This window comes from Schistocerca nitens, chromosome 2 (genome assembly GCF_023898315.1).
Source record: "Schistocerca nitens isolate TAMUIC-IGC-003100 chromosome 2, iqSchNite1.1, whole genome shotgun sequence".
In the NCBI taxonomy this organism is placed as follows: domain Eukaryota; kingdom Metazoa; phylum Arthropoda; class Insecta; order Orthoptera; family Acrididae; genus Schistocerca; species Schistocerca nitens.
In genome coordinates, this window is record NC_064615.1 from 482,273,684 (window position 1) to 482,417,862 (window position 144,179).

The 144,179-nt window shown below is 45.0% G+C and overlaps 1 pseudogene; it reads right to left on the reverse strand.

Moving 5' to 3' along the window:
• Nucleotides 1-42,553: 42,553 nt before the first annotated feature.
• Nucleotides 42,554-42,671, reverse strand: LOC126237621 (5S ribosomal RNA; annotated as a pseudogene).
• Nucleotides 42,672-144,179: the final 101,508 nt, after the last annotated feature.

Consider the following 144,179-nt stretch of genomic DNA (forward strand, 5'->3'; position numbering starts at 1 on the left):
AATATTTGTGTTAATGTGTTTGTACGCATTTGGATATTTTAGTTTGTAACTAATATTTCTTTCTTAGCTTCCGTAAACAACGGAAGAAGGGGTGGAAGTACAAAAAAGTTTTGAAAGAAAATGCAATTTTGCTTTATGTTGTGGTGCTATTGACGGAAAGCATTTAGCCATAAAGCATTCGTGTGGGAATTGCTCTCAGTTCTACTACTACAGCGGAAGTTACTGCGTTATACTTTTGACATGGTACATGCTGCTTGTTACTTTCTATACATAGATGTGGGAACCAATGGAAGAGCCAACGACCCAAATGCATTCCGGCTTTCCTCGCTTAAATCAGACCTGGACAATCGTACACTGAATTTTCCTAACGACCACTTTGTTTTAGGTAATGACGCATTCCCTTTGTCACCGACATTAATAAAGCCCTTTTTAAAAAGAAATTTGAAATTAGGGGAATGTATATTCAACTGTCGTTTATCACGTATATGCAGAGTAGTGGAAAACGCATGTAGCGCAATGGTAGCAAGATTTAGAATCTTTCACAAAAAAATCGATTTAGAAACTTTAATTTTACTGTACAATGTACATATAATCTTCACAACTGGTTGCGAAAAATGTCACCAGCAACATATTTTGAAAGAGGATGAGTTGACCACGAAGACTATGGCGCCAGAGTTTTTCACCCCGGCCAGTGACGTTCCACTGGGGATAACTACCGTCGCCGCGCGGGATTAGCCGAGCGGTCTTAGACGCTGCAGTCATGGACTGTGCGGCTGGTCCCGAAGGAGGTTCGAGTCCTCCCTCGGGCATGGGTGTGTGTGTTTGTCCTTAGGATAATTTAGGTTAAGTAGTGTGTAAGTTTAGGGACTGATGACCTTAGTAGTTAAGTCCCATAAGATTTCACACACATAACTACCGTCATTGAGAGTGGCTCGCTCGACAAACACATATTCTAAAACTGCTTTGCAAACAAGGAAAAAACTGGCTGAGTATTTCATGGGCGAAGGACGAGCATCTTGGCAGATGAAGTCTATTGGCGGGTAATGAGCATCACAGCAAAAGTACCTAGGCCCTACATAGTTGTTGGCGGACTCTGTAAACTAAATTGTTCTAAACATTTTACTAGTGTTATGGTTCACTAAATCACAAAGTTTGAGTAAATGTTAATAGCTGATAACATTAACTACAATTCAAAAGGTTTTAAAACACAATGGGTTCGTAGTCGTAGTCATCTGATGTAGCCTAATATCTTATTACTCTGTAGAGTGTTTTCTTTTAAAGTAATTATTATTATTATCCATTCCTCCTCGTGTTTGCAAATACGTTTGTCGCTTTTGTTTCTATTTTAGTATGTGATAGAAATTATACGACCTATTGTCTAGGAAGGTGACAAATAATTGTAAACCTACTTAACGATTTACCTGGGCTCGCGATTTTGATGTGACACACACAAAACTTAAAAACCAAACTTAACAAGTTCGATGTTGACCCCTTCGTAATGATTACATCTCTCAAAAAACTGTCGGCTGCAGTAAACCATGCTACCTTCGGTACGTAGATTTCGTCAGAGACAGGCGGAGCGGGCGCTGACGACATCACTCTCAAGAGTTCATCTCTGTAGGTGGCCTTCATAGCCTTTATACTTGCCCTCAAAAAGCGCATGTCGGAAACTGCGACTCCTAATCCCATCAAGTCACTCTTTAACTGCATCGTGGAAGTCTCCCTCTTTGTCTCGTTGGCGTGATCACAGTGAGATATGTTCCATACTAGTTCATAGTTTACGTAAGCTTCTATACATGTGCCTACATTGTCCGCACTCCATAGCTGTTGGTTTTCCCTGCGCTGCTTCATAGATTGAAGACATTCCACAACGGAAGTATAATACGCACAACAGGAGTTCCCCCACACCCCTCCCCCTCACCAGCGTCTAGCGCTCTACTGGTGGCCAATACCTTTCAAGGCACATCCAATAGTGGCTACTTCTAGATCATGCTACCATGTTCCTGGCTCTTTGGCGTCCACTAAACTCAGACACGCTTGAGTCTGCTGGCCGCCAGTAGCCTACTGGTCGGTGAAGTGGAAGTATCTCCGCGTACGTGGCCGGTGGGGGGATAATTACTATCGGCCAATACTGACTAGTACTATTGGCCGCCACTACTGACCTTGTATGCAAGGAGCTTCAGTATACCACATACAGAGCTAGTGACTTAATGAATGTCTGCCAGTGTCACAGTTATGGGCATCTACCTTCAATTATCCATTTCAACTGTTGGTGTTTGTGGGAAACGTGCGCATTGTACTGGACAAAAGCTTTATGGCTTCAACATCCGTTTATGTCACTATGTGATTTTAGAAATCCATTTTCTTTCTGCAGAAAACAAATTTGTATTTATGTGAATGTGTGGTGTCTGTTTCTTGGGACGTGTCCGAAGGAACGCACACTATACAGAATCCATAGCTGTGATACGTGTTATGTAAATTGATGGTGGAAGGATGAGAAAGGAAAGGAAAGGAAAGCGAGGGAAACGATATCAGCTGCATCGGGGTTTTGTGCGGGATCAGCAGCGACGAGTGAAAATGTGTGCCATCTCCTGCTTACTGGACAGTTGCGTTCACATACACTCCTGGAAATTGAAATAAGAACACCATGAATTCATTGTCCCAGGAAGGGGAAACTTTATTGACACATTCCTGGGGTCAGATACATCACATGATCACACTGACAGAACCACAGGCACATAGACACAGGCAACAGAGCATGCACAATGTCGGCACTAGTACAGTGTATATCCACCTTTCGCAGCAATGCAGGCTGCTATTCTCCCATGGAGACGATCGTAGAGATGCTGGATGTAGTCCTGTGGAACGGCTTGCCATGCCATTTCCACCTGGCGCCTCAGTTGGACCAGCGTTCGTGCTGGACGTGCAGACCGCGTGAGACGACGCTTCATCCAGTCCCAAACATGCTCAATGGGGGACAGATCCGGAGATCTTGCTGGCCAGGGTTGTTGACTTACACCTTCTAGAGCACGTTGGGTGGCACGGGATACATGCGGACGTGCATTGTCCTGTTGGAACAGCAAGTTCCCTTGCCGGTCTAGGAATGGTAGAACGATGGTTTCGATGACGGTTTGGATGTACCGTGCACTATTCAGTGTCCCCTCGACGATCACCAGTGGTGTACGGCCAGTGTAGGAGATCGCTCCCCACACCATGATGCCGGGTGTTGGCCCTGTGTGCCTCGGTCGTATGCAGTCCTGATTGTGGCGCTCACCTGCACGGCGCCAAACACACATACGACCATCATTGGCACCTCTACATCTACATCTACATCTATACTCCGCGAGCCACCTTACGATGTGTGGCGGAGGGTACTTATTGTACCACTATCTGATCCCCCCTTCCCTGTTCCATTCACGAATTGTGCGTGGGAAGAACGACTGCTTGTAAGTCTCCGTATTTGCTCTAATTTCTCGGATCTTTTCGTTGTGATCATTACGCGAGATATATGTGGGCGGTAGTAATATGTTGCCCATCTCTTCCCGGAATGTGCTCTCTCGTAATTTCGATAATAAACCTCTCCGTATTGCGTAACGCCTTTCTTGAAGTGTCCGCCACTGGAGCTTGTTCAGCATCTCCGTAACGCTCTCGCGCTGACTAAATGTCCCCATGACGAATCGCGCTGCTTTTCGCTGGATCATGTCTATCTCTTCTATTAATCCAACCTGGTAAGGGTCCCATACTGATGAGCAATACTCAAGAATCGGACGAACAAGCGTTTTGTAAGCTACTTCTTTCGTCGATGAGTCACATTTTCTTAGAATTCTTCCTATGAATCTCAACCTGGCGCCTGCTTTTCCCACTATTTGTTTTATGTGATCATTCCACTTCAGATCGCTCCGGATAGTAACTCCTAAGTATTTTACGGTCGTTACCGCTTCCAATGATTTACCACCTATGGCATAATCGTACTGGAATGGATTTCTGCCCCTATGTATGCGCATTATATTACATTTATCTACGTTTAGGGAAAGCTGCCAGCTGTCGCACCATTCATTAATCCTCTGCAGGTCTTCCTGGAGTACGTACGAGTCTTCTGATGTTGCTACTTTCTTGTAGACAACCGTGTCATCTGCAAATAGCCTCACGGAGCTACCGATGTTGTCAACTAAGTCATTTATGTATATTGTAAACAATAAAGGTCCTATCACGCTTCCTTGCGGTACTCCCGAAATTACCTCTACATCTGCAGATTTTGAACCGTTAAGAATGACATGTTGTGTTCTTTCTTCTAGGAAATCCTGAATCCAATCACAAACCTGGTCCGATATTCCGTAAGCTCGTATTTTTTTCACTAAACGTAAGTGCGGAACCGTATCAAATGCCTTCCTGAAGTCCAGGAATACGGCATCAATCTGCTCGCCAGTGTCTACGGCACTGTGAATTTCTTGGACAAATAGGGCGAGCTGAGTTTCACATGATCTCTGTTTGCGGAATCCATGTTGGTTATGATGAAGGAGATTTGTATTATCTAAGAACGTCATAATACGAGAACATAAAACATGTTCCATTATTCTACAACAGATTGACGTAAGCGAAATAGGCCTATAATTATTCGCATCTGATTTATGACCCTTCTTGAAAATGGGAACGACCTGCGCTTTCTTCCAGTCGCTAGGTACTTTACGTTCTTCCAGAGATCTACGATAAATTGCTGATAGAAAGGGGGCAAGTTCTTTAGCATAATCACTGTAGAATCTTACGGGTATCTCGTCTGGTCCGGATGCTTTTCCGCTACTAAGTGATAGCAGTTGTTTTTCAATTCCGATATCGTTTATTTCAATATTTTCCATTTTGGCGTCCGTGCGACGGCTGAAGTCAGGGACCGTGTTACGATTTTCCGCAGTGAAACAGTTTCGGAACACTGAATTCAGTATTTCTGCCTTTCTTCGGTCGTCCTCTGTTTCGGTGCCATCGTGGTCAACGAGTGACTGAATAGGGGATTTAGATCCGCTTACCGATTTTACATCAAAACTTTTTAGGGTTCTTGTTTAGATTGTTTGCCAATGTTTTATGTTCGAATTCGTTGAATGCTTCTCTCATTGCTCTCTTTATGCTCTTTTTCGCTTCGTTCAGCTTTTCCTTATCAGCTATGATTCGACTACTCTTAAACCTATGATGAAGCTTTCTTTGTTTCCGTAGTACCTTTCGTACATGATTGTTATACCACGGTGGATCTTTCCTCTCGCTTTGGACCTTAGTCGGTACGAACTTATCTAAGGCGTACTGGACGATGTTTCTGAATTTTTTCCATTTTTGTTCCACATCCTCTTCCTCAGAAATGAACGTTTGATGGTGGTCACTCAGATATTCTGCGATTTGTGCCCTATCACTCTTGTTAAGCAAATATATTTTCCTTCCTTTCTTGGCATTTCTTATTACACTTGTAGTCATTGTTGCAACCACTGACTTATGATCACTGATACCCTCTTCTACATTCACGGAGTCGAAAAGTTCCGGTCTATTTGTTGCTATGAGGTCTAAAACGTTAGCTTCACGAGTTGGTCTCTAACTATCTGCTCGAAGTAATTCTCGGACAAGGCAGTCAGGATAATGTCACAAGAGTCTCTGTCCCTGGCTCCAGTTCTGATTGTGTGACTATCCCATTCTATACCTGGTAGATTGAAGTCTCCCCCTATTACAATAGTATGATCACGAAACTTCTTCACGACGTTCTGCAGGTTCTCTCTGAGGCGCTCAACTACTACGGTTGCTGATGCAGGTGGTCTATAGAAGCATCCGACTATCATATCTGACCCACCTTTGATACTTAACTTAACCCAGATTATTTCACATTCGCATTCGCTAATAACTTCACTGGATATTATTGAATTCTTTACTGCTATAAATACTCCCCCACCATTGGCGTTTATCCTATCCTTGCGGTATATATTCCATTCTGTGTCTAGGATTTCGTTACTGTTCACTTCCGGTTTTAACCAACTTTCCGTTCCCAATACTATATGCGCACTATTTCCTTCAATAAGCGATACTAATTCAGGAACCTTGCCCTGGATACTCCTGCAGTTTACCAATATTACGTTAACTTTTCCTGTTTTTGGTCTCTGAGGACGGACGTTCTTTATCAACGATGCTGATGTTCTCTCTGGTAAGCCGTCAGGTATTTTATCGTTTCGCCCAAGGGGGGTCCCTCTAACCTAAAAAACCCCCGTGTGCACGCCACACGTACTCTGCTACCCTAGTAGCTGCTTCCGGTGTGTAGTGCACGCCTGACCTGTCTAGGGGGGCCCTACAGTTCTCCACCCAATAACGGAGGTCGATGAATTTGCAACCATTATAGTCGCAGAGTCGTCTGAGCCTCTGGTTTAGACCCTCCACACGGCTCCAAACCAGAGGACCGCGATCGACTCTGGGCACTATGCTGCAGATATTAAGCTCAGCTTGCACTCCGCGTGCGATGCTGGTTGTCTTCACCAAATCAGCCAGCCGCCGGAAGGAACCAAGGATGGCCTCAGAACCCAAGCGGCAGGCGTCATTCGTTCCGACATGTGCTACTATCTGCAGCCGGTCACACCCAGTGCGTTCAATAGCTGCCGGAAGGGCCTCCTCCACATTACGGACGAGACCCCCCGGCAAGCACACCGAGTGCACACTGGCATTCTTCCCCGACCTACCCGATATTTTCCTGAGGGGCTCCATAACCCGCCTAACGTTGGAGCTCCCTATAACTAATAGGCCCGCCCTCTGTGACTGTCGGGACCTTGCCGGAGAATCGGCCACTGGCCCAACAGGCGAGGCATCCTGTGGTGGCTCGGAAACGATGTCATCACCACTAGGAAGCACCCCGTACCTGTTGGAAAGGGGTAAGGCAGCTGCCACGCGGCCAGATCCTACCTTCGCCTTTCGGCCAGGCACGCACGAGTCCACCACTGTCCGCCATTCACCCTGGAGTGATGACTGACCGGTAAGATGCTCACTGCCGGAAGACGCAGCGACATCAGGGGTTCCATGTGATTCCAAGGCCACCGAAGTAGGCATAGGTCTCACCACAGTTGCCCCAACGCCACTACGAGCCGACGCCTGCGCCTCGAGCTCGATGAGCCTAACAGACAAAGCCTCCACCTGCCCCCGAAGAGTGGCCAATTCTCCTTGCGTCCGCTCACAACAACCACAGTCCCTACACATGACTATGTTTACCCTACTCTATACGGTGACAAATTCCCAAGATAATCTTCTGATGAGCTACTCTGATAATCAAGAAACACTCACTGAAATACGAGACGCGAAAACTACGCTAGGTTTTCCCAGAAAAACTATTTAAAAGCTATGCGCAGCAAATAAGTACAAAATAAATTTCTCTCCTAACGATCAAGAACTGTTAGTTTCTATGCAGAGCAGATAAACACAAATAGAATCCCTTCCTTAGTGGAAGGTCGTAAACAAAATGCAAAATAAACGCTTTATACAAACAGTACTCGCTGCTGCTGGTGCTCTCGCTCTGGCTGTCACAAGACAACTGCTGATTCAAGTGACTAGTGGCTAACGGCCGCGAAACAAACAAAAGACGGTTTTAGGGCGCTTTCTGTTCTAAACGATCAAGAAAACACTAAGAAATCTAACACGAAAACTACGTAAAGTTTTATCAGGAACTGTTAGTTACTATGCAGAGCAGATAAACACTAATAATATCCCTTCCTTAGTGGAAGGTCGTAAACAAAATGCAAAATAAACGCTTTATACAAACAGTACTCGCTGCTGCTGGTGCTCTCGCTCTGGCTGTCACAAGACAACTGCTGATTCAAGTGACTAGTGGCTAACGGCCGCGAAACAAACAAAAGACGGTTTTTGGGCGCTTTCTGTTCTAAACGATCAAGAAACACTAAGAAATCTAACACGAAAACTACGTAAAGTCTTATCAAGAACTGTTAGTTACTATGCAGAGCAGATAAACACTAATAGAATCCCTTCCTTAGTGGAAGGTCGTAAACAAAATGCAAAATAAACGCTTTATACAAACAGTACTCGCTGCTGCTGGTGCTCTCGCTCTGGCTGTCACAAGACAAGGCAGAAGCGACTCTCATCGCTGAAGACGACACGTCTCCATTCGTCCCTCCATTCACGCCTGTCGCGACACCACTGGAGGCGGGCTGCACGATGTTGGGGCGTGAGCGGAAGACGGCCTAACGGTGTGCGGGACTGTAGCCCAGCTTCATGGAGACGGTTGCGAATGGTCCTCGCCGATACCCCAGGAGCAACAGTGTCCCTAATTTGCTGGGAAGTGGCGGTGCGGTCCCCTACGGCACTGCGTAGGATCCTACGGTCTTGGCGTGCATCCGTGCGTCGCTGCGGTCCGGTCCCAGGTCGACGGGCACGTGCACCTTCCGCCGACCACTGGCGACAACATCGATGTACTGTGGAGACCTCACGCCCCACGTGTTGAGCAATTCGGCGGTACGTCCACCCGGCCTCCCGCATGCCCACTATACGCCCTCGCTCAAAGTCCGTCAACTGCACATACGGTTCACATCCACGCTGTCGCGGCATGCTACCAGTGTTAAAGACTGCGATGGAGCTCCGTATGCCACGGCAAACTGGCTGACACTGACGGCGGCGGTGCACAAATGCTGCGCAGCTAGCGCCATTCGACGGCCAACACCGCGGTTCCTGGTGTGTCCGCTGTGCCGTGCGTGTGATCATTGCTTGTACAGCCCTCTCGCAGTGTCCGGAGCAAGTATGGTGGGTCTGACACACCGGTGTCAATGTGTTCTTTTTTCCATTTCCAGGAGTGTAGTTGATCCGCCTCGATGGGCTGTGAATCCACAACCTTCAGGGCGGATGCACGACGTCGTCCGACATCTTGCGGGAATTTGGAATTAGCGAACACGGAGGACACCGACGGCTCTACGGACAGATGGTCCTGGATGGGAATGCGTGTCCGCCGCGGAAGCGTGCCGAGATAGTCCGTGGATTTGCGACAAATACTGTGCCAGGTTGACTCACTGGTAACGCAGCCGCCTGGTAAGCAGGAGATCCCGATTTCAGTCCACAGTCCGGCACACATTTTCATTCGTCGCTGCTGATTCCGTGTAAAGTCCCGATGCAGTTGATATCATCACTTCCTTCCCTTTACTTTCCTTACTCCCCCTTCCATCTTCAACTTACAGAAAATGTGTATTTGTAGAAACCATGGTGAAATATATCTTTAATTCTGCAACAGTGTGTTTGTTATTTTCCATTCCTTTCAAATTTCTATGTGCGCCGTTGCCGGAGAGCAGCCATGTTTATAGTTTTACAAACAGAACATTCTTAACATGCACGAACAAAAAGATAAAATAATCATCGTGTCTTAGAAAGCTAAAGTTAATGAAGTGTAATTTATGTACACCTTGTATTCCATTTCGCTATAATCCACGTTTCCAGTTCGCTTCATTTATTTGTTTGTAGTTCAAGCGTTTATATACCTGATGAGGGGCGATGCGTACTTGTGTTATTGCAAGGGACTGTTTCTTACAAGGGAACATCCCCATCGGACCCCTCTCAGATTTAGTTATAAGTTGGCACAGTGGATAGGCCTCGAAAAACTGAACAAAGATCAGTCGAGAAAACAGGAAGACGTTGTGTAGAACTATGAAAAAATAAGCAAAATATACAAACTGAGTAGTCCATGCGCAACACAGGCAACATCAAGCATAGTGTCAGTTCAGGAGCGCCTTGGTCCCGTGCTTAGCGTGAGCAGCTACGGAGCGAGGGGTCCTTGGCTCAAGTCTTCCCTCGAGTGAAAAGTTTACTTTCATTATTTTCGCAAAGTTATGATCTGTCCGTTCGTTCATTGACGTCACTGTTCACTGTAATAGGTTTAGTGTCTGTGTTTTGCGACCGCACCGCAAAACCGTGCGATTAGTAGACGAAAGGACGTGCCTCTCCAATGGGAATCGAAAACATTTGATCGCAAGGTCATACGTCAACCGATTCCTCCACAGGAAAACACGTCTGATATATTCTATACGACACTGGTGACGGCATGTGTGTCACATGACAGGAATATGTTGTCGACCCACCTAACTTGTGCACTTGGCGAATGGGTAAAAAGATTCTTCTACCTTGCCCGATTTAGGTTTTCTTGTGGTTGTGATAATCACTCCAAAAAAACTGATGAAAACATAATAGTTTGTCACATAAACCGAAAATAAAAAAGGAAACTTTTCACTCGAGGGAAGACTTGAACGAAGGACGTCTCGTTCCGCAGATGCTCACGCTAACCACGGGACCACGGCGCTCCTGTGCTCACATTATCCTTGATGTTGCCTATCTTCCGCATGGACTACTCAGTTTGTATATTTTGCTCATTTTTTCATAGTTCCACACAATTTCTTCCTATTTTCTCAATTGATGTGTGTTTAGTTTTTCAAGGCCTATCCACTGTGCCAACTGATAACTAAATCTGAGGGGGGTGCGATGGGGAGGTTCCCTTGTTAGTAGCAAGGAAATGAGGTTAGAGAAAATAAGAAGTCGAGAGCGCCGTAGCGCGTGCAGTGGACTGCCGATGGATGACATAAATTCCGTCCAGGCTCCTCAATGGCCCTATTCAAGCGGTACACCCGAAACCGTAATGCCTAGCAATACAGCGCGCGGTTGATTTACCGTCGCCACTTACTATTGTACAAAGTAAGAGAACCAGCGCGCCTGTCGTTGCCGAGCAGCCGGTGCGGCGCGCTGCCTTCTGCTTTCTCCTCTCGTCCCATATTTCACCGGAAATGCTTAAAACGCTAGTCTTTGTAGCGTACAGGCTATATGGACGGCTTTTCCTCGGCGCGTTCGGTAAAATAATTTTCGAAGACACGGATTTCTTTGTAACGACGGAGCCGTGATTCAGTGGTTTCGCCCGCGGCGCCGTATATTTCGCAGCGGTAGCAGTAGGCAAGCGACCACTGTTTTTCTACGGGAAACGCCCGCCGCCCGCCGCCAGGAGTCGGGGGCGGCCCGGGAAGAGGGAAAGCGAGGCGGCTGGCACGGCCGCCCGGGAGGCGGCTGATATATGGGCGAGGCAACACGCGCCGATAACCCTGCCGCCACCCCCGTTTATTGCCCGGGAAGGGGTGGGGGGTCGCTTACTCGCTAGGCGCCTCTCGGGCGCCGGCCCCGCCGGAAGATCATAAAGACCAAAACAGCATTAGGCGCCGGGACTGCCCGGAATATTTACTGCAGGCCAAACGAATGTCTGCTCTGCGATGCCGATGATTATCCGACTTGTTGATTCATTCTTCGTCAAATGAGTAAAATTTTAGAAAAACGTAATTTACACAGGTTGAGTCAAAAAGGACTTTACAACTTTGGAACGATATAGAGATTTATTGAGATAACTTATAGACTTGGTAGATTTGTCATTTTGTAGCAAACAACCGCACGTTTGAAACTTTCTGGCAGATTAAAACTGTGTGCCGGACTGAGAGTCGAACTCGGGACCTTTGCCTTTCGCAGGCAAGTGCTCTACCATCTGAGCAACCCAAGCACGACTCACGCCCCGTCCTCACAGCTTTATTCTACCTCGTCTCCTACCTTCCAAACTTTATAGACGCTCTCCTGCGAAACTTGCAGAACTAGCACTCCTGAAAGAAAGGATATTGCGGAGACATGGCTTACCCACAGCCTGGGGGATGTTTGCAGAATGAGATTTTCACTCTGTAGCGGAGTGTGCGCTGATATGAAACTTCCTGGCAGATTGAAACTGTGTGCCGGACCGAGACTCGAACTCGGGTCCTTTGCCTTTCGCGGGCAAGTGGTCTACCATCTGAACTACCCAAGCACGACTCACGCCCAGTAAAGCTGTGAGGACGGGGTGTGAGTCGTGCTTGGGTAGCTCAGATGGTAGAGCACTTGCCCACGAAAGGTAAAGGTCCCGAGTTCGAGTCTCGGTCCGGCAGACATTTTTAATCTGCCAGGAAGTTTCGTATCAGCGCACACTCCGCTCCAGAGTGAAAATCTAATTCTGGAACCGCAAGTTTGATTCACGTAGTATATCAGTACTCCATTCCACCACCAGGAGCGCCAGCATAGTGCACAGTTAAATTGGCTACTTTCACTGGTGCAGAGCGTTCTCACTGTGTGTTTTGGTTTCATGAAACCAACTGTGCAACAACTGTTCGGTGTAAATTTCGCACCAAAAACGCTAAATAACCTCCAAGCAGGTATACTATTTACTCTTGGCACCTGCTATAACACAGGTCGTCCACTGCAACACGATAAGTCACGAGGTCGGCCACGTGTCACTGGTATGGTTATCTGGACATGCTTGAAAACTTTTTAATTCCTCAGATCGATGAAATGACCGTATGGTGTTGTTTACTACCAGAAAGACGGTGCGCCACCTCATTTCCTCACAGAAGTTGAAGGCTACCTCGATAATAGCTTCCCAGGTCGGTGGATTGGCCGCGAAGGGCCAGTCGCACAGCCACCGCACTCTCCTCTGGATTTCTTTATCTGGTGTTTCATTAAGGACCGTGTTCATGGTCCTCCCCTATTAAACAATTCAGCCGACCTGGAAAATCGAATCTGCACTACCGTTGCACAAGTTACACCCGATTTGCTGCAACGTGTGTGGGAGGAAATTGATTACCTTTGTGATGTTTCCCGCAACACAAGTGGCAGTCACATCGAACCAAAATGACACATAATACTTTTATGTGAACTTGAAGTTGTTTGCTACAAAATGACACGTGTACGGATTATGTAAGTTACCTCAGTAAATTTCTGTTTCATTCCAGTTGTAAAGTCGTTTCTGAGTCACCCTGTATAAATTTAGCGACGAAGTTAACTTTCGCATGGTGTATCGCGGCCAAGTAACATAGGTCAATAAAACTTCAATCATACATATAAAAAAAATGCTGCAGTATAGTACAGAAGATATTAGACAGAAATAATAATGACATGAACAGAAATGACACTTCTATTCAAAGACAATAATTGCACTGAAATCACTGCGATTCATGAAGGTCCGCTGGTCATACAGGAGGAGCACACGGTTCTTAGTAGGCTGTATGATCACCACGGACACCATGCATGCTCTGCAAAGTGCTCTCGTGGTGGCCTCAAGATTGTTAGGAAGTTCTCGTGGTAGCGCATTCCATTTCTCCATCGGCGTCGTTGATGGCTAGCGAACGATCGTGCATGTGGACATTCGGCAATACGTCTCCCCACCATTTCGCACACCTGCTCGATGGGATGCGGGTCGGGGATACGGGCAGGTCGGTTCACCGAATATTCTCTAATTCCAGGAACTAATCCACCTGTACTGTTCGCTGCGGTCGCGCAGTGGCATCCATAAAAATGAAGTCAGAACCGAAAGCACACCTGAAAAGACCCACACGTGGAAGGAGTATGGTGTCACAATAACGTCGACGTGTATTGGAAGATTTGGAGGTCAGTACGCTCCTGCAAAATTATGCCTCTCCACACCATAACACCTGGACTAGCACAACAATCATGTTCGACAATGTTGGACGTACCGTCATATGACGTGAGGTGGGAACTCCACCTCACAGGAACTTCGTCGAACATGACCGTTTTTGGTGGACCGGCCGTTATTGTGTTAGGAGGCATAACGTTGCGTGGGCGTATCTGATCTCAAAATATTGAACACGAGAGACTCACCGATTAGCTATTCTTTCCGCGTGCGCTTTTCTTCAGGGGTGCATTCTGCTCTGACTATTTTTATGGATGCCAGTACGTGACAGCTCCGAACTGCGCTGGTGGCGGAGCTCCTCAACGAGAAGACATTCGGCAAATGGACTGGCCTGTCCATTTCCCTGACTTTAATCCTATCGAGCACATATAGGTTGCGTTTGGAGAACGTATTGCAGCACGTCCACATGCTCCAACAACCCCCCAGCAATTGTCAGTCGTGTGGGGGATGAGTGGAGCGCCCTGTCACAATAAGTCTGTATCAGTCTTGTGAGCAGCATTGGGGCACGTTGTAGATCGTGCTTTGTCGTCCGTGGTGATGATACACACTATTAACAACATTGTCCCGACGTTTGTAATGTGCAGGGGCCACCGTGAATCGCTGAAACTTCAGTGTAATTTTGTTTTTGAATGAAATTGTCAGTTCTGTACGTCTCATTGTCTATTTCTTTCAGTTACCTTCTGTTACCATACTGCAGCAGTTCTTTCTGTGTATAGTCCAACTTCTATCGAGATATGTTACTTGCCCGTGACTCATTATTGGAAAGTTATTATCGTCCTCAAGTATGTGATAACGTCGGAAGCTTCATGAGACTTTTCTCGGACGAATGAAGGAAGGAAGAAATGAAGGAAAAGTGATGTTTATCTTTCCGTAGACAGTGAGGTCATTAGAGAAGGAGCACAAGCTCAGAATCTTTCAAGAATGATGACTGAAATGGACTGTGCCCTTTCAGAGGAACCATTCCAGTATTTGCCTGTAGCGATTTAGGTAAATCACAGAAACCCGACGCGGATCTGAATCGTTGTCCTCCCGAATGAGAACTCCACATCTTTCGGATTCGCAGGAAATCTACTGTGTACAGGAAGGATGCAACGTCAGAAGACACGCGAAATGCAGGAACACATGTGGAGGACTGATGTTTGGTACAGGAATTAGCAGTTGACCGTGAACGTAGCCGGCCGCTGTGGCCGAGCGGTTCTAGGCGCTTCAGTCCGGAACCGCGCTGCTGCTACGGTCGCAGGCTCGAATTCTGCCTCGGGCATGGATGTGTGTGATGTCCTTAGCTTAGTTAGGTTTAGGTAGTTCTAAGTCTAGGGGACTGATGACCTCAGATGTTAAGTCCCGTAGTGCTTCGAGCCATTTGAACCGTGAACGTAAATAAATATAACGTGCTACACATAAACAGGCAAAGAGAACCACTGCTGTTAGGTTATTCTATTGGCGACAAATCACTCCAAAGAATAAATACCGTCAGAAGCGACCTGAAATGGATTGTCGCAAATGAAATAAATTGTAAGAAAACCATACGACAGGTTGAGATTCGTTGGAAGAATCTTCAAGAAATAAGCCATTCACGAGAAAGTGGCTTACTAAACACTTGTTCGACTTGACCATATCTAATCAGTCGGCGATCCTTGTTAGGTAGCATTAAGAGAACAGAGAGAAAATCCAACGAAGAACGGCGCTTTTCGTCACGGGATCGTTTAGTCAGCGCGAGAACATTAGAGAGCTCCTCAACGAACTCCAGGACCAGGCCGCACGACAAAGGTGTACTTCTCGAAGAGGTTTACTGTTGAAGGTACTTCCATTTCGAGTAATGGTGCTGACGAGAAAATCAGAGAAATTGCAGCTCACGCGGACGTCATATCCTCAGCCAAACACCGTTAGGTGTTTCACAGAGTGTAAATGTAGATATAAGCCAACGGACTTGCCGCAGTGGTAACACCGATTCCCGTCAGATCACCGAAGTCAAGCGCTGTCGGGCTGGGCTAGCACTTGGATGGGTGACAATGCGGTCTGCCGAGCGCTGTTGGCAAGCGGGGTGCACTCAGCCCTTGTGAGGAAAACTGAGGAGCTACTTGACTGAGAAGTAGCGGCTCCGGTCCCGGAAACTGACATACGGTCTGGGAGAGCGGTGTGCTGACCACATGTCCCTCCATATCTGCATCTTGTGACGCCTGTGGTCTGAGGATGTCACGGCGGCCGGTCGGTACCGTTGGGCCTACCAAGGCCTGTTCGGACGGAGTTTAGTAAATGTAGATATAAAGGTACATTTCGTTTGGAGATCCCGAGCAACCTCTTCCACTCTTACGTTTGAGAACTGATGAAAGTAACGTCACCTGTTTCGCTAGGTAAACTTCTGGACCACTTATCTGGTTCTCACCTTGCTTTCCAAGGGGAATTTGAACAGAGATCCTCTCGAGCAAGTCCAGTGTGTTACCCACTTCATCACCTAACTCGATCTTGAAAAACCATTGTAGTGCTTTTCTAACAGTCCCGCTGAGGAGATAGCATGTAAGTAAAAGACACAATCTTGGTGTACCCTGAGACAAACGTTGTTGTTGTCTTTAGTTCGAAGAATGGGTTGACCCACCTCTTCACGCTAGTCTATCCTGTCAAGCCTCTCCATTTCTAAATACACTCCTGGAAATGGAAAAAAGAACACATTGACACCGGTGTGTCAGACCCACCATACTTGCTCCGGACACTGCGAGAGGGCTGTACAAGCAATGATCACACGCGCGGCACAGCGGACACACCAGGAACCGCGGTGTTGGCCGTCGAAGCATTTGTGCACCGCCGCCGTCAGTGTCAGCCAGTTTGCCGTGGCATACGGAGCTCCATCTCAGTCTTTAACACTGGTAGGATGCCGCGACAGCGTGGACGTGAACCGTATGTGCAGTTGACGGACTTTGAGCGAGGGTGTATAGTGGGCATGCGGGAGGCCGGGTGGACGTACCGCCGAATTGCTCAACACGTGGGGCGTGAGGTCTCCACAGTACATCGATGTTGTCGCCAGTGGTCGGCGGAAGGTGCACGTGCCCGTCGACCTGGGACCGGACCGCAGCGACGCACGGATGCACGCCAAGACCGTAGGATCCTACGCAGTGCCGTAGGGGACCGCACCGACACTTCCCAGCAAATTAGGGACACTGTTGCTCCTGGGGTATCGGCGAGGACCATTCGCAACCGTCTCCATGAAGCTGGGCTACGGTCCCGCACACCGTTAGGCCGTCTTCCGCTCACGCCCCAACATCGTGCAGCCCGCCTCCAGTGGTGTCGCGACAGGCGTGAATGGAGGGACGAATGGAGACGTGTCGTCTTCAGCGATGAGAGTCGCTTCTGCCTTGGTGCCAATGATGGTCGTATGCGTGTTTGGCGCCGTGCAGGTGAGCGCCACAATCAGGACTGCATACGACCGAGGCACACAGGGCCAACACCCGGCATCATGGTGTGGGGAGCGATCTCCTACACTGGCCGTACACCACTGGTGATCGTCGAGGGGACACTGAATAGTGCACGGTACATCCAAACCGTCATCGAACCCATCGTTCTACCATTCCTAGACCGGCAAGGGAACTTGCTGTTCCAACAGGACAATGCACGTCCGCATGTATCCCGTGCCACCCAACGTGCTCTAGAAGGTGTAAGTCAACTACCCTGGCCAGCAAGATCTCCGGATCTGTCCCCCATTGAGCATGTTTGGGACTGGATGAAGCGTCGTTTCATGCCGTCTGCACGTCCAGCACGAACGCTGGTCCAACTGAGGCGCCAGGTGGAAATGGCATGGCAAGCCGTTCCACAGGACTACATCCAGCATCTCTACGATCGTCTCCATGGGAGAATAGCAGCCTGCATTGCTGCGAAAGGTGGATATACACTGTACTAGTGCCGACATTGTGCATGATCTGTTGCCTGTGTCTATGTGCCTGTGGTTCAGTCAGTGTGATCATGTGATGTATCTGACCCCAGGAATGTGTCAATAAAGTTTCCCCTTCCTGGGACAATGAATTCACGGTTTTCTTATTTCAATTTCCAGGAGTGTAGCTACTGCAAACTACATCCGTTTACACCTGCTTCCTGTGATGAAGACTTTCTCTCTCTCTACAATTTTTACTTACCCACAGTTTCCTCCCTCATCAAAGTGACACTTCTTTGTTGCTTCAGGGTGTGTCCATTCAATCGATCCCTTCTTTTAGTCAAGTTGTAGCATAACGCTTTCGTCTCTCCAATTCGATCCAGTATCTCCTCATTAGTTATTCGATCAACCCATCTAGTCTTCAGCATTATTCTGCAGCATCACATTTAAAAGTTTCTATTCTCTTCATGCCTGAACTGTCGATCGCCCACGTTTCACTTCCGTACAAGGCCACACTCTAGACAAATACTTTCAGAAAAGACTGTAACACTTAAACTTATATTCGATATTAACAAATGCGTCTTTTTCGGAAATGCTTTTCTTGCTATAGCCAGTGCGCAATTTATATGCTCTCTACTTCGACTTTCATCAGTTAGTTTACTGCTAAAATAACAAAACGTATCGAATACTTTTGGTGTCTCATTTCTTAATCTAATTCTCTCAGTATCATCCGATTTACTTCTACTGCAGTACACTACTCTTGTTTTACCTTTGTTGACGTTTTTCTTATTAACTTTTTCCAAGATTCTGTACATTACATTCGTCTTATCTCCCAAGTCGTCTCAGAAAGAATTACGTACAACGTAAGCAGGAAAACAAAAATGTTTTTATTTCTTCTCTCTGAACTTCAGTTTCCCTTCCAAATTTCTCTTTGGTTCCCTTTACTGCTTTCTCAGTGTACATATTGAACAGCACCGTAGGACGCTTGGAAGTGTTTAAACTTCGTGTTAAATTTGAAATTAATAAAGAATATGCTATGTAATTGTTCAGAGAAGATATAACTAAAAACTCGCCGCAACTCTACATCAAGGCATCATTAATTAGTGTGCTGAACAAATGCGAATATTCTCTACTTAAGGTACATCTAATAATTCTGTACTGGTGTTGGCGTCGTTCGGTTTATTTGGAACGGTTGCAAAATAAAACAGTCCGCGGTACATGAAACCTGGTCAAAATATCTCGCACAGATTGGCAAGACCATTTATTTTTTTATTATTTATTTAATCTGATCCGATTATGGCCCTCAGGACCTCTCTTACATCGGACCAGGGTTTCAGACGTAACCTACACCTTTTTTACGTCACAGTTATCTAAGAAAAACCATTTTAATATGACAACTAGCATTAAAATGATTTGAGTGTCTGAAGTGACAGTGTGAGTAAATTATATTGACCACGAACAAATAAATGTAATACTGGCAGTACCTGTACTACTGCAGCTGCTGCCACTATTAATGATTGTAGTAGTGAACAATATTAATAATGACAAAAAATATGACATTGATAACAGTAATGATAGTGACAGTTGTAAGAAGAATTTATAAGTATACAAAATATGTTTCCTGATATAGAGATTTCTGGGAAAAGGGAATTTAAGGAGATTGCATTGACTAAGAATATTGGCAAATGAGGAAGATCAGATTGAGAAGAGGGATGTGCAATGGTAACGAGTGGGTACAGGGACAATGGTAACCCTTATTGTTGCTTTAGTAGATATGTCCTATCTCGTTCACTCAGTAAGAGTTTTCGTCGTCCGTCGATTTCGCCAACTGCTTCTAGCAAACATTTCTGCTGAACTTTAGGATATATTTACACAAACATAAATCGTAGATAACTGTTCGACATACATTGCCATTACTGACAAGAGAGAAACAAGCTTATTTCCTAAGAAGTATATCACACAGATGACTTCCAATATTGATGGTGCATTGCCGAAGACGTTCGCGGTAGCTCCTCATTATGTTTTCAGTCATTTATTGGTGAATGGCATCTATCTGTTCCTGGACACCGGCCTTCCGCTCATGAGTAGTGTGGAGGAGCCGCAAAAACCTTTTTTCTTGAGATAACCAACAGGAAACATTCATGGGCTGAAAGATCTGCCGATCATGAGATATTACCGAACCGTGAGTGGGACCGGTGTGGGAAGCGCCCCATTCGTGTAGTCATTGGATTACAGCGCATATGGGCTGTAGCTCATCTTGCCGGTGCCATATTGCGTTTAGACGGCGATGTCCCTGAAGCTCTGAAACGAAGAATTTGTTAATCATAGCCGCATACCATTCGAAACTGATACTCATTGGAGGGCCGTTGTTGTGCTCAAAACAATATGGCCCAAGGAGTAGAATGGACTGTCCAAAAGCACACCAGACGAACGACTTTTGGACTACTCTGGGCATTTGCGCGAATGAGCTGTGGGTTTATGCTCTAGTAATATCGGAAGTTTTGTTTGTTGACAAATCCGATCAGACGAAAGTTTGCCTCATCAGACACCACAAAATTTCTCAGAAATGCGTCATCCTGATCATTTCTGCCCAGTAATTTTGTCTAAAAAATCCGCCTACACACTTTATCTCCCGGCCGTAACTGTTGAGCCATTTACAGTTACAAGTATGAAATTTTAAATTCTGTTGCACAGTCCTCTGCAAATACGTGGGAGGCAGTTAGAGTGTTTTGGAATGGCAACGGATGGATCACTGTGTGTTTCGTTGCAGACCTACACGAACTCATCAGGTATTTTACAGCGTAGGAATTGTCATTTCGGGTCGCTTATGCTTCACCTTGGTTACAGGACCTGTCTCACACCACTGTTTTATGCATCTGGATATTGTCCTTACGTGTAGAACACGGAAATGGCGGGCGGTCAATAAGTAATGGTTTTTTTCTGAAAGCAGGTTTGTTAGATTCAGGATTCGAATACACAATATTATTTCCCACTCTTTTGGATGCAAAATCCTGTTTTTCAACATAATCTCCATTCAGTGCGACGGTCTTACGCCACCCTACTGGGAGGGTCTGTATGCCCTCATGGTACAACTGATCGACGTCGGAGTCAACGTCTTGCTACATCAATAACCTAACCATTATCCACCTATTGCTTCATGTGGAGTGCATCATGCTTTGCACCAAACAGATGCCTGCCAGTGTGGCCGAGCGGTTGTAGGCGCTTCAGTCTGGAACCGCGCGACCGCTACGGTCGCAGGTTCGAATCCTGCCTCGGGCATGGGTTAGTGTGATGTCCTTAGGTTAGTTAGGTTTAAGTAGTTCTACGTTCTAGGGGACTGATGACCTCAGATGTTAAGTCCCATAGTGCTCAGAGCCATTTTTGAACCAAACAGATGCTCTTCATGGTCTTCTGTTAGCCGGTGAGGAACCCGGCGCGCGCACACCTTTGAGTACCTCAGATGGTACACGACTGTTTCAGTACACCTAACAGAGATGTCCAGTCGTGCTGCGAGATATTTGTGATCCGTCGATCACCTTCAGTGAGAGTGTCCACACGTTCTAACATTACAGGAGTCACGGCTGTGTGCACCTGGCCGGCACGCGGGACAGGTTTGCACTGCCTTGTTGCGATGATGACAAACGCATCGCCCAGTGACTCACCGTGGTATTGTTCACTGCCAGGAAATTCTGCAAGCGCAGACGAATATCTGCGGTGCTCTGGTTTTCCACCAAAAGACCCTCAATGACAGCTGTCTATTTGGACGGCACCTCCTTTACTGACGCCATCTTCAAGGTTACGTGTAGTGCCGCCCACATATCGGAACTTGTGCCCTAAGAGCTGAAGCGGGAATATTCCACAATGGCTCACATTAAATTCCGCATTTTTTCGCCGAAGTTGGCAGAGAAAAAAAACGTGTTACTTTACTTACTGAAAGCCCTCGTGTGTCCGGAACCGCGCGACTGCTACGGTCGCAGGCTCGAATCCTGCCTCGGGCATGGATGTGTGTGATGTCCTTAGGTTAGTTAGGTTTAAGTGGTTCTAAGTTCTAGGGGACTGATGACCTCAGCAGTTAAGTCCCATAGTGCTCAGAGCCATTTGAACCATTTGAACCCTCGTATGTAGGTGCCGTCAGATGTGGCAAATGGGACGAGCACATCTACAATTTAGCAGGGTGGCCAATTGAAAATACATTATTCCCCGTGGGCCATCCCTATGGATGATGGGAAGTGGGTCATTTCTGTCATTAACAGGCACGCAATTGCTCGGCGTCTCCGGCCGGTGCCAGAAGTCTGGAGCATTTAAATGGGCGTAGGAGCACCGGTCAGATAGCATTCCGGAGCCGGCTCTCTCAGCTTCCAGTGTGTTCGCCAGATGTCCGTGTCGAGCGCTCACAGCTGAATGACTCGCCGAGTGTAGCGGTTCCGCCGCTACGTAAGACCGCTGCCCACGCCACGCTGCTGCAGTGGGCCGTCTGCGCATGCATTCCAGCGCCCGCCCTCGCCGCCTCCCCGCAGCCTGCACTTGAAGAGCAGCTCATCCACCCTCCCAGATAGCCACTTCATCTGGCTCACGCGGATCTTACTACGCTCACAATTTCGTATCTGCTTAAAGTTTGTGCAGCTCACATTCGATAGGAATCGCTGAAATTTACTTACAAGGGTCACCTTTATCGTCTTATGCTCGGAACCGCACGTAACCATGCTTAGAAATAACACTTCCACACAAAAACGACAGTGGTCTGTGTCATTTCCATGCAAAATTCCGCACTTGTTTGCTAGCGCCATCAGACGGTGGCATCTTGTACTTGCACTAACAAGGAGATGGCACGACCGTGGGATCCAGGATTTGTCCGAAATTTTGTGTGGTGAAAAAGGACCCCTAACACCGCACGTGGTTAAAATACGAGTATTAGGACGCACTACTCGGAAAATCCCGAGAAAAATCGATCCAAAGTTTCTTAGGTGCCTTATCAATATAAAATGTTAGTCCACTGCCGAGCCGCCGTCTGGCCTATATGGTTATCGTTCGGATCCTTACGCCAGAGGTCTCGGGTCCGATTCCTCCTCCGGCACTTTTTTTTTCCTTCTGTTGCTTGAAAAATTGCCGCGCATTGCTACAGGAGAATCGTCAAAATAATTCCCGGGAAGACTGTATAAAAATTCATTCAATTGTTCACCATCAGTTATCGTCACCAATATTCCGAGACATGATTCAATATGCTTAGTTTGCCTCAAAATTATCAGAAACTCAAAACATTTTCGTAAATGTTAATGGGACATATTTTTGTACAGATTTATTGCAAACGCCCTATGATTGTAGAAAATCAGCTTTTATATGTTGTGCAAGATGTCGCAAAAATTATTGCTTTGTTTGTTTTTACGATAATTACCACTGCAGTTCTTGTTTATAATTATTATATGTGTAAAAATTGAATGTTTCCCAATCGAATTTGTTATTCTGCTTAAAAACCCAATGATTCTCCGTATATACTTTACAATGAAAAATGGAAAACCCGCCGCCATGAATTGTGTTGTTGGACAAAAAGAAAATAATTTTTATTCAATAATGTAACTAATTTGTTAAAGATAATGTAGGTCTGGGAAACCTTCTGAATAATTGTTGGAATAACAAAAGAAAATGAAACAGAAGAAAAGAAAAGTGCCAGAGGAGGAATGGAACCCGAGACCTCTGGGGTAAGAGTCCAAGCCCTAAAAATCTTTTTTTTTTTTTTTTAACAAAACCCAGTCCCTGAGCGGGGAAAATCCCCGACCCAGCCCGGAATCGAACCCGGACCCGTAGGGCGGCAATCCGTCACGCTGACCACTTTTTTTTCTTATAAAGAAATTAAACTTTTCACTCGAGGAAGGACTTTTTTTGTTTTTTTTGGACCGAATACGTTTTGATTTTTTGTTTCTTTTTTCATTTTTTGTTATTTTTTTCTTTTTTTATGTTGTAAGAAAAAAATAAAATAAAAACGCGGTTCCTCCGCTTTATGGTCCAACAACGTGACCACTTCTTTTTTTTTGGGAACAGGAAGGCAGGGTAAACAAAACAATCTTTATTCGTACAATTGTGCTGTTCTAGGGATAAGAAAAGTATCGAGACAGCAAAAACAATTTGGAAACCATAAAATCAACGCAAAGGCCGCCCTCTTTTTTTTTCTTTTTTTTGTTTTTGTAACAGGAATAAAGTAAATGACAATCCTAGTCACGGGCGGGAGTGAAAATGAAGTTATCATCTGCATGACAATCCCTGCAGCACGCGGTGTCGCATCATAAACCTGGCAGAAAGCCGTATAATCTTGACCATTGTTGCCAGTGTGGGCGATATGTATTTCTCCTGCGTCGACCATTCGAAGGACCATTATCTGAGGCGGTTTCGGTGTTTACCATCGTTGTGTGTGTGTTTTTGTTTCACGTTAGCATAATCCAGTCATAACTGGCGCCAACAGGTAGGGGCCAGTTTCCTTCTCAGTGTGCTATATGCCAATATAATTGAACCGCGCAGTACTGTCTCTAGTCGTTCTGCTGCAGGAGTCTTCTCAGTTCTGGGACACCCCAGCTGTTGGGCGGATTGTGAAAAACACTTCCTAAAAAATTGGAAAAGTAAGTCCTGTATTTCGTATGACTCCGTATGAGCTCGTGTTGTTCTTGTAAATACATCCAATAATCCATCACGGACTTAATATCGTACGAATACAAATATTTCGTCGCATGTCCAGCGATCCAATTGACCGCATACGTCTTTTGTTTGGGAAAAAAGGTCTTGTCCGGTAGAAATAGTACATCCGATGTGATTTCTGTGTAGTTAGTGCGCCGAAGGAAGGCCAGTATTCGGCGCGTCAGCATCCAGACGTCCCTCGCTGCGCCACACACTAAACCATGTTCTTCCGTTGCTAACAGTCCACAGTTTGTGCAGAGAGGAGAATCGACCATATGAATTGTATGTAATCGACTCCTGGTCACAAGTTTACGGTTTATAAGAATATACCACATCGATCTCGCTGCTGTTGACAGTAATGGAGTATGCACTGCGCACCAAATGTGGTTCCACGTTCTCGACGGGTATTTGAATTCCATTATGTTGCGGCCATGGTGATCCATCAAGCATCTATAGATCTCCCGAGTCGTGGGTATTCTCGTCGAAGGTACTTTCAGACGAACATAACTGTAATCAACAAGAAATGAGGCAATGTGTGCAAGAGAAGGCGAAATATTGCCCACCGCAATAGGGGGCTCGTACGAAGGCGGAACAAGTACTTCTATCAGAGCTGGCGTTATGCTATGCTTTCTTTGTTGCCAATTTCGTATCATCGCTCGCTTGTAAAGCGCCGCCCGCATCTCGTGGTCGTGCGGTAGCGTTCTCGCTTCCCACGCCCGGGATCCCGGGTTCGATTCCCGGCGGGGTCAGGGATTTTCTCTGCCTCGTGATGGCTGGGTGTTGTGTGATGTCCTTAGGTTAGTTAGGTTTAAGTAGTTCTAAGTTCTAGGGGACTTATGACCATAGATGTTAAGTCCCATAGTGCTCAGAGCCATTTGAACCATTTTTTTGTAAAGCGCCAGAGCTTTGTTTCGCACGTTTGTGAGGTTGAGGCCACCGTTCCGGAACTGTAGCGTTAACGTATCATATTTGATCTTAAATAACATCCCAGTACTAACATAGTAACCAAAGGCGGTCTGCAATACCCTTCGGTATTGGTAGGATCTGCGCTAAATGGGGCAGTCGTGACGCTATGTGAACGTTGGTGTACGCCACACGTTGGATCATGTCAAAGGCTCTCAGTGAGTTGTTGCATATCGTCAGACGAACATTCTGCAGAAGCCGCCGTGAACTCGCCGCCGCTGACCGCCGTAGTGAACGGGTAAATGTAATCCCCAGACATCTCAGCGATTCCACTATCTGAAACGGTCCCGGTACGTCTTCCAGACCCCGTCCAATGTGCATAATTTTGGATTTCGTCGTGTTGACGACACTGCCTGGCGCCGTCCCGTAAGAGTCTAGATGTTCAACAGCCTGACGCACTTCATGTCCTGATCTGACAAGAAGGATCAGGTCGTCCGCATATGCGCGACAAACGAAAATGTTCTCATTAAGCGCTATCCCAGTAAGTGAGCGCCTCATAACACACATTAGCGGCTCAAGCGCTATCGCAAACAGCATCATGGAGAGTGGGCACCCTTGTCGGACTGAGCTGTTAATAGGAATCGAGCCCGCTTCCCGACCGTTTACAATCACCTTCGATGTAGCCCCTCGTGTTAGCCTCATAACGATGGAGATGAAAACAGTTGGAATCGCCATTCGAGTCATGACTGACGCCAAGAAGTCATGGTTTATCCTGTCGAACGCACGATCGAAGTCCACAGATATCATCGCTGCTCGCATTTTACACGTTTCCGCAAGGGCGATAACGTCGGGGTATTCACTTAACGCCGAGGAGATGTTGCTTCGCACACCTAGGCAAGCCTGATCAGGGGATATTGTCCTGGATATCGCCAGCTTGAGACGAGACGCTAGTAGTCGTGCAGAGATTTTATAGTCGGTGTTTAGCATAGTGAGAGGCCGATATTGATTAACACTGCGACTCCCCGCCATCTTCGGGATGGGAAGAAGAAAGCCCGTCACGAAATCCGACGGTAGGCGCATGTCCGGACGCATCGCCTCATTGTACATCGACACCAACTGTGGCATCATCATGTCCACGAATTCTCGATAAAACTCTAGCGTAATCCCATTTGGCCCTGGTGATTTATGGGCCGCTCCTTTTGTGAGTGCCACCTTTATATCGTCTTCTGTGAGTGGCTCCATAAGCGCTGCCTTATCCGTCTCTCTGTGTCGTTTGCAGATGTTGCAGTATCTCTTCCCCCACCAGACGGTCTGTCGGTGTACCGGCATAGAGGCGGCGGAAATGCTCTAAAAATTCATTTGCAATGTCCTGTTGTGTTGTCAGTTGACGGCCATCTAAACCGTGGAGCACTGTTACCAATGCCCGGCGGTAATGTTTATGTTCCCGCGACACATGATGCATCGAGGTACGTCCCCCAGTGATGGTGTCGAGACATCTTGCCCGTATTGGGATGCCACCCAGTCGTCGCCGCGTGTCGATAGGATTTGTGCCTTGACACGATGAACTTCCGCATGATGTTCTGCAGACGGCACCTGGAAGGACAGCTCACGAAGCAAGGTGTAATAATAATCAAGAGTGTCTCTTTGCCATCTCGTCTTATCCCGACCATACTGTATGAGAGCTCTTCTTATTGCCGGCTTAGTACACTCGAGCCACCATTGAAGCACGGAGGTATATGTTGGTAGACGCCGTTGACATGTGGCCCATACCTCCTCGACTCTCTGCCGACATTCGGGGTCCGCCAAAAGTGACGAATTGAGCTTCCATGTCCCGTGGCTTCTCCACACACTTTGCCTAGGGAGTGATATGGTACAATTGTAAGCCAGATGATCACTAAATGCCGCAGGCCTTCGTTCCGCGTCGACCACCTTATCCTGTAGGCCAACCGAAACATATATTCGATCCAGTCTGCTCGCCGAGTGACTGGTATAAAAAGTATATCCCTCACGGTTCCTGTGAATCATGTCCCAGGTGTCGCTTAACTCCAGACCCCGGCATAGCACATGCAATTCACGACAGGTATTGTAATGTGGAGTCTGGTCTTTTTGGGCTAAAACACAATTGAAGTCACCACCTATAATGAAATGATCGAATCTGCCGGTAAATAAGGGCACAATCTCTTCCGAATAATATCTCGCACGCGCCCGTCTGTTGTCTGTGCCGGAAGTGGCGTAAACATTGAGAATGCGAATTCCATTAACAGTTATCGCCAGTCCTCGTGCCGAAGGTAGATAAGCCAGGTCGCGAACCGGAATCCCGTCCCGGACCAATATCGCCGTTCCACTGTCGTTGTTAAAGTGCGGCGAGGTGTAGGAGATGTATCCATTGACTTCCTGGAACGCAGGAACGTAAATTTCCTGCACCATCAGTATATCCACATCCGACGCTTATATCATGTCCCTAAACAACTGCTGTTTCACGGGAGATCTAATGGTATTTACATTCACAGTCCCTATTCTGTATGCCTGGGGTCGAGTAGCTGTCATCTCTACATGATGTTAAAATGACAGTTTCACCATATCGATAGTCCCTTTGCAGATCCGCAGAGGGTCGCCCGACGGACGTGTCCCTGCGGCATTAGGTTTCTTGAGATGCGGACGGATGCGTCCCCACCAGTACAATGGTCCGCATCGGTGATTTCGTCGACCTGCTCATACCAGCTGATATTATTGGGGTGCTCCAAATTTTTCTGTGCGGCATTGATGTGTGACATCTGTTCTTTCGCAGCTTTAGACTCCACCGCAGAAGGAGTAGCAGGCCCCTGAGCGGATGCGTCGTCTGAACGACATGACATCTTTTCACTGTACGAATTCATATGGTCTGCGACATCCGAAGCGTGTGGTTCCAAGTCAGACAGGTCCATAGAGTTAGACTCATCTGGGCTCCCAAGAAGAGAAGGGAGCGTCTCTGCAGAGTTTAGTCGGCGCTTCTTGCGGCGCTTTGGCGAGCGTTGTTTGCGGGCCCTAACCTCGGCCTCTGGTGTTGGCGAATCTTGCATCACCTGCGTTCTCGCCGCCGCCACAACGCCCTGGGGCCGTTACACTTCAGCTTCCATGCCTGTTGTGATGCTGTCATCCTCTTTCTGCACCACCTGTAATGTCTGGGATTGGAGGTTGGTCGGAGCCATTCCTTCTTCAGTGGGGTCCGAAGGCGCCTCAGTCAACTGCGGTGTCGGTTCGATAGTGCGCTCCGATCTCGGCGTCACCTCCCCGCGAAGCGCCGCCCCGTAAGTCATCGGCAGTGACGTTGGTGTAGTCGGATTCTGGAGGTCTCCGCTGGGGAGTTGCACGAGTCTCCTCTGCATACACGCAGATCGAAGATGTCCTTCACCACCACACCCGGAGCATGTCCGGGGCTGTCCATCATAGATGACAATAGCTCGACAGCCGCCGATGTTGATGTACGATGGCACATGTTTCGTAAGCGCAGTTCGCACCTGTCGGACACCATTGAGCACTGGATACGTGCTAAAACTTGCCCAACGTTCGGCCGTATGACTGATAACTCTGCCATATGGCTGGAGCGATTCAGTGACCAATGATTCTGGTACCTCGAAAGGCAGCTCGAAGACTCGAATCGCACGCACGCCCAGGCCCGAATGAGCGATTAAAACTTCGCCAATATGACCATCGGAGTGTAGCAACTGGAATCCTCGTTTGGCGGCTTCAATGATCCTATCGCATGCTGCGTCGTCAATCATCTTCACGTAAAGAGTGCTGCTCACGATTGATAAATGACTTCCAATAATCTCCGTGTAATTAAGTTGCACTTCGTCCCTCAAGAAACGTTCGATTTCGAAAGCCTTCGGTCGTGCATACTTGTTACAGAACGTGAACTGTATTGTGGTTTTTCGAAAATTGTGTGCCATTGCGTTCGATTCAAACAGTAACACACGCGAGTGACGACGGTGTAAACACCGGTTCTTCTGCGAACGTTCGCAGCCGGGACGTAAACAAGTCCGAGCTGCTCCGCGGCTAAAGGCGGACTGTAACATCTAGGCCAGACAGCGGCTCGGCAATGTACTATCATTTTATACTCATAAGGCACCTAAGAAACGTTGGATCGATTTTTCCCGGGATTTTCCGTGTAGTGCGTCCTAATATTTTAACCACGTGAGGTGTTAGGGGTCCTCTTTCACCACACAAAGTTTCGGACAAATCCCCGACCCCACGCTCGTGCCGTCTCCTTGTTAAGTGCTAGAGTTTCGTGAGTGGTGCGGCTGTAGTATGACTGTATCTCTCGGAGTGTTAGTTTGCTCGTTCAAAAATGGTTCAAATCGTACTACGGGACTTACCTTCTGAGGTCATCAGTCCCCTAGAACTTAGAACTACTTAAACCTAACTAACCTAAGGACATCACACACATGCATGCCCGAGGCAGGATTCGAACCTGCGACCGTAGCTGTCTCGCGGTTCCAGACTGTAGCACCTAGAACCGCACGGCCACTCCGGCCGGCGTTTGCTCGTTACTGAGTAAAATATGTACAGTGATATCGTAAAGAGAATTAATCCTACGAACGTGGTCCAAATATTAGGAACAAAGTTGCGACGTGCTGAATGTGAAAATGAAATCGGCGTCGACGATAGAGAGTTCGCAGATATTTTATGTGACATTGACGGTGACACAGAAATATGACATTACACTGGGTAGAGCCCGCCCGGTTAGCCGTGCGGTCCAACGCACTGCTTTCCGGGCGGGAAGGCGTGCCGGTCCCCGGCACGAATCCGCCCAGCGGATTAGTGTCGAGGTCCGGAGTGCCGGCCAGTCTGTGGATGGTTTTTAAGGCGGTTTTCCCATCTGTCTCGGCGAATGCGGACTGGTTCCCTTTATTCCGCCTCAGTTACACTATGTCGGAGATAACTGCGCAAAGACTGTCTCCACGTACGCGTACACCAACATTACTGTACCACGCAAATATTTGGGGTTACAGTCGTCTGGTGTGGGACGTTCCCGGGGGAGTCCACTGGGGGCCGAACCGCACAATAACCCTGTGTTCGGTGTGGGGCGGCGGTGCGGTAAGTGGACTGCTGTAGCCTGTTGTGGGGTTGTGAACAACTGAGGGCTATGGCCGGGACGAAGCCTCTCCGTCGTTTCTAGGTCCCCAGTTCAATACAATGCACTGGATTGATATACTGATTTTGAGAGACAGGAAGAACCTGAAGCGGAAGTACTACTCAGGCAGTACACGACGTTCATCTCCGGAGCATCAGGAACAGTCAAGTCAGAGTACGAACTATCTTCACCCTTACATCAAGTCACAGTGTATTAGAAGACATTGATGACAGCGTCGTAGAGAACGTTTATGAACACCATAACAATCGTAGCTTCAGTACCTACAGCAAACTAATCAAGCGCTGTAAGTACATTAAAAGTAAATCAAATTTCAGATTAATTCTAAATTATATGTCTAGCAAAAGGCGAGCAGAAGCTCGTTTCAAAGGGAACAGACTACCGCAGTTACAAACTATAAAAGAGCATGTAATATCGCAATTTGATAGAGCAAGGTCGTTTGTCTCTACAACTCACTATTGGCATCTGCAAATGTGGGCACTAGAAGCGTCAAAAATGGTTGGCTCGCACAGTTTTAAAGCTTCGATTTCCTTTATCGATAATCTTAAGAGTGAATGTGATATTTCATCCAGGAACATCACCACAATTGTCACACGTAAGCACATGAAGACGATAATAGTATAGAGCAGAAGGCACAGAAGTTTGTGGAGGAAGTGAACATGTTTATGACAAAGCAGCGTGTGGAGAAAGGAAATGTTTGGAACAGTAAACAAATTCCAGTATGAAACATCTCCATCATCAACACTGTCTCAGAGAGGAGAGAAAACTACAGCTAGTATGTTGCAGTCTGTACATAGTTCTACCAACAGCTACAAAACTGACGTGCCTTTATCGGTGGCAGGGAGTTTAGCAAACATAATAGAAAAACAACAGCTCGACCCCGATCTAGCAAGGTCGAAAATTCGACACGTCTCAGTATGATTAAATATTTTAAAAAATAATTTCGTTCATATAGGACCTCTGCTAACACCCGGCTCAGGACGGTGATCCAGGATTCCTCCGTCTGCTCTCCAACACTCATGCCTTGAATACCGGGCCCAGTGCTGTTGCCAGTGATGTTAGGTTGACATTGAAAACTAATAATTTGAAAAAGAGAAGAAGTCCTGCCGAATATTAGCAGAAATAGCTAGCAAGAAATGTCATGTTGAGTAATACACTTCAAAGTAGAGAAACAGGAAATAAACTAACGCTTATTCACGTCTGACTGCGAAGGTATTATCTTTATGCCTTTCTTCTACTACTACTACTACTACTACTGCTACTACTACTACTTTTACGGCCTCACTGAACCACTTCAGTCATTTTCTGGTCATCTTCTTCAACAGGTTTCCTTTCAGAATTGTCCAGTATCTTTGCATTCGATCTGATCTTTTTGGTCGTCCTCATCTGTAAATAGCCTTTTTATTGTTTTTGATGTATTTTTGGTTTAAATATTATTTTCATGTTTTTCAGTTCCTTTAAATTTTCTGTTTTGTTTTCAAGTAGCACTGGATTGATTCTAGCTCTTTCATATCCTCTATGATTTCCTTTATCTATCCTACTTGTTGCTTCGTGTTTCGAAGTTTCTCCATAACTTTTATTCTCGAGAGTCTAATTTCTAGTGTCCTCATAATTTGACCAAGAAAGATATCCTTTGTTTCGTATAGTATCTATAAGGGCGCCAGTTCGCTATACACCACTTCATTTGGCACTATCCACCATTGTCCATCTTTCGGATAGTGTTATTTATGCATCTTTTCGCTTTCTTCTCACTACTTTAGGATTCTGTTAATTCTCTTTTACTGGGCGACTTTGAAAAGAGTTTCACTTCCGTACGTCAACTCTGGTTGAACCACCGTCCTATAACGTTTTAATTTAGTTTTGGTTGATAGACATTCTTATTGTATGTAGGCCACGTTAAGTTTTGAGCTCTTATTCTTTTGTTAGTTCTTTCTTTCCGCGTAGGTTTCTCGTCCAAGTCGTACATTATAATTTCTCGTTGGTCTTTAAATTGTTTCACTATTTTTACTTTCTTGTTATTCACTGTTACATGGTTGATTACTAATCGATCTGCTACCATTATGTCTTTCCGAATGATATCTGGAGTCATGTTTTTTATACTATGTTTTGTAGGCTTGTTATTTCATTTCTGGCTCCTTGAAGGTTATTAGGTATTAAGGCTAAGTCATCTGTGAATCCTAAGCGATTTAATTTTAGTTGACCTTTCTTGGCTCCAGTTCTTACGATTTCAGGATTTTCCTTGTACATTCGCCCGTCACATACTCCAGAACAGTTTTTCTGGAAAAGAGGAACTTGTTGGTATCTAGTGTCTTTCCTGAAGGTGTGTGTCTGGAGTGTAGCCTTATATAGAAGTGAAACGTGCATGATAAGCAGTTGAGACAGTAAGAGACTAGAAGCCCTTGAAATTTGGTGCTGTAGGAGAACGCTGAATATTAAGTGGGTATATTGCGTAAATAATTACTTAGTGAATCGAATTGGCCCGAAAAGAAGTGTATGGCACAACTTGACTAAAATAAGGGATCAGTTGCTAAGAGACGTCCTAAGGCATCAAAGAGTCGTCAGTCTGGTAATGGACGGAAGTGTGAGTAGTAAAAATTGTAGAGTGAAACCAGTGCTTGAATACATAAACAGCTTGAAACGGATGTCGGTTGCAGTACTTATACAAAGATGAAGAGTCTTACTCAAGGTAGACCAGTGTGGACAGCAGCATCAAACCAACCATCCAACGGAAGGTAGAAGAAACCGAAACAGCAGCAGTGGCAACAGCAGCAACAACAACAACATGTTCACTGCAGTAACTAAATATGTACGACTGAACTAGATCGCAAACTGCCTCGGCTGCTTCGATCTCTCTTAACAATCTTTAGCTGAACAACAGTCACAGAGTTCATCAAAATTCATCATAGACGAAACGATATTCAATAAACTGTGTTTTGAAACATACATTACTTAAATTGTTAATGTTGACTGTATTCAGAGCCACTATTCGACTAAATGGATGGTCGAACAAACTCTTACAGCGTAGTACTGAACGAAAATGGATTTCGTCTCCCCAGTTATTTGTGCAGTTGTGCGGCTGTGTTGCAGAATTCGTAACTCTGACTGCAAGGTGCACTATGTTGCACCACTTAAAGATCCTGTTTCGTGGAGAGGCATGTTTTCGACCTTGAAAGTTCACTTCCACAAGCTCCCCCCCCCTTCCCCCCTCCCCCCCTCACCGCTCCCCACCACCGTCTCTTCTCTCTAGAGAGCGTTATATGACTTCTGTCAGCGTCCGTAGTATAAAATACCTACGATATAAAGTGGACGTGATGTTCAGGGTGTATTACAAGATTACTATGTGTAAAACTGAACTTAGTCTCGGAAAACTCCATAGGTCGTGTTTAACCAAAGACGGAAAGTAAACTACTGCGATGATTAAGTTTTACGTTGGGCAAGTGGGTCCTTGGAGGAACTGGCGATAGTCGGGCAGGTATAATAGATCTATGCTTATGTTGTGTTGCAGAGGAGGAGGAGAGTGCAGTGGTAACTGACAACCACCTGCGTGCACTAGCGTTTTCTTTACCGCAGCTCGATAAGGCTGTATGAGGGAGACCAAGGGAAAAGTTTCAGGATTCTGTTTCGACAATATTGTATAGATTCACATTCACCTCGGCTACAAGACACAGCCGAATCCGCGACCACCCGACGGAAACGATGCAGTTCCTCTTGAAAACGAATAAGCTTAAGTTATGCGGTGACTGCTAAATGCACACTTGTTCCCGTCGCCCTACATAATGCTAAACCTGTTGCTTAGTACAATCTGCATTTGTAGAAATGCATGGGAATTCTGTAATCAATAAAAAGTTCACGTTCCGGATTCTCGGGGAGCAAATCCCTCTTGCGGACGTCTATTGCTTTCTCTCTTTGGCTTTTCTGTTTTGTAGCCATTCATCCACCCAGCAGGTGAGATCATTTCATATAGATGCTGAAATGTACCTCCTGACCGGACACTTCTATCTTGCAATTTGAAAATGAATGAAACTTCTTGTACGAGGATCTCGCAGTCCGCCTAAATCGGCCGTGCTACGTTTCGTGCCTTACACGTCCTGGAAAAGGCATAAGTAAATTACAGAGGCTTTATTCCGCAGTCGGTAACGGCTTCAGATGTGTAGCGCATGGCGGAGCAACGCCTTATACAGGGTAATGTCTAGATGGGGCAGAATGGTTGAAAGTGGAACCAGAGTGGGGTAGAGCGATTTCAGACTCTCAGGCGCCTTCCCCTTCTTCTCCTCCTGATGGGTTGGCACGACGTTAGACGAACACCCCAACAGGTCACCTGGGTAACGTTCCGCTTTGGCCAGGTTAAATACCGCTTCTCCCACTGTAGACTGGTGGTGGAGTGACGTAAGTAGGACTGTGCGTTATAAAACTGTTTTGGCTCCTGGACGTTAGAGCGGCGCCGCTTGTACCCTGTCTGCGAAGCTGCCGCAAACTTCCTGCAGACATCATCGCGCGAAATGTGCGCCCGTGTTCCTTGTTAGCATCATGTTCTCACTTTCGTGCCGTGCGAACTGCCTGTGGTCGGTCTTTGGTACACCTAAGGCGAGCACTATGCATTATGTAAAGGATCGACAGTAGCAATGGAACCATGGTGCGCATTGGCGGATACGTAGCAATAAAGTCGCCATTCCTAAGGAAAATAACAAGAGGTGTAACTGTCTCTTGGGGCAGGCCGCGGTGGCCGAGCGGTTCTAGGCGCTCAGTCCGGAACCGCGCGACTGCTACGGTCGCAGGTTTGAATCCTGCCTCAGGCATGGATGTGTGTGATGTCCTTAGGTTAGTTAGGTTTAAGTAGTTCGAAGTCTAGGGGACTGATGACCACAGATGTTACGTCCCATAGTGCTCAGAGCCATTTGAAGCCTTTGTCTCTTGGGTGTTATACGTTGATAGCCGTGAACAGTTGACGCATTTATTTGTGCAATAGGACTGTAATTACGTAACTCACTGTTGCCTGCAACACATCTGTTAGAATGGGAACTGCATGCGAACGTGTATTTCATCTCGTCGCTTGTACGATTTGACCTATACTGAACTTTACTGACTCCGAGAATGTAAACTGTCAATAACTTCAAACCAAACCAAAACTGCATCAATTTACGTAACACAGAACAGAATCTGATGCAACGCTATCGATTTGAAATTAGCCCTGGTAATAAAACAAAAATGGATCAATTTGAAAATAATGATCCTTGTGATTAATGAATGGTATCCCCGAAATAATTATTTTCTTACCTTTATTTGCTCAATGGTAACGATCTTCGCACTGCTCTCCGTTAGTACTTTAAATTGTACAGTTAGCATACCACTGTTGTGCAAGGCTGTTGTTTGCGTACATTTTAATTAAATCGATTATGACGTAAACAATAACTTCTTGAGCAAAATAGATAATCATAAACGACATAGATCTGGAACTGGTATTGACTTCTGGTAAGTAACAATATAACACTAATTTTAAAACTTGTATTTTGACACTTTGAAAATTAATAATGCTAACAATTGACACACAATAAACTAATTATACATTAACAAATAACTTTACAAAGAAAGTTGTTTTGTTACCAATGCAATGCGCGTATTCATAAGTGATGATTGAGACAATGTATAGCACTCACATCCATCCATTATAGTATATTGCCAATAAAAACATCATTACTGGCTCTGGCTCTGAGCACTATGGGACTCAACTTCTGAGGTCATTAGTCCCCTAGAACTTAGAACTAGTTAAACCTAACTAACCTACGGACATCACAAACATCCATGCCCGAGGCAGGATTCGAACCTGCGACCGTAGCGGTCTTGCGGTTCCAGACTGCAGCGCCTTTAACCGCACGGCCACTTCGGCCGGCCATCATTACTGCCCATAGAGGTTAAGTATACAGGGTGTTACAAAAAGGCACGGCCAAACTTTCAGGAAACATTCCTCACACACATATAAAGAAAAGATGTTATGTGGACATGTGTCCGGAAACGCTTAATTTCCATGTTAGAGCTCATTTTAGTTTCGTCAGTATGTACTGTACTTCCTCGATTCACCGCCAGTTGGCCCAATTGAAGGAAGGTAATGTTGACTTCGGTCCTTGTGTTGACATGCGACTCATTGCTCTACAGTACTAGCATCAAGAACATCAGTACGTAGCATCAACAGGTTAGTCTTCATCACGAACGTGGTTTTGCAGTCAGTGCAATGTTTACAAATGCGGAGTTGGCAGATGCCCATTTGATGTATGGATTAGCACGGGGCAATAGCCGTGGCGCGGTACGTTTGTATCGAGACAGATTTCCAGAACGAAGGTGTCCTGCAGGAAGACGTTCGAAGCAATTGATCGGCGTCTTAGGGAGCACGGAACATTCCAGCCTATGACTCGCGACTGGGGAAGACCTAGAACGACGAGGACACCTGCAATGGACGAGGCAATTCTTCGTGCAGTTGACGATAACCCTAATGTCAGCGTCAGAGAAGTTGCTGCTGTACAAGGTAACGTTGACCACGTCACTGTACGGAGAGTGCTACTGGAGAACCAGTTGTTTCCGTACCATGTACAGCGTGTGCAGGCACTATCAGCAGCTGATTGGCCTCCACGGGTACACATCTGGGAATGGTTCATCCAACAATGTGTCAATCCTCATTTCAGTGCAAATGTTCTCTTTACGGATGAGGCTTCATTCCAACGTGATCAAATTGTAAATTTTGTCAATCAACACGTGTGGGCTGACGAGAATCCGCACGCAATTGTGCAATCACGTCATCAACACAGATTTTCTGTGAACGTTTGAGCAGGCATTGTTGGTGATGTCTTGATTGGGCCCCACGTTCTTCCACCTACGCTCAATGGAGCACGTTATCATGATTTCATACGGGATACTCTACCTGTGCTGCTAGAACATGTGCCTTTACAAGTACGACACAACATGTGGTTCATACACGATGGAGCTCCTGCACGTTTCAGTCGAAGTGTTCGTACGCTTCTCAACAACAGATTCGGTGACCGATGGAATGGTAGAGGCGGACCAATTCCATGGCCTCCACGCTCTACTGACCTCAACCATCTTGACTTTCATTTATGGGGGCATTTGAAAGCTCTTGTCTACGCAACCCCGGTACCAAATGTAGAGACTCGTGCTCGTATTGTGGACGGCTGTGATACAATACTCCATTCTCCAGGGCTGCATCTGCGCATCAGGGATTCCATGCGACGGAGGGTGGATGCACATTAATCATGGAATGGAAACACACAGCAACTGAACGTACCAGCGTGACTTCAAACACTTTGTTACAGGAAATGTTCAAAATGTCCTCCGTTAGCGAGGATACATTATGAAGTAATAAAATGGGCTCTAACATGGAAAGTAAGCGTTTCCGGACACATGTCCACATAACATATTTTCTTTCTTTGTGTGTGAGGAATGTTTCCTGAGAGTTTGGCCATTCCTTTTTGTAACACCCTGTACATCCAGCATACATATAACAATACAAACAGCGCGGCCACTCCGTGCGGCTACATCACCATGCTCCTTCTTTCAGCCGTTCGCTGTACCAATTCAGCAGGGTCATGTTGGTTAATATTGCAAGGCCAAGTCAACCAATGATTGAGACTGTTGCTTCCCCAACTACAGAAAATGCCACTGCTCCTCTTCAGGACACATATTTTAGTTGGCTCCATGCAGAGCCTCCTCCGATTTCGACGCACTGGGTAGTTGTGTCAATGAGACAATGCAAGCCACCGCACTGCAGCAATGTCCATGCTTCTTGGGCGGGAGGGGGAGAGAGGGGATGGTGGGATGGGGCAGTGTGGGGGGGGGGGAGGCACGGAAGACATGAGACATTATTACTGCTGATCTTGATCGGAGCGCGAGTTCCAATGTGTACGTAACTGCAACAGAGCTATAACGTGAAGTACTGAATCGATATAAGAGTTTTAAAATGTATCTTCATTAATTTAAACTCTATGGTATAGAAACTGCACTGATTGCTGAGCCCATTCACAGGAACAAAAATCCGTAGAAAGCGTTTTGTCCACTTCGCTAACGATGAAGGATTTCCAACCTTTGAAACAGGATAAAGATTTTCGATGGTAAAAGATAGGATCATATTTGGATGAAGATACGCTTCCACCCCGTCTAGCCCTCTGAGTATCTGTATAAATTTGTATAAAGATACCTTTGTTACTATTTTTTTGCAAATCATTTAAAGATGCGCAGCGCTCGAAAAACGCTGTGGAAAAATAGAAAGGTTCCAGGAGCACCAAGTCACCTTTTTTCCCCGACCTACCAGCTGCTTTAAAGTCTTTTAATACTTTCAGTCATCATCATCTGCCTCATCATCAGCAGCAAATTCGATCATTTGGTGATGTGGCCTCTGAGTCGGAGTGCAACGTAGAATCCCTACAAATTCTTCCATTTCTAGCGATCTTGAGCTTCCCGTTGCCAGTTCAGTCCGGCTGTCTCCTTTAAGTCTTTGTCCTATTTGTTGAATGTTCTTCTTCTTGGTCTTTTTTGGTAAGCTAGTACTTGTTATGACCACCTGCTATTTTTTTCTTCGAGCGATATGACCAGCCCACTGCCATTTCAAGTTATTCACTGTTTCCATTATGTTACTGACCTTTGTTAACTGTCTGATATCAACTGCTTTCATTCTTTGTACAGCTCAACATTGATCGTTCCATTCCTCTTTGGGCTACTATTAGTTTTCTGACAATGAACGCGTTTCATGTCCGTTTCTCACAGCCCTGAATTATTACTGGCAGTACACAATGGTCAGTTTTCCTCAGCTATCGAAAGGAAATTAGTCACTTGCTAGGGTATCTGGTCCCTTCGTTGTGTACAAAATAATAGCTTCAAAACTGAGGGGTATCTTCCATAAGCTCGTTAGCCTAATTTAATACGTCGAAATGTTTCTGAATTTAGGTCTCCTTTCGTATTTAGAAGTTGACCCAGACAAACATATTCTGTGACCCTTTGAAGTTGCGTACTTCCAACACATATATTTCCCTCCGGTGTCATGATCTTGGTTTTATCATAGTTCATTTTTAGGTCAACTTCACAGCAGACTGACGCGAAGTTCACTAACCAGTATTAGAAGTTCTTCTGTACTATTTGCAAAATAAGACATCATCAGCGAACCTCAGGTTGTTTAATCTCTTTCCCAGGATTTGGATTATCTTTGTTTTCCAATATAATTGAGACATCGCTTTTTCGAGGACTGCTGAGAGTCATATCGTCAGGTTATTTGGTGCCGACAGTTGTAGGGGAGGGGGAGAAGAGGAGGAGCGGAAAATAATGTAAAAGTGTCATTGCAGCTTCGCCATCACAGATATTCCTGATGCTTTGGGCCTGATGAGTAGCCACCTTGAGCTACGCTTTAACGATTTATGGAGATGGAAGCGGAGATGAAGCCTCAGGTTTTGAATAACGATGTTCTGGAAGCGAACAGAGCTGTGCCTTGGCGCCGTCTCGACCGCGTCAGTTGTCACACGTATTCCGACATCGCTGCGAAGAGTTCGCTCATACATCATGTGCATTAGCTGCGCTCCCGCAGATTTCGCTTCTAATTATTCTAGCTATTCGTAACCTTTCAGAGCGGCCATTACGAATTTGCAACGCTCGGAATAGCATGCATTATCAGGGGAAAATTAACGCTGCGGGCAGGCGTGCAATTAGCTAATTACAGGCCACGACGTGACATTGCTTCCACGCCGCGGGGTGGGGGAATGATGTGAGAGAAGAAGAATTGCTTGTGTCTATTTCTAGATTTCTGCAACTCTTCGCAGGTGTACGACTTTTGCTTTGGCGCTCTTGAAGTGTCATTACGATTTAAATTGCGAAAGCTGCACCGGTTACTCATATTTTCATGCCTTTCGAGAATTTATTCCCAGTTTCAAGTAGATTTCTGCATTTGTGTACATAAATATTTTTGCTGATGTTTGAGTATGTGATTTTCTGCCTCTCTTGCGCCTTGTTGAGGTTATAAGCTATTGTGCCTCTTCCACTGTACAGAATATCACACACACACACACACACACACACACACACACACAGCATACATATAACAATACAAACAGCGCGGCCACTCCGTGCGGCTACATCACCATGCTCCTTCTTTCAGCCGTTCGCTGTACCAATTCAGCAGGGTCATGTTGGTTAATATTGCAAGGCCAAGTCAATCAATGATTGAGACTTTTACTTCCCCAACTACAGAAAAGGCCATTGCTACTCTTCATGACACATATACTAGTTGGCTCTATGCAGAGCCTCCTCCGATTTCGCGCACTTCCAGATGTCGCAGCTAACTTTCCGAGATAAAGTAGTATCAAAATTCGGAATGTCTAAAAATGCAAAGATTCTACACCGAACAGTCACACTGACGTGACCACCGCCTTTGTTCAGCGTCAACGTGCAGTAACCACTCACAGATGGCAGGCGGGATCACTAGCAGTAGAGGGTGTGTAACGCGTGCCGGGGGGAGGGGCAGCAGATAGAGTGAGGTCGTTTTCGAAATGCGACAACGGAGCGATTTATCTGACGTCCAAACTGGCATGATAATTGGCTTTCCTGCTACAGGTGGAAGCGTTTCCGAAACGGCTGTGTAAATTGTTCGCGTGCTGCCGTGGCTAAAAGTATACCGTGTGTGCCAAAGTAGAGCTTTTCACCTGCCCTTTCAAAGTGAGCAAAGATACTGATGTATTTCCAGTCTCAAATGATTCCTTTAACCTTCCTCTATCCGGAGAGGACTGTAAGAAATCAGAAAAATGACTATATTTTAACGAAGACATCTAAACCTGTCCTTATTTTACCCCGTCAAGGTGCGTAAATACAGGACAGATAAGTTTTTCTTTATTTTAGACAGGAAAACTACGGTATGTCCCTAATTTTACCCAAATATATGCTGTTTCAGGGCTTTATCAAATAAAACTAAAAATATTTTAAAAACTTGCTTATACAATTAAGAATGAAAAATACAGATACAATGACACATTCAAATCTTAACGAATCACTAATTCGAAAGACTATTTAGTCAGTACAAAACATTTTAAAGGCATGCAATCTTGGGTGTAGAGCCCTAAACGTCGTCTGAATAAGCCGCGCGGAGTAGCCGCGCGGTTAGAGGCACCATGTCATGGACTGCGCGGCAACTCCCACCGGAGGTTCGAGTCCTCCATCGGGCAGATTTTTCTGTCGCCTACAATTTCAGTTATTTGTCTGGAACAGAGCCCCCTCTGGAAATTCACAATTACAAACTGTCGTTCATTTAAATCTCTGAGTCCTGCGCTAGACCCCTCAGGTGTCCTCCTTCCTTCGTGGATAACGTTGGTATCACTTAAATCTACCGATCCTAGCATAGCATCTGTATCTTGAAGAGACATCACATCTTCTCCGTCAGAAGGACTATCGGAGACGTAGTTATCTTTCACTTCTTCTTGGCCACGCCGTCCTCTCGGTTTGCGCTCATTTTGCCTCCGATGTAGATGGTACAGATTCTTCTAACCCTTCCGCGGAGATACTTCTGCCTGGTGGGACACTCAGATTATTCCACAGGGTCATCCCCCATAATTGCACTCTCTTGAGGACTTGTTCCCTGTTGGTAGGGAAAAAAACAGGCTTCTAAAGACTACTCTTCCAGTTATCGTGAGACCCAGTTAAGATCGTTCCAAAAGTCTTTAAAAAGACCAGGCAACCAGTGTTTCAGCAGCGATGTGCAGCGACTTCCAGCGGAGGAACCTTTCCAGTTGCAAAGAGTCTTCCTCTAATGGACCTTCATTGCCCAAAAGTAGGACACATAAAGAGGCTGCAGGAGATGAGTAGCATTTGGAGGCAACTTTATGTTAAGTTGTTCACAAAGACGCAGCACTTCTATGTTGATATGGGAGGTTAAGTTGGCTCCAAGCAGAACCTTCACGCCATCTTAACGCCGCAAAATGTTTAACATGAGGTACATAAACGAATTTTCAAAACGCTGGCAGTAAAACCATCTTGATTTTGACCTACTGTAACGAGCTTCTGCTGGTCCAATGTCGGTCCATGTTGTCCATAATATTTTTCTACCTTATAATTGATGTGCAGGGGCAGTACAGGGACACCAAGTCTCCGGCAGCATTCCCGCAAACCATAATCGAGATACATGCTTTAGAAGAGGTTTGAACTCTTTCAGGATACTTTTTATCCCTCTTTGTAATAATCTTGTCCTTGCCTGCGTCATCTAACAGATTTGTTTCATCATAGTTTCAGACTCTGTCGGACGAAACACTAGGAATTTCTTCTTCAGAGTTATCGGATATAGCACTCCCTCTTCAGGCCACAAGTGGCCCATCGGGACCATCCGACCGCCGTGACATCCTCAGCTGAGGATGCAGATAGGAGGGGCGTGTGGTCCGCACACCGCACTCCCGATCGTTATGATGGTTTTCTTTGACCGGAGCCGCTACTATTCGGTCGATTAGCTCCTCCGTTGGCATCACGAGGCTGAGTGCACCCCGAAAAACGGCAACAGCGCATGGCGGCCCGGATGGTCACCCATCCAACTGCCGGTCACGCCCGACAGCGCTTAACTTCGGTGATCTGACGGGAACCGGTGTATCCACTGCGGCAAGGTCGTTGCCACAAAGTTATCGTAAAACCGATTAAGTCTTCGTCGACAGCAGTGCGTTCCTTGCAGTTCTTTGAAACAATACCTGCTTCTACCTGAGTAGGAAGCCCTGAGCCCATTCTTTACCTGGAAAATTGTGATGAAATTACTGTTCTTGTCTCCAGTGAGAGAAACGTGTAATTTATTGCCGGCCGGGGTGGCCGAGCGGTTCTAGGTGCTTCAGTCCCAAATCGCGCGACCGCTACGGTCGCAGGTTCGAAAACCTGCCTCGGGCATGGATGTGTGTGATGTCCTTAGGTTAGTTAGGTTTAAGTAGTTCTAAGTTCTAGGGGACTGATGACCTCAGATGTTAAGTCCCATAGTGCTAAGAGCCATTTGAACCATTTTTTTGTAATTTATTTTGATACCAAATACGTAAATCTCGGTGAACGGAAGTATGTGGAGCTCACGCTACACGACATGAAATCCAGAGCATCCGGTCCATCAAACAATACGACTGCGAGAAGGCAATGCGTTTTCAATAAGATTTATAACGCCGTCTGACTGCAAAACAAAATCACTGAGGTTAAAATGTTGGTCCCGAATATTGTTAATCTTTGTCTTTAGTCTTGCAAAATCTCTGTATCAAAACTATTATATTAATTTCGCAACAAAGCAACATAAAATTTAACACATCTGTCTTTTTGATCAAAGTACTTGAAAATGCACAAGGTAGCACTTTAATGAAATCTTTTACTGCTATTAAACCTTAGACGTGATACTGATATTTTCACAAACACTCTGACCATCACTGTGCCGTACAATCGACATGATATTTGTTAGTTAAATTTACTGGCATACCTGTGCGCATGGAACGGCCGTCTGCTCTGCAACTTGTTGCTATTAACAAAAATTTTTGCCGTAATTGCGATGTGCAGTATCTTACAAATTTGTAAAAAATGCGGGTTCCCGGGTTCGATTCCCGGCGGGGTCAGGGATTTTCTCTGCCTCGTGATGGCTGGGTGTTGTGTGCTGTCCTTAGGTTAGTTAGGTTTAAGTAGTTCTAAGTTCTAGGGGACTCATGACCAAAGATGTTGAGTCCCATAGTGCTCAGAGCCATTTGAACCATTTTTTCTTTTTTTTTAATGTTTCTCAGTACACAACTCTCAATGTGTTATGCAAGTACGCAAACAGAGTCATGACAGTTAAAAATGATAATGGGGAACCCATCTTAACGACTGATAAATGAGAACAAAGACTCAATGTTTACTAATGCTTCGTTAAGCCTTGACAATAATGCACCTTTCCATAAAGCTCTCATCTCTAGACAAATTAGAAAAATATTTCTTAATAACTTTCCTGTGTACAGTTGTCTTCCTTGACACTTGTTACAACTATAAGACAAGGCCATATGTTGCTTTATAAAATTCCTACAGAAAACTTCAACCAAATGCAATGCTCTTAAAATAAGGATCGACATAAAGACTGGATTACCTTTAAAATTAGCTTTTGTCATTTTTCCATTCATATCATCACATTTCAAATGGGTCAAATGGCTCTGAGCACTACGGAACTTTACATCTGAGATCATCAGTACCCTAGAACTTAGAACTACTTAAACCTAACTAACCTAAGGGCGTCACACACATCCACGCCCGAGGCAGGATTCGAACCTGCGACCGTAATAGTCGCGCGGTTAAACCTTCTTCTTCTTCTTCTGAGAAGACGGTCCTACGACCAACAAATCCGCTATATTTATCGTTACTTTTTAAGTGAAGCGTATTCTTCGGAATGCCGTGTTTGTGAGACGCCTTCCGGGTTGTGTCACCGTTCTATACTCGATCGCATGGAGGGCTTTCTTTAAAGTTTCTTTCGAATAATTCCTGTATGTTCTCCCCCTTCTGGAAACCTGAAAGCGAATTTATCATGAGGCTGACTTTGGGATATCTGCAGTTTCATATGTTAAATGCCCTATTAATGCTTGGGAAGTATCTCTGGGACCGTGAGAATTGCTATTTTGTATGTTTTTATTTGAATGTCAACGAGGAAGGGCTTTGTAATTTTAATTGAAATATTAAATTATTTTTTGCGTACTAGGTCTTCTTAAATGCAATTAATAATACGCTGGAAGACAATATTGTTTACAATCTGGCAAAGCATGAACTTTAACATTATCCTACAAGACAATTTAATTTGCTTTCTACTCAATCGCGTGTCTAGAGAAAGCGAATAAATAACACACGTTCAGAAACGTTGAATTGTTGAGCAAACTAGTCATTTTAACGATACTGGAAACTTGGTCTTGACAATAACACAACACGACACGTTACTCTGGGACAGTCCCAAAGTTGCCCCTCTAACCTCTGATTTTTCACAAATTTGTGTGTCGTAACGAAGCATCAGATAATAATTTTGATTTGCTGCTCTAAAACTGAGTCATGACATGCTTAAAGTAACGTACCTACTCGAAAACACTTTTAAAAAAATAGCTTTTGTCCCACCGGAGAAAGTAAACACAACACAACAGATCATAGGAAAAGGCACTGAGACAGTCGGCGGTGGGTAGAAAGCTTTCGAATATGGCCGCAAGGTGGCATCTCACGCTAACGGTCCAGTCGACAATGAAAAATACAATAGCCCTATGAAGTGATGGACGGAGATTCAAAACCAAACAGTTGCGATCAACCCCAAAGTTACTTCTGTAGTCCCAAATTAACCCCATTCTATGGTATTAACTTGTTCTGAGTTACTTAAGTGCTTCTTTATCGTCAGCTAACCAGGCAGATTAAAACTGTGTGCCGGACCAAGACTCGAACTCGGGACCTCTGCCTTTCGGGGGCAAGTGTTCTACCAACTGAGCTACCAAAGCACGACTCACGACCCGTTTTCACAGCTATAATACTGCCAGTACCTCGTCTCCTATCTTCCAAACTCCATGTCTCCTCAATATCCTTTCTTCCAGGAGTGCTAGTTCTGCAAGTTTGGCAGAAGAGCTTCTGTGAAGTTTGGAAGGTAGGAGACGAGATAATGGCAGAATTGAAGCTGTAAGAACGGGTCGTGAGTCGTGCTTCGGTAGCTCATATGGTAGAGCACTTGCCCGTGAAAGACAAAGGTCCAGAGTTCGAGTCTTGGTCCGGCACACAGTTTTAATCTTCCAGGAAGTTTCATATCAGCGCACACTCCGCTGCAGAGTGAAAATATCATTCTGGTATCAGGTAACCAGTTCACATGTTTATTTCATTATATTATGATTTTATTTATCAGCATTCCTAACAGCCGGCCGAAGTGGCCGTGCGGTTCTAGGCGCTGCAGTCTGGAACCGCGAGACCGCTACGGTCGCAGGTTCGAATCCTGCCTCGGGCATGGATGTGTGTGATGTCCTTAGGTTAGTTAGGTTTAACTAGTTCTAAGTTCTAGGGGACTAATGACCTCAGAAGTTGAGTCCCATAGTGCTCAGAGCCATTTGAACCATTTGAGCCATTCCTAACAGGGATGACACAACACTTCGCTGTGGCACCGATTCGCTATTGGCGTGATTTTATTACTAACTTGCAACGTCTCTTCTCACTTATTAAATGTTACAGAAAAAGTCAGAGGATTTTTTTTTCTTTTAATTAGTCACACGGCATAGAACGAATAACAAACTGCGAGATGCAAATTCCATTTCCTAAAATTCACTTGGTTGACATCCTCTGTTAAACCGCTCCCAACATCACTTTGGGACCACAGCATTCAACCTGGTAGCGAAATTGTAAAATATATATTTGAGTTGGCGGACGTGGTACACCAACTTATGAATCACGTTTTATATTCTATCGGACAGACGGCAAACACCTTGCAAGACTAGTCGGATGAGTCCAGGCCGAGGGACAGAGCGTTATGATATGCGGAATGTTTTCGTGACATTCTCTGGATAGTATGTTTTTCTAAAAGGCAAAAAAATGTTCAAATGTGTGTGACATCTTATGGGACTCAACTGCTAAGGTCATCCATCAGTCCCTAAGCTTACACACTAGTAAACCTAATTTATCCTAAGGACAAACACACACAGCCATGCCCAAGGGAGGAGTCGAACATCCGCCGGGACCAGACGCACAGTCCATGACTGCAGCGCCTTACACCGCTCGGATAATCCCGCTCGGCTTCTGAAAGGCACAATGGATCAACACATGCATGCATTTACTCTTGGGGACCATGCCTACACCTACATCCAGATTTCCGGCTGTTGTGGCCGAGCGATTCTAGGCACTTCAGTCCGCAACCGCGCTGCTGTTATGGTCGCAGGTTCGAATCCTGCCCCGGGCATGGATGTGTGTGATGTCCTTAGGTTAGTTAGGTTTAAGTAGGTCTAAGTTTAGGGGACTGATGACCTCAGATGTTAAGTCCCATAGTGCTCCGAGCCATTTGAACCTACATCCAGATTGTTTTTCCTCGGCACGAAGATATCAACCAGCAGGATAATGTAACGCGCCACACAACTCGCAGTGGGTACGTGCGTGGTTAGAAGAGCAGCAACATGAGTTTACCGTACTCCCGAGAATCTGTGGAAACAAAGCGATCGGGCTGTTCGCGCATTGGATCCTCGACCGCAATACCTCGTCCAGATGACCACGGCACCCAGTCGGCATGGCTGCACATCCCTGCCGGTACCTTCCAGAACCCTAGTGGCTCTCTTCCTGCACGTCTCGCAACTGACCGCGCTCCTAAAGCAGGTTATTCAGGCTTTTGATAGATGGTCACATTAATGTGACTGCGCAGTGTATAAAACTGAGATGTATGTTGAAACGCAGGATATTGTTCAGTTGCTAGCGCAAATAGAGGGTGACGAAACTCGCGGACAAACTTTCAGAGGTTGTTCAGTGATAGATTCAGAGTATTTTGGAATAGGGACCCACGGCCCACATAAAAAATAAGTGATTGTTTAATTTTTTTATACCTACAGCAAACCAACATATAGATTACCCTTCTCTTTCTGCACAGGGTGATCACGCCACATGTCAAGTCTCTACAAAACATTTTGATATCTATGCGTAGTGACAAAAATTTTTGTATTGTCATTGTAGCCTGAAGATCAGTTTGTGACTTCGAAACATGTTGCTTCATTGAGCACTGGAAGACATTTGACATTTCCTGTTTTCTGTTCAGTAAAGTACTTTAGACGCTCCTGAATGTTTTGGTATATCTTACACTAAATACAGACAATTTTAAGGCATACAAATAATATATTTAAATTTGATGTGTCACTGACAATTTGCACCACCTCGTATGCAAAACTAGAAACGAACAGTCATTCCTTGGGAACCACAGAATCTAGAAGGCTGTGAATGGTCTTGTTTTGATGCCACTGTTACGTCGCAGAAGTTGGCATTACGAATAAACAAGTTAGTCCGTTTTTTTCTGACACTGGTTTGATAGAAAACAGTATGCTAGTCAAAGACACCTGTAGTGTACTTACATATATTGTTCTTTTATACATATGTAAAATGACTGAACTCAAAGGAAACACAAATTAGCGGGTAATGGTTATGTGAGCTCTAAATTGGCGACTGAAATTGTAGAAAACAAGTGTGCCAATAGTGAAGGAAGTGTAAGTAACTAAAATTATGTTTCTGAGATGTCCACGCCCCGTAATAGACAAGCTGAATTTTCTCGCCACGTGGATGCATTTACACACATTCTCTTCTTTTGACGGTAATTGGGGCAATCGAACCAATATCCAATTATTTGGCAAATCTATTTCAACTAAACAAATAATTGCGTGGGAAGACCCAAAATGCGAAAATTTCCTTCAGGACTGTTGTGTGGTACAACGTACCTAAAGCGTTTTTGCTGCCCTCATGACTCCGAAGTTAGCAGTGTATGATGCTATAATAATATTTAACGGTGGGAGCTTTAATATACTGAAGGTTCTGCAGAGGTTAGGTGTGCGATTAGGGCAGAGCTGTGTGAACTGGAAATAGGGACACCAGGCAGAATTTGCAGCTCAGCAAATGAGTACAGAAGGGAAAAGTAGAGAAGAGGGCAAGCAGGGGCGACTGTGTCACTGAAGAGGACACAGAATATGGCCCAGGGCAATTCTGCATGACAGAACTGTAATTCTGTATAGAAGTTTTTAATTTAAAAAAACGTTATCAAATAATGCAATAAATTGCAAAAATACTATCGAAGTTGCAATATTAATCTTTTTATTGATGACTAGCTTCGAGCCCTAAGCTCATTATCAAATCGTCCACTAAGCTATGCAATATCATCCATTACGACAGCCACACGACTGTTTATTTTAGTTAAACGCATCATGGTAAAATAGTGCAGGACTGGACTTGATTCACCTAAGTTAGGATGGTATTGCGTAGCTTAGTGGATGATTGAAAAGACTAATGAGCTTAGGGTTCGAAAATAGTCATCAATAAAGAAAATTAACATTGCAAATTGGACGTTTTTTTAATTTATTGCATAATTTGGTAAGCCATACATTTTCTGATGTCATGCCTTCCAGAGTCCCGGAAATCAGTAAAAAAACTTTGAACCTCCATATCTCAGGACTATTTTTTCCAATAAATGGCCTATATCTTAAGAAGGATATTTTAAATATTTTGTGGCGCTGAGCTCACTAACCGTGTATGGAAGTATATAAAATGTAATATTCAGCCAATCGGTTGTATACAATTTTTTTTTATGAAAAGCACATTAACCAGGTTTCGATAGTTCTAAGACTATCTTCATCAGGGCTGAGCGGCCGTGGTCGATCTGTAAAACTTGTTCTTCCTGACTTTTTTTTTTTTTACTCATCTTGGAAGATGCTGTCCTCAATTGGCAACGAAACGTCAGGAGGAAGTAGTTTTACAGATCGACAACGGCCTCTCATCTCAGAGGTTTTAACTAACATATATCTAACATATATCTCGCGTAATGATCACAACGAAAAGATCCGAGAAATTAGAGCAAATACGGAGACTTACAAGCAGTCGTTCTTCCCACGCACAATTCGTGAATGGAACAGGGAAGGGGGGATCAGATAGTGGTACAATAAGTACCCTCCGCCACACACCGTAAGGTGGCTCGCGGAGTATAGATGTAGATGTAGATGTAATGAAGACGCTGGCCGTGAAAGCCTTAACGTTAAGAATGAGCTACAAAGTTCGATACTGTAACACTGGCAGTATGGGACATACAGTTTCCTCTTGAATAATTTTTTAGTATGCAGTGTAAGCTTTCTCGGCCGTTACTGACACAATTTAAAACTTCGGGGCTGATAAGCCGTGGTCGACGTACAAAAGTTTTCTCCTTAAGTTCCTCTCCGACTGCGGGAGACGTCTTCAGAGGTAAAGGGCGAACTGCAAACAGAACTCGTGGGAGCTCCGAATATACCGGGCAGTGTAGAGGATACACGACGGACTGTGGTGCCATAAGCACTGCCCATATACTCGCCGATTTACCTCTGAAGATGTCTACCGCAGTCGGAGAGGAAAAGTTAAGCCGTCGGCACACGGACCGTGCATCCGAACGTTGAGCGTGCCGAGTTTCTGACGTCATAGCGTGGACTAGCACGTTCGGGAGTCTTTCCTAAAGTGCAGAGTAATATCTAGTATGTCAGATATTCTGGGCGTTGACCAATGATATGGCAAAACGACACCTACGTCACACGCACGCCATCTCCCTTCAGCACAAAGTTGTGAGGAGCCATATTGGCATTCATTTCAAGCCTATACGTATGTATGCCGCTTCTGAGCACCTGCAAATTGAGAAACACTGGGAAACCCATTGTTAACTGTGTAATACGTTGCAATAAAATAATGAGAAACATCATATTCGTGGCAAAAGAATTACTGTAACGAGCGTATTACGAAGTAGGCTACTTGAAGGCAGCGACACACTGAAGATCCACCCAAAACGGATTGTTACTGTTACTGGATCAGCCGGCCAAAGTGGCCGTGCGGTTAAAGGCGCTGCAGTCTGGAACCGCAAGACCGCTACGGTCGCAGGTTCGAATCCTGCCTCGGGCATGGATGTTTGTGATGTCCTTAGGTTAGTTAGGTTTAACTAGTTCTAAGTTCTAGGGGACTAATGACCTCAGCAGTTGAGTCCCATAGTGCTCAGAGCCATTTGAACCATTTTTTTGTTACTGGATCGCCATCTGACTGCTACATCGAACTGCGATATGAATATACTTACTCTGGTTTACTATACTCTATTAACTGCTGGTGGGCTGTCATAATAAGTGGCTGTATTTATTACCAAAGCTGACGTTATTCTTTAATAGCAAAGCTGACGTTATTCTTTAATTAATTTGGCTCAAGTTAGGTAATTCATAGTTACACTTTTTCTTGACAACAATAAAATTTTTCCAAAGTTTTACGTTGATGGTTTTTGTGTTGGATTATAATTAGTAATGCAACATTGCTGGCAAAAATTAATTATATTCCGAAAACGTTCCTTCAAATATTTACTGCTGGTAATGATATGATTTTACAAACGCTTAAATGGGACATACTTTTTACAATAATCTTACAACTAGCATTGCGCAAACATACCTTCAGTGGTCTTGAGTTTCGCAGAGAAAATAATTCAATAATATTAGTTCCTCTTATGATAATAGTTAGTTGATGTCTCTGTACATCCGTTTATAATCTCTTGTAAATCATAGCTGGTGGCTGGCAGGCACACTGCTCCTCTCAACCTCTCGCTTCAGACCTGCTACCAACTCGCTTCACATCTCGCTTGCTACTGACTTCCTACGAACGCTAAAGTGTGGTCTCTCCTGCCAACAATGCTTTCTGGGGCAGACAATCCCTGCTGCCATTGCAAAATGTATCAATGCGCGGTCTTTCCCGCTCTTTTCTTAAAATGTATCCATACGCGGTCTCTCCCGCCCTTTTTAGAATTATATCAATTTGCGGTCTCTCTTGCCAACAGTACTTTGGTGCAGACCTTCCCTGCTACCACAATTATTTCCAACATGACAAATATTAATTATTCCTACTTAATCTGTGGTTTCACCGCCAGACACCACACTTGCTGCGTGAGCTAAAACGCGTGCCTTTTCGGCCTCCATTAGTAACACGGTGTTGGCTCTTCTGCCAACACAACATAATCCTATTAATAAAATATGAACATTTTTCATAAATTGTGGTTTGACAATAGACAATAGAAATATACACGTCTTACACCTTTTAGTCCGGAAGTTTTAAGTGGTGGTGACGTTGTCAACAAATTTTGTGACCTATAGCGGTCTCTGAAAAACATGTTAACGGGCGATAGTTAGGCCGCCGGCTCACGGATCGTGCATCCGAACGTTGAGCGTTGAGCGTGCCGAGTTTCTGACGTCATTGCGTGGAACAGCACGATCGGGAGTCTTTCCGAACGTGCAGAGCGGTATCTGGCATGTCAGATATTCTGAGCGTGCGTCTGAGCGTTGACCAATGAGATGGCACAACGCCACCTACGTCACATGCACGCCGTCTCCCTTCAGTACAGAGTTGTGAGGCGCCATATTGGCATTCATTTCAAGCCTATATGTATATTTGCCGTTTCTGAGTACCAGCAAATTGAAAGTCACTGGAAAACCCGTTGTTAACTGTGTGATTCGTGCCAACACAATAATGAGAAACATCATATTCGTGGCAAAAGAATTATTGTAACTTGCGTATTACGAAGTAGGCTAATTGAATGCAGCGACACACTGAAGATCCACCCAAAACGCATTGTTCTTGGTACAATTTGTCATAATTACATTACAATTAGTAAAATATCTACGATTAAATTTTTCAGCAAAGGCTAGTGTACTATGGTTAGATTCCAGGGATGTGTTGTTGGTTCCGCGTAACGCGTAAGGTCACTGACACGTATTTAGTTGTTTGTTGGGACGGTGATTCGCGTCTTCACACTTTCAAATTTTTTCCCCTAACATTCGCGTTTTATTAGGTTCTGATACTTTATTATTAGTTTAATATAAGTATATACTATAATATTTGATGTTATGTAAATATAAGATCACCTTTTTTATTGATTTGAGGGGTGGCTTTGTTCGATTGACATAATCTACTGGACAGCTTGCGCTACTTGTATAAAGATATTTTGCTCCTTTTTCTTTTAGGCTTCGTAATTCACATGTTGCAAGGATTCTGCTGCTGGGCAGTAAGACTGACCTTGGGGTTTTACTAAAATGTAGGAATGACGAAATAATGTTTATCTTATGCGGAGAAGTATTCCAAATTTGTACCACACTATTTGTAATGGCACTTTCATAAGCCTGTGTCCTTATTGATTGGTCATGGTACTTTCCTTTTTGTGGGCAATGAAGGAAATGTGCGTTTTAATAGAGCTAACGAGAATTTTACGCATGCCCGTTCAGTAAACAGTGTGATTTACGAACTAGAAACTTCCCGCAACTGCCGCCGGAGTGCGTTGCGATCGCGTGTACCACGTTGGGGCCCACGTACCTTATGCACAAGTCGCATCGTTCCTGAGCGTTCAGCAGCACGTTGAACTTGACGCGCTCAATGTGCCATTCGACAGCACGGTCCGTGTGCCGACGGCTTTAGGAGGAACTTTTATGCATCGACCACGGCCTTTCAGTCCGGAAGTTTTAAGTGGTGGTGACTCTGTCAACAAATTTTGTGACCTATAGCGGTCTCTGAAAAACATGTCAGTATTCATGTGGGAGTTAACGGGCGATAATTAGGCGGGAACAGTGCAGGTGGAAGCACCGCCTGCGCTATTGGGTTTACGTCAGCGACACGCAGTGGGGGCCCGCCACCTGGCGCGCACGCACCGCCGAGTCCTTGGCTGCAGGCTGCAGGCGGCTGCCAGACGCAGCCCCGGCCCGGCCGGCGCCCACACGCGTCCTCGGCTGTCGCCGCGCCGCCGCCCCTGTTCCCTAATTGCGGCTGCAGATGGCTATCTGGCGGGACTTGGCCACAGCCCGCCGCGTGCGGCTGCGCCGCTGCTCCGGCACACCGCCGCGGAGGCCCGCTCCCTCCTCTTCTTGTTTTACTATGAGACTCCTCACCCGCGCTCGCGTCCGAACGGCGGAACCGGTTTTCGCAGCAATAAAACGTCTCCATTACGGCCGTAAAAAGCGCCGCCTCTATCGGCCGGCGGGAAACTCGTACGACGCGTCGGCAACGCCGCGGGCCCCGTGTTTGCCAGCCGGCGGAAGCCGGGGTTTGACTGCGCGCAGTGGGGAGCGGCCGTGTTACACACGTCTTTTATCTCTCTACACCGATGCTGCGCCGGCCGGCTACTACACACGTTACGCCGAGGGGCCGCCGCAAGCGAATGTTTATATTTCACAAGTTGCCGACAAACGGCTGAGTTTGGTAAACAGCGGAAATGCTGTGTAGCTCTGTGTGATAACGGCTGACTAGACATGGAGAAGTAGCAGAAACGATTCCTCTGTAACGACCGTTCGAGTGACAGTTTTCAAAAACGCACTAGATGTTTCGAAAAGATTCTTTCGATTTCACTCTATACTACATGAATGACGATAGGAACTGGGATGAACTTTATCTAACGCATCGAAACTGAAAGTTTACTCTCATGGCCAAGAACGCCCATATTATAGGCTTCTCCCTCTACTTTTCAGGGAAATCAGTGTCTCTTTCAAGAAAACAGTTTAAAAGTCAATATTACATAGGTCTTCAATATGGTCAGTTCTTAAAATTTTTTACGGCTACTTATAAGTCGCACGGGGTCCCGGGTTCGATTCCCGGCGGGGTCAGGGATTTTCTCTGCCTCGCGATGACTGTGTGTTGTGTGTTGTCCTTAGGTTAGTTAGGTTTAAGTAGTTCTAAGTTCTAGGGGACTCATGACCATAGTTGTTAAATCCCATAGTGCTCAGAGCCATTTGAACCATTTGAACCTTATAAGTCGCGATTCGTCCTCCAAAATTGAAAATACACCATAGCCTCACGTCTAGCGCCCCCAACCCTACAAAATATTGCATCGGTGCGCTTGTTGGTAGCGGCTAGAAGCTGTCGGTATATTGCATCTAAGGGCGCCATTACGAAAGTATGTAAGAGGTGGCGGCGGGAGTTGAGACCTGAGAATATGGAGTATTGTTAATATTTTGGAAGTCGAATGGCGACTTCAAGCAGCCACAAAAGGTTCCAGTTCCGACACTGTTTTCTACCTATATAATATCGACTTTTAAATCATTTCCTTGAAAGAAAAACTCCTGACTATACCGTATTTTGTCCTTTCCCTAAGAGCTAGGCGGTGGGCGCCCACCCCTTGTCCCCCCCCCCCCCCGCCTCCATCCTCCCCACTGCCGCCAGTTACGAGCGCCCTTGATTACATGTAGTTGCCGGTATGACTGTCGCAGCTAAATCAGCCACGCACGTGAAGATATTGGAGATCGCTTTAATCGAGAACAGGATGAGGTACCACCGCTCAGGCACCTACGTCAGTGGATCAGCAGCACGTATCGCACTGTGCCACTGAACTCCAAGGTCGCTTGACCTCACAGTAACTGTCCTGTGAGCGTGTGTGTGTGTATTTGTGCGTAAACGTAAATATAAAATACGCAATTATAAAATCAGATGGCTCTTTTGAAAATAAGAATTTTGTAGTCCTATGTGTAAGTTACAAAATGATTCAAATGGCTCTGAGCACTATTGGACTTAACATCTGAGGTCATCAGTCCCCTAGAACTTAGAACTACTTAAACCTAACTAGCCTAAGGACATCACACACATCCATGCCCGAGGCAGGATTCGAACCTGCGACCGTAGCGGTCTCGCGGTTCCAGACTGGAGCGCCTAGAACCGCTCGGCTACCACAGCCGGCGCACTCCAAGTTTCTGTCTTTATTGAAGTAGCGGTTACCGTCTTGCGAAAACAAATGCATCCTCATTTTGTGATGGCTTTGTATCTTAGGCACTGACACTTCGTTCGGAGCAAGCCGCAGTTGTAATAAAGATGTTACACTTTATTTGTTTATACAGTCCACGACTATACACATTACGGATTACTTCACAATGTGAAACTTCAGGTCGCTTTTGTAATAATTTGTCACGGCACTTATACACACATCAAAAAAAGTTATGCATCACCACAGTTCGCAGAACTCCTGAAGATAGACGTTGGCTGTGGATATTGCATCACAGACACAGTCCCTTTCACTGTTCAGGGATGTCACTAAACCCAAACCCGCTCAAAGATGTAAACAACCATAAATGAGCAGCGCCTATTAGACGGAGGGGGGCCGACAGCCGATCAGTTCCAGTCATTCCACCAGAAAGGAGGTACACGGCTCCTGTTGTCTGTAGTTCAACCACGCCTACACGGTCAATACCGCGGTTCGAATGTGTCCCCATTGTTACTTTGTGTCATGAAAGGGCTTTTAACAAGGGAAGTGTCCAGGCGCCTCCGAGTGAACCAAAGCGATGTTTTTCGGACATGCAGGAGATACAGAGAGGTAGGAACTGATGATAACATACCTCGCTCAGGTTGCCCAAGGGCTACTACTGCAGTGGACGACCGCTACCTACGGATTATGCCTCGGAGGAACCCTGACAGCAACGCCACCATGTTGAATAATGGTTTTCGTGCAGCCACAGGACGTCGCGCTACGACTCAGACTGTGCGCAAGCGACTGCATGATGCGCAACTTCACTCCAGACTTCCACGGCGAGAACCATCCTTGAAACCACGACACCAGGCAGCCCGATACAGACTGGCCTAACAACATGCCGAATGGACCGCTCAGGATTGTTGTTGTTAGGTGGTAAGGTCTTATGGGACCAAACTGCTGAGGTCATCGGTCCCTAAGCTTACACACTACTTAATCTAACTTAAACATCTAACTTAAACTAACACGCTAAGGACAACACACACGCCCATTCCCGAGGGAGGACTCGAACCTCCGACGGGATAAGCCGTGTTGCCGCTCAGGATTAGCATCACGTTCTCTTCACCGATGAGTGTCGAATATGCCTTCAACCAGACAATCGTCGGAAACGTGTTTGGAGCCAACGCGGTCAGGCTGAACGCCTTAGACATACTGTCCAGCGAGTGCAGCAAGGTGGAGGCTCCCTGCTGTTTTGGGTTGTCATTATGTGGGGCCGACATATGCCGCTGGTGGTCATGGAAGGCGTCGTAAGGGCTGTACAATACGTGAATGCCATCCTCCCACCGATAGTGCAACCATGTCGGCAGCATATTGGAGAGGCATTAGTCTTCATGGTCGATAATTCGCGACCCCATCGTGCACATCTTGTGAATGACTTCCTTCAGGACAACGACATCGCTCGACTAGAGTGGCCAGCATATGCTCCATATATGAACCCTATCGAACACGCCTGGGATAGACTGAAAAGTGTCGTTTATGGACGTCGTGACTCATCAACCACTCTGAGGGATCTACGCCGAATCGCCGTTGAGGAGTGGGACAGTCTTGACCAACAGTGCCTTGATGAACTTGTGGATAGTATGCCATGACAAATACAGGCATGCATCAATGCAGAGGACGTGCTACTGGGTATTACAGGTGCCGGTGTGTACAGCAATCTGGACCACCACCTCCGAAGGTCTCGCTGTATGATGGTACAAGATGCAATGTGTGGTTTTCATGAGCAATAAAAAGGGCGAAATGATGTTTATATTGATCTCTGTTCCAATTTTCTGTACAGGTTCCGGAACTCTCAGAACCGAGGTGAGGCAAAACTTTTTGGATGTTTGTAGAAGGCCTATGTTTCTGCACTGGAACAGGCGATATCAGTTAACGAGTGTCAACGCAGTGAAGAAAGCCCTAGTCAATTCCAGCTTTGGTTTCAACAATACAGTGCTGTACTAGACGATATGAAGATGGCAGAACCGCATGACTCAACATACAGAAGGAAACGTGCAACTAAATGTGGTATTCGATACACGACAGAAAGCTAATTTCTCACGTAAACTAAATGTCGCGAGGGTGAAACTGGCACAAGATTGCAAAAAAAGAAATCAAACGGAGGCTGAACTCAGGATAATAGACTTTTTATTTGGAATCGCGAGAAACCAATAAGTTATTTAAGTGTTTCAGACTTTACGAAACACAGGAAAGAATAACAATAAAAAATGAATTCTTGCAGTTGTTCACTTGATTAAGATGTAAGCAATCTTTGATGCAATGTATGTTCTTTGAAGAAAACAATGCATATGGCGTTCCTGTTTGCTGTTAGCTGTATCCGTGACTTTGACAAAAAACAGCGACTTCCGAAACAAACTATGAACGATGCGTTGTAGGCACGGCGTGCTTCGTTTCGGGATTACATCATTGGAAAACGTAAGTAAAGTAATTACTTTTCAGAGATACGCTTTCTCCCTATTGTATAAAACAGAAAGTTACGCATTTCGTTTTTTTTTTTTTTCGATAATACGCTGTCGATAACTGTTCACACCAGGAAACATGACGTGCAGACACGTAACATAATAAAATAGTTTTCGAATATTAATTAGTACTGATTTTAAACGTACACTGACAATAAAAGATGGCCTATATCAAATTAATTTAAATAATGAAGTAATTAAAATTAGCATGAAAATGTTATAAAGCTGACTGGCAACTGCTACATTTGTTTCATTGTTGCTAGGAGGAGAAAGTACCGTGTTTCTCTCGACAACAGTCAGTCAGATTGAGCAGAATATTCTGTAACTCTCATGGACGACGTGATACAGTGTTGGTATCGTTATTAAAAGCTGAATGTTCTTACCCACCAACCAGCGTTTCATCTTATGGTAGGTGACTGAATATGAGTTGCTTTGTTTATTCATTTGTGCACATCTTGGTTTTCTCAACTGCTGTACCAAGGAATTTTGAGTTTATTAAAAGATAGATGCTGCACAAACGTTTTTCATACCTTACGATATATCAGTAACACAACATGACTATTCAGTAAAATTATTTTATTATTACATGAACAGAAAATAGTGAATTCGGCAACGTAGCAATAAAAGAAGATAAGTTAGCGGAAAATAAATTTACTGGAAGTATCACGGAATATTTTCTTCATCTTTCCTGTAATAATCAAAATCATTCAGAATTACATGAATATCTGTAAAACTTGCCCAGTTCCAGTTAAAGGCGTAACTATGCAATCATCATTATTATTGCGTTTCTTTATTAACTAGCCACTTTTCAAAGATATGGTTTATTTGATGATAATGTGGGAGTGTGGGTGTTAAAAATAAAATTATCGTGATAAGTTTTCTAGATACACAGATGGATACTGTATTTCGTAGTCTCTCTCTCTCTCTCTCTCTCTCTCTCTCTCTCTCTCACACACACACACACACACACACAACAATATCAGGCTGCCATATTTATGACGAAACTGCATCGAACTTCATTGACTGGTACAGCGAATGCTGGAGAAATGCGGACACGAAACTTTTCATTTTGATGTCTTCGGAACTTTGTTTTCCACGAATTCAAATCACAATTTTTTTGTGTATGCGTACACGGCTGGTGTAAATTACTTAAAATAAGTCATTTCCCTGCTTAGACTGTACTTGCATTTCAAGTAAACACTTTATTTCACTCTTAACTTATCGAAATTCGGCCACTTGTACAGTGTCAACTAAAATATTATTACAGCTGTTACAACTCTGTGTAAGTAGTGCATTTTCGATAGAATTTTAAATAATAGTTTTAATAAATGTAAGCTTCTGACCCAGTTTCCTGCATCATTTTGGAGGTTCATAAACTGTGTTATGCTTACTTCACCTTATGATCCACACAGCAGTATGTGATGGTGTCTCTAATAAAAGTTTCGCATAACAATAGAATGTGTAGGCACACTTATCACAGATCTGAAGTCCACATGTAAAACGAAAAAAAGTTCCAACACGTATGCAGATTTTGTCACTGAGTGTGCTTGCTGCCTTGCATGAAAATGATTTCTTTAATCAAGTCACAGTATTTCTTTTTCAGTACAACGGCTCCCGCTCGATACAAAAGTAAACAGTACTAAAATAACACAGATTAATTTTTAGATGGCAGCTAAAGAACTTATTACGCAGAGATCGTTTTACTACTGTGGTAAATAATGAGTAAACTTCAGCTTCGTGAGATTGAAATATGTGACAAACTTCTTAGAAGCGAACTAGCGGTGTTTGCATACAACTGCTAGATGTTTCAACGAAACTCATATAAACAAAGGAGATGACTGATACCATGATTTCAGTACACAGTAGGGGGCATTGACGTTTAAAGATACATGCAATTAAATGTAATTATTATCATTCACTGCGGTGTTCTGAAATTATTTTCCATGAAGGTGAGTTTCCCGCAAGGACTATTTCATAACACGTTTGTGAATGGAAAAATGCGGAATAAATTATTTTTGTAATTTTTATATCGACTATGCAGCTTCACTAAGCGATTCATTGTGTCTAGGATGTGAGTTCCACAAATGATCCTCTGATCTGTTTGCTGTCACAAAGACTGAATGATACCTAAGTCTTCGGTTTCGTTCTCAAAACAGGTTATAAGTGTTCTTTGTAGTAATCGTAATCTATGGTATGCTGACGCTTTTTAACACTTTAAGATATTCGCCTGCTTTACTACTATTTTTTGATATATTCAAATATTTCGTTAGATGCTCTTTGAGTTATAAAGATGGTTTCATTTTTTTATATTTCTGTCATTTGTGAAAAGGACAAATTTTACTTCTTGTGGCTTTGCAAACTAATTATTGTTAGTATGTGTTGGAGAAAACAACACACTAGTAGAATCTTATAGAACACTGTGACTGAGTTGTTCACAGCTTAGTACGTCCAACGCGCCATGACGGTTGTTCTTTCGCATGTGAATACTTGGGGCTCCTCACATCTCCAGCCACTGCCTAAATCTACCGATCTGAGAACTATAAATAATATGTGGAATTATTTCAGTAACAAATTAGAGAGAAACATTGTACGACGGGGCAGTCGAATCGTGCGAGTGATGTAACCGCACTTAACAACTAAGATCAGGGTTTAACCGTCCCTCGATGGCGTAATCATTAGTGCCAGAGACGGAGGCGGAGACGGGGCTGAAGACGCCGATGAGCTAGCGGCGGGAGTGAAAGGCGGAGCTGGATGACGCCAAGTCGCCGCTGCCAGTTTGATTTTTTATGTAGTGCAGATTTCTTTTCTAATACAGAATTGCATACCGCATCTACATATAGGTAATTACTCAGCAAGCCACTGTACAGTGCACATTACAGGGTTTATCTTACGAATATTATCGATTATTTTTTTGTCCTATCCTTTTGTGAACTGAGCGAGGAAAAATGACAATTTAGATGCCAATGTAAGTGCCTTATTTTCTCATATTGTGTTATCTTGGTCCTTATGTGAGATATACGATGGCGATAGCATTAAGGTCGCATAGTCTTCTTCGAATACAAGTTCTCTAAATTTAGCTTCCAGCGCTTTGCTTAGTCTTTCTTACAATAATTCCTATTAAGTTCCCTAAGTTTCTGCAACACTTTCGTACCGGTTATACTTACCCTTTGAAATCCTAGCAGCTTAACTCTGAATTCGTTCGACATCTTTTGTCATATCTAATGATAAGGACTGAAAGCTCTGAGACAGTACACTAGAATTGGTCGTGATAGCGTCTCGTATGAGATTTTCTTTAGAGATGCATCGTACTTTCCCCAGAACCTTTCCAATAATTCTAAGTCATCCATTTACTTTCCGTGATGAAGGTTTTACGAGGTAGTCCCATTTTACATCGCTTCTTAGCATTCCCCTAAGTAATTACACGATGTGAAGTACTCAAGATGTGTACCACTAATTTTGTTATCAGATGGTATGAGGTCTTTTGTTACAAGCTTTATCTTATAAGGAGCAGTCAAATGAAAATGAGACAGAAGGAAAAAAAGCAAGTAAACTGTTATTATTTCAAAAGTAATCGTCATAGCGGTTAACAGGTCTATCCCAGTGGGAGACAAGACAGTCATTGCTTTCGTGGATAAAATTTGTGGCTGCCCATGGAACCATGATAGTACCCAGGAGTGCACCTCTTCGTTCGAAGCAGCTCGATGGCCAGCAGTTTCTTTCTTCAGGGCTCCAAAAATATTGAAATTGTGTGGGGAGAGATCGGGACTCTTTAGAGGATGCGCAAGGGCTTCGCAGCGAAACTTGTGCGGCGTATTCGAAGCAATAGGCACGCCAGCTCGGGAAAAGCCATGATGACGATTTTCTTCGACTGCAAGGGCTCGCTGGCGTTCGGGAACATGGCACCATAATTAACGCACAGCGGTACGTGGACACTATGTAAAACTTGAAGCGCGGCATTATGTCCAAGCGCCCTGGAATTTTGACGGACGGCATTATTCTGTTGCAGGATAATGCCCGCCCACATGTTGGAAGGTTGTTACGACCACGCTGAAGAAGTTCGCTGTGAAGCTCCATCCAGTCCCGAACTCCCCACATGCTATTTCCATGTTTTTTGAAGAAAGGCGCTCGTGCCCGTCGAACTGCTTCGAACGAACAGGTCCACTCCTGAATACAGTAATGGTTCCATAGGCAACCTGAAATACACTCCTGGAAATTGAAATAAGAACACCGTGAATTCATTGTCCCAGGAAGGGGAAACTTTATTGACACATTCCTGGGGTCAGATACATCACATGATCACACTGACAGAACCACAGGCACATAGACACAGGCAACAGAGCATGCACAATGTCGGCACTAGTACAGTGTATATCCACCTTTCGCAGCAATGCAGGCTGCTATTCTCCCATGGAGACGATCATAGAGATGCTGGGTGTAGTCCTGTGGAACGGCTTGCCATGCCATTTCCACCTGGCGCCTCAGTTGGACCAGCGTTCGTGCTGGACGTGCAGACCGCGTGAGACGACGCTTCATCCAGTCCCAAACATGCTCAATGGGGGACAGATCCGGAGATCTTGCTGGCCAGGGTAGTTGACTTACACCTTCTAGAGCACGTTGGGTGGCACGGGATACATGCGGACGTGCATTGTCCTGTTGGAACAGCAAGTTCCCTTGCCGGTCTAGGAATGGTAGAACGATGGGTTCGATGACGGTTTGGATGTACCGTGCACTATTCAGTGTCCCCTCGACGATCACCAGTGGTGTACGGCCAGTGTAGGAGATCGCTCCCCACACCATGATGCCGGGTGTTGGCCCTGTGTGCCTCGGTCGTATGCAGTCCTGATTGTGGCGCTCACCTGCACGGCGCCAAACACGCATACGACCATCATTGGCACCAAGGCAGAAGCGACTCTCATCGCTGAAGACGACACGTCTCCATTCGTCCCTCCATTCACGCCTGTCGCGACACCACTGGAGGCGGGCTGCACGATGTTGGGGCGTGAGCGGAAGACGGCCTAACGGTGTGCGGGACCGTAGCCCAGCTTCATGGAGACGCTTGCGAATGGTCCTCGCCGATACCCCAGGAGCAACAGTGTCCCTAATTTGCTGGGAAGTGGCGGTGCGGTCCCCTACGGCACTGCGTAGGATCCTACGGTCTTGGCGTGCATCCGTGCGTCGCTGCGGTCCGGTCCCAGGTCGACGGGCACGTGCACCTTCCGCCGACCACTGGCGACAACATCGATGTACTGTGGAGACCTCACGCCCCACGTGTTGAGCAATTCGGCGGTACGTCCACCCGGCCTCCCGCATGCCCACTATACGCCCTCGCTCAAAGTCCGTCAACTGCACATACGGTTCACGTCCACGCTGTCGCGGCATGCTACCAGTGTTAAAGACTGCGATGGAGCTCCGTATGCCACGGCAAACTGGCTGACACTGACGGCGGCGGTGCACAAATGCTGCGCAGCTAGCGCCATTCGACGGCCAACACTGCGGTTCCTGGTGTGTCCGCTGTGCCGTGCGTGTGATCATTGCTTGTACAGCCCTCTCGCAGTGTCCGGAGCAAGTATGGTGGGTCTGACACACCGGTGTCAATGTGTTCTTTTTTCCATTTCCAGGAGTGTATTTTTCCACGGAGTCATTCACCGCCTTGTCTCACAGTGGGATAAGTATTAACAAGTATGGGGATTACTTTTGAAATAATAAACAGTTTACTTCCTTTTTCCACGTGTCTCCTTTATATTTGACTGCCCCTTGTTTATTTATCCACCGTTTATTATCAAATTTACCCTGCAATTCCTTACGATCGTGTAAAGAGGATACTTTCTGTACAAAACTACAGTCAATGATCAATCTCGTAACGCTGCATATCCTCTCTGACAAATCGTTTACGTATACTGGAAACATTAGAGGTCCTGAAACTTCCTAGCAGATTAAAACTGTGTGCCGGACCGAGACTCGAACTCGGGACGTTGGCCTTTCGAGGGCAAGTGCTCTACCAACTGAGCTACCCTAGCACGACTCACGCCCCGTCCTCACAGCTTTACTTCTGCCAGTACCTCGTCTCCTACCTTCCAAACTTTACAGAAGTTTTCCTGCGAAGGTAGGAGACGAGGTACTGGCAGAAGTAAAGCTGTGAGGACGGGGCGTGAGACGTGCTAGGATAGCTCAGTTGGTAGAGCACTTGCCCGCGAAAGGCAATCTGCCAGGAAGTTTCATATCAGCGCACACTCCGCTGCAAAGTGAAAATCTCATTAGAGGTCCTGTTGCAGAAAACATCCTGATTTGCCACCGCATAACATTCTGATAGTTAGACAATAAGAGAAATGAGAACATCGGATTTATGACGCGACGTTAGAGAGTTAATTCTGAATTTAACCACAGAAGCGTCCAAGAGTACAGTCATCGCTTCCGACAGAGCGCAGAATGGGAGCTAGTTCAGTTCTACTGCGAGCGCCTCTCCGTGAGTGCGTAATCCCTGCTCCTGGCCCGATAAATTTAGACGACGGCAGAGCATCACTAGTGGGTGGTGAAGCAGCAGCAACTCCACCTGGAGATGTCAGTTAGTTGTTTCGATGAAGTACTGTGGAATTTGCATAAGGCTATCTGGCGGAAAACCCGAGAAGTGTGTTTATACTAGATTGTGATGATGATGATGGATGATTGGATTGTGGGGCGCTCAACTGCGCGTTTATCGGCGCCCGTACAAATTCCCAACCTTTTCTCAGTCAAATCCCGCCACTTGCATGAATGATGATGAAATGATGAGGACAACACAAACACCCAGTCATCTCGAGGCAGGTGAAAATCCCTGACCCTGCCGAGAATCGAACTCAGGACCCCGTGCTCGGGAAGCGAGAACACGACCGCGTGACCAAGAGCTGCGGACGTTTATACTGGAGGTCCTATTGCGGGGCACACTCAATGTTACTTTTGTTTCTGTAGAACACTTGCCGGCCACTATCTAACGTATTTCGTAGTCTAGGAAGACAGAATCTATCTGTTCACACCTGTCTTTACCATTTGCATGTTGACGTGTATGTGTAAAGCAAGCTGTATTTCGCACGAGTGGTTTTTTTCCTGAATCCGTGATGACAGTTTGAAACAATCTTATTTTCCAGGAACGTCATAGCAGCTGAGCTTAGAAAATATTCTAGGATCTTTCAGTACCTCACGAACTTAGAGACAGGTGGGTGAAGGATGGGAGGAATTCGATGAGAGAGTAGTTGGGAAGGCATAGAGATACCAAAAACGGCGCTTTCCGGGAAGCGTGGGGAAGGGAGTGAGCCCGTTTTAGAGCCGGAGGCTGCAGCGCGTGGCCACTGCGACGCGCCGCCGACTGCGGCGACGCAGATGCCAGCAGCGGCGGGTCCATTCCGTTCTATCCCGCCCTCGGAATGCAACGTCGACCCCACCGTAACTCTGATTTATCGCCTCAGCCGCTCCGTGTCCAAGCAGCCACGAAGAAAAAGTCACCCGCCTTAATTGAATGGAATGATAGATTCTTCGCCAGCCTTTATCGTGTCTCTGCACGTGACGTAAATTGCAGTGTTAAATCACTCACGGTGCACTGCTGCGCTTATGAAGATATATGTTTGGAGAGGGAGGTCTTTCCTTTTGATGCTAAACAAATATAGCGACCTCTCGGCACCAGGTTGGACTACGTACTCTCTCTCTCTCTCTCTCTCTCTCTCTCTCTCTCACTCACACACACAGACACACACACACACACACACACCCACACACACACGTTCGTTGCACTTCTTTTCTCCTCTCCCCCCCCCCCTCCCACGACCACTCTCTCTCTCTCTCTCTCTCTCTCTCTCTCTCTGTCTCTCTCTCCTCTCCTTCAGTCTTCAACTTTTCTTGCCCTCACACTCTCTTTTATAATTTGTGTGTATGAGGGCGCAGGAGATCACACGTGCGCTTAAGTACAAACTGGGGTACTTCATTTGGATGCAAACGAACTCTAATAATGGTAAGCTGTGCGCCTGCTTAGCTGAGTACTAACGTTTTTGCCTACCACGCAGCGGGCCTGGGTTCGATACGAAGCCGAGTAGTTGATTTTTTCCGCTCGTCGACTGGGTATTGTGTTGTCCTCATCATCGTCTCACTGTCACCGACACGCAAGTCGCTCAATGTGGCGTCGCCTGAAATAAGAATTACAACACGGCGGCCGAACTTTTCCGGGTGGGGCCTGCAGGGCATCAATGCCACACGATCATTTCACATTTTCAATGGAAAGCTATGCACCAAGGTAGGCAACAGACAAATATGCAAAAGAGCGTTCACTCGATAAATGATTTTACAAATTGACGGATAAGCGTGCGTTGGGTTAACAGTGGCCCGTGCAGAAGCGGCACAAAAAGTCATGAGTGCTTTGTATTCCTGCTGCGCTACAATCTGGAACCGCGCGATCGCTACAGTCGCAGGTTCGGATCCTGCCTCGGGCATGGATGTGTGTGATGTCCTTAGGTTAGTTATGTTTAAGTAGTTCTAAGTTCTAGGGGACTGATGACCTCAGCAGTTAAGTCACATAGTGCTCAGAGCCATTTGAACGATTCCTGCTGCCTGGTAGCGAATTCAGACACCTCAGGTCGAGTGCCTTGCTTTCGAACTGTGTAGACTGTAAGTAGTCACGCAGAGGCTTCGGTTCGAATTCCTGCTGCTTGTGAAGTAAGCTGCCTTTGTGGCAGCATCGTCAGAGCAGCTGAAGAGATCTGAGAAGAATCAGTAACGACTCGTAGTTTGGAAGCAGAGGTAATGTTTTAGTATGAGGCAAGGGGCAGATGGCAGATTCTCAGGTGGTCAGATACTAACCCAGGAATACTGTGGTGGCGGTACTGTATTCCACACTCATTTTTCTCTTTATATTTCTGAGAGATTGCAGGACTTCATTATCTGAGATTTTAACTAATCTCTGGGTAGACGGGCACATATCCAGCAGCTTGTCCAATTTAGTTTAAACTGGTTGCTCTTTTCACGTTGAACGGCACATACCCTAATACTGTGTTACTGCAAATATTTCTCTGCACGTCTGACCAATACACTGCACAGGGAGTGTGTAAACGTACGCACACTGCGCGGTAATTAAATGATAAGTGTTACGTAATCTCCTGTAGGTTTCAGAAAAGGCATCAATTCCAAAGAACCTTTACCGACAGAATGCAAATAAGTATACAGTCGAAAGTTACGATGCCAACGAAACTCTTTCCGCTAACAGCAATGGAAACTAGAATATGAACAATTGTATTAACTGATTTCGAGTAGTTAATGAAAATGTTATTAATTTTGAACAGAAATTTAGCAAAACTGAAGTTGTTTTATAAAATAATACGCTTGTTTTTGAGCAAAAGTTATGAAATTGATCACGGTGAGTGAACATATGAATTTACGTAATACTTACAGAAAATTATGTAGACAGTGATGATTAACACGTGCGCGAGTGCTTGCATGCAAATGAGAAGACGTATAAAATGTTCGAAAGTTACTTTGCATTCTACTGAACAAGTGATGATAGTTCAAAATTTATAAGTCATTTACTAATTGCGACATGTAACTCGTTAACAACAGCGAAACGTTACTTCACTATAATGGTTGCTATTTTAAAATGTCACTAATCATTTTGTTTCAATAAACGAAACTCGTTACAACAAACACAATAAACGTGCAATGAATATATCACACTCAGCAGCAATGAAAACAGATAATGCCCGAAGTCCGAAAACCAAGAATCACACAACATAACACTGTGGAAATAAATATACAGTACAACTTTGCCAGATAAACTGATTTAAATGGTTAATAAGTCTCTGTCTCAAAAAGTTACTGAAAGCAGTCAGATTTCCAAAAGTTAATCAACATGGTCAGTTAAACCGCAAAGTTTGACGTTTCCCTAAGCTAGTAAAATCTAACATTTACTGTCTGCCTCCTCTGTAAATTTAAAAAGAGATCTTTTCATTTGCTACTGATAGTGATTATCTGGGATAGTTATTGACACTCTCGAAATTTGAAGTTAACAAAATATCTACAATGTTCAGTTGGTGATTCTAATATTTTGGCAACTACTTTACATTCCTAAATTTCTAAAATGGTACAATCTTACTTTGAAGTGCAGTAGCTGTAGGCAATCTGTAATGCTTTCACCACGACAGTTATTAGGCAACAGACTCTTCCTTCCATTTACGTGCAGAATTGATTATATTTCGCCACACAGAAATCTTCTTCAATTAATACTCTTGAAAGCTTTCCCAAATTTCTTATCACCAAGAAGTTCACAAACTAAGTTTTACATGCGCTTTCGCCATTACTCACGTTTGGTCATTCTCACTGACAGCTTGAAACGCGCTCTGTGTGTGCGCTCTTGCGTACGAACGATGTAAGTGCCGTGCAGAGATTATGTTTGGTTAGAGGCTGTTATTATGCGTCGCAAAACACCTGAAATTTGTCAACGGTCTATTACATTTCTTTACGACCTATTTTTAAATGAGTTGCAGTAAACAACCTTTATAAAATTGCAAATAATTAGTATTGGCTATATAATAACAAAATACACACATCAAAAAAAGTTTTGCATCACCTCGGTTCCGAGAATCCCGGAAACTGTACAGAAAATTGGAATAGAGGTCCACATAAACGTCATTTCCGACCTTTTTATTGCTCATGAAAACCACACATTGCATGTTGTACCACCGTATAGCGAGACCTTAAGAGGTGGAGGTTCAGATTTCTGTATACACCGGTGGCACTAATACCCAGTAGCACGTCCTCTTGCATTGATGCTTGCTGTATTCATCGTGGAATACCATCCACAAGTTCATCAAGGCACTGTTGATCCAGATTGTTCCACTTCTCAACGGCAATTCGGCGAAGATCCCTCAGCGTGGTTGGTGAGTCACGTCGGCAATAAACTGCGCTTTTCAATCTATCCCAGACGTGTTCGATAGGGTTCATGTCTGGAGAACATGTTGGCCACTCTAGGCGAGTGATGTCGTTATCCCAAAGGAAGTCATTCACAAGATGTGCACGATGGGGTCGCGAATTATCGACCATGAAGACTAATGCCTCTCCAATATGCTGCCGATATGGTTGCACTATCGGTGGGAGGATGGCATTCATGTATCGTACAGCCGTTACGGTGCCTTCCATGACCACCAGCGGCGTACGTCGGCCACACATAATGCCACCCCGAAACAGCAGGGAACTTCCACGTTGCTGCACTCGCTGGACAGTGTGTCTAAGGCGTTCAGCCTGAAAGGGTTCCCTCCAATCACGCCTCCGACGATTGTCTGGTTGAAGGCATATGCGTCACTCATCGGTGAGGAGAACGTGATGCCAATCTTGAGCGGTCCATTCGGCATGTTATTGGCCCCTATCTGAGACGGCCCTCTCATGATATAAAGTAACAATGCGGAAGCTATCGAACCGTGGTATTGACTGTCTAGGCATGGCTGAATTACAGACGAGCCGTGTACCTCCTTCCTGGTGGAATGACTGGAACTAATCGGCTGTCGGACCCCTCCGTCTAATAGGCACTGCTCATGCATGGTTGTTTACATCTTTGGGCGGGTTTAGTGACATCTCTGAACAGTGAAAGGGACTGTGTCTGTGATACAATATCTACAGTCAAAGTCTATCTTCAGGAGTTCTGGGAACTGGGGTAATGCAAAACTTTTTTTTGATGTATGTACGTTTATAATCCGAATAGTTTAGAAACCTGAAATTAGAAACATGAAAAGTATCAGGTATGGTGTTTTAATGTTCTATGTGGACCAAAGATCTGGTAGTGTATGTAGCATTGTCCGTAATGGAGAAAAGTGACAGCTGATTGATACTCTACCGAATAATACACTGTCCAGTCACATCAATATGACCACCTGTCAAAAGCCTGAATAACTTCCATTTGCACCCAACTGCGCAGGAAGAGTGTCTGATGTTCTGGAAGGTACCGACAGGGGTATGGGCCGGTGCCAACTACAGTGCCGTGGCAAGCTGCGTTATATTTCTCGGTTGAGGACCCATGGCGCGAACAGCCTGATTGAGGTGCTCCCTCAGATTCTAGACTGGGTTTAAATTCGGGGGTTTGGTGGCCAGGACAGTACGGTAAATTCATCGTGGTACTCTCGGAACCATCGCACGTGTCCACTGCGAGCTGGGTGACGATTTGTATTGTCCTGTTGGTAAATGCCGTCCTGCAAGAAAGAACAAACTGAGTCTCGGTCTACATATGGTCCCCCAAGGATAGATGCATACTTTTCTTGATCCATATTGGCAGCCAGAAGTACGATATCACCCACGGAATGCCCTCCGGCCGGGATTCTTCCGACGGTTGTTGCAGGATGTTCGCTTTGAGACGTTTCACGCCGTACACGCCAACGGCCCCTGTCCAGAGGAGCATAATACGTGATTCACCTGAAAAGGCCGCTCAGGGAAGTCCAGCGTCGGTACTGGCGTGCTAATTCCAGTCTTCTTCGCCGATGACCAGCAGTCAGCGTGGGTGTGTGAACCAGGCGCCAGCAGCGGAGGCACAAACGCTGATCGGACATTGAGGAGACGCTGTTGGTAGCCCCTTGGTTCATCTGGGCGGTAAGTTGCTCAACAGTTGCCATCTATTGGCTCGTATGTATCTGCGCAGCCGTCGTTCACGCTGTCATCTATGGCAATCACAGTTGCCTCGGCACCGGTTTTGGATAGCGTCATTTCGCGATGCACCGTGTAATTTAACCACGGCACGCGAACAGTTTACAGACTTAGCCATTTCGGAAATGCTTCCGCCCTTGGCCAATGCTCACGCCCTTTTTGGACGTCAGATAGTTTCCACGGTTTCGGCTTAATGGCAACGACTGTCCTGTGTTCCGCATCCCCTGAGACAACGACTGCCCTGTGTCCGCATCTCCTGACACGCTGTATTCTACGGCCACCTGACGTCAGTGAGTGATAATTGTACTCCGACGTCGAAAATACGCGGCGATCACATTAATGTGACTGGACTGCGTGTATCCAAAGGTAAACTAGATGAATATCAAAATACAGGAGGTGTCGATCAAGAAAGTGAAGCCAGTAGCAGTCAAAACAGTTCATTAAGAATTATAGCTGCGCGGGGTAGCCGCGCGGCGTGAGGCGCCTAACCACGGTTCGCACGGCTCCTCCCGTCGGAGGTTCGAGTCCTCCCTCGGGAATGGGGCTGTGTGTGTGTTGTCCGTAGCGTAAGTCAGTTTAAGTTAGATTAAGTAGTGTGTACGCCTAGGGACTGTTGACCTCAGCAGTTTGGTCCCATAGGAACATACCACAAATTTACAAAATTTTCCAAAGAATTACTATTCAGCAAGTTCTAACGACCGCTGCAGATAAAGAAACATCTCCAGAGGTTATGCCAAAATTAAGTCCAGGCCTTTCTATTGGTGCCAGTAGTCAAGAGTCTACAGAAGATGAGCGACAATAGAACCACTAAAATGACAGCTCTTGTGAGTACAACTGTGAGTGCGGGGTCAGGGTGTTCTCCCGGAACATTCCACAAGAGGTGGCTGCTGATGAGTCTGATAGGGATGAGGAGTTGCAAACTGGTGCAGCGCCGTTGATTGTATGGAGAAACTAGTGTGATACCAGGAAAACGTTCCGGGGAAGATGGTAGTCGTCTCACACACAGTGAAAGAAAGGAAGTTCATGTCAGAAAGGCTTCCAGTGGACTCGGTAATGTAACACTGAAGGAGTAAATCGCAAATACAGTTTTCAACTTTTGAGTCCTGTTGTCCTCAGTTACGTATAATATCACGTTTTATTGATAATTTTTACTGTTGACCCGTCTGATTACAACAGAATGAAACACAGTTTTTGTGCCACACGCGTTTCGCCATTATTTTTTGCAAGGCGTCTACAGTGGTCTGGTATATGTACATATTTTTCTGTATACGTTTAGATTACATTTAGTATGTTGTATATTTAGGTTATAAACAGATCTGTCAGTTAGCTTTTCTGTGTTGTAGTAATAATGTAAAGCTCTACTTACAGATTTCGTATGTATTTTTCTACACCTCATGTTTTTGCTCCTTTGTTCGCACCGCTCTTCTTATAATTGCCACTGGAAAAGTTTTTGTTTTCAGACTTCATAGCACTGTGAAATGTTTTCTTTTGATGTTACATTTTGATTGGTTTTGCCAACGATCGAACGCTATTGCCAACTATTGAATGTGTTTTTGTGATATCCGTGATGTGTGTGTGTGTGTGTGTGTGTGTGTGTGTGTGTGTGTGTGTGTGTGTGTGCGTGCGTGTGTGTGCGTGTGTGTGTGTGCGCGCGCGACAGAGAGAGAGATAGATAGAGAGAGAGAGAGAGAGAGAGAGAGAGAGGAGCGAGGGAGGGAGAGAGAGAGGTTCAAATGGCTCTGAGCACTAAGTTACTTAACTTCTGAGGTCATCAGTCGCCTAGAACTTAGAACTAATTAGACCTAACTAACATAAGGGCATACACACATCCATGCCCGAGGCAGGATTCGAACCTGCGACCGTAGCGGTCGCTCGGTTCCAGACTGTAGCGCGTAGAACCGCACGGCCACTTCGGCCGGCATAGAGAGGGGGGGGGGGGGCAGATGTGTATATGCTTCAGTGTGGCTGTACAAATGGGTTGTCTTTTATGTTATTTCTTTTAGTAACTTTTGTAGGTAGTCTCAATTGATGTGTGTTTGCTTATATACCACGTGCTTGTTCCCAGAAACTCACAAGCATGCGTAACACACATACACAATGACATCACACGTAAGAGAAGCACATGGTACACTAGGACTTATATGCATAAATTAACACAGAGTGCCAAATATACTAAACAAACAGGACTTCCAAATAGTATTAAAAACTGTGCAAACGCTCCAATCAAACTTAAGCCTACCAGCTATCAAAAGGGTCAAATTCCACAGATCAGGAATATACAAACTTGAATGTGAAAATAGTGATACAGTATACATAGGAATGACATGATGACATGCAGGAATTTTAAAACACGGTACAAAGATCACATCAGATGTTGGAAGAACCAGACAAACTATTCCACTTTTGCAGAGAACTTAAAACACCTCAACCACCATCCTACCAACACGGAAGAACATATGAAAAGAATCAGAGTAAACAACGATGAGAAATACCTTATAGAAATGCAAAACTACCACATCCAGAAAGCCATTGCTGAGAACAAACATGTGATAAACGAACAGATGCTCATCAGTACAGACTCTGTCTTAAATTTAATAGAAGAAGTGATAAGATAAAAAACATTACAATTGTACGTGCAGCTACATTGAAGGAAATATATATCGACTCTCTCTCTCTTTCTCTCATGCACACTCAACCCACCCTACACACACACACACACACACATTCAATAGTTGGCAATAACGTTTGATGATTGGCAATAGCATTCGACAGTTGGCAACACCATCCGAAACGTGGCATCAAACAACTGTTCAGTTTATAGTGTTGTGAAGTCTGTTGTTTTGAAACATTTTCAAGTCGCAATTATAAGAAGAAGAGGAGCAATGCTAAGAAAGCAACAAAAACACAACATATAGAACAACACACAGAAAACCTGTAAGTAGAATAAAAATTATTACTACATCATAGAAAAGCTAACCTCCAGAACGGTTTTAACCTATATACCCAACATCCTAAATGTAAAATAAATAATATAACCAAAAATATGTACATATTCCAAGCCACTGGAGATCTCTTGCAAAATATAAAGGCGTTGCGTATGGCTCAAAAACTGTGTTTCATTCGATTGTAATTAGACGATGCGGAAGCAAAAGTTCTCAATATACGGTAACATAAGTACGGTGATTGTCATAATATGACGTAGAGTTATAGTTACTAGTTATATTCAGGTATTCTTGATTGGATGAGCGTATGTTGCTAGTGCTAGAGAACCAGTTGCTCCGGCAATACAATGTCGTTGTTGTTGTTGTGGTCTTCAGTCCTGAGACTGGTTTGATGCAGCTCTCCATACAATGTCATAACTTCTAAATAAAATGGCACACGTACTCAAAGTGACATATTCCTGACAATTAGTTGTAAAGAATTAGGTGCTGGGTTCTTACCATAGATCATGCTAGTTGTGGATTATTATATAACACGGAACAATGATTGTATGAATGCATGCTTTAACATTTTGTAGAATCACAATTTCTACTAAACAACTTGCGTTAGGTAACGAGACTGCAGGCTGAGTTTATTAGAAGCAGTAAGTAAATAAATAAATGAATAAATAAATATATGAATAAATAAATAAAATCTTCCGTTTAGAATAAAATGGCTTGGCACTAATGAGCAAATCAAACGATAAAAATAAATACAAAATACAAAATAAATACAAGACCGATCAAGTGCGCAACCTCTAATGAAAGGTGAAGAGAAAGATAGGAAGAGAAATAAAAAATGGCTCTGAGCACTATGCGACTTAACTTCTGAGGTCATCAGTCGCCTAGAACTTAGAACTAATTAAACCCAACTAACCTAAGGACATCACACACATCCACGCCCGAGGCAGGATTCGAACCCGCGACCGCAGCGGCAGCCCGATTCCAGACTGCAGCTCCCAGAACCGCACGGCCACTCCGGCCGGCAGAGAAATAAAACTCTCGATGCAGTGTACAGTTACATACGATTAATACTGTTTTCTAAGAACTCTTGAAAATAACTCCTGTAAAAGCTCTAAGAATAATAGGAAGACAAACTGCCTATTGGCTTCTGTCTCGGGTTCTTCGGCCGACGTTCATCTAATGATTTTTCTGACGTTTCGCCAGCACGAGTGGCTGGCATTGTCAAAGCTTCACCCTCCATTGCCGGTGGTGAACTGGAGGCGAGCTCGCGGCCGCAGACTATATGTACCTGGCGCGCCAACGTCCGAGGGCTTCTCAGCGGTCATTTCCGGTGCGGTTCTCCTCTTGCTACCTGCGACGGTCGTTCGCTGCAGTACGGGAAGCCAGGATCCGTTTACCTTAAGGCTTTCCTCTTTCTTGTTGAAACTGTTCGCGTGTTTTTGGATTTCTACAGCTTCTCTGAACAAGCGCGTGTGATAGTGCTTCTCTACAGCCAGAACTTCCGTGTCGGCGAATTTTATTACGTGGTCGGTCTCATTCAGTGCGTGTTCTGCCACGGCCGATTTCTCCACCTGCCCCAACCTGCAATGTCGCTTATGCTCTTTGATCCTGGTGTTAATGGATCGTCCAGTCATTCCGACATAAACTTTTCCGCATGTGCAAGGTATACGGTATATTCCCGACATTGCAAGTGGGTCTCTTTTCTCCTTCGCCGATCTAAGACACTCTTTGATCTTCCTTGTCGGTTTGAAAATCGTCTTTACGCCGTGTTTGCGCAATATACGGCCGATTCTGTCCGTCACTCTGGGAATGTATGGCAGAAAGGCCGTACCCGACATTTCTTTTTCTGGTTCCTTACTTCGCCGAGTGTTTGGCTCTGTTACACTTCTAATGTAATTTGTGGAGTACACATTGCTCCTCAGAACAGTTTCCAGGTGTTGCATTTCTCGTTTGAGGTGTTGAGGCTCACATATTCGTCCTGCTCTCGTTACGAGCGTACTAATCATGCCTCTTTTCTGGCTCGGGTGGTGGTTTGACAGTTTGTGGAGGTATCGGTCCGTGTGTGTCGGTTTTCGATACACGCTGTGTCCCAGGTTTTCGCCGTCCCTTGTGACCAGCACATCTAGAAATGGCAGTTTCCTGTCCTTTTCTACCTCCATGGTAAATGTTATGTTGGCATGGAGGCTGTTCAAGTGTCTCAGGAATTCACCGAGCTGTTCTTCACCATGGCTCCACACCACGAAAGTATCATCGACGTACCTGTACCACACCTTAGGTTTGCAAGTCGCCGAGTCCAGTGCCTGTGCTTCGAATTGTTCCATGAAGAAGTTGGCCACCACTGGACTGAGAGGACTACCCATGGCGACGCCTTCCAGCTGTTCGTAGAAATCGCCATTCCACGTGAAATAGCTCGTGGTGAGACATGCATGGAAGAGCTTTTTGATGTCTTGCGGGAACATGGAACCGATGTGCTCCAGAGCGTCGCTGAGTGGCACTTTCGTAAATAACGTTATTTACGAAAGTGCCACTCAGCGACGCTCTGGAGCACATCGGTTCCATGTTCCCGCAAGACATCAAAAAGCTCTTCCATGCATGTCTCACCACGAGCTATTTCACGTGGAATGGCGATTTCTACGAACAGCTGGAAGGCGTCGCCATGGGTAGTCCTCTCAGTCCAGTGGTGGCCAACTTCTTCATGGAACAATTCGAAGCACAGGCACTGGACTCGGCGACTTGCAAACCTAAGGTGTGGTACAGGTACGTCGATGATACTTTCGTGGTGTGGAGCCATGGTGAAGAACAGCTCGGTGAATTCCTGAGACACTTGAACAGCCTCCATGCCAACATAACATTTACCATGGAGGTAGAAAAGGACAGGAAACTGCCATTTCTAGATGTGCTGGTCACAAGGGACGGCGAAAACCTGGGACACAGCGTGTATCGAAAACCGACACACACGGACCGATACCTCCACAAACTGTCAAACCACCACCCGAGCCAGAAAAGAGGCATGATTAGTACGCTCGTAACGAGAGCAGGACGAATATGTGAGCCTCAACACCTCAAACGAGAAATGCAACACCTGGAAACTGTTCTGAGGAGCAATGGGTACTCCACAAATTACATTAGAAGTGTAACAGAGCCAAACACTCGGCGAAGTAAGGAACCAGAAAAAGAAATGTCGGGTACGGCCTTTCTGCCATACATTCCCAGAGTGACGGACAGAATCGGCCGTATATTGCGCAAACACGGCGTAAAGACGATTTTCAAACCGACAAGGAAGATCAAAGAGTGTCTTAGATCGGCGAAGGAGAAAAGAGACCCACTTGCAATGTCGGGAATATACCGTATACCTTGCACATGCGGAAAAGTTTATGTCGGAATGACTGGACGATCCATTAACACCAGGATCAAAGAGCATAAGCGACATTGCAGGTTGGGGCAGGTGGAGAAATCGGCCGTGGCAGAACACGCACTGAATGAGACCGACCACGTAATAAAATTCGCCGACACGGAAGTTCTGGCTGTAGAGAAGCACTATCACACGCGCTTGTTCAGAGAAGCTGTAGAAATCCAAAAACACGCGAACAGTTTCAACAAGAAAGAGGAAAGCCTTAAGGTAAACGGATCCTGGCTTCCCGTACTGCAGCGAACGACCGTCGCTGGTAGCAAGAGGAGAACCGCACCGGAAATGACCGCTGAGAAGCCCTCGGACGTTGGCGCGCCAGGTACATATAGTCTGCGGCCGCGAGGCCAGCGCCGAACCCAGTAAGGAACGGCGTAACGTTTGCCACGGTTGCACGCCCTGGCGGAACGGCACAGGCTGCGGAACCTCAGCGCCCTACACACACACGTGAAACAACCGCTGCAACAGCCACACAACAGCTACAGACAACACCTGAAACCCAACTAGCATCGGTACCAACACCTATGCCCCCAAACAACACGACCCCACTCCCGGAAATCACGAGCTGCGAAGAAACGCACCACATACAGGAAAACACATCCACACAAGAACCCCCCGAACCCCAAGCCCAGAGGAGGAATAGACGTACACGCAAACACAGGGCGGGGAACACGAAATCACCACAACAGGCCACGCAGCAACAACAGAACAGCAACACACAGGAAAACAGTCAACAAGACACCGAGACTGTAACTCACACTACCATCCCCCTCACCACAGAAGTAACGCAGGCGCCACAACCTCTGTCACAAAACACAAATGCCGCCCCAAACAACACACCAATACCCGCACAAGCGGCCGCTAACCCCACAGCAGCACCTCAGGCTGCCACACCCAACACCAACACATCACCTGGGGGAATACTGGAAACACTATTCCCCCGTCACACGACCATTGAAATCCTTACCAAGGTGCTGATGGCCGTCACTACACTCATCACCCAGCTCATGAGCGCCGAACCCGGGCAATACTGGGCTGTCATATACACTGCCATCACAACACTCTTTCACACTCTTACATGAATAATACACCACACCTGGCCCATAACGCAGACCCGCACACACTATCACGGATCCTGTTCTGGAATGCAGACTCGATCCACAACAAAAGGGCAGAATTTGCCGCGTTCATGGAGCGCAAGGGAATCCTTGTCGCGCTACTGAGCGAGACTAAACTTAAACCGCACAAACAATTAAACTTTCCTGGCTACTGTGTCTATCGTACCGACCGACCGGGCGACGCCGTGGCAGGTGGAACTGCAATCGTCATACACAAAGACATTGAGCACACAAACATAGAGCTCCCTGAACTGGAAAAAATCGAGGCTACGGCCGTCAGAGTCAAGTTCAACGGAGCCTACACCACACTGATATCGGTATACAACAGCCCTGTAGGCATTTCAACACGCGATATCAGCACATTACTCAACATTTCACCGCGAGTAATCGTCGCTGGAGATCTGAACGCAAAACACCCAGAATGGAATTCACGCATACGAAATCCCAACGGCAAAAAACTGTACGAACATTCACTTGGCAGAAACTACATTATACTAGCGCCGACTGAACCGACGCACATTCCCTATCAGAGGGGACTCAGGCCAGACGTGATAGACATGGCCCTCATCAAGGGCATTACAACGACACTCAACGTTGCCGTTGAAAACGATCTGCCCTCAAACCACCAACCTGTAATACTATACATTGAGGAAACACTGCAGCACATGGAACAACGCAAGATGTTGGACTATGGGCGTGCGAATTGGACAAGGTTCAAGCAAACGCTCGATAGCCACATCCCACCTATACACGAAATTAATGAAACAGCACAAATTGACGAGGCAGTAGAAACCCTCACTAACGCCGTCCAGGACGCAATGGCAGGCACCATACCTGATCGCACCTCACAACAACGCAGTGCGGCCCTGCCCCAGGAAATCCTGGGCCTAATCTCAATGAGGAATCGCCTCAGGAGACAATGGCAGCGCACCAGGCGTCCGTACTTCAAACGGCACATTAACAGGCTACAGGGCATCATACATGATAAAATACAAACACATAGAACACAACAGTGGAACCAAAAACTCGAAGGGCTGGACACCACACGACCTGGCGTGTGGCAACTAGCCCGACACTTCACCAGGGAGAAAATATACACCCCAACGCTTCAAGGGCCCGACGGACCTGCATACTCAGCGGAAGAGAAAGCAGAACTAATGGCCCGAACACTCGCAGCGTCATTCACACCGAACCTGGTACCATCAGATCCAGTGTTCACACTTGCTTCTGACCAAGAGGTTACACGCATTCTAGCCCAACCATCGCGCGACGACATTCGACATGCTAGCACAGCCGAAGTCTCCTGGGCTATAATGCATTCCGCCGCTAGGAAAGCCCCTGGTCATGATGGCATTCAAAACCGTGTCCTCCAGGAGTTCACGGATAAAGCAACTGAGTACCTAACACACATAACGAATGCCATACTAAAACACCAACACTTCCCCGCCTTTTGGAAGACGGCCAAGGTCCTGATGTTCAGGAAGCCGGGGAAAGACCACAGCCTCCCACAAAATTACCGACCCATCAGCCTTCTGAGCTCGCTCAGTAAGATTGTTGAGAAGGTGATTCTCAAACGCATCACTAGGCACTGCATAACAAATGACATCCTGAGACCGGAGCAATTCGGCTTCAGGAATCACCACTCCACAACACAACAACTCCTACGGGTCGTTGAACATATAACACATGGTTTCAACATAAACAAAGCTACAGGGGCAGTGTTCCTGGACATCGAAAAGGCTTTCGACCGTCTATGGCACAACGGCCTCATCCGCAAACTCAGCGACGCGGGATTCCCCGACGGGCTGCTGCGTCTAATACACTCATACCTCACAGACAGGAGTTTCAACACTGATGTGCAGGGAAAACAATCAACACGACACGGTATACACGCGGGAGTACCCCAGGGAAGCATCCTAGGGCCCCTACTGTTTAACCTCTACATAAACGATCTCCCAACCACACACAACACAATGATGGCAATCTACGCGGATGACACAGCCATCCTTGCGCAAGATTGGAAACCATCAAACATTACGTCACGCCTACAGACTGCACTCAGAATGGCCGAGCCTTGGTTGGAGAAATGGCGTGTTAGAGTAAACGTCGACAAGTGCGAAGCCGTTCTGTTCACTAGAAGACCGAAGCAACTGCGCAAACACCGTTACTGCAGACCAATAACCCTACATGCACGCCCAATACGTTTCCGCGAGAAAGTCAAATACCTCGGTGTCTGGCTGGACCGGAAATTACTCTGGGGGGACCACATACAACACATGACCAACCGAGCTAGCGCGAGGCTCAAACAGCTCTATCCTATGCTCAACAGGCGTAGCACACTGAACAGAAGGGTGTCGAGGTCCATGTACATGACACTTATCCGACCCCTGATGACGTACGCAGCTCCTGTCTGGGGATACGCTGCGCCTACACGCCTGCGCCGTCTGCAGCTCATACAAAACAAAGTACTCAAAATCATAAGCAATGCTCCACGATACACACGCATCGCGGACCTTCACCGGGAATACCGACTTGAGACTCTCACGGAGGTAATCCACAAACTCACCACAAGACTATACAGAAATTCCAGACATTCGCAGAACCCGTTTATTCTGAATCTGGGGAACTACGACCACAACCATAGATGGAAACATAAAAGACCAAAAGATATACTTGTAAGGGCATAACATCTATGGCCAAGCATACGCAAACATAACGGCACAGGCGAGCCCCTGTTAATTAGACGCTATTACTGGATATCCAGCTGAAATACACTGCCGAATAACTGGCACCACACAGGGAAGCCGTACCGTACACTGCATGCAAACAAGCTCCACACATCCCCACACAGTGAGACGATCTATGGCCGATCTCCCACTACTGTATAACGATCTTGATTGTTCCAGGAATGTAGCAGCTGCAACCACTGGGATACATCGCCATCGCTTGTCACGGTAATGATGCATGATACCCATACTAACAAATCCAACCTTGCATGAGCTATCGCAGCTAGTAAGCCACTACTGCTCTTACTACCCATCCCACTGTCGCAGAGGTTTTTTTCCCACGGCACGAGCCATGGCACTTTTTTCCCTCTGCTCTTCAAATCGCTACCCTCACTCGCGTTTCGTCCACTATCTATCACCTGATGGACCGTGTTAATGCGTAGTCTTACCCAGACGCACGGACAACATCACAGCCCAGCATCCTGTGATCCACTTACTAGATAACTAACATGTTTTACGGAGGTGACAGTAGAACTTTTGGTTTGGTCACCACGTTGGTGCGGGCGTGGAGGGGCCCCATCTCTATTAATAAAAAGCTCGCCTCCAGTTCACCACCGGCAATGGAGGGTGAAGCTTTGACAATGCCAGCCACTCGTGCTGGCGAAACGTCAGAAAAATCATTAGATGAACGTCGGCCGAAGAACCCGAGACAGAAGCCAATAGGCAGTTTGTCAACAAGTGGCCACGAAAGCCTTAACAATTTTGTAATAATAGGAAGCAGAGAAAGAAGTTTTTGCTCTTCGATTGTCCCTGGGCAGTGCTGCAGGGCTAAAGCGAAGACGAGGTTAGAGCATGAAAGGTTTCGTGATGAACAACATGGATTCGTGAGATCGAGCGTCGCCGGCTTGCCTCTCGTCTGACAGCCTGAGTACGGGGTGGCCAATTACGTTTATTGGCCATTAAGCTATTATTGAAAAAAACATGCATAAATCACAGAGTGATTATCCAGTTCGTGGTAGCTATAATAGCAGTCTCTCCGCCGTCGACAAAAACCGCGCGCAGGGGAGGCTCGGTAGTAAAGCTGTGCAACACAAAAACCGTGCCGGCCGCCAGACGCAAAATCCTACCCCTTCAACTCGCAGAGTTTTTGCGTAAATAACGGTCCGCTGCTATCTCCCCCACTAACAGAATTTCACGATAAGTAGGTCACAGCGTGCGTTGCGTAATGAGGCGCTTTTCACAGTCAATTTATGGCTGTGCGTTTATTGTCAGAAGACAGATTGGAATTAGGAGACGTAACTGTTGTCGCGTCGCAGCCGATAGCGTATCTGGCGACCCCGCCAGGAATAACAAATCACCGGCTCAGGGACGCGCCGCGTAGCTCGGCTTTCGTCCAGCGGTAGCGGCCGTGTGGCGGCCGACGGTGAATCTATGGCGAAGGTTTGGCCGTACGTGTTCTGTGACTTTAACACATTGTGAGGTAAAGTTGCTCAGTTAGTCTACGCTACAGACAGAGTAACCTACTGGGGTATCAGTCATTTCTCTTTCTTTAGCCGATTCTTTATGATCGTAAAACTGATTGGCGCAGCTGTTCATAATATACAGTCTTCAACTAGGCTATTTAGTTCCTTAAATAACGTCAATATTTCGTCCACTTCGAAATTCGCCTAACGTATTCTATTCATTCACCCTTCTTTCATGCTGGATTTCAATTACGCCCTGTAAGATCATGTGATTGCTTACTGTGTCTTATAATATGTTTCTTGTAATGGTGTTCCATGTTTCTAATGTATCATTAAATGCGTAACCATCGTTGCTTGTGCTGTTATTACCATTCTCCCGTAATATCGTGACTTGGGCAATTCGATTCTTCTGTTTTCTAGACCCTTTTCCAATCCGTTATCACATACTGAGGACACGGTAGGGGCTGCCACGAAGATCGTGCATAGAACGTCATTCTGAATAAGTAAAACGCGATTCAGACGATAAGACATACCCTGGGCGACATTAGGAGGAATCCTAGCTGCAGATCCAGAGCCCTCCACTACCAGGACCAAAGAGGACAAAGGTTTTTTTTTTAAAACCAGCCATTAGAGTACTATCAGTATTGAAAGTATTTCATCTGATAACTAAGTCTTTCTGTCTAACGTATGGAAACAAACAGCCTGTGCCTTATGTCAATACAAAAGACCCATAGAGGTCCACACGATCAAAGACCAAAAACAAATGGAATGAAACTCATCATTGAAAGACCAAATTCAGTTTATGGTAGTGCAATGTCTGCAAAACTTTGTCTAAACATCATCTCAATACGTTCAACGTCAGATAACAACACAGAGATCCAGTCATACTAATTGGCATCCGTATGCAAACCACCTAAAACTAACTTCAGCTTCAAGGAACCACACAGGTTCCACCCACAGTCAGCTAATAAATTGTAATTTTAACTGTCACACTACATCATGAGGCTACAGGAAAACAGATAAAAATGGAGAACAGGAAGACCAGATCGAACAAACGGTATTTGTGTTAATCCATGACTTGAAGATGCCACCATCCTTCTATAGTGCCACATGAGGTCGTGGATATAACACGGCTAGCATTTTTGTCAGAGAACATCTTGCCCATCAAGTAAAGAAGAATGATGGCGAGTCATTACCGCGCACGCAGCATCGACCTATTAATTGCTCTGTTGAAAACGAGAGATAGTCTTGATATTGAAGACGAAAAATCGACCCAGCTCCGGAGATGTACAAACAATTTATTAAATCAGTTACAGCCATCTCACGAAAATATAACCCGAGAGGATGCAGAACGACCTATATACTACACTAAGTTTTTTAGCAACGGTCCTGTAACGTAATGGCGCCCGAGCTGTGTACACAAGCTGACCAGTAGAATATTTTCTTATTTGTATCCACACAGCCGCATGACTCGCAAAGCCCCACTCTATTCTACACTATGCGATCAAAAGTATCCAGACACCCCAAAAAACATACGTTTTTCATATTAGGTGCATTGTGCTCCCACCTACTGCCAGGTACTCCGTATCAGCGACCTCAGTAGTCACTAGACATCGTGACAGAGCAGAATGGGGTGCTCCGCGAAACTCACGGACTTCGAACGAGGTCAGGTGATTGGCTGTCACTTGTGTCATACATCTATACGCGAGATTTACGCACTATTAAACATCCCTAGGTCCGCTGTTTCCGATGTGACAGTGAAGTGGAAATGTGAAGGGACACGTACAGCACAAAGCGTACAGGCCGACCTCGTCTGTGGCCTGACAGAGAACGCCGTCAGTTGCAGAGGGTCGTAATGTGTAATAGGCAGACATCTATCCAGACCATCACACAGGAATTGCAAACTGCATCCGGATCCACTGCAAGTACTAAGTTAGGCAGGAGGTGAGAAATCTTTGATTTCATGGTCGAGCGGCGGCTCTAAGCCACACATCACGCCGGTAAATGCCAAACGACGCCTCGCTTGGTGTAAGGAGCTTAAACATTTGACGACTGAACAGTGAAAAAACGATGTGTGGAGTGACGAATCACGGTACACAATATAGCGATCCGATGGCAGGATGTGGGAATGGCGAATGCCCGGTGAACGTCATCTGCCAGCGTGTGTAGTGCCAACAGTAAAATTCGGAGGCGGTGAAGCTATGGTGTGGTCGTGTTTTTCACGGAGGGCGCTTGCACCCCTTGTTGTTTTGCGTGGCACTATCACAGCACAGGCCTAATTGATGTTTTAAGAAACTTCTTGCTTACCACTGCTGAAGACCAATTCGGGGATGGCGATTGCATGTTTCAATGCGATCGAGCACCTGTTCATAATGCGCGGCATATGGCGGAGCGGTTACACACAATAACATCCCCGTAATGGACGGGACTCCACAGAGTCCTGACCTGAATCCTATAGAACACCTTTGGGATGTTTTGGAGAACACCTTTGGGATGTTTTGGAAAGCCGACTTGGTGCCAGACCTCGCCGACCTACGTCGATACCTCTCCTCAGTGCAGCACTCCGTGAAGAGTGGGCTGCCATTCCCCAAGTAACCTTCTAACACCTGATTGAACGTATGCCTGCTAGAGTGGAAGCTGTCATCAAGGCTGAGGTTGGTCCAACACCATGGACTATGGATGGACTAGGATTTGGACTAAATGCCCATTACATATGCATAATTCTGTCTCGTGCTTCGTGGGAAAGCGTCGCAGAGGAGTATGTTTTCTTCATAACAGTTACGGAATGTCATTTGCCAAATAAGATACTTAGTCGATATGCAGATCGAAATGACCATGAAAAATCTTTAGTGGATGGTCCGGTACTCCAACCAGGTAAACTCAAGGCTCACCACCTCCATTAGGTTAATGCCTGTTAAATTACTGTGATCTTAAAACCGACCTCCATGTTAGTGAATGCTCTATTTGTCAAGACGATAAAACTGTAAGAATATTTCGGACTGACCTGCCAGATGAGAGACAGTATGACAGTGCAAAGGAGAAAAACAAAACAAAAAATAACTAAATAAAAAAGATCTGTAAGCAGTATCCACTATCGGAAATAGAGAATAGCCCTCTGTTCTTAAATCATGCTGCCGACACATCTGGAACATTGTTTGGAAACAGGAGCTTAAGGTTACTCCTAACGATGACCGGAAAAGTCAGTTCTTTTCAACTGTGCGTCTCGACGTTACAAAGGAGGGACAGTTCGGAGCTTCGTGACTGAAGGCATTGCGTCTTCGACGCTAACTACAGAAAGGGCGGCTCTCGACGAGCTTTCAGCGCCTCCGTTACTCGAGAATGCGAGCACCGCTCAATCGCCCCAACCTCATCTGCAGGCAAAATAACACCAGCTGCACCCAAAGTTGCAGCCGCTTCGATACCGTCATAGGAATACTCCTGTATAGCTTCTTGCAGATGGACAAAAAAGTTATTCGTACCCTTTCAAACCGAAACAGTGTTCGCAGTTATTTCGGTTCTCGAAGCCGCCAATGCTTCCTCTGTCTTGGTGATATTTCCTAACTCTCTTACACTACACTAATTTTTCATCTCTCCATTTTCTACTACATGCTAAATTTTAAATTTTCGGTTATGTGTTTCAATCAGCATAATCTCAGCCTAGCCTTACAATCTTCTCTCTGCTGATCCTTCCAGTCCCGAATTTACTACTCCTGTTTGCGTTAGTGCGTGTTTTGCTGATAAGTCCCTTCTATTGACAAAATATACTTCATCAGGCCACCCAATTTTAACACATTTATGTCGCCGCCGCCGCCGCCGCCGCCGCCGCTGCCGCCGCCGTCGTCGTCACTTTCCTCCATTACCAAATTAACTATTCCTTGATGACTTAGAACGTATCACAACAGCCGATTCTTGCTTTTAGTCCCGTTGTGCTACATATTTCTTGTCTTTAGTCGACTCGGAACCTCAAAATTATTCGGCCTACACATATAATCTTCAACTTTCTTCAGCACATATCTGTCACACATTTCAAATCCTTCGGAATTTTGTTTCCGGTTTTCCCATGATCGATGTTTCACTTGAGCATAACATTGTAGTTCCGACGTACAATTTTAGATAATTCTCGCAAATCAATATGGTTATCTTGTCTATATAATTTTTCTGTGCCTTCACCAATGTTCTTTTTAGGCCCATCCTATAACCTCCGTCTTCAGCAGTGACGTTTCTTCTCGTATTTCTAGACTTCTTCAGCGGATGAAGAACGAAGAGCTTATTGTAATAATAAAGAGTACGCTATTTTTGTTTGTAGTAATTGACACTGCTTATGTAGTATTTTATAGCAATACATTTAAAGTAGCTCCTTATTTACAACAAGGTATATAAATTGCTTAATTTTCAGTTTGTTTTGTTTATGACTGAAGTAATGACGAGGTAAACTAAAAATATTACTGTAGAACAATATTAAACAACTCAGAAACTAAATATTTATTGTAAGCAAATAGTAACTATTCTAAACATTTGCCGGCCGGTGTGGGCGAGTGGTCCTAGGCGCTTCAGTCTGGAACCGCGCGACTGCTACGGTCGCAGGTTCGACTCCTGTCTCGGGCATGGATGTGTGTGATGCCTTTAGGTTGGTTAGGTTTAAGTAGTTCTAAATTCTAGGGGACTGATGAGCTCAGATGTTAAGTCCCATAGTGCTCAGAGCCATTTGAACTATTCTAAACATTTCCTCCTTAGGTGGCTGAAGGAAAACAATTTTTTTGTGAAATATCCACAATGAATTTTCACTCTGCAGCGGAATGTGCACTGGTTTGAAACTTCATAGCACAATAAAACTCCGTCCTTGACCGGACTCTGTGGTCCCAGGTTCGAATCTCTGTCCAACGCAAAGTTTTAAATCTGGCAATAAGTTTCAAATTAGGTAAATTGTGTTTGGTTCATAAACAAGATAATATTCAGTTGCTAAATATGAGTAACAGTTACTCTTGTCTTAAAGATAAAAACCATTGAACTAACTTTCCAACATACACTCATCCGTTCATCGACGCGAGCAGTAATTTATTTCAGTTAGCATCGTTTTATATGTCGTAGTTTCCGAAAAAAATATTGTCCGTATCTTAAATTCGGCGAAAGAAAATACAAAACCGAAACTGATAAATAATGTCGGGCTCGTAGATGAGTCACTGGATGGGCAGAGTTCTGTTCTTCCTCTTGAATAAGGAATAATATATACAGATGTAATTAAGGATACCTACGTTGTCGTTGCTATGCAGAATTAAAACAATAGTACAATATGAGAAAATGGAGGAGGAAACTGTTGCGAACTTATTTCGGATTGAAAATAGCAGAACATGCCGAACAGAGTGGTGTATTGACCGATGAAGAACAGTGCTTGAGGAACTGGACTCGTTTTCGAGATGGTGAGGTTCAAATCCCCATTCTGATTTAGGTTTTCACGATTTCTCCTAAATATCATGATAGTAATGGAGGAATGAATATTTCATTATCTTCGTGGTCCATTTTCAACTCTTTGCATGCATTACCAACAAAGGCCTCGTCGTGAATGGAATTTTAAACTTTTCCCGGTGAGCCTCGTTAAACACTATCAGCAAATTCTGGTATGATTCCTTTCACAGCTGGTTCGTACCCTCACCTTAGCGAAACTTAGCTAGTAATCTGTAAGCGATGAAGTCAAATTTTGCGAGACGCTGAACTATAGGGCCTTGCCTTCAGAAACAATATCCGATGCTTTCAGTACACAGCAGGTACCACCTAAGACCCCGTGAAAAGATTCCTCATGCGCAACCTTTATTTCTGGTGATTTATAAAATAAGTATGGCTTGATGGCTAAGTGAGCAAGTGTCAGAATAAAAACCCAAAGATTTCGGGTCCAATCTTCTGTCGGTCCTAGGTTTCTAGGTTTTTGTTCCTTCGTGACGCTTCTTTCGCCTTCGGCAGTGATTTTCATATGAGAAAAATACCAACAGTCCGCAGTCCACGTTAAGTTGTAGTTCCTCTTACAACTGGCTGAATAAACGTTGGAGGAAGGCCACCTCCAATACATTCCTTCCTAGTAAATCACGGATGTGTTCAAACCAGTCTTCGGTTTGAGAGCAGCTAGTTGCTTTTATTAGTCTCATGTTATTTACATCTGCATGTATCAAGAAACTTGTACTATATCCAACAACACAACGGATTAGTAATAAACGAAATTTGTAGAAATTGAGGAAAGTCTTAGTCCGACCACGTACAGTATTCTTACCTATAACAGCACAAAAACTTAAGTTACCACGCTTCTGATTTATTTATTCCTATTTTTGTTCTAATTCAAAAATGGTTCAAATGGCTCTGAGCACTATGGGACTCAACTGCTGAGGTCATTAGTCCCCTAGAACTTAGAACTAGTTAAACCTAACTAACCTAAGGACATCACAAACATCCACGCCCGAGGCAGGATTCGAACCTGCGACCGTAGCGGTCTTGCGGTTCCAGACTGCAGCGCCTTTAACCGCACGGCCACTTCGGCCGGCTTTGTTCTAATTATTCGTAGCGAATTCATATCTTACAGCACACACAATAATTCAGTGTCTTATACTTAATTTTTCTTGTGATGCTAACAAGATCTGTTATCGATATTATTAATTAAAAAAAGCTTTACTTGAGACAATATATTCAGTATTTTTTGAATATTTAAACATAAGTATGTGTGGGTCGAATCCACTGATTTCGTACAAAATTTCCACAAATACCTAAGAGAATGCGGTGGGACCAAAAATGAGCACGTGATAGTCCCTTTCATAAAATAATAAAATGGCATGGGCGAGCGTAGCCATCCAACCAACTCGTTATTTCTTTTGGAAAGTCTATCGTATTTTGTAAATACGTTTAGTTATTAGAGTACGCATATTATTAGTAAACAACATTTTTAATGAAAAGTCTGATGTATACATTGCACACACGAAGTAAAATCACTTATAAAGGCCATATCCACGCCTGGAGCGGAGCTCGAACCTCCGACTTCCGCTTCGACAGATGAACAGAGTCAGATGCGTCTGATATACATGGCATTTCGACTATAAGCCTTTCCGTGAGACACATGTGTAATTTAGTCGAATAACCTCCATTTATTTTAGCAGGTGTGTGATGCAGTGGTTACGATTCTAGACTCTGATCGACACGCGATTCGATCTTCATTCGATTATGCTGGTACAGGCCACGATCGATTTCCTCCCGCTTCCTCATTCATTCAGTGCTAATGCTCTGTATCAAAGGAACGTGAACGGTAACCGGTCTTAATTTAATTTTTTTTAGATCGGCTATCCAAAAAGTATGAAGTCATACCCAAGCATCCGTTTAAAGCTACTTTAATTATCTGAATAGCAGCTTCTGGTGGTTAAAAATATGGGACTTTTTCTGAGGCGATGTCTCATGTATACGAATGGAAATGTCCACATTATTGAATGGTAACCGTGTGCTTTTTCACAGTCAGAGGCCACAAATTATTTTTGTTTGGTAATAAGCGCGTTATTGCACAGTTTCTGGTTCACACATACTGATAAGAGATACTCCTCAAGGTTCTGTATCTCGTAAAGTCATTTATAACGGACGTTTTGGAAGCAATCACCCGATACGGCATGGTAGCTTGACATGACCTTTTGATAAAGGAGACGATCGTTTTCTGAATAGGAATAAAGACAAAAAAGGCGAATAAATCAATTAGGATATTAGCTCTAGATAACATGGCCTGAAATGAATTACACTGCTCAAGAGAATTAGTGACTGACCCCTGTTTCAGTTTATATGAGACGCAGATCTTGCATCATTTACTGTTGTCAACATCATGAGGCCGGGGACAGGAAAGGAAAAAACATCTAATTTTTCCTTGTAACTGTAACTGATATCGTTTGAACCGTCAGAGAATCATGCTTACTGTTGTAAGAAGAGATACGCTGCAACACTAGTGACAACAGGACAACACAAGTTCCTAATTTAGAGGTATATAGCAAGAAAACCGGTGGTATGATGGTGGTGAGGGGGGGGGGGGGGTAAAAGGAGTAGACGGGAAACGGGAATTGAAGAAGTAAAACTCTTCTGTAAAAGAAATTGACAAAGTGGTGACAGTTATTTTCAAATAAAATAGCCACCCAGAGGAAGGTCGCATCAGTTACTATGGGGTAAAAACAGTTATTTTAATGAATCATGGATCATATGCACGGTACCTTGCTACAATGCCATGCGTGTCAACTCATTTGCAAAACTAAACTCTTCTACAGATCTGTCAAGCTAACACGATTTCAATACGTATGTCTATGAAGCACTTCACTGGAATGATAATTAAATTACATGAAATATATTCGAAATTACGAATATGGCCTGCCATCAGCTGTATAATGGAATGACAACAATGAAATTTTGTGCTGGACCGGGAGTCGGAACCAGATTTCCCGCTTATCACGAGCGGTCGCCTTACCAATTGGCTACTGGAGTACGACACACGGCCAGCTCAAACTTCCATGTGTCGTCAATCACGTGTCCACAATCTGTACTGATACATCCATTACGTAGGCTGTATTCCCATACAGGGGACACATTGTAACTGAAAGTCACTTGCCCGATGTCGGCGAATAAATACGACATTGCAGTGCCGTGTTATTCGGAATTACGATGCAAAGTTCCTTGGGCATGCATTTAGAGTTATAAAAAACAAATGGTAACGAACACCAATCGAATTCTTCCTGCAAAATAGCACGACACTGGGACAGAAATCAGCCCGACCATTATGGAAGAGAATAAAACAAATAAATTTTCAAGTAACAGTCGTCAAATCAAGTCAAAAACATGGTAGAATCATATACAGGGTGGTCCATTGACCGTGACCGGGCCAAATATCTCACGAAATAAGCGTCAAACGAAAAAACTACAAAGAACGTAACTTGTCTAGCTTAAAGGGGGAAACCAGATCGCGCTATGGTTGGCCCGCTAGATGGCGCTGCCATAGGTCAAACGGATATAAACTGCGTTTTTTTAAACAGGAACCTTGATTTTTAATTACATATTCGTATAGTACGTAAAGAAATGTGAATGTTTTAGTTGGACCACTTTTTTCGCTTTGTGATAGATGGCGCTGTAATAGTCACAAACATATGGCTCACAATTTTAGACGAACAGTTGGAAACAGGTAGATTTTTTTAAAGTAAAATACAGAACGTAGGTACGTTTGAACATTTTACTTCGGTTGTTCCAATGTGATACATGTGCCTTCGTGAACTTATCATTTCTGAGAACGCATGCTGTTACAGCGTGATTACCTGTAAATACCACATTAATGGCCGGCCGGAGTGGCCGAGCGGTTCTAGGCGCTACAGTCTGGAACCGCGCGACCACTACGGTCGCAGGTTCGAATCCTGCCTCGGGCATTGATGTATGTGATGTCCTTAGTTTAGTTAGGTTTAAGTGGTTCTAAGTTCTAGGGGACTGATGACCTCGGAAGTTAAGTCGCATAGTGCTCAGAGCCATTTGAACCACATTAATGCAGTAAATGTTCAAAATGATGTCGGTCAACCTCAATGCATTTGGCAATACGTGTAACGACATTCCTCTCAACAGCGAGTAGTTCGCCTTTCGTAATGTTCGCACATGCATTAACAATGCGCTGACGCATGTTGTCAGGCGTTGTCGGTGGATCACGATAGCAAATATCCTTCAACTTTCCCCACAGAAAGAAATCCGGGGACGTCAGATCCGGTGAACGTGCAGGCCATGGTATGGTGCTTCGACGACCAATCAACCTGTCATGAAATATGCTATTCAATACCGCTTCAACCGCACGCGAACTATGTGCCGGACATCCATCATGTTGAAGTACATCGCCATTCTGTCATCCAGTGAAACATCTTGTAGTAACATCGGTAGAACAGTACGTAGGAAATCGGCATCCATTGTACCATTTAGACTGCTATCGATAAAATGGGGGCCAATTATCCTCCCTCCCATAATGCCGCACCATACATTAACACGCCAAGGTCGCTGATGTTCCACTTGTCGCAACCATCGTGGATTTTCCGTTGCCCAATAGTGCGTATTATGCTGGTTTACGTCACCGCTGTTGGTGATTGACGCTTCGTCGCTAAATAGAACTCGTGCAAAAAATCTGTCATCGTCCCGTAATTTCTCTTGTGCCCAGTGGCAGACCTGTACACGACGTTCAAAGTCGTCGCCATGCAATTCCTGGTGCATAGGAATATGGTATGGGTGCAGTCGACGTTGATGTAGCATTCTCAACACCGACGTTTTTGACATTCCCGATTCTCGCGCAATTTGTCTGCTACCGATGTGCGGATTAGCCGCGACAGCAGCTAAAGCACCTACTTAGGCATCATTATTTGTTTCAGGTCGTGGGTGACGTTTCACATGTGGCTGAACACTTCCTGTTTCCTTAAATAACGTAACTATCCGGCGAACGGCGCGGACAATTGGATGATGTCGTCCAGGATACCGAGCAGCATACATAGAACACACGCCCGTTGGGCATTTTGATCACAATAGCCATACATCAACACGATATCGACCTTTTCCGCAATTGGTAAACTGTCCATTTTAACACGGGTGATGTATCACGAAGCAAATACCATCCGCACTGGCGGAATGTTACGTGATACCACGTACTTACACGTTTGTGACTATTACAGCGCCATCTGTCACAAAGTGAAAAAAGTGGTCCAACTAAAACAATCATATTTCTTTAAGTACTAAACGAAAATGTAATGAAAATGGGGGATCCTGTTTAAAAACCGCAGCTGACATCCGTTTGACCTATGGCAGCGCCATCTAGCGGGCCAACCATAGGGCCATCTGGTTTCCTCCTTCAAGCTAGACGAGTTTCGTTCTTTGTAGTTTTTTCGTTTGATGCTTATTTCGTGAGATATTTGGCCCGGTCACTATCAATGGGCCACCCTGTATAACAGGTATTTTAGTATTTAAAGAAAAGCAGTGAATCTGTTAAATAAGATTTAGTTGGGATTAAAATTCTTTCACTCGTTAAGAATGGGACCAGGATTTGTCTTTCGTACCGAACATTTCTGCGTATACAGAGGAAACTTTGTACAGTTACGTCGAAGTTATGGTTTTCAGTCTGACCACTTTACTCCAGACGTATCAGAGTCTTTAAATTCTGCCATATTTTTTTCTGTGTTATTCTTTCATCTTCATTGTAATCCTTTGCCTCTGCAGAAAGGGATTTTTACTCCAAACTTTTTAAAGCATATGGGTATGTTATCTGAAGTTACACTTTTATAGGTAATGTATTTTTTCTTTTCTTCAGTCAGATTTTCCTGTTCCTCTTAAAGTTGTTTTAATTTAGTTGTACTATTTCCAGATATGATCTAAAATTATTTGCTGTGGTGCCCGATTTAAGATTATCGAACTGCTTCTGTCTCTCAAAATTACAAAAAGTAAGTCGAAAAACGTGTGAATCAGGTTAGTGAAGCCTGAATATTTTACTGGTATGGATGAGGAGAGTTGCTAATGTACACAAACTCTTGCTAACATGCATAGTCAGTAGTAGATTAGTAATTACTTTCATTAGGATGAGTTCATTTCTTAGCGAAAATACCGGGTGGCTATAATTAAGCTTTCTCTATGTAACATGGAAACTAATTACCATACGATTATCAAACTTGGTGGCATTGATGTCCAGAGTATGGGGTTTCGTGATTTCCATGCATCACAGCGCCACCGTCCAGTTCCAACTATGGCCACCAGGTGCCGTGATCACTCATCATGATTCATAGGCTAGTCTCACACACCTGACCAATCGCAGTGCACTTGCTGACGTGCCAACATGGGCTTGGACAAAAGGAGCAGTGCATTATTGGTGAAGCTCTATTATTAAAACAACAGTAATGCTGCAGCTGCAATTCGAGAAAGGATTACGGAAGGGCCCTCTTTCTCCACCTGCTGTTCGGAGCTTGATGAATTTCGAATCAGCTGGAGGACTGGGCGTCGCTCTGGGAAGAGGCCGACGAACGGTCGTGCCACATGTGGGGATGGGATCGTTGTTGCTATGGCAGACAATGCTGCGCGCAATGCCCGATTGTCACACAGTGGGCGTGCTGTGTCAGGACAGTTGAACATCCTGTGGTCCACTTTACGGAAGGCGCTTCGAACCATTTTCAAACTGTATCCGTACAAGATCCATATTGTACAGCAGCTTGCACCACAGGGCGCACAACGACGTGTTGACTTTCCTCTCCACTTTCTCGCCAACACTGAAGTCGACGAGAGCTAGCCCTGGACTGTCCTATGGACAGACGAAGCTCATTTTTCTCTGACGGACGAGATGAACACACAGAATTGCCGAGTGAGGGGTTCTTCACCTCCAGTCACCATGCATGAAGTTCCTCTGAACATGTCACCATATGGTTTGGCTTCACGGCTACGTTCATCATTGAGCCATTCTTGTTTGAACAGGTTGGCGCTCAGGAACCAAAGACGTGCAGTGTGACTGGCCAGCGTTACTCCGATATGCTACGCCAGCATGTCATACACGCCCTACAGGAGAGATGCGCAATGAACTCAACAGTTTTCGTCGCAGGTTCGAATCCTGCCTCGGACATGGATGTGTGTGATGTCCTTAGGATAGTTAGGTTTAAGTAGTTCTAAGTTCTAAGGGATTGATGACTTCAGAAGTTAAGTCTCATAGTGTTCAGAGCCATTTGAACCACTTTTTGATCTGAAGCGCGGCATCTCAAGAGATGTAGCCAGCATACGTACGGACATGCTTCGTTCTGCTGTGCAGAATGCGATCCTGCGCTTTCAGACTCTTCTGGTCACTGACGGGCGCCGTTTTGAGCCCCTTGTGTAGCAGTAATGGTACCGGTATGTAATGGTATGATGTAGCGTGGGAGCACATTAAAAGTCTTTCAGTTGAATTGATTCTGCATTATTTCTCTTCTCCACATCTTTGAAATTAATTCTACCAGGTTTGGTACTCATACGGTAATTAGTTTCCGTGTTGCATGGTGTTAAATAGGGAAAGTTTAACTATAACCACCCGGTAGTATGGAGCCAGTATAGAGCCCTGTGGTGTGGTGATAGAGAACTGCTCTGTCACAAGAATATTGTGATGACCCCCTCTCTTGTCAGTTAAATAGGATACACAGCTATAAAGCTTAACTTCTTGCTCGTTCTTTCCTGGAAGTACCCGCTACAGCGGTGCAGCATTTTTCGGCCGCCACGACTGTCTTCTGTTGGGCAGAATCGTAGTGTCGGAGCTGTTTACCTTTCGCTATTTGTTCGCAGTACGACGGTCTTCCACAGGTCCAGTGGCCGTTTGCACTGAAAGTGGCATCATAGCGATCTGTCGTCAAAAATCTTTAAAAATGAATGTGAGTGACAGAAGAGAAGGATGAGATTCTCAGTATCTCTTATGAAACTTCAAAATCGACGTGTACTGCAAATTTGCTACGAAACGCTATGCAGAAGGAATTAAAATTCTCACCTGACAATAAAAGAGAAAAAGAATTATAAAGGCTTACAGACGTGGTTCCTTGTTCTGCACATCAAGAACCACTTTGTGCTAAATTTGCAGCGATGAAGCACGTGGGGAAATTGAATATAATTTTTCAAGTCGCACATATTGTTGCATTGTCTGTCACAATAGTTTTCGATGGAATTGAAAGAAGAGTATGGAGACTTTATATGTTACTGTGAAGAACGTTAGTTAAGTCAAGTGGTATGCTTGCAACGATCTTTTTTTTTTTTTATTTATTTAAAGCCCGCTGATGTAGAATTTATGAAGGAAAATCTAGAATAGATTTCCGACCTCGCATTTTAAGTGGACTTAACTGCACACTGCTCATGGTAAGACTTGGCAAGGTGAGAGACAACTTATTTCTGATTGATGCGGATGCATTTATAAAGAAAATCGCCTTGTAGAAGAGACAAATTCTGACAAAAGCACAGTGCAAATCCCTAAGCATGTTAAAGAAAACGCGAAGTTTGAAGGAGTCATCGTGTCCTTGGACGACTTACAAGGAGAGTTTTCTAAACATTTTTGAGTAGACTGCTTGTCTTACATCTGTTTTCGAACTGTTTTCAAGATCGTTTGCTGTTTCAGTTGAGAGAGCCCCTGTGCATGTGCAGATGTAACTAATCGATCTGCAATGTAATTCCCGTTCTAAATTCAAAGCCTTTAACTTTAAAACTGTCCAGGACGTCTACATTGTTTTCCTCAGGGCGAGTTTCCACGTTCCCATAATGCGTTTGCAAGCGTGACAAAATATTTCGATCAGAATATGTGTGCAAAAGTCGTTTTTCGACTATAAAACTAAAGAAGCTATGACTACATGGGAACCTGAGTGCGAAAATATGTGAAATTGTCTCCGTCTGTCTGTATGTCAACAGTTCGTACTCGATAAAAATGTCTTCAGTGTGCCAAAAATAATTAGTGCTGTTGAGAAAACTGAAACCAAGTTGTATGCAGTACGATTGCATTGCCATTTAAATACGGATCGTTCGCTTTTATCCCTCTTCGCCCTCTGACCTCTCAGACAGCACCGTGTGGCGGTGGGAGAAATGTGCAGTCTGCCTGGGCACTGTGGCACGCGGACCAGGGCATCGTTCGTGAGCCGAATTCTCGGCCATCCCTGTCTTAACCAAAGACAGAAATTTGCGTCTCATGAAATTTCGGCACTAAAATATTTTATTGAATTATTTGTGAATAGGTATTTGTTGAAACGTCGCTTTGAATCGTAAATTGTGGCTGAATCTGTTTCTTATTTTTACAGAGTTACTCAGCTGCTCTTAAACTTTACAAAAATATGTATGGATGCATAAAAATGTACCATGATGCATTCACTGAGTAAAATCAATTTATATATTTTATTACAGCCGTAGCATGTTGAAACACTTCAAAATATAACGTCAGAGACTGCAACCCCTTGAGAAGAGTTATAAACGAAACAAAGAGATGATGACTGAGTGTTGTGTGATGTCCTTAGGTTAGTTAGGTTTAAGTAGTTCTAAGTTATAGGGGACTGATGATCATAGATGTTAAGTCCCATAGTGCTCAGAGCCATTTGAACCATTTTTTTGAAACAAAGAGATGAAGAGGGACGACGACGCGACGACGACAACAACAACAACAACAACAACAACAGCAACAACAACAACATGCCGCCTTGTGTCGTCCTCACGTGGGAAATGAAAGTGAACGTAGACGAGGAGCTGGTAGGGTTTTGTGAGGTCGGAGCTTGGAATTTCACCTTCCGGAGCATTTTCAGTGGTGAATGGCAGATAATAAACGCCAGAATCTAGCTTCGTGAAGGGTAACGTGGTTAGTGTGTTTCAACGGCACTTTATACGTCAGAAGCAGAGCTTGGGCGATGCAATATTGGATTACGTTATTTGCATTTGAAGCACGAATTCGGTTGTTTTATATTACAATTTGGATTTTATGAGTATACGCTGTTTCAGAGCGCCAGTACATCGAAGATCGCCTCGTTTTTGGTAAGATTTGTTATAATAAAACGACATTAAACAACTATTTGTCGTTTGGTATTATAAAATTCTTGCAGGAAAAGTATGTTAGTTTCAGCCACCGGTGCATTGAAAGTTTCACCAAAAACGCATTGTTTTCGTTACGATATAATTATACGTCCGTCAACGATATAATGGTCGTTAAAGCCTTGAGCACACGGTTCTAGCCGGCCGGGGTGGGCGAGCGGTTCTAGGCGCCAGTCTGGAACCGCGCGACCGCTACGGTCGCAGGTTCGAATCCTGCCTCGGGCATGGATGTGCGTGATGTCCTTAGGTTAGTTAGGTTGAAGTAGTTCTAAGTTATAGGGGACTGATGACCTCAGATGTTAAGTCCCATAGTGCTCAGCGCCATTTGAACCATTTTGAACACGGTTCGATCAAAAACATAGACCCAACCCCCCCCCCTCCCCCCCTCCTGCGGGACCGGGGGTTAGAATAGGCCCGAGGTATTCCTGCCTGTCGTAAGAGGCGGCTAAAAGGAGTTTCACACGTTTCGGCCTTTATGTGATGGTCCCCTGTAGGGTTTGGCCACCATTTATCAATACTTTGCCTCACAGCGAACCAAATGGGGAAGGGCGCCTAACATGGTGCATCGTGTCCATCGTGCATTGAGATCTTTAGCCCACTTTCTCGTCGTCGCATTGCAGTCCCCTCCCATTCTCCATCTCTTGGGCGAGGACACCTTCCTGGGTGCGTTTTCCACCATGCACTATACAGTGTCACTTTCTGTGCCGACGATGACCGTGGACTTATTTGTACCTGCATATGATGCAGCACGGTAGCCAGTCCGCTGTAGTGGGGCCGCTATGTACCCTGTTGGTTGTAGACCTCTGACAACACAGTGATCGCTCTGCTGACGCCTGTGCCGTTAACTACCCACGTATGCCAAGGAGTATATGCCCGTCATTCTGGGGCATCAGGACTCCCGGCAATGGCCATCCTGCCAAGTGGCCTTTGCTGCGACTTGGTGGCGCACGTGGGGAGGGCCACTGGTTGGGCTGGGTGGCGTCAGGGCAGGTGACACGCCATGAAGCATAGGACACCATCTCTTGCTGGTGGTCCGCCGCCAGCAGTCTCTAAGCGGGCAAAGTCTAACTTAAATGCTAAGAAATATGACCCCAAGTCGTTCCCATCCCTGGCCACACCATGCACTATCCTCTGTGTCCTTGGTGGCTCAGATGGATAGAACGTCTGCCATGTAAGTAGGAGATCCCGGATTCGAGTCCCGGTCGGGACACACATTTTCAACTATCGCCGTTGACGTATCAGCGCCTGTATGCAGCTAGGGGTATTCATTCATTGTAATCTGCTTTGTTGTTTTAATCTCTTTATCCCATTTCTTGCGCGTCTGTGGTTTTCTTGTCCCCTTTTGTCCATTTACATGTTTGTTGCCCTTCATCGTTCTTGTCACTTTTCCTTTCATTCCGTTTTGAGTGCCGGTCGCTGTGGCCGAGCGGCTGTAGGCGCTTCAGTCCGGAACCACGCGGCTGCTACGGTCGCAGGTTCGAATCATGACTGGGGCATGGATGTGTGTGATGTCCTTAGGTTAGTTAGGTTTACGTAGTTCTAAGTCTAGGGGACTGATGACCGCAGATGTTAAGTCCCACAGGCAACTGAACCATTTGAACCGTTTTGAGTTGTCAGTCTGGTTTGTTTTGCTCTCACAAAAAAAATGGTTCAAATGGCTCTGAGCACTATGGGACTTAACATCTTAGGTCATCAGTCCCCTAGAACTTAGAACTAGTTAAACCTAACTAACCTAAGGACATCACACACATCCATGCCCGAGGCAGGATTCGAACCTGCGACCGTAGCAGTCGCGTTGCTCTCACACTTGTGGCACTGTTTTATTTGGATCAAGGGACTGATGACCTCGTAGAGTGGTCCCTTTTCCCCTCTTTTAAGCCAACCAACCAACAAAACAACCGTACATTGAACTTTTTTCCTTGTTTTTTTTTAATTTAATTTCCTTTAGTTAATTAATTGGTCAATGTAATAATTTGAAGGAACTGATGATAATGCTCAACTTTTGCATCAACATCTGTACAGCACTGTAATTCATTGTATTTCAAAGCAATAAAACATTTTTAGTATATGATAATGCAGTGCCTGTGTTGTCCAGAAGTACGATGAAATGTTTGTTGGGATATGCATGCCTGGTCATCAGTTGTGTAGAGTCCCGGATCGGCACAAATTTTCATTGTCGTCTTTCCATTATACAACTGTTGTCCGCATTCGCAACTGCAAATGCAGTTCATATATTTCATGACAGCTGTAGTTGATGCAGTGCCTGCTCCTTTGGACATGTATTTCCGAAGGAACAGAGCATCGTACTTCTTATCAAAACAGGCACTGCAATGTCGCGTTTATGTGGAAGACTGTTTTAAATTTGCATCACCCTATTAGTAGCTGAAGTTTTAGAAACTGGCTTCCGTAGTGACTGAACATGGAATTTTTCTTCTTATCTTGTGCCATAATCATTGAATTTGAAGTTTTTATTTATCTACACTATACAGGGTGTTACAAAAAGGTACGGCCAAACTTTCAGGAAACATTCCTCACACACAAATAAAAAAAAGATGTTATGTGGACATGTGTCCGGAAACGCTTAATTTCCATGTTAGAGCTCATTTTAGTTTCGTCAGTATGTACTGTACTTCCTCGATTCACCGCCATGATTTCATACGGGATACTCTGCCTGTGCTGCTAGAACATGCGCCTTTACAAGTACGCCACAACATGTGGTTCATGCACGATGGAGCTCCTGCACATTTCAGTCGAAGTGTTCGTACGCTTCTCAACAACAGATTCGGTGACCGATGGATTGGTAGAGGCGGACCAATTCCATGGTCTCCACGCTCTCCTGACCTCAACCCTCTTGACTTTCATTTATGGGGGCATTTGAAAGCTCTTGTCTACGCAACCCCGGTACCAAATGTAGAGACTTTTGGTGCTCGTATTGTGGACAGCTGTGATACAATACGCCATTCTCCAGGGCTGCATCAGCGCATCAGGGATTCCATGCGACAGAGGGTGGATGCATGTATCCTCGCTAACGGAGGACTTTTTGAACATTTCCTGTAACAAAGTGTTTGAAGTCACGCTGGTACGTTCTGTAGCTATGTGTTTCCATTCCATGATTAATGTGATTTGAAGAGAAGTAATAAAATGAGCTCTAACATGGATAGTAAGCGTTTCCGGACACATGTCCACATAACATATTTTCTTTCTTTGTGTATGAGGAATGTTTCCTGAAAGTTTAGCCGTACCTTCCTGTAACACCCTATATACAGAACAACACGGATGACGTATGGACAAGGCAACAAATGATAGAGGTTGCGTAGCAATTTCACATATGTCTATTCGGTAAACAGTGTGGTGTGCGCGCGCCATATACAGCTGACAACAGTGACTGGGAGGAGGGAGCGACGTGAGGGGGGGCCACTGTGGTCGGAAATCACCATAAGGCACACATATGTTCCGAGTGGTACACCAGCTCGTTTCTGAGGGTGCACCAACCACGATAGGCATCGCGTTTGGCGAGATTCACGATGACAAGCACGTCCCTTGTGAGGACGGCTGTTCGCTCCTGTCCCGGCGGGAAGCAGAGGCGTTATGTTGAAGTATAAGCGGTGGGTGCGGCCAGCGGTGTTGTGAATGGGAGGGGCAGGACACGGCGGCGGCGGCGCGCGTTAATGAGCGGGAGTGGAGCGGCTCATTACCGTACCGGCCCAGCGCACAATATAGCGCGTTATCAGCGCACACAATGCCGGCCCTGTCTGTACGCGCTCGCACCTGCTGGGCTCGCCACGCAGGAAGCGTTTGTTTTGTCAACGGACTACGTGCACCACCCAATAACGAGATAGTTCTTGTGAGCCAGAGTACACTCGAGTCTATATCCTCCCTATGTTCTTCGCTGTAGGACAAGTGCTTGAGAACAGCAAAATTTTAAGCTTATCGCTGTGTTTCAGCGAGGCACCTGCGTGATTTTGTTACTAGCGGGCCCCGAAGAATCCCTGTTACAATCTGTAAGCCGAAAGTAGATAACAATGTCTGTAGTAAAGTGAACAAGGATGTGGGTCTGAAATTGCGGGAAGTCAGTCTCAAAATCGTTTCCAGTGCGACAAGGACAGAAAGTGCGATCTTTACAGTTGCAAAGAGCCACTTCTGGCGATGCAGGCTTCTCGTGTGTATCGTCCTGGTTGCAGGTGTGTAAGAGGTAGGCAAGGTCGGTACGTAATTTACCTGGTTAAAATTAACCGGTGCTCTACTAGTGCAGAAACTGCTACAGACAATGCTAATACACTGTTGACCATTAAAACTGAAACACCAGGAACGATAGTCAGTGACAAAATTTTTGTTGTTGTGCGTGTACACTTTAGTAGGAAAAGTTAATTATCAAATTTATAGATAACTTTTTTTTGTCTGCTGCTTCGCCCGCCAAGTTAACAAAGCACGGGAAAGAAATACAAACGTGTAGTTTGTGAACGTTTTTACACGTCGGCCCTTTCCACCTCTCTCCTGCGTATACCCTTAGCGGTAGTAGGGTTACTCTACTGCCTCAGTAACTTTGTAAAAATGATAAGTACTCACCAAATTTGGCACAAGTTTCTCCAGAATTTCCTGAGTTAATGCCTGTGTGTCACCATCTTTGCATCCTCGCCCCTATCGGAGGTAGGTGGTTATAACCCCACAGTACTTCTTTCTAGACAGTACTTTATATTTATAGCAAGTTTTGCTGAAATCTACGCTGTGGTTTACGAATGTATGTTAAACGACTTTACATACGTACATACATATGTACGTAAATACACATACACAGAGTTCTATAAGTACACACATTTAAGGGTGTACACGCTGAAACTTAAGTACACAGGGCTACCACATGTGGCAGCAACAATAGCTCTGACCACTCTGGGTCGAGTCGCACTAAAAAGAGGATCGTACAAACTTCCCTTCACTGATCTGATTTATATTGACAGGGAGTGTAGCACACGATTAGGACTTCAGCACATCTAAACTTGGAGACGCAACTCAAAAAACAAACTTGGTTTACAGTTGTAAACGGTTCTCGGACATCACACAATTTAGCCACGTACTGCGCATATCGAAGAACATCATCGAATACTGAAACAGGCAACAATGGTGTACGACTGACAGAAAATCGAGCTCATAAACTTTAGGCCTGCTTACATCCTATGTACGGTCGCTAGCATTCAAGGAGTCTGCAGTTGAATGAATAAGCGGTTAGTTTCGTAAGTGCGAGGTTCCCCGGACCAAATGTGGCTAGCGGTATGGTTTCTTTTTTCCCATGCTATTCTGGCAACGTACAGTATTAAAGTAAGATCCGCCAAAATCATTTTGCTGTTGCAGCCTTGTGACGTTTATTTCTACATGCAGGTGAAGAACCTTATAAAACGACCAAAAAAATTGAGCACACGTCATCGAACAGACTAGAGAGATACCTTATAGAGAATATTGCATGAAAATTCAATCAATCGTGCACTACCTGTCGTCTGTCAATCGTACACCATTGTCATCTTTCCCAATATTTCTATGACGTTCATCGATATGCGTGGTACGCCGCTAACTGTGTGACGCCCGGGAACCGTCAATAAAAGTAAATCAAATTTGTTTTGCAATAAATACATTGTAATATCATTAAAACGCAAAAATTCGGTTCTCATCACTCGTGCTTTACGTCGTAATAATGGTTTTTTATGTTTCTATGGTCAGTATCATCCTGATTCCTGCAGCATGCCATAGGTTACATACTATACTTGTCACAAATGTAGATACAATAACATAAATGAATTCCTAAACTTATTTGATTGAAAGTCTCTTTTTTCATTATCGTTCCGAAAAAAGATTTTGCTCCTTTTTTCAGGATAAATGTTATATAAATAATAAGTGTATCACTAAATATTGATAACTAGCACACTCATAACAAAGTGCTGTTAGAATTACGTGGGAATGAAGAAAAAGTACCAGCAGATAGATTCGATCCAGAGACCTCGCCCTGACGAAACTGCGAGCTTATTCACTCGGCTGAGGTCTGGTTTTATATTTGTGAACATACAAAGTGTATAAGCACTACTAAAATTTTCAAACCAGATCTTCTCGAAAACGGTTGAGAGTTGAGTTTTCCTGTTTGCATATCGCACTCCCGTAAGAACAATGACACATCTCAAAAATGCAACCCCTGAGAAAAGTAGACTAAAAGATAGAAATAGTATATTCTCCCTTTAAATTTCAAGTATTTTTGGTAGTAAATTCTATTGTAATCAATACAACAGCAATGCTGAGTTTCATACCTCTCAAGATCATCAAAATCTGCTGATGGAAGACAGATGACTTGCTGAAACTGTGCTGACTTGTCGCCAGCCCCCTTATCCCTTTCAAATTTTTGGGCACGCGACCAGCAATATTCTGATTGTGTCCTCGCACTTTACCGGAATTTCCCTGGTAAAGGAACAAGAGGTAGCGGTATTAAATTCTGTCTATTTTGCACCAATATTCCGAGTTGATTCCCAAACATACACGTAGATCATGAAACAATGTTGATGTTAACCCTTTCCAACGAGGGTGTTTTAACCAGCCCTCACAATGAGCGACGTCGTATAAGCCTTTGTTTTATCATGATACAGACCTTTATACAAATGAGTTACAAATGCTATCATCTCCGTTTCCTTTTCAGTTGCTTCCTAAACAGTTTCAAGAGATCGTGTTTTGGGAAATTAATGTCACCGAACCAAACCAGGTGGTGTAGAGTACAAGGCAATGGACGTAAGGAAGAATCGGGGTTCAGACTCCGTCTGCTCATCCAGTCCTGAGTTTCTCGTGGTTTTGTAACATCACTTAAGATAAGTGCTGGAAAGATTTGTTTGAAAAGGATACTGTCGATTCCATTCACCATCCTTCCCAGTTCTAATTTGTGTTTCCTTTCTCATCGTTGCCGAACTGACATTAAACCATAACCTTCTTTCCTTCGTATAGTTAGTTCTTTCTCAAATTCATTTCAAAATGTGTTTATAAATGTATGTTCTCTACATCTAAGGAATCTCACCTATGATTCATTCGTGCTCCTAACAACTTCTACACAGTTTTACACTTTTCCTCTGTTTCTAACGCTTTTTCTTCTTTGCCTCCGTTCCTTTCTATTTTTCTCCTTTTTTCGTCTCCGGACAGCCCTTATCTTTGTGTTCCTATCCTTCTTCATCATCTTCTTTCTCATTGCCTCCTATGATCTGCGCAAATTGCGCATTCGTTTCTACCGCCGTCTTGTCGTCATCATCCTCGTTCTCTTCTTCCTCTTTCTCTTCCTCTGCTGTTTTTTTTTTTACACTCAAAAAATGGCTCAAATGGCTCTAAGCACTATGGGACATAACATCTGAGGTCATCAGTCCCCTAGACTTAGAACTACTTAAACCTAACTAACCTAAGGACATCACACACATCCATGCCCGAGGCAGGATTCTAACCTGCCACCGTAGCAACAGCGCGGTTCCGGACTGAGGCACCTAGAACCGCTCGGCCACAACGGCTGGCCTTTTTACTCTCACAAGGGAACCTCCCCATCGCAACCCCTTCAGATTTAGTTATGAGTTGGCACAGTGGATAGGGCTTGAAAAACTGAACACAGATCAATCGAGAAAACAGGAAGAAGTTATGTGGAACTATGGAAAAATAAGCAAAATATACGAACTGAGTAGTCCATGCGCAACACAGGCAACATCAAGGATAGCGTGAGCGCAAGAGTGCCGTGGTCCCGTGGTTAGCGTGAGCAGCTGTGGAACGAGAGGTCCTTGGTTCAAGTCTTCCCTGGAGTGAAAAGTATTTTCTTTATTTTCGCAAAGTTATGATCTGTCCGTTCGTTCATTGACGTCTCTGTTCATTGTAATAAGTTTAGTGTCTGTGTTTTGCGACCGCACCGCAAAACCGTGCGATTAGTAGACAAAAGGACGCGCCTCTCCAATGGGAACCGAAAACATTTGATCGCAAGGTCATAGGTCAACAGATTCCTCCACAGGAAAACACGTCTGATATATTCTATACGACACTGGTGACGGCATGTGCGTCACATGACAGGAATATGTTGTCGACCCACCTAACTTGTACACTTGGCGAATGGGTAAAAAGATTCTTCTTCCTTGCCCGATTTAGGTTTTCTTGTGGATGTGATAATCACTCCCAAAAAAGTGATGAAAACATAAGAGTTTGTCACATAAACTGAAAATAAAAAATTGTATTTTTCGCTCGAGGGAAGACTTGAACCAAAGACCTCTCGTTTCTTAGCTGCTCACGCTAACCGCGGGACCACGGCACTCCTGAGCTCAGACTACCCTCGATGTTGCCTATCTTCCGCATGGACTACTCAGTTTGTATATTTTGCTTATTTTTTCATAGTTCCACATAACTTCTTCCTGTTTTCTCGGTTGATCTGTGTTCGGTTTCTCAAGGCCTATCCACTGCGCCAACTTATAACTAAATCTGAGGGGGGTGCGTTGGGGAGGTTCCCTTGTCAGTAGATTAGTTTTCATTCTTTCTTGTTCTTAGTTTTCAAATTTTTGTTTTGTTTCCTTCATTCCTGTAACAGCGGTTTAGTGCACAGCCCCTTTTGTACTCCTTGTTGATCACCCGATGAAGAAATTATTTTATTTTAATGGAGTTCTTTGCAGACACTGAGGTGAAAGAAGTCATCGGAAAACTATATGCACGGGCCTTTGTTAACTGCACGACATCGCCTACAGCGCCTCTTCTGGGCTCGTGACAATATGGGTTGGACCCTAGACGATTGCAGAACCGTGGCCTGATCACATGAGCCGCGATTTCAGTTGGTGACAGCTAATGGTAGGGTTCGAATGTGGCGCAGACCATACGAAGCCACGGATCCTCGTTGTCAACATGGCGCTGTAGGAGCTGGTCGTGGGTCTATAATTGTGCAGGCTGTGTTTACATGGAATGGACGGGTCCTCTGGTCCAACTGAACCGATAATTGACCGAAAATTGTTATGTTGGGCTACTTGGAGACCATTTGTAGCCATTCAAGGCACTGCAGTTCTTTCTCTAATTCCTCGCACAAACGAAACAATAGCTGACATCGAAATAAGTGTCCAAGGAATAGAAAAGCAACTGACATCACTCAACAGAGGAAAGACAACTGGACCTGACGGGATACCAATTCGTTTCTACACAGAGTACGCGAAAGAACTTGCCCCCCCGTCTAACAGCCGTGTACCGCAAGTCTCTAGAGGAACGGAAGTTCCAAATCATTGGAAAAGAGCACAGGTAGTCCCAGCCTTCAAGAAAGGTCGTCGAGCAGATGCGCAAAACAATAGACATATATCTCTGACGTCGATCTCTTGTAGAATTTTAGAACATGTTTTTTGCTCGCGTATCATGTCGTTCCAGGAAACCCAGAATCTACTCTGTAGGAATCAACATGGATTCCGGAAACAGAGATCGCGTGAGACCCAACTCGCTTTATTTGCTCATGAGACCCAGAAAATATTAGATAGAGTCTCCCAGGTAGATACCGTTTCCCTTGATTTCCGGAAGGCGTTCGATATAGTTCCGCACTGTCGCCTGATAAACAAAGTAAGAGCCTACGGAATATCACAACAGCTGTGTGGCTGGATTGAAGAGTTTTTAGCAAACAGAACACAGCATGTTGTTCTCAATGGAGAGACGTCTACAGACGTTAAAGTAACCTCTGGCGTGCCACAGTGGAGTGTTATGGGACCATTGCTTTTCACAATATATATAAATGACCTAGTAGATAGTGTCGGAAGTTCCATGCGGCTTTTCGCGGATGATGCTGTAGTATACACAGAAGTTGCAGCATTAGAAAATTGTAGCGAAATGCAGGAAGATTTGCAGCGGATAGGCACTTGGTGCAGGGAGTGGCAACTGACCCTTAACATAGACAAATGTAATGTATTGCGAATACATAGAAAGAAGGACCCTTTATTGTATGATTATATGATGGCGGAACAAACTCGGGTAGCAGTTACTTCTGTAAAATATCTGGGAGTATGCGTGCGGAACGATTTGAAGTGGAAAGATCATATAAAATCAATTGATGGTAAGGCGGGTACCAGGTTGAGATTCATTGGGAGAGTCCTTAGAAAATGTAGTCCATCAACAAAGGAGGTGGCTTACAAAACACTCGTTCGACCTGTACTTGAGTATTGCTCATCAGTGTGGGATCCGTACCAGGTCGGGTTGACAGAGGAGATAGAGAAGATCGAAAGAAGAGCGGCGCGTTTCGTCAAGGGTTATTTGGTAAGCGTGATAGCGTTACGGAGATGTTTAGCAAACTCAAGTGGCAGACTCTGCAAGAGAGGCGCTCTGCATCGCGGTGTAGCTTACCGTCCAGGTTTCGAGAGGGTGCGTTTCTGGATGAGGTATCGAATATATTGCTTCGCCCTACTTATACCTCCCGCGGAGATAACGAATGTAAAATTAGAGAGATTCGAGCGCGCACGGAGGCTTTCCGGCAGTCGTTCTTCCCGCGAACCATACGCGACTGGAACAGGAAAAGGAGGTAATGACAGTGGCACGTAAAGTGCCCTCCGCCACACACCGTTGGGTGGCTTGCGGAGTATAAATGTAGTTGAAGATGTAGATCATGTCCCCAATAAACGACGGAATTTATCGGGTGACAGTGCACCGTCTCACAGGACTACGACTGTTCGCGTTTTTATTTGAATGATATTCTGGACAGTTCTAACGAATGATCTGGCCACATACATCGCCAGAAATCGACCCATCGAATCTTTACGGGGCGCGATCGAGAGGTAAGTTTGTGCACAAAATCAATACGTTTGCAGGGGAATTCCAAATGCTTGACTCCATGTCACCTCGAGTTGCATCACTAGGCCGGGCCAGACGAGATTCGACACGATATTAGGAAGTTGCTGTTGTTGTGGTCTTCAGTCCAAACACTGGTTTGATGCATCTCTCTTCACTACTCTATTCTATGGAAGCATCTTAATCTACAAGTAACTACTACGACCTCCATCCTTCTGAATCTGCTTGCTGTATTCATCTCTTGGTCTCCCTCTACGATTTTTACCCCCCCCCCCCCACATCCCCCACGCTTTCTCCCAGTACTGAAATGCCTCAGAATGTGTCCTACCATCTGATCCCTTCTTCTAGTCAAGTTGTACCACAAATTTCTCTTCTCCCTAATTCTCTTTAGTACTTCCTCATTAGTTATGTGATGTACCCATCTAATCTTCGGCATTCTTCTGTAGCACCACATTTCAAATGATCTTATTCTCTTCTGGTCTAAACTGTTTATAGTCCATGTTTCACTTCCATACATTGTTTACACTCCATACAAATACTTTCGCAAAGGACTTCCTGACACTTAAATCAATACTCGATGTTAACAAATTTCTCTTCTTGAGAAAATCTTTCCTTGCCATTGCCAGTCTACATTTTATATCGTATCTATTTCGACCATCATCACTTATTTTGCTTTCCAAATAGCAAAACTCATTTACTACTTCAAGTGTCTCATTTCCTAATCTAATCCCGTCAGTACCACCTGACTTAATTCGACTACATTCGATTATCCTTTTTTATTGTTGTTGATGCTCATCTTATATCCTCCTTCCGTTTAACTGCTCTTCCAAGTCCTTTGCTGTCTATGACAGAATTGCAATGTCATTGGCAAACCTCAAAGTTTTTATTTCTTCTCCCTGGACTTTAATTCCTACGCCGGCCGCGGTGGTCTAGCGATTCTAGGCGCTCAGTCCGGAACCGCGGGACTGCTACGGTCGCAGGTTCGAATCCTGCCTCGGGCATGGATGTGTGTGATGTCCTTAGGTTAGTTAGGTTTAATTAGTTCTAAGTTCTAGGCGACTGATGACCTCAGAAGTTAAGTCGCATAGTGCTCAGAGCCATTTTTTTTAATTCCTACCCAAAATTTTATTTTGATTGATTCCTTTACTGCTTGCTGAATATACAGATTGAAGAACATCTTGGATAAGCTGCAAACCAGTCTCACTCCCTTCTCAACCATTGCTTCCCTTTCATACCCATCGGCTCTTAAAACTGCCATCTGGTTTCCGTACAAATTGTAAATAGCCTTTCGCTCCCTGTATTTTATCCCTGCCACGTTTAGAATTTGAAAGAGAGTATTCCAGTCAACACTGCCAAAAGCTTTCGCTAAGTCTACAAATGCTATGAACGTAGTTTTGCCCTTCCTTAACATATTTTCTATGAGAAGTCGCAGGGTCATTATTACCTCGCGCGTTCCTATACTTCTCCGGAATCCAAACTGATATTCCCCGAGGTCGCCTTCTGCCAGCTTTTCCATTCTTCTGTAAAGGATTCGTGTTACTATTTTGGAGCTGTGCTTTCTTAACTAATAGTTCGGTAATTTTCACATCTGTCAACACCTTAAAAATGGTTCAAATGGCTCTGAGCACTATGGGACTTAACTTCTGAGGTCATCAGTCCCCTAGAACTTAGAACTACGTAAACCTAATTAACCTAAGGACATCACACACTTCCATGCCCGAGGCAGGATTCGAACCTGCGACCGTAGCGGTCGCGCGGTCCCAGACTGTAGCGCCTAGAACCGCTCGGTCACTCCGGCCGGCGCCAGAGGCAGGATTCGAACCTATGACCGGAGTGGTCTCGCAGTTTCAGACTGAAGCACCTAGAACCGCTCGCCCACACCAGCCGGCTGTCAACACCTTATTTCTTTGGTATTGTAATTATTATATTTTTCTAGAAGTCTGAGGGTATTTCGCCTGTCTCATACATCTTGCTCAACAGATGGTAGAGTTTTGCCATGGTGGCTCTTCCAAGTCTATCAGTAGCTCCAATGGAATATTATCTACTCCCGGGACGTTGGTTCGATTTAGGTCTTTCAGTGCTCTGTCAAACTTACGTAGTATCTTATCTCCCACTTCATCTTCAGCTACGTCCTCTTCCATCTCTATAATATTGGTCTCAAGTACATCTCCCTTGTATAGACTCTCTATATACATCCTTTCACCTTTCTGCTTTCCTTTCTTTGTTTAGGGCTGGTTTTCCATTTGAGCTCTTAGTATTACGCAGGTGCTTCTCTTTTCTCCAAAGGTCTCTTTAATTTTTACGTGCGCAGCATCTGCCTTGCCCCTAATGATATATGCTTCTACATCCCTACATTTGTCCTCTAGCTATTCCTGCTCAGTCATTTTGCACTTCCAATCGCTCTCATTTTTTAGACGTTTGTATTCTCTTTCGTCTGTTTCGTTTACTGCATTCTTATATTGTCTCCTTTCATAAATTAAATTAAATAACTCTTGTGTTACCCAAGGATTTCTACTAGCTCTGATTAAATTATTTTCTATGCAAAATTCTATCGGGCGGCTTCCTATTTCATTCCTTTCCTTCTCATCTTTTTCTTATTGTCGAATTCCAGTCCCCCATGTACATTAAATTTTCGTCTCCCTTAACTAGCTGAATGATTTCTTTTATATCATCATACATTTCCTCTATCTCCTCCTCGCCTGCGGAGGAAGTTGGCGTATATACTTGTATTACTATGCTTGGTGTTGGCTTCGGGGTTATCTTGGCTACAACAATGCGTTCACTGTTCTGTTCATAGTAGTTTATCCATGGTCCTATTTTCTATTCATCATTAAACCCACTCCTGCACTATTCGTATTTGATTTTGTATTTATAATCCTGTATTCACCTGACCAGAAGTCCTGTTCGTCCTACCACCGGACTTCACTAATTACCAGTTTATCTAGCTTTAACATGTCAATTTCCCTTTTTAAATCGATCCGTAGAACGGCAGTTTTGTTTCTCATAACGACGTCCTCCTGAGTAGTCCCTGCCCGAAGATCCGAATGGGAGACTGTTTAACCTCTGGAATATTTTACCCAAAAGGATGTCATCATTTAACCATACAGTAGAGCCTCATGCCTTCGAGAAAAATTACGGCTACAGTTTCCCCTTGCTTTCAGCCGTTCGCAGTACCAGCACAGCAAGGCCGTTTTGGTTAGTGTTACAAGGCCAGATCAGTCAATCATCCAGACTGTTGCCCCTGCAACTACTGTAAAGGCTGCCGCTCCTCTTCAGGAACCACGCGTTTGTCTGGCCTCTCAACAGATACCCCTCCGTTGTGGTTGCACCTACGGTACGGCTATCTGTATAGCTGAGACACGCAAGCCTCCTCACCAGTGGCAAGATCCAAGGTTCATGAGGAGATGAGGAGGTATCCCGTGACTTTTGTGACCTCAGGGTATTTACAGTCATACTGTAACATTCTTATGCGCAGTAAGAGGTTTTGTAGAAATAATAAAATCTGGTGAAAAGTTGTCGAAAGGCGGAATGATGGTAAATGACACCATGAGATGTACGGGACGTCAGATTTGTTCGTTAGAAGGAAAGAAATATCCTGTGTTGTAAAGAACAATACACTGTGTCCACGCGAGCGTCGGTTCTGGGAGTGGTTTGAGGATTCACTCACTCAGAATTAGCACTCTGATTATACGAGGGTGAGTCAAATGAAAACCTTAAATTTGTAATAACAGATCGAAATTTCGCGCCGTTATCCTGTAAGTTAGTAAGCGTGCTAAAACCAGCGTGCAGAATAGCCTGTATGTGGGAGCATAGTGCAGATGCACACATACCGTCGCAGTATCAGTATGAAGATGGCCGCCCCACTTGCGACTTGCACCAGGGAAGAACAGCGTTCTGTTATTCGGTTTTTGCGTAGTGAAGGTGTGAAACCTATTGAAATCCATCGAAGAATGAAGGTTCAGTACGGTGATGCATGTTTGTCACAGTACAAGGTCTACGAATGGAGTATGAATTTCACAAATGGTGTGTGTCTTCCGTGGAAGATGCTCCTCGTCCAGGTCAGGCACAAAGAGTTGTGACTCCACAGAACATTGCAGCAGTTGAAGCCATAGTGAAGGAAAACCGCCGAGTGACACTGAATGACATTGCAGCATGTTTACAGACTAGTCATGGGTCAGCACACCACACTGTGCATGATGTGCTCCAGTTTCACAAAGTGTCTGCAAGATGGGTGCCACGGCAGCTGACTCCTGAAATGAGAGAACGACGTGTTGATGCTTGTGAAGAACTTCTTCGGCGCTTTGAACGAGAAGGTGATGGCTTCCTTGCAAGGATTGTTACTGGGGACGAAACCTGGGTTCACTTCCACCAAACGGAACCGAAGAGAGCGAGCAAGGAATGGCACCATTCCTCATCACCAAAACCAAAGAAGTTTCGAACAGAACCATCAGCAGGGAAGGTTATACTGACTCTCTTTTGAGACGAAAAAGGCGTAATTTTGGAGCATTATCTGCATAGAGGGACCACTGTCACCAGTGCATCATACACAGATCTGCTAAAAAATCATCTGCGGCCTGCAATCAAATCAAAGCGATATGGATTTCTGTCAGCAGGTGTCCTTTTGCAACATGACAATGCAAGGTCCCACACTGCCAGTACAACAGTTGCAACAATCACAGACCTACATTTTGAATGTCCTTCTCATCAACCATACTCACCAGACCTTTCCCCAAGTTATTTTCATATGTTTGGACCACTCAAAGACGCAATGAGAGGAAAGAAGTTCCGTTCTGATGAAGAGGTACGCCACGCGGTGCATGAGTGGTTGCGCGGACTACCAAAATATTTTTTTTCTAAAGGAATTTATGACTTCGTAAGCGCTGGAGGACTTGCATTGAGCGTGGGGGAGATGATGTTGAAAAGTGATGCAGCTTTGTACCACTTCCGCACAATAAATAATATTTAAAAAAATATTTAAGGTTTTTATTTGACTCACCCTCGTACGTCTCGAAGTGATCGAACTGGATGACATCAATTCCCTCTCAAAAGATGATCATACCCAAAATCCACAAGAGAACACTGGGTAAAACGACTTCTGAACAATAAATGAAGTGCAGCTCGTATTGCCGGTAGGCAGGGAAATGGAGCCGTTCGTGACGTCCACAGGCGAAGTAGCGGCGGGAGGTCTTATCCAGCTCTGACACGCGAGGCTGCCTCACAGCTGTAATAAGTACACGTCCGCGGTTTAATTGGAATCCGCTGTGATAACTGTTACGTGTTGGAATTCCGATGTGGCACTTCGGGCGCCAACAGCCATGGCTGCGATAGTCAATAATCTGAAGAGGTATTTTGCCATTACAGGCGAGATGGACTGCTGTGTGTTTGGATTCTCACATATTTCCTTGTCTCTAGCCCCACTTGCAGATAGGTACCTTACACGCGAGGAGCCTATTCAGGGTCTCCAGCTGCGTTACATAATGACCAGAGACTGCAAAACGAAATAAGGAAAAATCAAAATCCTTTCAGGCGACATAGAGATTAAAAACAAGCTTCCAAAATGTATAACACCTGCCTTCGGTACGATTTTTACACACTGAAGGCCAACAAGCTATACCATACGTGCTTAACACTGCGCGCGGCCTCCTTTATCTCGTCAAAGGGCATCAACTCTGACTCGACTGTACTTCACCGTCTGGCGGATGTGTCTCACAAATATTTGACAACACAGTTTTGCGGGACAGCGAGTACAGATCGATTAGCTTTGGGAGTCGGTTGCGAGAGGGCTGAGGCGGCAGGCTGTACTGGCGGCTACAACAACATACACTACTGGCCATTAAAATTGATACACCACGAAGATGACGTGCTACAGACGCCAAATTTAACCGACAGGAAGAAGATACTGTGATATGCAAATGATTAGCTTTTCAGAGCATTCACACAAGGTTGGCGCCGGTGGCGACACCTACAACGTGCTGACATGAGGAAAGTTTCCAACCGATTTCTCACACACAAACAGCAATTAAGAGGCGTTGCCTAGTGAAACGTTGTTGTAATACCTCGTGTAAGGAGGAGAAATGCGTACCATCACTTTTCCGACTTTGATAAAGGTCGGATTGTAGCCTATCGCGATTGCGGTTTATCGTATAGCGACATTGCTGCTCGCGTTGGTTGAAATCCAATGACTGTTAGCAGAATATGGAATCGGTGGGTTCAGGAGGGTAATACGGAACGCTGTGCTGGATGCCAACGGCCTCGTATCACTAGCAGTCGAGATAACAGGCTTCTTATCCGCGTGGCTCTAACGGATCCTGCAGCCACGTCTCGATCCCTGAGTCAACAGATGGGGACGTTTGCAAGACAACAACCATCTGCACGAACAGTTCGACGACGTTTGCAGCAGCATTGACTATAAGCTCGGAGACCATGGCTGCAGTTACCCCTGACGCTGCATCACAGACAGGAACGCCTGCGATGGTGTACTCAACGACGAATCTAGGTGCAAGAATGGCAAAACGCCATTTTTTCGGGTGGATCCAGGTTCTGTTTACAGCATAATGATAGTTGCATCCGTGTTTGGCGACATCGAGGTGAACGCACATTGGAAGCGTGTATTCATCATCGCCATACTGGCGTATCACCCGGCGTGCTGGTATAGGGTGTCATTGGTTACACATCTCGGTCACCTCGTGAGCGCATTGACGGCACTTTGAAGAGTGAACGTTGCGTTTCAGATGTGTTATACGACCCGTGGCTCTACCCTTCATTCGATCCATGCGAAACCCTACATTTCAGCAGGATAATGCACAACCGCATGTTGCAGGTCCTGTACGGGCCTTTGAGGATACAGAAAATGTTCGACTACTGCCCTGGCCAGCACATTCTCCAGATCTCTTACCAATTGAAAACGTCTGGTCAATGGTGGCCGAGCAACTGGCTTGTCACAATACGCCAGTCACTACTCTTGATGAACTGTGGTATCGTGTTGAAGCTGCATGGGCAGCTGTACCTGTACACGCCATTCAAGCTCTGTTTGGCTCAATGCCCAGGCGTATCAAGGCCGTTATTACTGTCAGAGGTGGTTGTTCTGTGTACTGATTTCTCAGGATCTATGCACCCAAATTGCGTTAAAATGTAATCACATGTCAGTTCTAGTATAATATATTTGTCCAATGAATACCCGTTTATCATGTGCATTTCGTCTTGGTGTAGCAATTTTAATGGCCAGTAGTGTAGGATGTGTTTGCCGAGGTTTGAGCTGCAACGGTGGACAGGGAGTGCGTTAGTTACCTGAGAAGCTTGCAGTGTTTGCTGTGTTTGACACTACGTGAGAAATTCTTTATCCACTGATTCTACGAGAAAGCGAAGGGACTGCACCGTGTAATTTAATGGTATGTGGAAATTTAATGAAAATTTGTGATGTGAAAATAAACTTGTATTCTGAACTAATACTGCTGGGCGAACTAGAAGGTATAGCAAAAATTGTTCCCTATCACGATAATTCTGCCGTATAATTAAACTTGAGCGATGTTTGCCGGCTTATCAGGCCCTTTAATGGATGAGACTGACACGCTGCCTTGTGTCGGTATTCGTAAAATACTTTTGAGAACAGCATGGGTATGCGCTGAAATATCCACGGGTCAGGGTAAGATGTTGCCGTCTCTGGGTTTCGGGTAGTTACACTCGTGTGGTGTATACAGTATACGTATGCGCCTCGCCGCCCTCCTAAGCTCCACTGAGTCCGTGAGAGTATTGAAAATCAGAGTTGTAATAGAAGACTGCCCTAGTCGATATACATTCTCCAGAATGCTTATATTGGCGTCTCGTTTACATATAGTGTGCTTGTACATGTTCGGCTGATGGAGCTGGTGAAATAACTGTACCGTAGTTCCGAAAACTGGCTTTTCTGTTTGGTGTTGGGTCAGAAGGGTCCTTACGCACATCGAGGGGTTTGTTCGGTGTATGTGTCTATTGTAGATAAGCTCTGTTGTATTAACAAATATTAGATCTTGAGCGTTGGTACAGGAAAGGCGGCAGTACCGCTGGTTCGGTGTTACGAGTCAAAGAGAAGTGCTGTCGGCAGATTGTCGAGGACTGGGCTTCGAGGAAAGGCTGGGAACTTCTTCAGTTGGAGACACTGCAGTGGAATTCTACAAGCAGCACCGTGCCAGCAATTATAAATTTTACCACGATTTATTTATTTAGCGTATGGCAAAAATCACAATTTAAAAAAGAAACCAAAAAATTCTTAAATGCGTAAGAAGAACACAAATAAAAGTTACAGACAGATCACAAATATGCAAAGAAAAATAGAAACATAAGTATAAATAAAGACTTAAATGTGCATATAAAGACATGAAAGTCTTAGATAGTGTATAATAAAATTAGATGATCATCAGAAACGTATTTCCAAATTGCTAATATAATCGATGGCCTCTTAGATTCAGGAAATCAGCAATCTCGCTGTGGTGCTTTCTAATAGAGCCTTCCTCGACGATGCGTCGAATCGTTTCTTTCAACCTCAGTCACTCTCAGGACAAATAACCATGTGCTATTTATACATAGAGTTCGCACACCTTCCGTGATTGGTTCTTATTTTAACTAGCCCGTCCCACACTCTTCTGGGAAGATCAAACTATGGCGGTTTTTCGGATGTGCACTGTGCCTCTCTGGGATGTGCCGATAAAGCCATTTCCTATTCTCTATGCCAACAGCGTATCAAGCCGAAGTCATATCCTTCCCACGATGGAAAACTTATCACTGGATTCAAGCCGGCCGCAGTGGCCGAGCGGTTCTAGGCGTTTCAGTCTGGAACCGCGTGACCGCTACGGTCGCAGGTTCGAATCCTGCCTCGGGAATGGATGTCTGTGATGTCCTTAGGTTAGTTAGGTTTAAGTAGTTCTAAGTTCTAGGGGACTGGTGACCTAAGATGTTAAGTCGCATAGTGCTCAGAGCCATTTGAACCATTTGAACTGGATTCAAAAACAGTCTCACGTAATGCAAAACCAGATTTTGTAACGTATATTTGTAACTGATAGTATTATTAATATAATCGTGCTACAGGTTGTACCAAGAGATGACTCGATTTATCTGAAACTGCCATTGACCCCAATTTGAGGTAATAACAATGAAAGATTAATATGCAGTGTAGTATCCATGATACCTTTATTGTACTCAGAAATAGGTTTTGGTGAATGTGAAAGCATCCCACTGGGCAGTGTTAAGTAGTTGCCAACCGCTGAGTAGGCAGCCATTCTCGTGTATGATGCAGGCGCTCGCCTGTGCGAAATGAACGGATGTCACATAACGAATACTTTTGTTGTTTCTTTTTACTCTAAATTCGCAACCAGCCATTTCTGAATCACGTAAAGAGCTGGCCTATTTATTCTATATTCTTTCAGTATGTGTTCACTTTTTCTTCCCCGTCTCTTTTTTCATATTCTTAGTGTTTGTCTTCTCCAATAGTGAAATTTTTACTATATTGGTTTTCATCCTTTTCTTGACAACACAGTGTGTTCAATTTTTGTTCTGAAATTGTCTTATGTTTGAATGTGTGTACTCGTTATAGCCATATGTTCAAGGAATTTTAGAATATCATTTATTATTTTATTCTTGTGCTAGCAAGTGTATTTTCATTTAATGTATTCTTAAATTTTTTAGATCTGTACAAGAACGAGAGCCTAGGATATCTCTTCCGCATACAGGTCGAGATATTTCTGTCTGATTGTTTTCTTTTTTTTTTTATTTTACAATATATAGTTTGTTTCTATTTCATCTCCACATCAGAGATTGTGTGTGACACTTGTTCCTATATGTAGCTCAGCCTTAATCACGCAGTCTATGCTTGGACTTCCAAGACTTATTTTTCCACTAGCTGTTAGCCACGGGCCGCACTTGCACATCGGTAGCTTTGTTATGGTTCGAATGGCTCTGAGCACTATGGGACTTAACTGCTGAGGTCATCAGTCCCCTAGAACTTAGAACTACTTAAACCTAACTAACCTAAGGACATCACACACATCCATGCCCGAGGCAGGATTCGAACCTGCGACCGTAGTGGTTGCGCGGTTCCTGACTGGAGCGCCTAGAACCGCTCGGCCACTGCGGCCGGCAGCTTTGTTATGATGGTAAGTAAGTTGTTGCACGTACCCTCAATTGTTTGCCCGTTCCGGTGAGCTTAGCTAGTGAGCCCTCGCAAACCCCCCCCCCCCCCCCATTCCCCCTCCCGATTCCACACTTTACCACTGCCTCAATATATCAAGCGTTGGCATGCACAGCATCACTGCCTAGCGGTGTGTGCATAGGGGTCTGGCTGAAGCGCACATACACTCCTGGAAATGGAAAAAAGAACACATTGACACCGGTGTGTCAGACCCACCATACTTGCTCCGGACACTGCGAGAGGGCTGTACAAGCAATGATCACACGCACGGCACAGCGGACACACCAGGAACCGCGGTGTTGGCCGTCGAATGGCGCTAGCTGCGCAGCATTTGTGCACCACCGCCGTCAGTGTCAGCCAGTTTGCCGTGGCATACGGAGCTCCATCGCAGTCTTTAACACTGGTAGCATGCCGCGACAGCGTGGACGTGAACCGTATGTGCAGTTGACGGACTTTGAGCGAGGGCGTATAGTGGGCATGCGGGAGGCCGGGTGGACGTACCGCCGAATTGCTCAACACGTGGGGCGTGAGGTCTCCACTGTACATCGATGTTGTCGCCAGTGGTCGGCGGGAGGTGCACGTGCCCGTCGACCTGGGACCGGACCGCAGCGACGCACGGATGCACGCCAAGACCGTAGGATCCTACGCAGTGCCGTAGGGGACCGCACCGCCACTTCCCAGCAAATTAGGGACACTGTTGCTCCTGGGGTATCGGCGAGGACCATTCGCAACCGTCTCCATGAAGCTGGGCTACGGTCCCGCACACCGTTAGGCCGTCTTCCGCTCACGCCCCAACATCGTGCAGCCCGCCTCCAGTGGTGTCGCGACAGGCGTGAATGGAGGGACGAATGGAGACGTGTCGTCTTCAGCGATGAGAGTCGCTTCTGCCTTGGTGCCTTGATGGTCGTATGCGTGTTTGGCGCCGTGCAGGTGAGCGCCACAATCAGGACTGCATACGACCGAGGCACACAGGGCCAACACCCGGCATCATGGTGTGGGGAGCGATCTCCTACACTGGCCGTACACCACTGGTGATCGTCGAGGGGACACTGAATAGTGCACGGTACATCCAAACCGTCATCGAACCCATCGTTCTACCATTCCTAGACCGGCAAGGGAACGTGCTGTTCCAACAGGACAATGCACGTCCGCATGTATCCCGTGCCACCCAACGTGCTCTAGAAGGTGTAAGTCAACTACCCTGGCCAGCAAGATCTCCGGATCTGTCCCCCATTGAGCATGTTTGGGACTGGATGAAGCGTCGTCTCACGCGGTCTGCACGTCCAGCACGAACGCTGGTCCAACTGAGGCGCCAGGTGGAAATGGCATGGCAAGCCGTTCCACAGGACTACATCCAGCATCTCTACGATCGTCTCCATGGGAGAATAGCAGCCTGCATTGCTGCGAAACGTGGATATACACTGTACTAGTGCCGACATTGTGCATGCTCTGTTGCCTGTGTCTATGTGCCTGTGGTTCTGTCAGTGTGATCATGTGATGTATCTGACCCCAGGAATGTGTCAATAAAGTTTCCCCTTCCTGGGACAATGAATTCACGGTGTTCTTATTTCAATTTCCAGGAGTGTATATGCATCCTGCTACTGGAGTAAGTATACATCATACAGCGTGGACGTTATCCACAAATTTAAGAATTTTAACATAGACTACTTTAAACTAGAGAACATAAACTATGTTCGTCATCTGGATTCAAGCTATCTCCATACCAAATTTCACAGAAATCGTTTCATTAGTTTTGTCGTGGAAACGTATCAGATAGAGTTACTTTCGCATTTAATTATTTGGGCGTTCAAGTAGGGATTAAATATGTTGATAACAGTATAAGCATTGTATTCATAACGTTGAATCGTATTATTTTCACAAATATGATACAGTTCAATTGTCAAAGAGCAAACAGCTTCTTCAAAGATTAAATGTGTTTCCCTGCGTTAAAACTGTTACGTCTTTCTTTCCCTCGTCCGATTTTCACGAAATGAAGCCTTTCTTTTGCCGCAATTTACGCTAAAGTTACCTGTGAACATCCATGAAAATTCCGCTAGTAGTTTTGGAGTTAAACGTGTTTAAGCATTACGGTTTTAGAATTTTATTATTGGAATAGATGTGGTACATAAACTATCTGAACAAAACTATGTGGACTGCTGTAATGGATATTAACATGGAGTGTATCCACTCCTCGCGTTTGTGATGGCTTGAACTATTCTAGAGACAAATTCAACGAGGTGTCTGTCTATGGATGAACGGAAGCCCATCCTTCATCAAGAGCCGAAACGAGAGTAGATAGTGATGTTCGCTGGGGTTTGGAGGAAAGTCGATGCTTTCTCTCATCGCAAACGTGTTCCATTGAGTTCCGGTTGGTCCATTTCAGAATTGTTGTTGTCCACAAACCACTGCTTCACAGATGCTACTTCATGGCAAGATACACTATCATACTGATATAATCAATAATTGCCACTTAATTGTTCTTCTGCTGTGCGCAGTACGCAGCGCTATGAGATGTGTTCGTATCATTCCACATTTAATGCGTTCTTAAGCGCAATAAGGGTACCACATCCTATGAAAAATTATCTTCTACCACAACAACACTTCTCTATAATTTACTATAGGCAATATACGTGATGTGAGGTAACGTTCTCCACATATTCGCCAAGTCCGAAATCTCCGTCAGATTGCCATAGGGTAGAGCGTCATTAATCACTTTACATCACCCGTTTACATGCAAATCCAGTTCCGTCGCTCTTTACACCATCTAAAGCGTCGCTTAGAATTGAGTACAGAAACGTGTGGCTATTGAGGAGCTGCTCGGCCGTCGTACCGCACTCTGTATCACTATCTATTCACAGTAACTGTGCTGGCTGGACCGATGGCAGCACTTTGCAACTCACTAGTGAGTCCCTCCGCTGATTTCTTGCGATTTTTTACAACCACCCCCCGCATTGCCCGAGGGTTCCTGTCCATCAGTACATGACGTCTGCGCGATGTTGGTTTAGCTGTGGTTGTTCCTTCGCATTTCCACTTCACAGTGACATCAGCAGTCGACTACAGCAGTTTCAGATGGATTGGAATGTCCCTCATGGTTTTATAACTCAATGAGTAGTCCATGTTCGAAGTCACTGAGTTTTTCTGACCGAAGGTTTTGGTGTGACCGTTACTGTACCGACAACACGAAACTTGCCGCCTTCGTTTATACTTGCGGGTCCGCGTTACACGTGTGTGTCCGAATACTTTTGATCAACTAGTGTATTTCATGGCTTGCAGTGGTAATATCGGGGCTGCCATTCTTTCTATTGGTTCTTTCATTACCTCTCTGTTCATCCATCATATGGTTTTTTTGATCCAATTTTTAACTCTCTTTCCAATACCTTCATTTTTTATATTGTTTAATTTTGTACAAAATTTTACAGCCGTGTAGGATGTCGGTTTGGACACTTGAATTGAATTTCTCCGATGTTTGGTAAGGGTCCAGTTTTCACCGTTATAGAGGAGTACAGAAATCGCCATAGTGTTGACCTCACAAGGGCTGAGTGAACCCCGTTTGCCAACAGCATTCGTCAGACCCGAACAGTGAACCATCCATGTACAACCCAAGTCCGACATCGCTTAACTTTGGTGATCTGACGGGAGCCGGTGTTATCACGGCGACAAGGCCGTTGGCTGATTGTGGCCATACGACGGGAGTTAACAGACTTGAACGCGAAGAGGTAGCTGGAGCTAGACGCAAGAGACACTCCATTTCGGAAATCGTTACGGAATTCAATATCCTGAGATCCGTAGTGTCAAGAGCGTGCCAAGAACACCAAATTTCAGGCATTACCTATTACCACGGACATCGCAATGCCCGACGCCTTTCACTTATGACCGACTGCAGCGGTGTTTGCGTAGAGTTGTCAGTGATAACAGAAAAGCAACGCTGAGTGAAATAACCGCAGAAATCAATGTGGGACGTACGACGAATGTATCCCTCTGGACAGTGTGGTGAAATTTGGCGTTAATGGTCTATGACAGCAGGCGACCGACGCCAGTGCCTTCGCTAATAGCATGACATCGCCTGCAGCGCCTCTCCTGGGCTCGCGACAATATCGGTTGGACCCTAGACGATTGGAAAAACGAGGCCTCATCAAATGGTTCAAATGGCTCTGAGCACTATGGGACTCAACATATGAGGTCATCAGTCTCCTAGAACTTAAACCTAACTAACCTAAGGACATCACACACATCCATGCCCGAGGCAGGAGAGGCCTGATCACCTTAGTCCCGATTTTAGTTGGTAAGAGCTGGTTGTAGGCTTCGAGTATGCTGGAGACCCCATGAGGCCATGGACCCAGACTGTCAACGAGGCATTGTGCATGTTGGATCCCTAATGGTTTGGGCTGTGTTTACATGGAATGGATTGGGTCCTCTGATCCAACTGAATTGATCATTGACTGGAAACGGTTATGTTAGGCTACTTGTAGATCATTTGCAGCCATTCATGGACTTCATATTTACAATAAAATACAATTTTTTTATGAATAAGAATGCACCATGTCACTGGGCCACAATCGTTCGCCACTGGTTTTAATCTGGAAATTCTAGTGATTGATACGGCCACCCGTATTGTCCGACACGAATCGCATCGAACATTTACGGGATATAATTGAGAGGCCAGATATTTTACAACACCCTGCACCGGCTATACTTTCGCTATTATGGACGGCTATAGAGGCAGCATGGCTCAATATTTCTGCAGGGGATTTCCAAGGACTTTTTGTGTTCATGTCACGTCGAGGTGCTGCACTACGCCGTGAAAAACGAAGGCCGAAACGATTTTAGGACGTATCCCATGACAGCTCCGTGTATAATGACCGAGCGCAGGCGGCAGCGTCGAAATCGGCTTAGGCCCGCTGGAGGACGGCGACCGGGCGGCGGCACGTGTTCCGACGCTGCGTTTGTCGGTTAAATATACGCCCGCCGTAAAGGAGAGGGCGCGATAAAACACGGGTTCAGCACAGGCGGCGCCTATCTGCATGCGAGCTTTACGGCGCCGTGCCGCGCTGCTAATGCAGGCGAGGCGCGGTCGGGGCAGCGACCTGCGGCCCTCGCCACACACGCGCCGCTTTTGGAAGTCGCTGTCTCACCGTCACGGCTTTCAAGGTGCCGTGATGTGCCTCGTTGCTGTGTTAGCGAACCTCATTCGTCACAAATAATTCCGCTACGATTGTGAGTGTACAGGATGTCCCGGGAGGAATGATCAATATTCAGGAATATGACATCAATGATCACTCAAAGCAAAAAAGTCTAGCAAACTTAGGATCTAAAACTCATACCCCTTAAGAGCTTTGAAAACATCTTCGATACCGTGAAACAAATCTTTTCTACTACCGCAAGCTCTTTCCTTTCCATATTTTGGTAGGAGGTATTAGTCAGCCACGACATTATTGCACCTGAAAGTGAGAGCGCTTCGATCGGTTTAGCGCGATTTCTTGTCGTGATATATCATGAGGACAGGCTAAACGACTTGGTGCTATATTCACAAGCGTCCTGAAAGCATTTTCCGTAGTCACCACTGTACTTGTGAATTATAGATTGCAGCAATCAGTCCTCCTTTTCAAATTTTGTTATGCAGATCTAGATTTCGGCTATAAGCTAGCCATTCTCAATGCACTATTATTTTCGCTGAATATCTGTAAGTCCCTGTTGATCGTGCTTCACCCACAGTTCAGTGAATTAATAGTAGTATTCTTTGAACTGTGGGTGAAGCCCTATCAACAGGGACTTACATGTATTGAGCGAAAATAATAGTGCATTGAGAATGGCTAGCTTTCAGCCGAAAGCTAGATCTGCACAATAAAATTTAAGAAGGACGACTGATTACTGCAATCTATAATTTACAAGTCAATATAACAGTCGCTGAGTGCAACCGCTTTCCGAATGGAAGGTAACCCAACCACTGTACTTCTTTACTATAACGTCACCGCGTGTTTCCGATGGCGGGCACAGGTGCCCGAGGGCAATAATGTCGTAGTCGAGCGGCAGTAGTACAAAACAAGAAGAAATGTCCAGTAAACATGAGCTACAACGTGCGGACCATAACACCTATGAACACTTGTTCATTAGAAGGACTGTCTTTCACAGTAGCGAAGATGAACAGATTGGAATACCTCTTAAGTTATCCACTTGGGAGCACACGTTTACTAAAGTGCGCGTCATATATCTTGGCGGCCGAGTTTAGGTTCGTTCTGCGCATCTGACGTCACAAAACACAGTCAGCCAATAAACAGAGAACGACGTTGCCATATCTCGACTGCAGTGCAGAGCACGGACGAGTGTCTTCAGTTTTAGAAACGTTCAGTCATAAATAAAGTAATAGAACAAAAGCAATGTCTTGATAGCAGACTTTCTTTTATAGAAAGTTTGGAAAAAGCATTCTTTATACCAATTGCTTCATATTCTATTAATTAAACCAAACAAGCAATAAGACTCCTAATTCAGGCGATAGCAAGGAAAGGTGTTTGTTTCAATCTCACGAACTGCTTTTTCGCAATAAAGAACAGCGGTAATTGTTTATTTCCTATCGTACTTCGACGAAGCGTGAGTAATTCATAGTCATACCAACAATGTTTATAAGTAGTTGCGTGAAGTGTTAGAGTCCGTATGGAGTTACACTGTTTGATGAGGTGAGATAGTGGAATGGTTAAGGTGTTGGGCTGCCAAGTGAAAGGTTATGAGTTCAAACCTTGTGTGGTGCTTAAAGTTTTCTTTATTTAAAAACAATATTGGAGTGGCTTACTTCACGAATTTTATTCGTTTGAATGAAATTTCTAGTGCTTTGCCTCTTCATTAACTTTTTCGCTGCTGCAGACACGTGCTCCCCGCATTCCGCGCTGTGCGCGATTTTGTCATCTCTGCACTTCTCGCCTGTGCAGACACATGGTGTTCCCACTGCTTTGACACACTTATCATTCGATTTCCAAAAACTATTTGGCCAAAAAATTTGATTTTTACACGTCTTCTTGACTGATACCTTCCCCCCATAAATGACTTAATTTTGTTTTGATGTGCAGCATTAAATGTAGTAAACCATTGCACGAAATTTTGAAGAGTTTGCAGAGGTAAAAGTCCATAGCGTATACTTTCCGGATGGTCGATTTTAGTTGCCACAATGTTGAGAATGAAACGTGGACAAGATACCTAAATTTCATATAATATTTACTGTATAACAATATCTCATTTAATTTAAGTACCACATAGGTGTCGTATGTAATATTGAGAAATATTCCGTCTTTCGCGACTGTAATAAAAGTTTTGTTTACACACGGCGCGTTTGGCTTTATTTTAAAGCACTTCCATCGGTGAAAGGTATGGCACATACACAATGGTATTCATGTTCTATTTCTTGTTTTTGTTCCACAGTCGCAGTTTTACCAATGGTATTGAAATATATCCCTCTTCTGCAACTGTAATAAGCGAGTTATTTAGACCAGATGCGGTTCTCTCTTTTGAAGCATCATGTATTTTGTGTCCTCCATTGCCGAGTCACCTTTCGTAGTTTTGTGCTGCGGTAGCACAATATTCAACGTTTGTGTTGGCTCATCAGTGTTTTAGCAAATAAATGCTGTTTGTATGTGCCACACACAAAATTATATTTGACATAGCTCTGAGCACTTCACTGACAGACGGTATATTCAAGTCCTAATGTTTTTGTAAGTCCACAGTTTTGTTTAATGTATTTTGTCTACTTCCTTTTGATTGATTGAAGTGCTTTAAAATAAAGCCAAACGTGCCCAGTGTAAGTAAAACTTTTGTTACAGTCGCGAAAGGTGGAATATTTCTCGATATTACATACGACACTTATGTGGTACTTAAATTAAATGAAATATATAGGTATCTTGTCCACATTTCATTCTCAACACTGTGGCAACTAAAATCGACCATCCGGAAAGTATACTCTATGGACTTTTACCTCTGCAAACTCTTCAAAATTTCGTGCAATGGTTTACTATATTTAATGCTGCATAATAACTGCGTTGAACATCGAAACAAAATTAAGTCATTTATGGGGGGAAGGTATCAGTCAAGAAGATAGGTAAAAATCTAATTTTTGAGCCAAATAGTTTTTGTGGAATCGAATGATAAAGAGTGTCAAAGCAGTCGGAACACAATGTGTCTGCACAGGCGAGCAGTGCAGTGACAAAATCGCCCACAGCGCGGAATGCAGGGAACACGTCTTTGTAGCAGCGAAAGGGTTAATGCGGCCGTGGTGGCTTTACTTCATGAACTGCGCGCTCCCCCCTAAACGTAAGCTTGCGAACTATGCTATACTATGGCGCTGTTTCTATTGGCGCGTGCGTCGTGTGCAACTGGCAACGCAGCAATCTCCCGCGTCTAGGCGGGCATGCGCGAGCCGCCAAGATAAAAGAATTGAACTATAGACATTTTTATTTCGAGTGAATATTCCTGTCATATCCCTGAATACTGAATATTCATCCTGCGACAACTTGTGCAGTTGTATTATATTTATTAGAAATATCGGTATCGTATTAGTTGTTCCCTTTCGTTGCTATAGCGTCAACCAGAGACAGTCTTATTATTTTCATTGTTCGTTGTTAGAGCTTCAAGCAGAGATCAATTTTTCTTTTACTCGCCGCTTGAGATGCCGTTCAACATTGACTTACGTTAAATTATTATCTTTACCATAAAATTTCTGGCTTGCCTTATCCAAACGTTAAATACACTGATGCAAAAAAAAGTCCCGAAAAAAAGTAGAGTACTGGAATTTTGGGAATGTTCAAACGTTCAAATGTGTGTGAAATCTTGTGGCACTTACCTGCTAAGGTCATTAGTCCCTAAGCTTACACACTACTTAACCTAAATTATCCTAAGGACAGCCGGCCGGGGTGGCCGAGCGTTTCTAGGCGCTACAGTCTGTAACTGCGCGACCGCTACGGTCGTAGGTTCGAATCCTGCCCCGGGCATGGATGTGTGTCATGTCCTTAGGTTAGTTAGGTTTAAGTAGTTCTACGTTCTAGGGGACTGATGACCTCAGAAGTTAAGTCCCATAGTGCTCAGAGCCATTTGAACCATTTTGAACCTAAGGACAAACACACACACTCATACCCGAGGGAGGACTCGAATCTCCGCCGGGACTAGCCTGAATTTTGGGAATACGTTTGTCTATGTTATGTGGTTAAGTGATTGGCAGTGCAAGATAATAGTTTAATTTAAGAGCGAGATAAGCCACTGAAAGTGTGAAATGGTGGTATATTAATAACCGGTGTAACCACCAGAATACTGAATGCAAGTACGCAAACGCGTATGAATTGTGTCGTACACGTGCCGGATGTCAGTTTGTGGGATGGAGTTCCATGGCTGTTGCACTGAGTACGGGGACGGTTAATGCTGTTCTTGGATGACGCTGGAGTTGTCGTCCGATGATATCCCGCATGTGCTCGATTGGTGACAGATCCGATGATCGAACAGGCCAAGGAACAAGTCGACACTCTGTAGAGTGTTGGGTTACAACAGCGATATGTGGGTGAGCGTTCTCCTCTTGGGAACACGCCTTGGAATGCTTGTCATACGTGGCAGCACAACAGGTCGAATCAGCTGATGGACGTACAGTTTTGCAGTCAGGATGCTCCTGCTGTCGTACGAAATCGCGCCCTAGACCAGATCTCCAGGTGTAGGTGTAGCGCTTCTAGCACGCAGACAGGTTGGTTGCAGGTCCTCAACTGGCCTTCTTCTAACCAAAACACGGGCATCACTGGCACAGAAGCAGATGCAGATTTCATCACAAAACACAGCAAACCTCCTTCCTGCTCTCCAATGATCTCTCGCTTGATACCAATGATGTCGCAAATAGCCTTGGTTCGGGGCAGTGGAATGGACGCTACAGGGCGTCTGGCTCAGCTGTCCTTGGAGTAATCGATTTGTAAGAGTTAGTTACGTCACTGTGGAGACGACTGCTGCTCCACTTGCTGCCGTAGATGCTGTACGATGCGCCAGAGCCGTTCTCCGAGCACAACGGTCCTTACTTCTCGGTAATGCTTCATGATCGTCCGGAGACGGTTATTCCTGTGACCGTACATTCCCGTGGCGAACGATGCCAGAAATCATGTACATCGACTACATTCCTGCCAAGTCTTTCTCAAGTATCGCAGAAGGAACATCCAGCTTCTCGTAAGCCTATTACACGATCTCGTTCGAACTCAATGAGGTGTTGACAATGACATCTTTGTCGCCTCAAAGGCTTTCTTGGCTAACCTCAACACACCACGTCAAATCTGCACCGTAGCTAACGCTCACGACCGTTACAGCGTGTATTTAAGGCAACTCCGATTTGCACCCTCATAGTGGCACTAATAACGCCACTCTTATGCAACTGGTGCGAAACCTGAGTAGACATCATCTTTCAGATGTAGAAGCACCCCTACCAACTTTCGTTTATGCGGCACATTCGTTGATGTTGCGATTTTTTTTCCGTCAGTGAATTTTGAATATTTGTAATTCTTGTATATCTTAGATCTTTCCATATTAATATTACATCATGATATTATCTCTCTCAGCTTTATATTTTCTGACAGTGTAAAACATTTCATTTCATTCGTCATTCTTTTAAAGCTTCCATTAAAACAGTCTTCCAAATTAGGGTCTTGAGAGAGCGTAGCTTATTTTCACACTCCATTAATATAGTATTTATTTCCACATTTGACAGCGATAGAGGTTAACAACTAACATAAGGAAGAGATGTGGTGTTGTCGTAATCAATGTTATATAGACTCCCGTAAGTTATCAAGACAGACAACCTTTCCATACCCCTTACCACATACAGACTGAGCCTTATCAGAGACAAATTCGTACAGTTTTACACATAATATTGTTTTAATTACAATTACATTAACAGCGGTCTCAGAAAAAGAGAAAAATGGCATATTTTTCCATAGTCGCTGGCGGTAGGCTTATTGTGTCGCTTCGAGTGGCGCAGCGATGGTCGCTTTCCAGTGACGTACATTCCGCCTCGCTCTCATTCCCACTCGTTCAACATGAAACATACACAGTAGTTATTTCACAGATAATAAAGGATAAAAACTCCTTATTTATATCTGAAATATAGATGCTCACCTTACGTCGTCCAGGGGCCAAAGACAGCAACATGACGGAAAATTTTATCATATTTTAAAGGCTACAGGGGAAATTAACGGCTCGTACAGCGCACACATTACCGTTCACCGAAGTGCAGTCGTTACATCACAAAAAGTGGACGAAACAGGCTTGAATCAATGTTGGCCTTTTTTTATTTAAAAATTTGTGGTAAGGCTCTATGGGACCAAACTGATGAGGCCATCGGTCCCTAGACTTACACATTATTTAATCTAACTTACGTTACGGACAACACACACACCCATGCCCGAGGGAGGACTCGAACCTCCGACGGAGGGGGCCGCGCGAACCGTGACAAGACGCCTCAGACCATTGGCCTTTTTATTTCAGTGTAAAGCTGTGTGATGTTTGACGGTGGGGTTTCTTGGTGATGAAAGGTTGTCTCTAGTACACGTCATGAAAAAAAGGGCGTCCCTTTGGAACCAGTTAGTTATTGACGATGAAACAATCAAATTGGCAACACTGACGGATGAAAATCACCTTCAAATTGTCCGTGGGCCTAATACTAGAGCCAGGAGACGAGCAAGACTGGCCTTACTGCAGTTTTGCTCATTTGCAGCAAGTCAGTCCCACACATTATGATGTTGTGCAGCTGCCTTCAGTGGAAATAAGGACTTCTACTCATCATTACTGTGAATTCGAAATTTTGATTTCGTTTCTAAGCTGCAAAAAAATGGTTCAAATGGCTCTGAGCACTATGGGACTTAACATCTTAGGTCATCAGTCCCCTAGAACTTAGAACTAGTTAAACCTAACTAACCTAAGGACATCACACACATCCATGCCCTAGGCAGGATTCGAACCTGCGACCGTAGCAGTCGCGCGGTTCCGGACTGCGCGCCTAGAACCGCGAGACCACCGCGGCCGGCTCTAAGCTGCAGTTACATTCATAACGAGAAGTGTCCTGATAACATTTCTTCAGTCTGACTGTTATGCTGCGCTTTTACTTAACCATTTCAAGTGAATGCCAGAATGGTTCCTTCGACTTATTACTTTAATGGCTTTCATCGTTCTTAACCAGTCTGTTTTAGTGCTTCTCTTCTAATCGTCCCATTTATTTTCAGTTAACGGAAGACGGTAGTCACCATCCAGTCAGTTCTTTTCTAAATTTGTGTTGCACATGACCTTGTGCGAATGAACGCCATTTTAGCGACTTACCTGAGTTTCTGTCTAATGTAGGTGACTATACCGAGTGCGTCTGTGGTGTACCACCGCGTTTGTGATGTTGATACTGTTATCATTATAATGATAAAGAAGGGAGATGGTGGCAGAACATTGCTCCCCACATGACGGACACATCACCATAAATTTTCTCTTTGTGTGTGTGTGTGTGTGTGTGTGTGTGTGTGAGAGAGAGAGAGAGAGAGAGAGAGAGCGGTTTACGGGCCGTCAACGCGGAGGTTACCAGCGCCGTAAAGTTTGATAGCTCCATCAAACACAGTGCAGATGTTTTAGAATTTAATGAGGGACATTTGCACGTGATTTCTTCTACTTCGAGGATTCGAACAGGTAATCTCAGAGTTGAGCAAAATCGTGACTGCGTCTTACAACGGTCTCTTCTACGGAGGAGTATACCAGTCAGGTTCCTCTCGGAGTATGCCGGTAAAATAGCTCCATATTTAGCAATTATATATAACCGCTCGCTCACAGAAAGATCCGTGCCTAAAGACTGGAAAGTTGCTCACGTCACACCAATACCGAAAAAGGGAAGTAGGAGTAATCCGCTGAATTACAGGCCTATATCACTAACCTCGATTAGAAGTAGGCTTTGGGAACATATACTGTATTCTAACATTATGAAGTACCTCGAATAAAACGATTTATTGACATAGTCAGCACGGATACAGGAAATATCGTTCTTGTGAAACACAACTAGCTCTTTATACTCATGAAGTAATAAGTGCTATCGACAGGGGATGACAAATTGATTCCATATTTTTAGATTCCCAGAAGGCTTGCGACGCCGTTCCTCACAAGCTTCTAACCAAACTGCGCGCCTACGGAGTATCGCCTCAGTTGTGCGACTGGATTCGTGATTTCCTGTCAGAAACGTCACAGTGCCTAGACGGAAAGTCATAGAATAAAACAGAAGTAATATCTGGCGTTTCCCAAGGAAGTGTTATAGGCTCTCTATTGTTCCTGATCTATATTAACGACATAGGAGACAATCTGAGTAGCCGCTTTACATTGTTTGCAGATGATGCTGTCATTTGCCGTCTTGTAAAGTCATCAGATGATCAAACCGACTAGAAAAATGATTTAGACAATATATCTCTATGGTGCGAAAAGTGGCAATTGACCCTGAATAAGGAAAAGTGTGAAGTTATTCACATGAGTACTAAAAGAAATCAGCTAAATGTCGATTACGCGAGAAGTCACTCAAATCTGAATGCTGTAAATTCAGATAATTACTGAGGGATTACAATTACAAATAACCTACATTGGAACAATCAGATAGATAATATTGTAGGTAGAGTAAGCCAAAGACCGATTCATTGGCAGAACACTTAGAAGGTGCAACAGGTGTACTAAAGAGAGCCGGCCGAAGTGGCCATGCGGTTAAAGGCGCTGCAGTCTGGAACCGCAAGACCGCTACGGTCGCAGGTTCGAATCCTGCCTCGGGCATGGATGTTTGTGATGTCCTTAGGTTAGTTAGGTTTAACTAGTTCTAAGTTCTAGGGGACTAATGACCTCAGCAGTTGAGTCCCATAGTGCTCAGGGCCATTTGAACCATTTTTTGTACTAAAGAGACTGTTTACAACACGCTTGTCCGCCCTATTCTGGAGTATTGCTGTGCGATGTGGGATCCGCATCGGGTTGGACTGACGGATGACATTGAAAAAGTACAAAGAAGGGCAGCTAGTTTCCTATTATCGCGAAATAGGGGAGTTAGTGTCACAGACATGATACGTGAATTGGAGTGGCAATCATTAAAACAAAGGCGTTTTTCGTTGCGTCGGGATCTTATGAAATTTCAATCACCAGTTTTCTCCTCCTCCACTAACATAGGGGGAAATGATCATCACGATAAAATAAGAGAAATCAGGACTCGAACAGAAAAATGTAAGTGCTCGTTTTTCCCGCGTGCCGTTCGAGAGTGGAACGGTATAGAGACAGCTTGAAGGTGGTTCTTTGAACCCTCTGCCAGGCACTTTATTGTGAATAGCAGAGTAATCACGTAGATATAGATGTAGAGGCTGCTGCACTGCGCAGGATACTTGCCTAACGACAAAATATTTGTAAGATGTGAGGCATAGGAGATTCAGCACAATCAGACAGGACAGCCGCTAGTTGGAGCGGTGCTTTCACACCACGACCTCTTTCAACACAATAGGGGCAGAGGGTTATAACGTAACGGTTGCCTACCGTGAACTGAACAGCCACTGACGTTAACTAAACAACGTCAGTCCCGTTCTCGCATTTGCCACTTATCACGGTTTGTATGAAGTAATGCTGCTGGCCTGTCCTTACTCTCAATAGGGGCTCTCTGTCCCTCACTCTCAGCCGAATGGGACACGTGACTGAAAAATATCAAAGAGCCCGCTCCACTCCTTGGAGTAGGGGATTTTTCGTTCACTACCCTTACAACCACAAAACACACTTTCTTGTTGCTTTCATTCGCATCTTATTGCGTTTACCCTGCACGACAAAGTGTAAAAGATCAAGTCTGTACTAATTTCAAAACATATATATTCCGAAATAAGTAGCACATTAACCGAGCAGCACACCCTAAAATCGTGCAGCACGTTAGTTCTACAGTCCCTGCACGATTTCAAAATATACCTCGTACCTTCACACAGGACGCACGCCGGGTCCTTCTGACTGGAGAGGTCGTGACACAGTGCATTAACAGCGGCGCTGCGTCAGACGGGGGAGTCAGTGATACAGGTCAGATTCGCAACCTGATACATCTCAGGATTAACGTTTTTGTATTGCTTATTCGATTATACTTTCAGGAAGAGATATCTTTAACGTTAACATTGTAACCCAAATAAAATAACTTCGTGACTAAGAGATTGTAGTGTTGTCGGCTTGCAGCCAACTCCGCCTGACAAGTTTCCACGCTTAACTGCAGGACAGGCAGCACGGCGGGCGCATGGAGTCAAAGAATCGGAGAAGATGGCAGCTTCCCCCAACCACTCGACTCGTGTCAAAGTTACTTCGATTGCCGTACACTTCTGTCAAGCCGAACTTTTGGTGTGTTGGTAGATCATGATTATCAGCCAATTGGATCGTTTAGCTATGTGACATGTTGGCGTGCAATATAGGATCCCTGCAGGTTCTTCCATTGCTGCCGATCTTGACCTTCCCATTGCCAGTTCACTCCTCCAGTCTTCCTCAAGTCTCTGTCCCACCTGTTCGGTGGTCTTCCCTTCGGTCTGTTTTGGTAAACTGAGCTCCAATCTAGCAATTGTTTTGACCACCTTGCATCTTTTATCCGAGTGACATGGGTAGCCCACTGCCATTTCAAGGTATTCACTCTTTCCATTATGTCACTGACATTTGTTGCCTGTGTGATATGAACTGCTTTCCTTCTGTCTTTCTTAGTGTAGCCCAACAGTAATATTTCAATTCCTCTTTGGGCTGCTATTAGTTTTGTAACAATGAACTCATTGATGTCCATGGTGCATGTGCGAGAACGGCATACCTGAACACACAGTGGTCTTCAGCGATATTCTAGGACATATAAGATAGAGTTTAGGGAATCAGAACGTAGGACAGTTAATATGCAGACAAGATGGCTGGAACTCTACAAACTACATCGCAGACGAAGTATCTCTACATGAGACGTACAAACAGGACAGACCATGCGCTAGAATAAGACAGGCTCCACATCTGATAGATCAGCAGTACATAGTAAACGACAGAAAGAAAAATACAGACACTGAATCGGATGATTAGCTTTTCAGAGCATTCACACAAGGTTGGCGCCGGTGGCGAAATTCTACAACGTGCTGACATGAGGAAAGTTTCCAACCGATTTCTCATACACAAACAGCAGTGGACCAGCGTTGCCTAGTGAAACGTTGTTGTCAGGCCTCGGCTAAGGAGGAGAAATGCGCTCCATCACGTTTCCGACTTTGATATAGGTCGGATTGTAGCCTATCGCGATTGCGGTTTATCGTATTGCTGCTCGCGTTGGTCTAGATCCAATGACTGTTAGCAGAATATGGAATAGGTGGGTTCAGGAGGGCAATAAGGAACGCCGTGCTGGATCCCAACGGCCTCGTATCACTAGCAGTCGAGATGACAGGTATCTTATCCGCATGGCTGTAACGGATCGTGCAGCCACGTCTCGATCCCTGAGTCAACAGATGGGGACGTTTTCAAGACATATCGCACACAGTAAGTGAAGACGAGATAAACATTCAAACCCAGCAAAAGTAAGCTGAAGTTTTTCAACTCTAAATAGAATCAATCTGAAAATGTAACTCTCTATGTGGTTGGTTGTTATACCATTTCATAGAATGTAACACTATCTGAAGACGTGACATTTCTTCTTCTTTCGCTGCATCATGTGTGCATGTGTGACTGGTTCGAAGTTTTACCGAGCTCTCGCACCGGATACATCAGACTATGATATTTTAAATCAACTCCCAACCTCCACTGTTACCATAAGTTCGGAACCACATTATACCCAATTAATCAATACATTATTAGTTAAGACAGTCAAGACAACATACATAACACATTTAACTATTGTATTGTATGTACAGTAAGTTGACCGGGGGCCTAGAAAAGACGGAGAGGCTCCGTCCCCGCCGCAACCGCAGTGGTCCACACCCCCATGACGACTACCGCAGTCCACTTCACCGAACCCAGGGTTATTGTGCGGTTCAGGCCCTGGTGGACCTCCCCCCCACCCCCACCCCCACCCCCACACCCACCCCCACCCCCACACCCACACCCACCCCCACACCCACCCCCACACCCACCCCCACACCCACACCCACACCCACCCCCCCACACCCACACCCACACCCACACCCACCCCATGGAACGTCTCACACCAGACGAGTGGTGCCCCTATGTTTGCGTGGTAGAGTAATGGTTGTGCACGCGTACGTGGAGAACTTGTTTGTGCAGCAATCACCGACATAGTGTAGCTGAGACGGAATAAGGGGAACCAGCCCGCATTCGCCTTGGTAGATGGAAAACCGCCTAAAACCATCCACAGACTGGCCGGCTCACCGGACCTCGACCCAAGTCCGCCGGACGGATTCGTGCCGGGGACCAGGCGCTCATTCCCGCTCGGAAAGGCGTGCGTTACACCGCACGGCTAACAGGGCGGGCACACTTAACCATACCCGTAGAATGTACAAAGAACTGTCACATCATATCTGAGTCAAATTGCCGTCTTTTGTTTCTTCCCGTAAATACACTTTTAATTTTAATTTGAAATTTAAACAAGATTGTGTAAGTAGATTGTTTTTTATATATTTTTATTTGTTATTTTCAATCCTTTTGAAAAATTCTCAAAAATGTAGTAGTAATAAAACTGAATTTGTACGATATAACATGTAAAATCACACTTTGTACGTCCTGCTATATAATAATAGACAACAGGTCTTTGCCGGCCGAAGTGGCCGTGCGGTTAAAGGCGCTGCAGTCTGGAACCGCAAGACCGCTACGGTCGCAGGTTCGAATCCTGCCTCGGGCGTGGATGTTTGTGATGTCCTTAGGTTAGTTAGGTTTAACTAGTTCTAAGTTCTAGGGGACTAATGACCTCAGCAGTTGAGTCCCATAGTGCTCAGAGCCATTTGAACCATTTGAACAACAGGTCTTTGCTTTAGAAATAAATAAATAGCTACAAATTTCTTTGGGTAGCCCAACATTGATCTTTCTATTCCTCTTTGGGCTACTATTATTTTTGTAACAATGAACTCATTAATGTCCATGTCTCACCCATAAGTTATTACTTACTGACAATACACATTGGTCAAAAACTTTCTTCAGCTCGACCGATATCTTGAACGTCAAAACTGATAACTTTCTTTCATAAGCTTGCCAGCCTAATTTAATACGTCGAAATATTTCTGGTTTTAGGTTTCCTTTCGTATTTGGTAGTTGACCCAAAGAGACATATTCTGTGACAATTTTGCGTCTGGGTACGTCCAAAAAATATATTTCCCTGTGGTGCCATTCATTCATCATGATCTTGGTTTTATCATAGTTCATTTTTAAGTCAACTTCAGAGCAGACTAACGAAAGTTCACTAGCCAGTATCTGAGGTTCTTCTATACTAGTGTCAGACAGTACAGTAACATAAGCGAACCACAGATTACTTAAGCTCTTTCCCAGAATTTGGATTCCCTTTGTTTTCCAATGTAATTTATGCGCTGGTTTCTCTAGAACTGTAGAAAATAGTTTTGGAGATTTAGATTCATCTTGTTTTACAGTATATTCGACAGTAATTTCATTGGTTTCTTCAACTACAATCACAAACGCTGTGGAGGATTTTGTCTATGTTGTATAAGAATTTAATATACGCCTGGTCTATGCCTTGCTCTGTTAGAGCCTCATACACCACCGGTTGACTAATTGAATCGAATGCCTTTTCAAAACATATGAAGACAAGGCAAAGAGGTAGATGATACTCATTTGTTCTACTAATTGTTTCGCACAGTGTGAGGATGTGATCGATTGTACCAAAGAATGCGCAGAACTCAGTTGCCCAGTGTGTCGGGACAGGTCAAGTGTAGAGTTCAAGCTGATAGAATTCTAGTAAAAAGTTTGTACAGTTTGGACAGGAGCCTGACAGTGCGATAGTTACTTATATCTTTGGTACTACATTCCTTATATTTTAGGATTATTTCGGTTCTGTTCCTATCTCTTTGTAATTTTCCACTGTGCAAACAACTTGAAAATATTTTAGGTAAATGCTTTATACATTGTTCGTAGATGTGGTTGCGTAGATCGCTTCGATACCGATCTCAAGAACAGTGATGGGTAAATGTCTTTACGCTGCTTATGTTTCCCATTATTTCTCTCAAACGCTTCCGTCCGAATTCTGGGATGCTGTTTTGTGGGAGGTCGTTGTCAGTTCGTTTGCCCCATCTTTTCACAACTGAGCTACTGCTGGTCGCCAGTGAAGAGATGCTCAGCCCTCAGTGGTGGCTGGCAGGTAGGCGGGCGGTACTTGGCGCGGCTGGCCAGATGAGTCAGTCGCGGACTCGCTGGCGGCGTGGCGACTGTTGGTCGGGCGCAGCTGTGCCTCGGCCGTGCATTGATCGCGCAGTGCAGTGGCAGCGGCAGCGGCAGTGCCGTGCACCAGGTGCGCCCACCGCCGCCGCCCCCGCCGCCCCCGCCGCCCCCGCACGCGCGCCGCCGTTGTCGCGCCTATTGTGCGCGCAGACACTCCACGGGCGCCCTTTCCTCTCCCGCCGCGGCGCGCCTGTCAAAACATGGGCTTTTGTCGTTGTCACTCTCCCACGCTCGCTTTGTTACTTGCCGTGGACGTATTGTTTGTTTACTCCCTGCCGCGGGCTTCTGGTGTCTCATTCAAATCTCCTCAAGACGGCATTTCCCAAACAGACAGTCCTAAGCGACAGAGACTCTACTTCTGCGACAGTGCAGTACAAAACCGCCGTGCTGCCACACGACTGTGGTATTGCCTTGCAGTTACGTTGACATCTTTGCAACTGTCATCCCCTAGATAAAAATTTTGGGTTTCTCAGCGGTTCTAAGAAATTCTAGACAAACAGGCCACCCGTTTCGAAATTTTGGCAATTGATACTCAAAAGAAAAGAAAAACAAAAAAAGTACATCACGAATGAATGTCATGCATATGTACAGACAAACAAAGGATTACATTCTCAGAAAAACTGTATGATTTACTCAAGAGAAAGAGCTTCACAAGTAGAGCAGGTCAATAACGCGTTGGTCCACCTCTGGCCCTTAGCTAACAGTTGTTTAGCTAGGCATTGATTGACTGAGTTTTTGAACGTCATTCTGAACGATGCCGTGCCAGTTCTGTCCAATTGGCGCGTTAGATCGTTCAAATCCCAATTTCTTTGGACAATACTGCCATTAACGCCCCAAACGTTCTTAATTGGGGAGAGGTCCAGGGAACTTCCTGCCAAATGTAAGGTTTAGCAAGCACGAAGACACGCATTCGAAACTTTAGCCGTGTGCGAGCGTGCATTATCTTGCTGAAATGTAAGCCTAGGATGGCTTGCCATGAAGGACAACAATACGGGACGTATAATATCGTCGACGTAACGCTGTGCTGTAAGGGTGCCGTAGATGCCAACCAAACACACCCTGCTAGGAACAGATGTGACGGTCCAGACCATCACTGCTGTTTGCGGGGCCATATGGCGAGCGACAGCCCAGGGCGTCTTCAAACACGTCTTCGCTGGTAATCGGGACACATTTCCAAGCTGGACTCGTCACTAAAGAAAATTCTACTCCAGTCAACATGAATCCAGGCCAAAGGCGTGTCTGCAGACGCCCCGGACAGCCGTGGGATACGAACCTGAGTGTCGCCAGCCATACCGGCCGAGAAAAAAGAGTGATGCTGTGAGTGGCATTTCTTTCCATGGCAGGACTCCTTTTATTGTCATCCTCAGCACCCTTGCAGCACAGCGGTACGCCTCGTTTTGTTGCCCTTCATGGCAAGCCATCCTGGGCTTACATTTCAGCAAGATAATGCACGCCTGCATACGGCGAGAGTGCCCGTGGCGCGTCTTCGTCCTTTCCAGACACTAGCTTGGCCAGCACGGACCCCGGATCTCTCCCCTACTGAGAACGTTTGGGAGCATTATGGTCAGGGCCCTCCAGCCACCACGAGATTTTGATGATCTAACTCGCCAATTGGAATTTGGCACAATATCACTTAAGAGGACATTAAACAAGTCTATCAATCAATGTCATGTCGAGTGACTGCTTCTGTAAGGGCCAGAGGGGGGCCAACATGTAAATGGTTCACATGGCTCCAAGCACTATGGAACTTAACATATGGGGTCATCAGTCCCCTAGAACATAGAACTACACTACTGGCCATTAAAATTCCTACACCACGAAGATGACGTGCTACTGACGCGAAACTTAACCGACAGGAAGAAGATGCTGTGACATGCAAATGATTAGCTTTTCAGAGCATTCACACAAGGTTGGCGCCGGTGGCGACACTTACAACGTGCTGACATGAGGAAAGTTTCCAACCGATTTCTCATACACAAACAGCAGTGGACCAGCGTTGCCTAGTGAAACGTTGTTGTCAGGCCTCGGCTAAGGAGGAGAAATGCGCTCCATCACGTTTCCGACTTTGATAAAGGTCGGATTGTAGCCTATCGCGATTGCGGTTTATCGTATTGCTGCTCGCGTTGGTCTAGATCCAATGACTGTTAGCAGAATATGGAATAGGTGGGTTCAGGAGGGCAATAAGGAACGCCGTGCTGGATCCCAACGGCCTCGTATCACTAGCAGTCGAGATGACAGGTATCTTATCCGCATGGCTGTAACGGATCGTGCAGCCACGTCTCGATCCCTGAGTCAACAGATGGGGACGTTTGCAAGACAACAACCATCTGCACGAACAGTTCGACGACGTTTGCAACGGCATGGACCATCAGCTCGGAGACCATGGCTGCGGTTACCCTTTACGCTGCACCACAGACAGGAGCGCCTGCGATGGTGTACTCGACGACGAACCTGGGTGCACGAATGGAAAAACGTCATTTTTTCGGATGAATCCAGGTTCTGTTTACAGCATAATGACGGTCGCATCCGTGTTTGGCGACATCGCGGTGACGCACATTGGAAGCGTGTATTCGTCATCGCCGTATTGGCGTATCACCCGGCGTGATGGTATGGGGTGCCATTGGTTACTGGTCTCGGTCACCTCTTGTTCACTTTGAACTGTGCACGTTACATTTCAGATGTGTTACGACCCGTGGCTCTACCCTTCATTCGATCCCTGAGAAACCCTACATTTCAGCAGGATAATGCACGACCGCATGTTGCAGGTCCTGTACGGGTCTTTCTGGATACAGAAAATGTTCGACTGCTGCCCTGGCCAGCACATTCTCCAGATCACTCACCAATTGAAAACGTCTGGTCAACGGTGTCCGAGCAACTGGCTCGTCGCAATATGCGAGTCACTGCTCTTGATGAACTGCGGTATCGTGTTGAAGCTGTACCTGTACACGCCATCCAAGCTCTGTTTGACTCAATGCCCAGCGTATCAATGCCGTTATTACGGCCAGAGGTGGTTGTTCTGGGTACTGATTTCTCAGGATCTATGCACCCAAATTGCGTGAAAATGTAATCACATGTCAGTTCTAGTATAATATAATCGTCCAATGAATGCCCGTTTATCATCTGCATTTCTTCTTGGTGTAGCAATTTTAATGGCCAGTAGTGTCCTTAAACCTAACTAACCCAAGGACATCACATACATCCATGCCCGAGGGAGGATTCGAACCTGCGACCGTAGCAGCAGGGCGGATCCAGACTGAAGCGCCTAGAACCGCTCGGCTACAATGGCCGGCGGGCCAGCATTTTTTCTGAAATTCTAATCTTATGTTTGTCTGCACATGTACATCGCACCTACCGATTTCCGTCCTATTGGAATAATTTCATCGTGGTGTGTCGTGCTGATTTTTTTTTTTTTTAGTTCATTTGAAAATCACGGATACGGATAGTACAATGACTATTGAAAGTACGAATAGCACGACGCTCTCAAACACTACGAAGGAGTTCGTCTCAACATCTCAAAGTGTGTCCCGTTTCTTCACTCCACGACTGGGAGGTTTGGCGTTTACCACACGGTGTTCGTGCACAAGGAGCTCACTACAAGCTTTGCTTCTCGTACCTCTCCTTTCCTTGCCGGCCGTATTTCTTCAGACATGAATAGAAGGGGGACACAGTGGTGGTCTTGTAACGATTTTTTTGTTATATTTTTCAGCTTCTCCACACACATGCGAGTATTCGTATGATTGCCCTTCCTGACCTTTCCAGTTGACGAGTTTCTGTGTAATATTCAGATCATCTGAGACTCGTTAAGAAGTCGTAGCAGGTGAAAAAAAAAATTGTTCAAGTGGCTCTGAGCACTATGGGACTTAACTTCTGAGGTCATCAGTCCCCTAGAACTTAGAACTACATAAACCTAACTAACCTATGGACATCACACACATCCATGCCCGAGGCAGGATTCGAACCTGCGACCGTAGCGGTCTCGCGGTTCCAGACTGTAGCGACTAGAACCGCTCGGCCACCCCGTAGCCGGTGAAGAAGCTGTCTATGTGACCGTATGCTGAAATATACAATAAAATAAAATTACTGTGACCGAGTGCCTTAAACGTAGTCGGAAACGACACATTAGTTCTTTTGTAGTATAGCACTAACAAATTACTGGAAAATAGTGAAACATGATTGGTACAGATCACTTTAAGATCCTGTATCAGTTTAGTTACTTTTATTTCACAAATAAATCAGGTAGTACAAACTATTGGATGGTGACCGAAAAGTTTGAAGACGTAAGTTTCGCTTTTTTGGTAATAGCATGGGGCGTTACTTTCATATTTGAGAATCGGTACTCTGAGCAACTCGCGTTCGTCTGGCTGTTTGTGCATCTTGGATGCGGAGTTCATTGGCTTATTTCTCATGTTAATTTCGAAGTGCGTCTTGCACAAACGGAGGACTGTGGTTTTGTTCTTTTTAGGCTTCCTAACGATGTCAATGAAAGTCCATCATAATTAACTTCAGCTTTTGATGCTAGTTTTCTGTATTTTTGTTTGTCAAGAGTCAGATTGCAATAATATTCCTTGTTGGTTTTGAATTTAAATAAGTTTTTGGTAATTGTGATATCTACATCCATTTATGAAGCCTACTTCGTACAATCTAATGAATTCTTCTTTCACTCGATTCCGTCATTAGCTTTGTGAAATGAGGTATTGCCATCGTAAAATGATTATGGCGAGATTCAAACTTAATGCCAAAGTTCTATGACTGACTGGAATGAATATTGTGAGAAAAATTGAAATCCATGAATAAACGCCAAATTAAAGAGATTCGTGACATGACACTGTTTTGTGACAGTTTCTACATGTGGATTCGGTCCCGCCTACGATTGAAGTGTAGACATGTTTGGATAAACAGAACGGCACTCAGTTTGAGATGACAGCAGTAAACATATGGTAATATTTTCTATCACAGAATGTAGATTGGACGTCATCACATGTAAAATGTATTGAAAGTACTTGTCCTTCAGTGCTTTTAGACCGTAGTGTTGCACAACTTACGGTGCGTTATCCTGAAATGCAAATTTAATTGACCAGTTAGTGTGTGTGTGTGTGTGTGTGTGTGTGTGTGTGTGTTGGGGTTTATGGGCGCTCAACATCGAGGTCATCAGCGCCCTTTGACCAGTTAGAACGTGCACATGGCGGTGCGTTATCCTGAAATGCAAATTTAATTGACCAGTTAGAACGTGCACATGGACGAGTACATTTGTTCTTTAGCTGCACTGGCAGATCGGAAAGGGCGACAACGCCAGAAGGCGACAGGAAGTGGCCAGGCCATCTTTCTTATCGAAGCCATAAAGACTTCGCACTAGGCCCATAAACTAGTCACTTGGAGCGTGATGTAGTGCCTGTGTTGAACGACAGAAACGTAAGAGGAAAGGAAATGAGTATGATAATGGATCGGACGGGGATATATGTGTGGAATCTCCAGTGACCTTAGAAAATTATAATAGCACTTTTTTTGCAACTGAGAATGTTGGAAAGTTTCTTAGCTATCTTATTAAAAAGCATACTGTCTAAAATACAGCATGTCGATACTCATCTAATAGGAGTTGCACCAGCAAAAGCAAAACTTGGGCCACCGTATGCAATATGAAACATGATCGTCATGACATGACTTCTATGAATGTAGCTGCAACAAGGCACAGTTAACAGGTGAGTGAGAGAGAGAGAGAGAGAGAGAGAGAGAGAGAGAGAGAAGTAATGATGAACTTGTCAGGAACTATGTTAACAGGTGCTGCGCTATCGTGAGTAACCTAGAGCAGTCAGAGTGTGAACTACTCTAGAGTCTGCGTACATATTGCTAACTGGGGCCACAATATCTTTACGGTTAACTGCTTGGCTAAATACATAATTTAGCTGCACTCGTTCAGTTACTAAATCGTTAGCCATTGGACCATATCACTGGCCTAAAATGAAACAGCCCTAAGGCGGAGGAATGCAAGAGCCCTGTTACTGACTAACCACTACTCTCAGGAGGACGTCTCGCTCTGCAAACGCATGGGGCATCAGAACCAGGGTGACTGCGTAAACCA